The 144,179-nt window shown below is 38.1% G+C and overlaps 1 protein-coding gene across 6 annotated transcripts; it reads left to right on the forward strand.

The window, feature by feature from the left end:
- The first annotated feature begins 5,442 nt into the window (after positions 1–5,442).
- LOC111155226 (origin recognition complex subunit 5) lies at positions 5,443–95,296 on the forward strand. 6 transcript variants are annotated; one of them, XR_002641125.1, is made up of 14 exons: positions 5,443–5,612; positions 9,091–9,183; positions 10,411–10,611; positions 19,972–20,046; positions 24,694–24,805; positions 29,100–29,230; positions 38,572–38,620; positions 38,709–38,799; positions 46,567–46,619; positions 47,972–48,084; positions 49,057–49,104; positions 52,409–52,514; positions 52,886–53,005; positions 55,665–55,724. XR_002641125.1 is itself a non-coding variant. In XM_022515346.1 (14 exons), exons 1-14 carry the CDS (start codon positions 5,541–5,543, stop codon positions 94,539–94,541), a joined length of 1,308 nt encoding a protein of 435 aa, XP_022371054.1. In that variant the 5' UTR covers positions 5,443–5,540; the 3' UTR covers positions 94,542–95,296. The 6 variants fall into 6 exon arrangements, 3 of the variants coding, with proteins under 3 accessions (XP_022371054.1, XP_022371055.1, XP_022371056.1); XM_022515346.1 differs by lacking the exons at positions 52,409–52,514; positions 52,886–53,005 and adding exons at positions 84,340–84,452; positions 94,496–95,296 and having other exon boundaries at positions 55,665–55,775; XR_002641124.1 differs by having other exon boundaries at positions 52,409–53,005.
- The last annotated feature ends 48,883 nt before the right edge of the window (positions 95,297–144,179 follow it).

Here is a 144,179-nt window from a genome sequence, read left to right on the forward strand (position 1 = left end):
TATTCACTAAAGTGAATATAATGTCATTTAAGGAGTGTTAAATTAGCTGTCCAATAAACTGTTCTTAGAAAAGCAATATTGAAAAATTAAAAAGAAGTAATGTAAAAGTAATGGATCTGGCTATTGCAGTGGAAAAGTTAACTGACTTACTTTTTCTATTTAATATTGATTTAATTTCACTCTGATATAGGATTTTCTTATATTTTACTACATAAATTACTTTGAATATAGTTTCATGACATATTTTTATTACTTTTTTCTTTTGTGATATAATTTTAAAAACTATCTCATTCAAATAAATTTGAGTTGAGCTGAATTTCAAAATATTTGTCCTATTCAGTGGAATATTTAAAAAGACTTCTCATACATATCAGTAGTTCTCAGAGAGTAAGAAGCACTGGAAACTGGGGTCCTGTAATGAGAATCCAACACTTAGGAAGAGCTACTTTTTGATCACTTATCAAAGAAGAAGTTTTGTCAGCATGGAGATTCCTCAAAAAATTGAAAATAGAGCTACCCTATGACCCAGCAATCGCACTACTGGGTATTTACCCTAAAGATATAAATGTAGTGATCTGAAGGGGCACGTGCACCCAAATGTTTATAGCAGCAATGTCCACAATAGCCAAACTATGGAAAGAAGCTAGATGTCCAACAACAGATGAATGGATAAAGAAGAGGTGGTGTATATATATACAATGGAATCCTATGCAGCCATCAAAAGAAATGAAACCTTGCCATTTGCAATGACGAGGATGGAACCAGAGGGTATTACGCTGAGTGAAGTAAGTCAATCAGAAAAAGACAATTATCATATGATCTCCCTGATATGAGGAATTTGAGAAGCAAAATGGGGGGTTTGGAGGGTGGGGAAGGAAAAAATGAAACAAGATGGGATCGGGAGGGAGACAAACCATAAGAGACTCTTAATCTCACAAAACAAACTGTAGATTGCTGGGGGGGTGTGGGTAGGGAGAGGGTGGTTGGGTTATGGACATTGTGGAAGGTTGTGCTATGGTGAGTGCTATGAAGTGTGTAAGCCTGACGATTCACAGAACTGTACCCCTGGGGCTAATAATACATTATATGTTAATAAAAAATAAAAATAAATAATTTTTAAAAAAGAAGATGTTTTGTGGAAAATATTTCCTGGGGTTATAGTCAGTGAAATTCTCAAATAACGTAATAGGGACCATAAGAAACATTATATTTGAGGCTAAATGTAACATAAAGAAGAGAGGGGAAAATTGTGAAGGGTTGTTCAATCACTCATTTGTTCATTCTGTAAGTATATTATTTATTGTTTTTTACTGAGAATGGGCATCTGTAGGACATAAGATTCTAATTATGTCTTCATCGTCTTCCCCACTAGATTGTAAGTTTCACAAGGATGGGGTACAACGTCTCTCTTGGTCACACTGCATCTCTGGCACTCCGCTCAAATGCTAGATAAATGAAGGAAGGAATAAATAAATGAATCTGAGTATTTTAATCCAGTTGTTGCCCCAAAAACCATGAGCACAAATATCTGTAATACAAGGTTGAGAATGTCAGGTGCTCTATAAGTGTAAAGTATTTATCTTATTAGACTTGAGAGATTGGAAATGTTTTGTTGACAAAATGGGGGAAGTTTTGTAGGACTGGAGCTTGGACTTGAAATAGGTATCTTAGGTTTGGTTTCCTAGAAAATACAGCTGAAGTCAATGATGTAAATGCTTTCAGATGGAAGGTTCAAACCAAAGGCAGAAAAATTAAAAAGGGAAATGAGAATGGATGTGAGCTTGCATTTAAAAAATAACTAGTTGAGTTCCACTATAATCTAGATTGTAAAAATCTGGAAAGAGCTTTACTCCCACTCTAACAAGAAAAGCTGGATAAACTAGTAATTTTTCTTTAATCCACAGGGGTCAAAGAAGAGCTAAGGTCACAGGGAAACCAAGTAACATGAAATTTAAGGAAAGATGGGCTCCTCCGAAGAGGGATGGATGTAAGCATTGACTCACCTGTAGCAAAATGCGGGGTAGGGGAGAAGGTAGGTGCCATAGAAGCAGGTAAAAATGTTGAGCTAAAATTTTTAATGATTTAGTGAAGGTCAATTATAACTAAGATAAAGCCACAAACCAAGAGAGCTCACACTCACAGGGTCATCTCCCTAGACCTCCACTGGATGCTCACAAGAAAGTTCGAGGGCAGTGCAGAAGAAAGCTTCCCTAGGGTACAAGGTAGAGGAGATGAGAAATGAGAGAATGAGAAATGAGAAATATTGGAAATTGCGAAATGAACAAAACCCCACCCTGACTCTTGTTCTGTATAAAACAAAAGTCTTAAGCCTTCAGAAGAAAGGCAACGAACCCTCTTACCTACAGAGTACATGTGAAAAGCTAAAAGCACAGCTGGGAGAAGGGTAAATGGAAAACACCTTCTGCTCTTAGGAGCAGAGCAGGAAATCCCAAATAAGATCTCCCAAAGACACACTGCAGAGTTTAGCCGCTATGGAGAGAAGGACAGATTTATGGAGAAAAAAACCCACTGCTAAGTTTCAGGGCCAGCAGAAGACTGCAGCAGGACAGGACAGCCGAGAATACTTCCTACCCTCTGATCAGACAGGCAAATAGCAAGGGGTGGGGGGGGAACAAACAGCATTCTGTGTCTCTTGACGAGAGGCTAGAATGTGGAGAGAGACCACCTCTGGATTGCAAGTCCACAGGGAAAGCCAAGAATCGAGGATGGAATAATATTGGAAAAAGCAATAATTTTATGTATGTCTGGCAAATCAAGGTTGTTAATTATGTTTTTCAAACCTACTGTGTCCTTACTGTTTTTGTCTGCTTCATCTAACAGTAGTTGAAGGAGATGCTGTTGAAATCTTCTGCAATAGGAGTATATTTGACAAGTTTTCCTTGAATTTGCACCATTTTTGGCATTTTAAGTTTTGATAGAATTCTAATAGGGTTGTTTCGTAATTTTGGTGCGATAAAAAAAGTTGTACTACTTCAGGGTCCGAGTTATGATCCTCACTCTTGAAATCGGTGAGTAGAGACAAATGTTCTTTTTAACCACTTTAATATCCCTAATTTATTCCAAACATGATTACTACAAAGCCGAACCAATAGGAGTATTAATGAGTGGAGTCTCTATATATTTTAATCCAGCAGAAAAATCAGGATGAACTCGAACGGAACAGGTGGTGCATTAGTTTTCTATCATTGCTGTAACAAATTACCACACACTTAGGGGTTTAAAACAACACAATTTTTTTTATAGTTCTGGAGGTGAGAAGTCTGAAGAGTCTCACTGGACTAACATCAAGGCTTCAGCGTGGCTGCGTTCTTTTCTGGAGGCTCTTGGGGAGAATCCATTTTCTTCCCCTTTGCAGCTTCTAGAGGCTGTCTGCATTCTTTGGCTTATGTCCCCTTTCCCATTTCCAAGCCAGCAACATTGGTCTAAGTCTTTCTTACACTGCCACCCATCTGGTTCTACTTCTTCTGCTTACCTCTTCCACTAATAATGATTCTTGTAATTAGACTGGGCCCATGTGTCTAAACACCTTCTGCCAAAGTTATAACCTTATAACCTTCCTTCCACCTGCAACCTGAATTCCCCTTTGCCATGTAATCTAACATATTCGCAGGCCCTGGAATTAGGTCACAGCTATCTTTGGAAGGCCATTATTCTGCCTATCACAGGTGGTAAATGGAAGGAGCAGAAAAAGTGGACATAGTGCCTAGATTGAACTAGAGAGATGTATAGTAAGTTCAGAGAGGGTACATAAAATATAGCAATCTGCCTAAGTATGACATTGCTTTCAAATCTATTTCATTTTATGTTTTCTCCTAATATAAATTCATGCATACAGGTAATTATTGTTTAATTAGTATTTACATGTTCTTTAAATACATAATATGTTTGTTTTGGAAAGAAGTCAATATTTGGTTTATTTTAAAATAATACTCGAAGCAATGTCCTCATCTACCTGGAGGGACTTTCACTAAAGTGTAATGTGGTACTGAGGGTATATTACCCAATCTCTTTCTTTTCAGTAATCTGTATAACCAACCTGGGGTTCCAACTCAAGACCCTGAGATCAAAGTTGCATATTCTTCCAACTGAGCCAGCCAGGCACCTCTTTATTACCCAGTTTCTAAAGACCATGTTGGTCCTTTATGTTCAAATTTCCTTAACAGCAAATGGCCAAAGGACCTAATGGTAGCTTCATTTCAGAGTAAAATTGGATTTTATATGCTTATTTTTTCAACAACCATTTATACTTTCTTTTGAGCTCAGCGTAGTCTTCAAAGTGACTAAAACTATGATAATCAGACTACTGAGTAAAAATGGAATGCCTCATTTCAAGGCACAGAAAGCATTTTTGCAACTGAAACTAGGGATATTGGGGCCCTTTTTGGTGTTTTACTTTAGCAGGAAGTTTTCCTTAATTGTTCATTTCATACAGCAAATGTGGTTAAATATCTACTCTGTAATAAAACTCATGCTAGTCATTTGGAAAAAGTCATTAATTCAATATATATTTTATTTTTTTGAGCGAGTGCCTATGAGGGGAGGGGGGCAGGAGCAGAGGGAGAGGGAGAGAGGGAGAGGGAATTTCTTACAGATTTTTATTTATGTATTTGAAAGACAGAGCATGAGCATGGGGAGGGGCAGAGAGGAACAAGCAGACTCCCTGCAGATCACAGAGCGCACTACAGGGCTCTGTCCCAGGACTCTGTAGTCATGACCTGAGCCAAAGTCAGTCGCTTAACTGAATGAGCCACTGAATCGCCTCCAAAGAGCATCTTTTTTTTTTTTTAGATTATTTATTTATTTATGTGACAGAGATAGATAGATAGAGAGAGAGAGAGAGAGAGAGAGAGAGAGAGGGAACACAAGCAGAGGAAGGGTGGGAGAGGGAGAAGCAGGCCTCTCGCCATGCAGAGAGCCCAATGTCCGGCTCCACCCAGGGACCGTGAGATCATGACCTGAGCCAAACGCAGTCGCTTAACCACTGGGCCACCCTGGCACCCCTCCAAAGAGAATCTTAAGCAGGCTCCATGCCCAGCGTGGGAGCATTACTTTTCCTTGATGACGATGGCGCTTCAGGACGAAAGCTCCTGGGACTCAGTTTCTGCAGGCAAGAAAATCAAAGCTACGGGTTGGGGGGTGATCAGAAACCCGCAGAGTCCCCTTAGCTCCTGCCAGGCGATTGATGGGTCTCGCATCGCGGTGTGGTTTCCCGACCTTTGGATGGCAAAAAGCGGCAGCCGAGAAGTCCAATCACCAACAGCACCGTCAGCCAAATCCCTCCTCGAAGGGAGAAACAGAGCCCGCTTCCTCCGGACCTCGGGAGATGGGGCGGGGCGACGCTCCCGTGCGCGCTGCCGTTACGCCGACGCACGGGTACGCCGACGCACGGGTACGCCGGCCCCGCCGCACCTTCGCAAGTCTGGTTTCCGGCGGGAGCGCGGACTCAAGGGGAGAGCGGAGTTTGCGGCTCGGGTCTTGGAGCTGACTGAGGGCTGCGCTGCCCTCTGGTACCAGCCGGAATGCCTCACTTGGAAAACACCGTGCTTTGTCGCGAGTCCCAAGTGTCCATCTTGCAGTCCCTGTTTGGAGAGGTATTGTGGTCAGACTCCCTTTTCTCTTCCAAATTCTGGAGGCAAACATTTCCGTGGTCTTGCGACGTGTTCTCAATTTTCTGTCTTCGTGTTTGGATTGAGGGGCAGGCAAGAATCCATTTTTTTTGCATTGAGGAAAGGGTTGTTGTAGGTCTACCCTACACCTCCACCCGAAGTAACTTCTGATTAGTCCACTTTAAAAGAACGGCCCGGGCAGGACCGGCCGGCACCACAGGACGTTGGCCCAGGATGCGTTCTTTTACTAAAACACGCCACGCTTTTGAGATGGCGTTACCCTAAAGCAGCGAATGGAAGTTGCTTAGTATCTTACCCCAGCTGAAAAAGATTTTACGTAACCGGTGTGTTGGCAGTGTTATTTTTTTTTCCGGTGTAAGTTCGCACGTTTCACTGAGGTGTTCGGTGTAAGTCAAGCGTGGGTGTAGGTGGTGGTTATCGAGCCCAGAGAGAGCCAGGGCGGGCTTCAGGTTTAAAACTTGAGCGGCTTTTCCAGAATTGCAGAAGCCTTGAAGAGATCTTGTCTAGAACTCTTGACGAGCAGTTCAGGTGACGCCTGAAAGAAGAGGTTAAGTAAGTGTCTTTGAATGGACACAGCTAGGGACTCCTTTTCACAGGCAGGAGGTAGCATTCACCAGTTCAAAACTTCCAGCTATTTTTGTTTATGTTCTGGTGGCCTGTGGTGAGCCTTTTGCTTCAGCCTTAGACATGGAGTTAAGTCAGTCAGACTTGGGTCTTCTTTCCTGTGAGGAGAGTAAATGAGAGTTTAGGCGCAATACTTGTTATCTTTCCTTCCCACCCATCTTCTGGTTTGCTTCCTTAAGTACTTTAAGTACTTGCATCCGACTAAAAATGTTGGTTGGCATTCTGAGTCTGAAGTATTAATGGAGAACTCCGTCCTTCCTGTAAAAGTGCATAGTAGTTAGGGAAGTAAGAGGTCAATGACTGCATCCTCAGTATTCTAGTTATAATGCTTTCAGTTAGAGTTATCCGTATCATCACTGAAATATTTTCTCGGTTATACTCTTTGCATTCCTTCCTTGGAGAAGATCTAAAACCGGATCACTCCCAACTAGAGCCGTCCTCCAGAAAAAAGAATATTGACAAATAGAGATGACTAGTATTGGTTTAGTGTTGATCACAGAAAGGGTTTCGATCTTTACTCTTACTGCACATCACGTTTAACAATATTAATACCACTTTTCTTCAAGGTGTGGTGTGCATGTGGGAGATGCAAAAACTGAAAAAAAAACCTTTTTTTCTAAGCAGATTCATTTATTTGCTCAACAGATATTTACTGAGCACCTTCTTTGTGTTAGGCACTGTGCTGGATCCTGGCTAATTAGAGTTTATTAAGGAGATTTATGAGGGTGAAAGGGTAAGTAACAGTGCAAGAGTTCAATACAATTCTAGGTAGCAATAGGGTGGAATATTACTAAGCAACAAATAGTGGATGTAGACCAGTATGGCAGGATTTCAGAAAAGGAGTGTTTTAGTGTAGCTTGGAAATATTTCCTGAAGGATGTCTTGACCTTCTTTTTTTTTTTTTTTTTTTTTTAAGATTTTATTTATTTATTTGACAGAGAGAGATCACAAGTAGGCAGAGAGAGGGGGAAGCCGGCTTCCTGCCGAGCAGAGAGCCTGACGCGGGACTTGATCTCAGGACCCTGAGATCATGACCTGAGCCGAAGGCAGAGGCTTAATCCACTGAGCCACCCAGGTGCCCCTCTTGACCTTCTTTTTAAAGATGAACTATAATATTTGGATAGCAGAGATGCTCAGCAAGCATGGGTTAATTCTTGGGATAGCATTTTTGAGCCATTTACAGGATAGTCAGGTATAAACATAAAAAAAGGATTAATATACAAAAACATCCATCGTAAGTCTCCTTTGGGGCTGCTTTTGCATATGCTATTAGAAAGTTTTCTCATGTATAAATCTGAGTCCCTGATTTATCTTGCAAAAGGAAATGTGTAACTTAGTGGCCAGAATGTAATAGATGTTTAATAAATAATAATAATAATGCTAATAATTATTTAATTAATTAAAATAAAACTTACATATAGTGAATATATAAATAATAATAAACACATGACTATTATTGTGGTGGTAGATTATGATCATAGAGATGCTGCTTTCTTGTGGAAATTGCATCATCCTATATTCTTGTAATTTTTTTGTTTTTAAGATTTTATTTATTTGACAGACAGAGATCACAAGTAGGCAGAGAGGCAGGCAGAGAGAGTGGGGGAAGCAGCCTCCCTGCTGAGCAGAGAGCCTGATGCGGGGCTCGATCCCAGGACCCTGAGATCATGACCTGAGCCGAAGGCAGAGGCTTAACCCACTGAGCCACCCAGGTGCCCCATCTTGTAATTATTTTTTAAAACAAGTGCATCCCACTAGACTGTCCCACTTCCACAGCAGATTTTTTTTTTTTTTAAAGATTTTATTTATTTATTTGACAGAGAGAGATCACAAGTAGACAGAGAGGCAGGCAGAGAGAGAGAGGGAAGCAGGCTCCCTGCTGAGCAGAGAGCCTGATGCGGGACTCGATCCCAGGACCCTGAGATCATGACCTGAGCTGAAGGCAGCAGCTTAACCCACTGAGCCACCCAGGCGCCCTCCACAGCAGATTTTGTCTTTAACAGGTATTTGTACTTTTCAGTGCATTATGGTTTTCAGCATTTGATAGGTGTTTAATAAATGAATGAAACATATTTGTAGTATTAAGGAGTCCAAGAGAGGGGCTATTTGACAATCTTTACTTTTTACTGGACAGCTGACTCTTAACATTTATCCTGAGGTTCTTGGGAATATGTGTGTTGAAATACACGATATATAGATTTTTTGTTTTATTTGATGAAATGTGTACATTTAGGCTAGGGTAAATATAGTATGCATAATTTAAAAGTTTTCTGTTAAGTTTTCCGAAAAAGAGAGGACTCTTGAAATTTCTTCCAACTTTGTGATTATGTATGCTTTGTTTAATATGTGTAATGAAATTGCAGCATGTGAGATTAGATTCTCCAAAAAATTAAGATAAAAATGGATTATGGTTAAAGTTATTCTTGAAAAATCTTTGCAGTCTATGTATTTGAAAATACAAGAGTTCAGACATATAAAACTGCACAGTAATAAAAAGTATAAATACATACATAATATATAGTGTGTGTGTGTGTGTGTGTATATATATATATATATATATATATATATATATATAGTGTTATATGTGTAATATATACTAAGTATGCCAAGTACAGTTTTTCAGACATTTTAATTTAACAGAGAAAGTGCTTAGAATTGAATTCAGGTAAGTTCAAAGTGTAATCATGGATCCATTGTGTGGTCACTATTGAAATAATTTGGATTGAATATTTTACTTTGCCTTGTAAAACTTTCTCATGAGTTGATAATTATTTACTGTTTTGTATGTGCTGACTAATACTTGTCTTTTCTCTCTTAGAGGCATCATTTCAGCTTTCCATCAATTTTTATTTATGGACATACTGCCAGTGGAAAGACCTATGTAACACAAACTTTGTTGAGAACTTTAGAGGTAAGAATAACTGTTAATTGATTTTTTTTTTTTTAAACCTCATAGATTCCTAGAAATGGGAGGAATCTGGGAGATTTAGTATAGTTTACCTTTCTCCGAAGGGATATCTTCTACTATATGAAATATTTCTGACCAGTTTTTGTTTGAGATATCGTAGACTCTAGTTCATCAGGGAATAGGGGTGAAAAAGGACAGCAAATGTTAGTGAAACTGTGACTAAGAGATAGATATAAGGTAGCCTTAGTTACATTATTACTCTGAAAGAGAAAGAAAAGCTTTGCTCTTAGGTGAGATTTGTAGACTATCACTAAAAATAGTTATAAATATCACTAAAAATAGTTTTAAGTTCCATTATTTGTGCTAGATGCCAAATTTATCTTCCTCAGAATGAGTAGAACTACTTTTGTGATTTCATTTTGAGAACAGACTATATTTGTAAGCAAGTCTTTGTTTCCTGTTACTTCTGGAATTAACCTCCATTTTGACCTCTAAATAAAGAGCTAGCTTAATCCTCATAGGAGGATTACTGTGGTTTCAAACTTTAAAATTCTTTTTGATCTAGGTTTGTTTATCATTAGAATATTATCTTAAAGTTATTAATATGAAATTCCTACTAAGAATTTTAAAATGTACTTGGGTTTCTTAATAATTCTCAGAGTAAAGTACACATTAGCTCTGAATCTCTGTAGGAAACAAATGGCAAATTCAAATAATTGAAGTGAGTTTAATGAAGGTACTGTTGTACAAAGGTTGAAAAAATGTTAAGGGAACCATCGAGACGATAAAGCACTAAGAGCTTTTACTCCCCCTACACCTGAATGGACCGAGGGAAGTAGCTGATACCAGATCACTGTAAGAGCTATAGTCTTAGATGGGGAGGGCTGCCCAGCTGGAGCTGTGGCCTTTGGTAGAAGAATGTAGCTGTGGTGGAACTACAGGGCCACTGAGGGATAAGGGGTGAGTTAAGGGAATATTCATTTTGTTTCTTCTTATTGCTTTCTTTCAAGCTCCTGGTTCTTCTTGTTGACTGAATCCAACCAGAGCCAGAATATAAGAGAGTCTAGGTGATGCAGTCTGTAGTGGTCAGCCTCCTGGGGTACAGAGCAGGTTGGGGAATGGAAGGATGTAGAGTAGTAGAAGGACACCTAGGGAATATCCAGCAGAGCCGTGACCATATATGAGGGTTTTCTTTTCTATTTACACGTTTTTAAAATTTTTGTTTTTCAGCTCCCACATGTCTTCGTGAATTGTGTTGAATGCTTTTCTTTGAGGCTGCTTTTGGAACAAATTTTAAACAAATTGAATCATCTCAGTTCTTCAGAGGGTAACTGTTCTACTCAAATAACCTGTGAAACATTTAATGATTTTGTTCGCTTGTTTAAACAAGTAACCAAAGCTGAAAGTCTCAAGGATCAGACTGTATATATTGTGAGTAATTTAATTTCATTATACCGTCTATTTGGAAACTGCTTATTAGGTCAATTTCTATATATTTGTTTCAAGTCTCATTATGTGTATTGCACTATACAAAGGTACTTTTGGGATACAAAATATGTTTTAGATGTATTTCTTAACCAAAAGGAACTTCAGTTTAATGGAAGAGTTTCGACATGTACTACATGTGACTGTGTGCGGTGTATGATGAGTGATAACCATGAAATGCAAAACACAAACTTAGGCATGTGTGGTACAGCTTCATGAGGTGATAACATTTGAGATAGACTTAAAAGGATGATTAAAGGATTATAGGAGGAAACTGAAGAAGGGGATTTCAGATGGTAGGAATTATGTAAGGAAGTCATGCAGATGCATTGGAGGCCAGGGAATGCAAATAGTCCAGTATTAGTGAGTAACAGTGGATGAGAGGAGAAAAAATCTAGGAAGGTAAGTGAGGCAAATCATGGAGTATTTGAAAACTCTACTAACGTGAAACTTTACTAACGTCATTTTCTAGGCAGTGAGGAGGTAGGGAAGATTTTAGAGCAACAAATCTGTTTTAGGAAGATTATTCTGTAAATCATATTAAATAGATGGATTGGGGGCTGATGGTGACAGACCAAAGTCTTAAAGTTGGCTTTCAGGGTCTTATTGCTGTTTAAATTAGAGGAAATTTGGGCCTGGGCTAGACTTGGAGCGGGCGATGCAGAGAGGAATGGAAAAGACCATGAAGGTCAAATTTTTCAATTGTGCATGGAGTAGAGGTTTGTGGGGGAAGATGAATCATTTGATTTTGGGGTGGCTAAGTCTGAATTGTAGTTGTTACATCAATGTGAAAATGATTATCAGACAACTGAAAATGTGTAATGTTTTTTTTTTAGTGGATTTGTTTATAATACTTTAGCCGTTTTTTAAAAAAAAATTATTATCTCTGGAATTGGAATTAAATTTTAATAGAATGCCTTATTATAACAGCTAAGTTGTAAACTTACTGAAGGGACGAGATCTTATGCATTCTTGCATCTCCTGATATGTGTAAAACAGTTCCTTCCACATTTTAGTTTCATTCATTTATTTATTCAGCAAATAACTCTTGGGCACTTCTATATGCCAGACACTATTTTAGATACTGGAGATAGAACATGGAACAATATAGAGTCTCTGCCCTCCTGTAGTTTATAGTGTAGTTGAGGAAGATTGATAAAAACAAGTTAGTATGTAGGATGTCATTTATGTTAATAGAGTAAGGAAGAATCACTTGGGTGGGGGAGAGTAGTTACTTTTCTAAAATAGAGAAGAGAGAGAATATCTCACTGAGATAATGATGACTGAGCTGAGATCTGAGGAGCAAGGAAGGAATTGAGCAAGCTACGAAGATAGGTGAAAAAAGAGTATTCCAGGTAAAGAGATTTACATAAGACTACATACACTGGAACATACTTTGTATATTCAAAGAATACAAAGGAGGCCATTGTGGCTGGAATAGTTCAAGTACGGGGGAGAGTAGTAATGTTGAGAATCAAATGATGAGTGCGAGGATAGAAGCATGCAGGCTAATATTACAGGTTGAATTATTTTGTCCAAGAATTCATATGTTGAAGTTCTAACCCCTTGTACCTTGGAATGACCCTATTTGGAAATGGGGTCATTGCAGTTCTAATTAATTAAGTTGAAGTTGTACTAGAGTAGTTTGGACCCCTAACTTAATATGACTGGTGTCTTATAAAAAGAGGAAATTTGGGTATAGATATGCACAAAGGGAAGATACCACATAAAGATTGGAGTATGCTGCCACAAGCACCTTTGGAGGAAGCATGGCCCTGCCAACACCTTGATATTGGACTTCTAGTTTCTGGAACTGTGAGATGATAATTCATTTCTGTAGTTTAAGTCACCCTGCTTGTGTGACTTTTTTATGGCAGCTGTAGGAAACGAATAAAACTAGTTATGAGGCATTTATTATAATTTAGGCAAAACATCATGTTGGCTTAGGCCAGGGTGGTAGCAGTAGATGTGGTAAGAAGTGGTCTCAGTATATTTTGACAGAATTTCTGATAGATTGACTATAGAGGAGGAGAGAAAGAGCAAAGTTAAGGGCAACTCAGAAGCTTTTTGTGCACTTGAAAGGATGGAGTTGTCATTATCTTAGTGGAGAAAACTACAGTGGGAGGTCTTCTTGGGTAGGGAAGGAGGGATCAGGAGTTTGGTTCAGGGCACGTTAAACCCAAGTACAGAAGTTCAGTTGGCACTTGGAGACTACAGTCTTAGGTCAGGAGGGGCCCATTGTGGAGATAGGATTTCAGAGTATAGAGGTAGTAGTTCTTAAAGCTATGAGACCATTAGGTCACCAGGAGAGCGAGTGAGTTAGAAGAGAGGTGAGTCCAAGTGCCTAAGCCTTGTGGCAGTTTCTTGGTTATGGGATGAGGAGATGAAGAAGAATGAATGAGGACAGAGAAGAAATCAATGATGTATAAAGAAAATTTGAATAAGTGCTGTGTTTTGGAAATCTTGCTACCCTGCCCCTTTCTTGGTCCTTTGATTAGGGAGAGCAGGGTTTTGTTGGGACTTTTTTGATTTATGCTCATTAGCCTTTCTATGTTGCTGATTTCCTCAGCCCCACGTATGCTGTGTGAGGCAAAAAGACAGCTGAGGCAATACGCCCTCTGAAGTGAGTTGTCATTCCTCTGCTCTTAAGGTCCCTAGCTGTTCTGTCTTCTACCTTTCAGAGCCCTGTTTGTTTTATATATAATATTCAAGGTTCTTAGTTTTACTTAGCAGAAGGAATAGGAAAAAATACGTCTATTCCCATCTTCGGAGGTAGAAGTCTTATTTCTTTTAAAACACATGTGCATGAGTGTATTCTTATACAGCTACTATTTTTTTTAAAAGATTTTATTTATTTATTTATTTATTTATTTATTTATTTATTTATTTGAGAGAGAGCATGAGAGGGGAGAAGTTCAGAGGGAGAAGCAGACTCCCCAAGGAGCTGGGAGCCTGATGCAGGACTTGCTCCCAGGACTTCGGGATCACGACTTGAGGCAAAGGCAGTTGCTTAACCAACTGAGCCACCCTGGCGCCCCTACAGCTACTCTTAGTATAGTTCCGCACCATTACCTTGATTTATGCCAAGGCAACTCTAACCCACTATTACTTGCACCATCATTGCAAATATCAACATGGTGAAAAGGGCAAAAAGTGTTTCAGTATTATTATGAAAATAGTTTTGACTTTGCCAACCTTTTGAAAGGATATCAGGGATACCCTTCCCACCCCCCAGGGGGCCACAGACTATACCTCAAAAACTAGTGTTCTAAGTAATAAATTTACGCTTTTAGTGAGATAAGGTAGGAAACAGGATCACTGGTGGAGAGGAATTTAAGGAATTTATCAGAAGGGGGACATTAATGTGGGTTTTGAAATATCCAAAAATATTGGAGTTATATTAGGGAAGTGTTAGTAAGAAACTGTAATATTTAAAGAATGAGGAGGAATGACCTCAGTATATGTGGGTGACAACAGGGAGAGTTTCAAAGCTGAATGTCTTTAGGTAGGAGGGAAAATGAATAGTCTATAAATAGCCTTGATGAGTAAGTAGGGCCCTACTCATTTTTCAGATCTGTTGGATAGAAGTTAGGTATTCAGTAAGTACTTGTTAGTTGGCTAAGCATTAAACATTAAGTGTGAGAAAGGTGTTTAGTGTGGGATGTTTTTTAGAGTACATCTATAGGCAGGTCAGCTACGTAATATATATGAATTGGTAAGATTCAATACTTAATTACAGAAAGGTAGCTGAGAATGTTTTCTAGTCAGTAAACCAGCTTGTAAATTAAGTCTATTAGAGTGCCTTTGTGTAAATTATTGAGATAAATGTTTGAATCTGAATTAAAATTTTTACTTCTCTGAATGTTATCTGATAATTTCTTTTGAAGAAGGATCATTTATTAGAATATCATAAAATCATTAATTATGGTGGGTTAACTAAATTAGAAGAATGAACTATTAATTTATTGCTTCAGCTTTGTTTTTTGCATTAGAATGGGCATAAAAATGGGCCAATTATTTTAATTAATCTGTGTCCTGGATTAAAGGGTTACTTAAATGGAGATTGATGGGGAGATTGCATAATTGCATAGTGGAGAAAGTAATTTATATCTTTTTAGCAGTAAATGATTTTAGCTTTATTTTGTCTAATTAGGAGTGAAATATCTTAAGCTGATTACTCATAGATTGTTTAAGTCTGTCTGTTAATCAATAAAACATAAAGCAATTTGGACTACTTAGGGAAACAATATCATATTCTTTGCATTTTAATTTTATTCCTAATTTAAATGATTATAGTTTCCAATAAGATTTATTAACAAAGTATAAGTTAAAAAAAAAAGAGCTTTTTTTAATTTCAGTTCTGAGAAGAAAATGTACAAGATGAACCTAGAACATTTTGCCATAATAGAAAGCTAGGGAGCTATCGACTACAACTTGGGTCATTTCAAAAACATACAGAAGCTCATGTTTTGGAAGAATTAATATTGTTAAAATGTCCATAGTACCCAAAGCCATCTATATCCCTATCAAAATTCCAATGAAATTTTTCACAGAAATAGAGAAAACAATCCAAAAATATGTATGGAATCACAAAAGACGGAACAGCCGAAGCAATGTTGAGAAAGAAGAAAAACAGCTTGAGGCATTATACTTCCTGATTTCAAACTATAGTGCAAAGCTATAGTAAAACAGTATGGTACTGGCATAAAAGTAGATGCATAAACCAATGGAACAAAATTGAGAGCACAGAAATAAATCTTTCCATATACATGTGGTCAACTAATATTTGGTAAGGAAACCAAGAATGCTCAGTGGGGAAAGGATAGTGTCTTCAAATAAATGGTGATGGGAAAACTGGATAGCCATATGCAAAAGAGTGAAGTTAGACCCTTATTTTACACGACTCATAAAAGTTAACTTGAAATAGATTAAAGAATTAACTGAAACCATAAAAACTCCTAGAAGAAAACATAGGGAAAATGTTATTTGACATTGGTCTTGGCAACAGGTTTTTATTATTTATTTATTTATTTATTTTAAAGATTTATTTGATAGAGTGTGTGTGCACACATGGAGGGGGAGAGGGGGGAGAAAGAGAATCTCAAGCACACTCCCAACTTGCTTGGAGTCCAGTGTGGGGCTCAATCTCTTGACCCTGAGATCATGACCTGAGCCTATATCAAGAGTCAGATGCTTAACTGTCTCAGACACCCAGGCGCCCCAGCAATGGTTTTTTAAATATGATACCAAAAAGCATAACAACAAAAGCAGAAATTAAAATAAGTGGGACTACATTGAACTAAAAACTTCTGCACAGCAAAAGAAACAATCACCCAAATGAAAAGGCAGTCTACACGATGGAAGAAGATAGTTGTAGTCATCTACTGAACAAGGGGTTAATATCCAAAATATATAAAGAACTCATGCAACTCAATAGCAAAAAAAAAAAAAAAAATCTGGTTAGAAAATGGTCAGAGGACCTGAATAGACATTTCTCCAAAGAAGACATGCAAATGGCCACGTAAATGAAAAGGTGCTCAACATCACTAATCATCAAGATAATGCAAACCAAAACCATGAGATACACTTCACGCTTGTTAGAATGACTATCATCCAAAAGACAAGTATTGCCAAGCATATGGAGAAAAGGGAACCCTTGTGCATAGTGGTATAGCCACTATGAAAAAAACAGTGTGGAGGTTCCTTAAAACATTAAAAATAGAAATACCATGTGATTCAGCAGTCTCACTTCTGGATACAAAAAAAAGGAGATGAAATTAGGATGTCAAAGAACTATCTGCGCATATTCATTGCAGTTTTATTCGCAATAGTTAAGACTGTGTGTGTGTGTGTGTGTGTGTGTGTGTATGTATACATACACACACAGTGGAATATTATTCAGCCATGAGAGGGAAATCCTGCCATTTGTGACAACATGGATGGACCTTGAGGGCATTATGCTAAGTGAAAGAAATCAGGCAGAGACACTTAATCATATGTGGAATATAAAAAGCCAAACTTAAGGAAACAAAGGAAAATGGTTGGTTACTAGAGGCTGTGGGATAAGGGAAGTGGAGAGATGTTGGTCAAAGAGTACAAGCTATTCTAATTATAAGATGAACAAGTTTTAGGGAATCTGTTGTACAACATAGTGGTTATAGTTATGCTATACTGTGTTATATATACTTGAATGTTGCTAAGAGAGTAGAATAGATCTTAAATGTTCTTACCACAAAAAAGAAGTGATAATTATGTGAGGTGCTGGAGGTGTTAGCCAAAGCTATCATGGAAATCATTTTACAGTATATAAGTGTATCAAATCAACAGTTGTGTGCCTTATACTTATGCAGTGTTATAAGTTAGTTACATCTCAAAGCTGGGTGGTTATTAAAAGGACCCAGCAACTAGTCTGAGGAGGCTTCCACTGGCCAAACATGGTATAGTTTGGTTATCAAAAAAAACCCAATTCAGTAGATGGAGGTACATTACATGTGTTAAAACCCGTGAATTTATAATGATACTAAACAAGTATATAAAAAACACAAAACCTCAGTTTATTGGTTACCATGGGAGTTTCATTTACTAGGGCACAACAGTAGGATGAATAATGGCCCCTGAGGATATTAGGTCCAAGTTCCTGGAACCTGTAAATGACCCTTCATTTGTAAAGAGGGCCTTTGCAAATGTGATTAAGGGTCTAGAGAAGGGTAGATTACCAGGTTTATCTGGGTGATCCCAAAACACAACCACAAATGTTTGTGTAGGAGAGAAGCAAAGAGAGGATTTGACTAAACCACACACACAGGAGGAGGCTAGGTGATGGAAGCAGAGGCAAGCAGAGAAGAGAAACTTAAAATTTTGATACTTGCCTTGAATTATCTAGTGGTGCAGCCACAAGCCAAAGAGTACTGGCAGCCACCAGCAGCCAAAAGAGGCAGAAAGGGGTGCCTGGGTGGCTCAGTTGGTTAAGAGACTGCCTTTGGCTTAGATTATGATCCTTGAGTCCCAGGATTGAGTCCTGTATTGGGCTCCCTGCTCAGCAGGGAGTCTGCTTCTTCCTCTGACCCTCCCCCCCACTGTGTTCTCTCATTCTCTCTCAAATAAATAAATTAATTAAAATTCAAAAAAAATTAAAAAGCAGAGAATGGATCCTACCTTAGAGCTGCTGGAGGGAGTGTGGCCCTGCGGACACCTTGATTTTGGCTCCATGAAACTGATTTCAGACTTAGGACATCCAGAACTGTGATGAGACACATTTTTAGTCTCTTCTAAGCTACCAAGTTTGTGTGGTAATGTTTTATAGCAACCACGGAAAATGAAAAGAGGCACAAACTTACCCTGAAAATTAGTAGATAAAAGGAAAGAATCAAGCATTTATCCCTTCTGTCCTGTGTGAACTTTATTTCTGAGTAACAATGTTCTTTCTAGAAAAATGTCTTCTAACAAATGCAGAAGGGATCATAGAAAATTAAGTTTTGCAATACCTAAGAAAGTTCTGGATGTAGGCAATGATCATCAATTGATGCAGAAATTATTTGTTGAAAGGCTGCTGGGGAGCTTTTTGATGGATGGATCAGTCTGACAATACCTGAACCTATCAATCAGTCTTAACATCACAGAGAGATAGCCAGGTGTTGTGTACCTGCTGATGTGATTCAATAAGAAATACAGAGCACAATTTGTGAAGTATTCTTGACCAAAACTTGAACCTGAATCTGATCATACCTCTAATTTATTGACTATTTTATAGGAAATATACTGTATATAAGAACAGTCAGCCAATTCAGGATTTGGGAAATTCTATGCAATGGATGACTGGTTTTCAACAAATACATAACAAAAAAGGAAGGGTCAGGGGAAATACTGTAATTTAAAATTGACTAGAAGATAGACCAAATACAATAAGATTCAACATATGAACCTTTTTGGATCCTGAATCAAATAAATGAACTCTTAAGGAGACATTTTTGGGACAAGTGGGGAAATTTGAATTTAGTGTAATAACCATGTAATAATGATGTTAAGAAATATTGTTAAATTTTTTAGGCATGATAATGATACTGTGATTATGTTTTTTTTTTTTTTAATGGGTCTTCATCTCAGAGCTGCGTACTGACATATTTATAGATAGAGTGGTATGTCCGGGATTTGCTTTAATATAATCCAGTGAGATAGTGGAGGGGAAAAGTGGAGGAGTTTAGAAGAAATAAGTTTGACCATATGTTAATGTTTGTTGGGGTTGGATGAAATATATGTGTGGGAGTTACTGATCTCCCTGTTTTTCTGTATATTTTAAAATTTCCATAACAAAAAGTAAAAATAAGGGTTAGGTTATGAAGACCTTGATTTTATTGTTATGGACTAATGGATGACCTCTTGAAGCCCCCCCCTTTTTTTTAACCTTTTTTTTTTTTTTTATCAAGACTTCAAACACAGAAAGAGGTAATGTACTCCAATGAACTCATCACCCTGCTTCAGTTATTCTTAACATGGTCAAACTTGTGTCATCTTTACCTTGTACACTGTTCCCTGCATCATATTATATTATCCATAATAACATACATACATTCTCTCTATATATCTATATACCTCATATATATGTTACCCATGAGTATATATGCTGTATCTGTATAGATGTATATATACTGTATATCTGTGAAAGAGAATTATCTTTTAAAATAACGTATAGAGAAGTATCTTTTAAAATAACATAATACCAGTGGTTTTATAACTGTACAAAAATTTAACTTTTCTTTCATCAAATGGTATAAAAAAATGCATCCAATTATTTTTCTTGTATACCTAGTAAGATATCCTTAGAGCATTGATAGAATACCTAGAAAAGAAACCTTTTTAATGTACTTGTGATTTTCTATTTAGAAATTTAGGTTAAAATACATTGTAAGTAATCTTTTTTTTTTAATTTTTAATTTTTTTAAAAGATTTTATTTATTTATTTGACCGATGGATATCACAAGTAGGCAGAGAAGCAGGCAGAGAGAGAGGAGGAAGCAGGCTTCCTGCTGAGCAGAGAGCCTGATGTGGGGCTTGATCCCAGGACTCTGGGATCATGACCTGAGCCGAAGACAGAGGCTTTAACCTACTGAACCACCCAGGCGCCCAAGTAATTTACTAATTTGACCTGTTTGAAATGTCTTCTACAAAATAAATACCAGTTAAAAATTAATTCACAGGTTACAATTTTTCTTTTGAACATGGAAAATGCAAGCCTTGAATTGTGCATTATATAATGCTAACATTTTGTAGAAAGCTTTGTAAATTGATTTTGACACTTTTTTTTTTAAGGTTCTAGATAAAGCAGAATATCTAAGAGATATGGAAGCAAATCTTTTGCCTGGGTTTCTTAGATTACAAGAACTGGTAAGTTATGTATGAGAGAGTCTTTTCACCCTATGAGATTATCTTTGTCAAATTTTATCATTTTGTCAATCAGACAGAAGAGAAATGAATCTTAACATAATTTTAATTTTTATTTCTCTATTACGAATGTTGTTGAGCAATTTTTCCTAAGTAAAAGCAGTTTGTGACTTGGTAACATTTATTCTTTAGTTTTGCTTTTTATTTCTAATTGTGAAGTGAGTAATCCTGCTTTCTTTAAAGGTTTTAGGTGTTTGCTGGAGTAAATGGTGGGGGCCTAAACTTCAGACTTTCTGAAGAATTTTTAAATTTTCTTTTCAGTAATCTAGAAAAAGAATGGTATGTCCGTTCTGGGTCTCTGGAGTTCTACTTCATGGCCAGTCAGTGTCAAAACTGGCTTTGTATTTCAATTTATAATTGTGTTGGCACTGAATAGTATTAATACTACTCTAATTGCCATGGACTAATGAGAAAAGAGTAGGGATGGATTTAATATGCATATGTATCAGGTCAAAGCCAAATAATAGTAATATGGCAAATCAGGGTTTTGCAGAAGTTTGAATAAAGATAACTGGAGAGAGAATTCATTGTTCACCAATACCAATTGGTATAGGAATGCTAAACTCAAAAGAACTGTGGCTATTTCCTATTTGTACCGTAATCACAAGTGAGCAAATATTTAGTTTGATCAAAACAGTATTGTTAATCATATTCAGTTACTGTTAATTTAAATTTTATAGTTTTGTATTTAACTTACAGGCTTACTTTTGTTTTTGTTTTATAATCCTATAAGTATTTTGAGCATAATTTATACCTACCTAGTTATAAAACTAGGTTTATGTCTGTGTTAAGTATTAAGTAATATTATAAAGAAAATTAATATTTGGAGAGACAGTGCTTATAGCATTTCTACCATTGAAAAAGTTAACATTTACTGAACATATTATTGAAATTTGAGAAACTTTTAGAAGTTCACAGAGGCTTTCCAAGTGCTGTTGAAATCATTGTGTGCCTAAGATCAATTCCTAAAATTCACTTTTAGTAATAGTATTGGGCGGGGGTGAGCTGTGAGAGAACAGGAGGAAAGACGGTTATAGCTTTTGGTAGCCGTCTTGGAAATTTCCTCACATAGTCTAGTCTTTGCTACTCTTGGCATTTTACCACTGAGGCCAGGAACCCATCTTTTTAGGGTAGGTGCCTCCTTCTTCATTTCTTTTTTCGTTTTCTCTCTCTCTTTTTTTAGATTTATTCATTTTAGAGAGAGAGAGAGCATGCTCTGCACGTGTGTGTGCTCATGAGTGGGGGGGAGAGGCAAAGGGAGAGAATCTTGAAGCAGACTCCCTGCTGAGCATGGAGCTTTAGTCTCAGTCCTGTCTCAGGACTCCTGAGATCTTGACCTGAGCCAGAACCAAGAGTCAGATGCTTAACCGACTGAGCCACCCAGACATCCCTCTTGTTTTGTGTTCTTGTGTTGCATTTGTGTTTTTTTTGTGCATACCTTCATCCACATACTTTCATACCCTTTGCTCTAGGATTCCCTGTCTGGTGTCAGAGTGCATTCTTGCTGTCCTCTTGCTCTTCCACTAAAGCTTACCTCACTTTTTCCCCCTCATGCCTAGTAATGGTGATCATGTGTCCCTTCATAGTAGTTAGGCTTTTCACTTTTTTTTTAGTTGTAATTATGGAAACTGAAGAAAATGAAAAGATTCATAGTAATCTCAACTCTACCAGAAAAGAGAATTGTTTTGATTTTAAATTGCTTGATTTTTAAAAATGTATTTCATTTAGGAGAAATCCAATAAAGGCATTTCATGGTTTTTTTCTGTTTGTTTGTTTTTTTGTTTTTGTTTTTGTTTTTTTTTTAAGATTTTGCTTATTTGAGGGGCGTCTGGTGGCTCAGTCATTAAGTGTCAGCCTTTGGCTCGGGTCAAGATCCCAGGGTCTTGGGATTGAGCCCCACATTGGGCTCCCTGCTCAGCGGGAACCCTGCTTCTCCCTTTCCCACTCCCCTTGCTTGTGTTCCTTCTCTCGCCGTGTCTCTCTTTATGTCAAATAAATAAATAAAATCTTAAAAAAAAAAGATTTAGTTATTTGAAGGAGAGAGAGTGCATGCTTCTGTGTGCACGAGTTAGGGGAGGGATAGAGGGACAGAGAGAAGCAGGATCTCCACTGAGTGGGGAGCCCAACACGGGGCGGGGCTCAGGGCTTGATCCCAGGACCTGAGATTATGACCTGAGCTGAAGTCAGATGCTTAACTGGCTGAGCCACCCAGGCACCCCAGCATTTCTTGTTTTTTATAGTAAATATTTATTTGATTAAAAAATATTTATTTGATTAAAATGAATTAAATATTTGATTAATATTTATTTGCTAAGTATCATTGTATATTGAAGGTAAGATCAGATAAGAACAGTACCAACTTAAAATTCTTTCAGATAAATATCTTCTCTTTTTTATACCTATTTTTGAACTGATTTTATCAAATGCTTATAAATGATCAATGCTGTCTGATCAAGATTTTTTTTTTAAATTAATTTTTTTTATTAACATATAATGTATTATTTGCTTCAGGGGTACAGGTCTGTGAATCATCAGTCTTACGCAATTCACAGCACTGACCATAGCACGTACCCTCCCCAGGGTCCATAACCCAGCCACCCTATCCCTTTCCCTCACTCCCCAGCAACCCTCAGTTTGTTTCTTGAGTTTAAGAGTCTCTTATGGTTTGTCTCCCTCCTGATCCCATCCTGTTTCATTTTTCTCTCCCTATCTCCATGACCCCCTGCCCTGCCTCTCAAATTCCTCATATCAGACAGATTGTATGGTAATTGTCTTTCTCTGATTGACTTATTTCCCTTAGCATAATACCCTCTAGTTCCATCCACATCGTTGCAAATGGCAAGATTTCTTTTTTTGATGACTGCATAGTATTTCATTTTATACACACACACACACACACACACACACATACACACCCCTCATCTTCTTTATCTCTTCATCTGTTGATGGACATCTAGGCTCTTTCCATAGTTTGGCTATTGTGGACATTGTTGCTGTAAACACTGGGGTACGCGTGCCCCTTCAGATCACTACATTTGTATCTTTAGGGTAAATACCCAATAGTGTGATTGCTGGGTCATAAGGTAGCTCTATTTTCAACTTTTTGAGGAACCTCCATGCTGTTTTCCAGAGTGGCTGCTCGAGCTTGGGTTCCCTCCAGAGTGTAGGAGGGTTCCCCTGTCTCCGCATCCTCGCCAACATCTGTTTTTTCCTGACTGGCTAATTTTAGCCATTCTGACTGGTGTAAGGTGGTATCTCACTGTGATTTGAATTTGTATTTTCCTAATGCTGAGTGATGTGGAGCACTTTTTCATGTATCTGTTGGCCTTTTGGATGTCTTCTTTGCAGAACTGTCTGTTCATGTCTTCTGCCCATTTCTTGATTGGATTATTTGTTCTTTGGTTGTTGAGTTTAATAAGTTCAAGATTGTATTTAGAACATACTTCTTTATCCCTATAGAAATAAATTCAAGGAGACAAAAAGCATTTGAAAGTAAAAATCTCTTCCTCTTTTTCATAAAGAAGCTAGATTTTTGTGGAATTATTAATATATTGAACTCAGCTGTCTTTGTTACCCAAAGAATGTTTTTTTAAGTAATGAAAATTGAAACATAAGATTACATATAAGTTAGGAATTAATAAATAGTAAATCACCATCAAAGTGTAGTGTAATTTACATGTTTGGATCCTAAGAATAGCTACGAACAAAACAGCTATCATGTCTGTTCTGTCACCTTGGGAGATATCAAAAAAAATGTGGGTATGTGTTGTGGTGAGTGCTGTGTATTGTGTAAGACTGATGAATCACAGACCTGTACCCCTGAAGCAAATAATACATTATATGTTAATAATAAAAAAGTGGGGAAAAATTAAAATCTGTGTTGAAAATGCAGAGGTGTGTCTACAGACAAATTTGAATTGGCATCATAAGGCATTTGCGGCCACTCTGTAGGACAGTATACATGTTGAGCTTGTTTTCTGAAGTGTTCATTTTGGTATACTGATAATACCTTCCAAATATAGCTCAGAAGATGACTGTTAACTTTATAGTGGTGTATTGTGTGTGTATTTAACATTTTTAATGTATACTCAACATGTTGACTAGTTAGTGTGAAAATAGTCTTTAAAAAAGTTTCCTAATATTGGTTATAAGTACAGCATATCTATTTTTCTTATTTCCTCTCTGGGTTCCTGTAGCTATTTTAGTGATGAGAGATGTACATTTTTTTGTTTGATTGAAAGTTAATGATTTCTTTGAAAAGTCCCATAAAAGGATCTTGTCTTAATTATTAAGCAAATGTGTTTCTTAATTTCTGTAAAATAAACTGTCTGACTGTCTTAGCATTCATGGATAACTGAAATGTCAGTGAACCTGAAAGTTTTATGGAAATTCTAAGTAATTATGTATGAAAATTTGCAAGTGGATGAGCTCCTTGATTAGGTTTTATAAATAAGGCTTATTAATATGCAAATAACTCGTTATATGTTTGTAACTTTCCTGGGTTTATTTGAAAGAAAAATTCAAATGAAATTGTTGCTCTGATTAAGATTTTTAAATGCAGAGTTACTTCTATTTCTCTTTCTTTTACAGACTGACAGAAATGTGACTGTTCTGTTTCTCAGTGAAATTGTTTGGGAAAAGTTTCGTCCAAATACTGGGTGCTTTGAGCCATTTGTCTTGTATTTCCCTGATTATAGCATAGGTAAATTTTAAAACTTCATTTTGACAAATGATATTCACTAAAATAATTTTTGTTGTTTGAAAGATTAAGCTAGTATATTCAAATGAAATACTTTGATGTCTTAATTTCTTCAGATTTGCTGCCAATCTCAAAATGTTATGTATCTGCAGTTACAGAGGTTTTATTTTGGAACTGTGAGGGGTTATTCTCATATAGTTACTAAAATTTTTTGAATGAATATTCTTCACATATTTGTGCTAATGGTGTATTTTCATATTTTTTAGTGAGTATAGTAAGATGTATATATTGTGATGTTGACATCCATACAAGTAAGAGCCAGACTGGGTTGGCAAAGCACATTTAAATTGTATGGAAGTTTTTATTTACCATTTATTTGTGTTATGTATGTATCTTTTAACTTTGTAAATCTCATTTATTTTTTTTTTTTTTAAGATTTTTTTATTTATTTGACAGAGATCACAAGTAGGCAGAGAGGCAGGCAGAGAGAGAGAAAGGGAAGCAGGCTCCCTGCTGAGCAGAGAGCCGGATGTGGGGCTCCATTCCAGGACCCTGGAATCATGACCTGAGCCAAAGGCAGAGGCTTTAACCCACCGAGCCACCCAGGCGCCCCTCATTTTATCTTTCATTAGTGTTCATCTTATAGTACCAATTGTTAGGCCTTGTGTTTCTTATTTTTTTTTGGTTTGATTTTAAATTGATTGATTTTACAGTGGTGTTTTGTGTGTGTATTTAACATTTATGTTTAACATTTTAATGTTAAATGTATTTAATATTTAAATTTCATAGATCTTGATTATTTTTGTCTTTGGAAGAACACTGGAGCCTTTTGTGTTGCTGAATATTGTGTTGTCACTATACAAATACGATGCTTCTGATTCAGAGTTTAAGTGTGAAGCCTAAAGTGGTTAGCAGGCTATGAAAAAATGCATTCCTTGACCTTGGCCTCATTAACACTAGCCCTCTGAACTAATCAGCTGTAAACATTCATTGTTAGGATAAACACATTTTTGCGTATTTACACGGGAAGAGCAATCAAATGACACCTTGCCTTAGCCAATTAACTGAAATAGAAGAAAGGTACCTAAAATAGATGAAGGGAGCCCTTATTTTCAATAGCTTCTCATCCATGAAAATTGCAAAATAGGAAGAAGAGAAAAGGGTAGGAAGAAAAGGAATAAATCAAAGGATCTCATTAAAAAAATTCCTTTGTACCTTTGTCATCACTGTTTAGAGTTTTTTCATGACCCATTTAGGGTTTAAGTACTGAAAAACTATTTAGAATTTAAGGAAATTATTTTTTTTTAAAGTGATTTTCTATATATTAGTGGCATTACAGTATGATATAATTGTAGAATTTGATTTAAAATTTTAGAAAGTAAAGATACAAAGCATCGTAGATGGAGAAAATTTGGGGACATATTTAAATAATAAAAGTGATCTTGCCAGTTTCAGAGAGTATAGACTACTAGGTTTTTGAAAAGTATATAATAATGGAGCCACGTTTAATCTGATGATTTAATTCAGGGCCTTCTACATACCAAGATTTTTTAAAAAAACAAAACACCATAATCCCATAGAAAGGCATTCAAAAAGGAAACATTAATTGATAACCAAATTGTAGTTAGGTAAGCACGGAACCAGAGTAAAGGGATAATCTTAGTGGCTAATGTCATCCAATCATAACATGATATATACACCATCTATAAGAATATGGTATTTCATGTTCAGGATCCCTGCTCTCTTAGCAGTGACCACTGGGGGCCCAGTTTGGAATTCTTGTTTCTGATCTCTATCACATGCAGACTACTCCTCTTTTGGTAAAGCATTTTTTTCTTTAACCCTGGTGGATTTACAATGTACTTCATCAGCTTTTTGGTTTGGTTTAGTTATTGTATCATTCAGGAAAAGTTATGCTCCAATAAATAATCTAAATACCTCAGTGACTTATAGTTTCCCGTCTCACAACTTTTGTGCTGTATTTGTCCCGTGTTTTATTTTTACATTTATTATAAACCACACATTTTTTAAAAAGATTTTATTTGAGAGAGAAAGGGGGTGGCAAAAGGAGAGGGAGAGAGAGAATCTCAAGCAGACTATGTGCCGAGCACAGAGCCCAATTTAGGGCTTGAACTCATGACCCTGAGATCATGACCTGAGCTGAAATGAAGAGTTGGACACTTAACTGACTGAGCCACCCAGGTGCCTCTGTTATAAACCCATATTAAATTATTATTTGGGCTTTTTAATTTTTTAATAAAAAAATCTTTTATTGTTTATCTGGCTTGAGCTTCTTGGATGTATGGATTGTATAGTTTTAGCAACTTTGGAAAATTTTCAGCCCTTATTTTTTCAAATATTTTATCTTTGTTTCCTGTGCCCCTTTTCCTTGCCTTTTCCTGGGACTTCATTACATGTTATGTTAGACCATATGATATTGTCTCATTGAATCTGTTTACTTATTTAAATTTTATATCTTTCTTCTCTGTGTGTTATCAGGGATAGTTCTTTCTCTCTGTCTTTAAGTTCACTGACTTTTTTTTTTCTGTGTTTAACCTGCTGTTAATCCCATCCAGTGGAATTTATCATTACAGATCCTACTATGCTTTTGTTTTCCCTAGTAGTTTTGACCTTATGAGTATGTTTATAATAGTTGTTTTAATGTCCTTGTCTATTGATTTCCATGACCTCTTTCATTTTGGATTTGTTTCTATTGACTAATTTTATCTATTATGGTATTCATTATGCTACTTTATGTATTTAGTAATTTTTGATTGAATAATAGATACTCTGTTTTTTGTTGTATATTGGACATTTTTCTAGGAAGCACCTAAATTTTTTGAAGATTTATCTGACTCTTTCAGGGCTATTTACATGGACTCCAAAGCTAAGTTGGACTTTGTGTTTTTTATTTAGTGGTTGTGATATAAAAGATGCAGAACTAGTAACAGCCTCCCATACAGAATCTGTTCAGGATAATATTCCAGGCATGTGCCTGGGCTTTGAAATGCACTAGGTTTTTTTTTTTTTTTTTTTTTTCAGTCATCAGCCCTCTCAAAAAGAGGCCTTGGTATATAACTATATATAAGTTTCTCTCTTTTTTTTTTTTTTTTTTTAAGATTTTATTTATGTATTTGACAGAGATCACAGGTAGGCAGAGAGGCAGGCAGAGAGAGAGGAAGGGAAGCAGGCTCCCCACTGAGTAGAGAGCCCGATGCGGGGCTCGATCCCAGGACCCTGGGACCATGACCTGAGCCGAAGGCAGAGGCCTTAAACCCACTGAGCCACCCAGGCGCCCCTATAAGTTTCTCTTAATATATATCCAGTGATAGGCCATATGTATTGTTCAGTCTTGGTATATCTATATCTGTGAGGAATGAGAGAGTGGTAGATTCAGGAGCTGATGGTAAATGGCGTAGTATCCATGGTGAAAATAACTCACCTCTTAAAGGGAATCTTAGACAAAAGGAAATTGACTTGATCGGAACATCCTCTAAGAGTTTTTGCTTGGAAGTATTGCAAAAATCCTGAACCTGTGAAACTGGTAAAGAACTCCTAACGAAGGAGTCTAAAGAGACCATTGCACCAGGGAGCCAGAGGGAATTGCAGTAAGGAATGAATGACTCATTGATTTCGAGTCATTGATTTTTGAATACTGGGTGATTGTTTCTCTTTTAATTTTAACTGTGCTTTTACAGTATGATATTTCCAGCAGGATAAAATAAAGTTTAGGATTCTAAACCTGTGATACTATATGAAGAGTTTAAGGTAGAAGAGAAATACAGTAAAGATAACCAAAGCTTTGGGAAGAAAACATGATTTATAAAAGGGAAAATGATGAAGTAAAGATGATGATTTTCGTAAAAACTTAGGAATTCTTTTTATTTTTCAGAAAATGAAGAGCATTTTCCAGTTTGGTGGTCATTTATGTAGTACCCCTCCTTGCTTTTTCTAGTTAGTTTACTTATTAGGCAGAAAAATTAATAAGATATATATGCTTTTTTCATCCTTGATACTGATTTTGCCTGTAGAGGTTCTTGAGTTTTTATTTAGATGTCATTGTTTAATATTTGTCTTAAGCAATTTTTAGTAATGTTTTTAGAACATTAGATTTGTAATTTTTTTACTTCAGTTTCAAAAGTTGTGTTACTTTTCTAATTTTGTAACAGGTTTCTTATTCCTTAATAATTGCCGGGCCTGTATATTTATTGTTTTATACCCTTGTTATAAAATCCTGGAAGATATAACTTCTGGGGTGTTGGGTTAATCCTTAAGTTCATGTGTGTCCTTTGAACAGGGAACCTTCAAAAGATCCTGTCACATGATCATCCTCCAGAGTATTCAGCTGATTTCTATGCTGCTTACATTAATATTCTTCTTGGAGTTTTCTACACTGTCTGCCGAGATTTGAAAGAGCTCAGACATCTGGTGAGTGGGCTTTTTACTTTAAAAAAAAAAAAAGAAAAGAAAAAGGGGCACCTGGGTGGCTCAGTGGGTTAAGCCTCTACCTTCGGCTTAAGTCATAATCTCAGGGTCCTGGGATCAAGCCCTGAATCAGGCAGTCTGCTCAGCAGGGAGCCTGCTTCTCCTTCTCTCTCTGCCTGCTGCTCTGCCTACTTATGATCTCTCTCTCTCTCTCTCTCTCTCTCTGTCAAACAAATAAAATCTTAAAAAAATATAAATTAAAAAAAGAAAAGGTACATCTTTTAATATTTTTCCACATAGAAATGGTGTGAGGTAGGCTAGCAGCTGAAAATTTATTCTAGAAATTTGGATATGGCCTTTTGAGGCTAACATAGTATGTGGTAGTCTCTTCCTTAGTACAAACTTCAGTCTGACCAGAAAACCTTCATTCATTTTTAGTTATGTCTTCTCACTCTTCCTTAGGAGTGTTTTTGTTTCCTTCTTTCTCTTTTTCTAATTGCAGAAAATGTAAAACTTCATTAAAATCAAAGTGAAGAGAAATAGAAGGTATGAAAGCTTAATAAATAATTTTATGTTTTTTAATTTTTTGTAACATTTCTCTCAGGTTTTGTGTATGTAGCAATAGGAGTCTGGCATCCATATGAACTTAAGAATAGTCAGGATAGTCAGAAGCCTTAACTACAGGTCTTTCATGAGCCATTCACCTTTAGTTATCTTTATATAAAGGATTGCTTTTAATATTTATGTAAATGATTACTTAAAAGGTTATTTAAAAGAGTAGTAAAGCTATTTATATTTCATTAAAGAAATCATATTTACTTTAATTTTTCTTTGATCTATTTTTTAATTGAATGTGAAGGGAAGGAGGCAAGAGTGTCTGGTTTCCCTTTTAGAAACCTTCCATTTATACTAAGATTTTGTCTACATGTAAGAAAGTGATAATATATCTAAGGCTGGGAAGCAGTTACTTTTTTTTTTTTTTTTAAGATTCTATTCAATTATTTGAGAGAGAGAGAACATGAGCAGGGGGAGGGGCAAGCAGCCTACCCAGGACCCTGGGATCATGACCTGAGCTGAAGGCAGATGCTTAACTGACTGAGCCACCCAGGTGCCCCTGGAAAACAGTTTGTTTAAAAGGAACAGATTCTGTAGATTTTTAGCACATTTTCTTTGTTTTACTCTTTTCTTCAAGGGATTCAGTATGTGTTTGAGACAGAATGTAGAAGAAGGTGACCATTTAAAATTGTGTTAACATTTAGTATGTTTTTCTAAGTTTTAGATTTTAGGCTTCTTCTGATTTAGATGTAGATAGCAAATATCTTCTGAGTAGGGAAAAAACAAGAGACAAGCTGTTTTAGTTCAGGCTTGTCACTGACATCTCTCCAGCAGTTGAATGTCTTGAATCCCTGGTGCCCAAAGGAAGTGACAACAGAGGGGCTTACAGAGGGGAGAGGGGTCAGTACACGGTCCCTGCATGAGGTAAAGTCAGGGGGAACACATCTCGCCTAGTAAGTAACCTGCAGTTGCCACAACTTAACCACTGATGTCCTTGAATCCTGTGGGAATCTGTGCCTGCAGCCATTTCAAAGTAGATCATAAAGTGTAAGAATAAAGAAGTGTTTGGGGAACTATTTCTAAAGAAAGTGTAGAAGAAAATATATATTTAAATATGGTACCTTTTATAGTCCTCTATTTTATATAGTCCTTTTTTAGTCCTTTAGGTTTTTCTGAGAAAATATTTAGGGATGAGATTACAGTTTTGTTATTGTTGTTACATCATGTTCATAAATTTGAAGCTTAAAGTGTGGTTTAAGCTTTTACTACTACTAGTAATGCTAATATATCTAAGAAATTATCTGTAAGCACAGGAAGGAAAATAACAGTATTCTTGTTTTCCTCCATATGTGGAACATAGGGTAACAAAGATGCTTTCTTTCAAGTGGATGCTATTGTTTATTTCAAAGTTTGTAAGTAGCATAGTTATTGAAAGTTTAATAAATTACTTGGAAAGGATTCTTTTTAGGCATCTTTTCTACATATGCACTTTTAAGTTTGCTTTACAACTTATTTCTTTAAGTACTATTTTTTGGAGGCTAGATCTGTAGGTAGCCCAAGATAGGAGAAAGTAAAGTACTACCTAGAATATTCATTTAGATTTGTCTTCTCTATCTTTATGATATTCTTAAAAATAGTAATTATAACTTTTAAAAGGGTCAATTGAAGAAGTTATTTTTATATTCATTTATGAGTGCCAAACACAGAATGATTTATTTTCTAAAAGTTTTTGCATGGTCCTTTTAAAACAAATCTGTTACACATTAAGTTTATTGTATTTTAAACTTTTTTCTTCTTAAATATCATAATTTTCTTAGAAATTACTCAGAAAAATTAACTGGTTAGGCAGAGCTTAGTAATCTTTTAGAGTGCAATTCCAAATTTCTGGTGCCAGGTTTTGTTATTGTTTGGCCATGTGCCTGTGGTGAACTGTGACATAGTGACTAAGAAGTGGATGCCGGATAATTGAATATCTGTATATTCAATATACATGGTATATATGATGTATATATACCATGTACCATATGTATATATGGTAGAATATATATATATACACCCCATATATGTATATACATATATACACATACACATATATGAATATATACATATATATCCTATGTATATATGGTAGAATGAGCAGAGGACTTAATATTAAAATACCTTAGCTCTGCCACTTACAAGCTCTGTATGTAGTTTTATGTACTTCAATTTCCTCATTTCTAAAGTGTGGGGGGGGCAGCCAAGAGTACTTACCTCAGATGATTTTTATGAGGATAAAATGAAATACTCTCTATTAAAGTACTTATATAAAAATATGTTAGGTGATATTAGTGATAACAGTAAGTTATTTGAATAAATATTCTTTTAAAGTACAAATAATTTCTGGGGGGATCATTTACTTTTTGTAAATTATTCGAATGAACTAATACAGTTGGTCTTTATGTAGCCAGGACCCAGCACTGCCTAGGAAATAGCAGCTTATCTTTGAGCAGGGGACTAGATAACTCATCCAGTGGATGTTTAGAGCATGGGAAGAGGTAGGTTCTGGGTCATAAGATAGCGAAGGGAGCTGGCACAGAGAAGCTTCTCAGAGTACAGTCTTCTGCCTTGCCCGTAACTTACTTGTCTCACGTGCAGCTGACCAACCCAATGTAATTTCTACTTCAAACAGTCATGAAACTCTCAAATCTCAAATTCTTTCATGTATTTTTCAATCTTTTTTTTTTTTTTTTTTTGATGAGGAAGAGATTGTCACAGTTCTGAAAATGGTTACAGATCTGTCCACTAGCTCTCAGTTGACTCAAAAGACAGTACACACCAATGTGTTTCTATATATACTGGTTATTTTTTCTTTATTTTTACAGTACGATTGTACTAGGGAAAAATGGTCCCTGAGAGCTAAAATGAATGAGATCATAAAATTTTGCAAATAAAGAATCATGAGGTCTGGCTCCAGAGCATATGTTCATAAGCACTATGTTACAACTACCTCTTAAATAATAGCCAGTTTTATTGAGTACTTTCTGTCTACTGGCCACTGTTCTAATCCTTTTACCAATATCGACTCAATTCTTACAAAAACCCTGTGAAGGAAGGCATTATCATGAATTTTCATTTTATAGATGAAGAAACATAAGATGTATCATTTACCAGCTATGTTCTTGGCAAGTTACTTAACCTTTTTGAACTTGAGTTTTCTCTTCTGTTAAGCAGGTATATTATCTGCCCCAGAGGAATTTTGTGAGTTAAAAAAAGGGGGGGTGGGGAGCACATGTTAAATGCCTGATAGCTGAAAGGGATCAGTTAATTTTAGTTCTCTTCTTCCCGCTGCTGAGCAAATGTTCATGGACTTAAAAATACATTGTAATCTTACTAATTCCAAGATCATAAACTATGGCTTGTGTATGGAGACTGCTAACCAAAACTGCTTTAGGTTTGCATCATATGTTAAAGTCATATATTAAAGAATATGAAGTTTGAAGGTTGATCTGGCAGAACAGCTATTATTCTGTTGATGGCCAGGTTTGGTTTGACAGATGGCTGGGTGAGTGGGTGTCCTTCACCATTGTTTTATGTCTTTATACTGATTGATTTATCAACGAGGATGTCTTTTCCACATAGAAAAGAGCTACTTTTTGGTGAAACGTTCTTAATGGGGAGGCAGAGTCTTTAATTAGGAGAAATAACCTAGTTAGGTTTGTTTTTCTTTTACTTTCTTCTTGATTTTTTTGATCAAAGTGTAGCATACATATAGAAAAACACAAGAGGTGCCTGGGTGGCGCTCAGTTGGTTAAGCATTGGACTCTTGATTTCAGCTTAGGTCTTGATCTCAGAGTCATGAGTTCAAGCTCCACATTGGGCTCCACACTGGGTGTGGAGCCTACTTTAAAAAAAGAGAAAAGCACATAAACCATACATATGCACCACAGTGAATTATCACAAAATGAAAACAGCTGTGTAAATATAATCCAAGTCAAAAAGTAGAAAATTACTAACATCCAAGGAGCCCACTTCATGCTTCCTCCCAGTTCCTACCTCTTCTTCCCTCCTCAGAGATAATCACTATCTTTGCTTCTAACATTAAAGGTTAGTTTTGCCTGTTCTTGAACTTTTATCTAAAGGGAAACATACAGTATGCATTCTTTTTTTATCTGTCTACTTTTGCTCAACATTTTGAGATACTCATCCATGTTAAATGAAGCTATGGCATATCTTGAGTGGTCCCATAGTCATCTTTAGACAAAAGAGTAAGCAAGAAACAGTATTTAGCTAGCTTTCCCAGTTGGGCCTTCATAGGGTACCTTTACTTTTGGCCTTGAATAATTAAGAATTCTTTTTGTATCACAACCACATTGATTGGTACTGACATGTTAATAGTTTGTTCTCATTATTTTATTAGATATAGTATTTACAAGATAAAGTATTGGATAGTTTTAAAAGTTATTTAAAAATTTTTGGAAGCATTTATGGGGCACCTGAGTAGCTTTGTCAGTTAAAGTGTCTGCCTTTGACTCAGGTTATGATCTCAGGGTTCTGGGATTGAGACCCACATCCAGCTCCCTGCTCAGCGGGGAGCCTGCTTCTCCCTTTTCCTCTGCCTTTCCCTCTGCTGTGCTTTCTCTTGCTCTCTCTCTCTCTGCCAAATAAATAAATAAAATCTTTAAAAAATTTTTTGGAAGCAGTTTCTAATTTACCAAAAGTTGCAGGTACAATAAAAAGAATTTTTCCTCTTTTTTTCCCCTAATCATCTGAGATTATTTGTAACCTGATGCCCCGTGACCCCAAATACTTTAGCGCATGTATCTTAGAATGGCATTCTCCCACATAACTACAGTACAGCCATCAAAACGAGAAAATGGGCTCATTGGTCCAATCTGATCCTCAGACCCTATTCAGGATTTGCCACTTGTCACAATGATGTACTTGAGAGCAAAAGAATCCAATTGAGAACAACAGACTGCATTTAGTTGCTATGTTTCTTGAACTTTCATTTGGAGTAGTTGTTCAGTTTTCAACTTTCATGATCTTGAGACCTTTAAAGATTACAGGTCAGTTGTTTTGTGGAATCACCTTTCATTTGTTTGCTTATGGTCAAATTCAGGTTATGCATCTGACAGAAATATCACAGAAATGATGCTTTCTTCTCATTGCATCTTGTCAGGTGTTACAGGATTTCATTTTATTTTATAACTGGTAATGTTCACTTTGATCATTTGATTAAGATGGTATTTCTTTTCTCCTTGTTGTGGGGAAGTATCTCAAAACCTTGTAAATACCCTGCTCCTCATCAGAATTTCAACTTAATCATTTTTCATATCTGTCTGGCTTTAGGATATCCTGTTTTATGGTTTTTTTTTTTAATTTTTATTTATTTGACAGATCATAAGTAGGCAGAGAGTCAGGCAGAGAGAGAGGGGGAAGCAGGCTCCCCACTGAGCAGAGAGCCTGATTCGGGGCTCGATCCCAGGATCTTGACCTGAGCGGAAGGCAGAGGCTTAACCCACTGAGCCACCCGGGTGCCCCAGTATATCCTGTTTTAAGATAGGACAATTACCAAGGTGGGTATCACATAATCCCATGAGCACTTTAAAAGGAGAGTTTTCTGTGGCTGCTGAAAGAAGGGGAAGTCAGAGATTGGGAGCATACTTTAACTTCTGGGTAAGATGGGGATGATAATAATAATGTCTACCCCATAGGCTCATTTAGAGGATTAAATGAGTTAATGCATATAATAAGGGCTCCATTGCTTGATTAAATCAGTGTTAACACAGATGTTCTCAGTTCTGATTTTTATATCTCTAATATTTCAGAGATGAAATGTAGGCATTCTTAAAAAGGCAAAAGAGTTCAGAAATTATTTCTGTGTGGCCTTGGAATATTAAAATATGTTTCTATATTTGTACTTGAACATGTGTGTTAGCTTTCTATTGTTGTGTAACAAATTACCACAAATTTAGTGGCTTAAAACAATACACATTTATTAGCTCACAGTTCTGTAGGTCAGAAATCCAGGTACTGTTGCTGGCTTCTGCTCAGGATATCAGATAAAATTAAAATTTTGCCTAAACTCTATTCTCATCTTGAGTTCTAGGGAAAATAGCTTCCAAGCTCGTTCAGACTCGACAGAATGCAGGTTTTCTTGGCTGTAAGAATGAGGTCTGAAGCTGTCTTGCCAGCTGTCAGCCAAGTCCCAGGCCTCCTGGAGAGCACCTATGTTCTTTGCCACTTACCTATCCATCCACCAGCCAGCAAGGGTTTGTTTAGTCCTTATACTCCTAATCTCTGACTTCTGTGACTAGCCAGAGAACACTTTCTGTTTTTGAAGGGCTTCTGTGATTAGGTCAGACTCATCTGATTATCTCTATTTTGGGGACTATCTTTGGGACTTTAATTACATCTACAAAATTCTTTTATAGCAGTACCTAAATTAATGTTTGATTGAATAATGAGAGAAGGTATGCATATATATCAGGGGCTGGCAGTCTTGGGGGGCTATCCTAGAGTTTTGCTTACTATAGTATACATGTATCTTTTTTTTTTTTTTAAGTTTTGTTTTTAGTAATCTCTACACCCAACATGGGGCTCAAACTCATGACTCTGAGATTGTGGGGCACACTTTTCTGACTGAGCCAGCCAGGTGCCCTTTTTAGATGGTTTTCTAACAAATAATTTCAAGTAGAATAATGAATTTTCTTTGAAAATCTCACTGAGAAAGAGTTGAAAGTTTCCTAAATTGCCTATCTAATGGATTGTTTGGCCTCTTAAAGCAATGCAAGTTTTTCTTTGCTGTATAAGGGAAATAGTCTCTCTGTTTCACCTTGGTCAGGCTTTGATAACTTAATGCCCTTATTGGTTTAGAAATAAATTCCCAGGACATCTCACAGATCATGATCATGAATTCAGGCACTGGAATCTCTGTGCCTATAGGCAAATTATATTTTGCTTTCTTGGCCAACAAATGGGCATAATAAAAGTGCAGTTGTCAGGAATAAGTGAGATAACAGGTGGCCATAACTAACTCTTGATAATTAAGCTTCTCCTGTTGTGAGCATGAATATTTACTGAGCACATGGTCATTTCTTAATAAAGTTATGCCTCTGTCTTGCCCCCATCCCCTTTTTGAGGTAAGAGTAAAATATATACTTACAAGTTTAGGAATAATGGGGAGATACATGGGGGGAATGTTCAGTGGGAATAGAAATTTATTATATCAAAAAATTTTCTAAAAATTATTTTTGCTTGGGCTTTGGAATTATTTTTGTGATTTTATTAGCAGGCTTTTCATTTCCAGTCTCTGGGTAATTTGGAGGACAGTTTAAATTATCAATGGTCCTAAAGTTAGATTTTGGTGTAAATAATCCTATATATAGGGAATTAAGATTTGCTTATATTTGAGGATTAATATAGGAGAAATGGGTATAATATTAGAGAGCACATTTGAGTGTTAATAGCCAAAGTTGTGAAAAGTATTTTGTATTTGGACAGATTATTTTGTCAAATTTCCCTTGTTTGTAAGGGCTAGGATTTATGATTTACTTAAATACCGAGATTGTATTTGGACAGTTATGGGTACTCATAATCTTATAGCTTTATATACTCAACAAGTTCTTGTGGAATGACATGGGGAAGATATGAATTTACTGAATTAAAATGAGAAAATAGTCTCCTAAAGTTATCTTCATTACTTTTTACTGCTATTTGTAAATGATTAAACATGTATTTTAATGGTTTGGCCAAGAAAAAAAAGCAGTTCGCCAAGTTGTTTACCAGTTACTTCTGATATCGTGACGTCACTGTTATTAAGCAGTGTTTAGATCTGAAAACCTGAAACTAAGCTCAGAGAGTTGGCCTCTCTACACTTAATATGAACAGAGTTTGGAAGATTTTTCTGCCCTAAACTGTTGCTTTTTATGAAGTAAAATAGGAAAAACTGTTTCAAGGATTAGTTCTCAGCTCTCTCTCACCTTCTAGATTTGAGGTTGGATAGTTAATATGTGAATATTTACCTCTGTCTATCCCCAGGCTTCATTATGGAATCATTTCAGTATGAAATACTTGTGATCAAGTTAATATTAATAAATGGCAGCAGCTTGTTTTTATAAGTTTGCTTGAACTACTTCTTGGTAGAATTCCTGTTGATTCATGGAAAACTAATAAATAATCTTGATTAGTTAGTGCTTCTCAGACTTTGGAATACATAGAATTCTTGGAGAGATTGTTAAAGTGGATTCCTGGATCTCATTCTTAGAGGTTCTGATCGTGTGTGCCTGGCATGGTGCCAAGAACTTGCATTTACAATAGTCTCAGGTGGTGGTGCCAATTTCATAATTTTGAATTGTACTGAATGAGATAATGTTTGATTTGTGAAAATGTTCAGACCTTGGAAAGTAACAGGTTAAATTTAGTGGTATTGTGTGTTTTATGGTCCTTTATTGTCATAAACTATTATAAATTATAATATAATTTTATTTTATTATAAATAATAAAATTATAAACTATATATAATTATAAACTAAAATTACAAATTATGCTTCGCTCCATTACTTTATATCTAGAGGCTAATATATTAGGCGGGATTTAGGCAATTCAGGAGTATTTTGTATGTTGTTTTACTATCATTTTTTATATTTGTTGTTTTATTATTGTAATAAGCTATAATAATATTTTACCTGAGTAATTATATTGAAGTAAAATTACCTACATTCTAATTAACATTGTACTTGGAAAATAATTCCTATTTGTGGCGAATAAGTGCTTTCTCTCTCTCTTTTTTTTCCCTTCATTTACAGGCAGTACTTAATTTTCCTAAATATTGTGAACCTGTGGTTAAAGGAGAAGGTAATTGTGTAATTTTACTTATTAATATTTGTTTTGAAACAATTTCTGTAAGATCTGAATTTTTGAAATTTTCTCCCCTTTGGGGTAGCAAATGAACGTGATACTCGCAAACTCTGGAGAAATATTGAACCTCATTTGAAGAGAGCCATGCAGACTGTTTATCTCAGGGAAATATCAAGGTAATTTTCTGTTAGTGTGTATATTTCTATTTTTAATGTAGATATTTTGTCTACTAAAGTTTACATGTTTTCCTTTACCTTCTTCACACTAGGAAAAAACTCATGAGTTTTTAATCATTTCTTCTTATTTTGGGAAGGACAGACAATTTTTAACCAGTATGTTACACAGTTTGAAGCAAGGCATTTATTTCACAATTGCTAACTTTTTTTAGGTCTGGAAAGCTACAGGAAAATCAGCTTTAGCTTTGTTTTTTATATTTGGTTTAAGTATTTGAATAGGTTTAATGAAAACTTGATTATTAAAGCAATGTGTAAATCAAATACTAAGTCTGCACTTGTCTGCTTTTAGAACTTCATAGTAGTGAAACTGCTCAGGAGATGTGGTGGCATATAGTGAGAAGAATAGGGTTTTGATTTCTCTTTCAGCCATTTTCTACCTCTAGGCCTCAGCTCCCTCCTCTCATAGTCTTTCCAAGACTTAAAGTGTGTGAGAACGATTTATGAATAATACAGTGCCTTACAGGTGATAGGTTAAGCCTCAGTTACAAATATCAACAACACGATCTGCTTTTCTCACTTTCTGGTTGGTTGTGTTATCATTTTTCTCTCATAAATACCTTAATCTGTAACTACTTTTTTTTTTTATTAACATATAATGTATCATTTGCCGCAGGGGTACAGGTCTGTGAATAATCAGGCTTACACATTTCACAGCACTCACCATAGCACATACCCTCCCCAATATCCATATGTAACTACTATTCTTTACTAACTTTGCTTTTCATTTAATTAATTGATTAGATTATAATTCAGGGAGCAATTCAATAGTTTTCTGTTTTTTTTTTTTAAAGATTTTATTTATTTTTTTGAGAGAGAGACAGTGAGAGACAACATGAGCGAGGAGAAGGTCAGAGGGAGACGCAGACTCCCCATGGAGCTGGGAGCCTGATGCGGGACTCGATCCCGGGACTCCAGGATCATGACCTGAGCTGAAGGCAGTCACTTAACCAACTGAGCTGCCCAGGACCCCAATTCAGTAGTTTTTAAATAAATAGAAACATTACAAAGATACTGTTATTCCACTTTTCAATAATAAAAGTCATTTGATAAGGATTTTTGGAAGTCACAGAATAGAAAAGCTTGTGATCTGCTCTTTTAAAGATAGAAAAATTTGGATGCTTGTTAAAATGATTTTTACATAATAAAGTACTTAGAGTTTCTCATAGGATAGTCATGGCCATGCATGTAAATCCAGTTTTCTCCACAAGCTCAATAAGGAGAGGAGATAAAATCACTCATAACTCCTGTCTGCAGTATAACTGGGTGGCTATGGAGTTGACTACAAACTTCAGTTTATGTGTAATTAGTGAAACAGCCTAAGCCAGTGGAGCCAGCTCCTGAGCTCATGCTGAAGTAAAATGTTAAGCAGTGACTGCAAGAAGAGGATGGGCTCACTAGTTGTGAAGAAAGACAGATGAAATCACCTCTGGATGAGAGTCTGGCCCTGAGTGGGAAAACATTGAGAACAAGTGGGACCCAGGGTTAAAGCACTGGCTACTAAAGAATCAAAAGGAAGTGTTTTAAGAGTATGTATGGCAAGAATTATCATGGTAGTCTTGGAAAAGGATTGTTGTTGTTGTTGTTGTTTTAAAGGATTGTTTTTGAGGGAAGACAGAAAGATGATTTGGAAGCTGAGGGTATCCCCTGAAGGGTAGGTAGGTAGTCAATAAAAAAGCAAGGGGTAGAAATTAGGATAGCCATGGCACCACCCCCCTATCAAACAAAAAAAAGAATGACGAAATTGGAAGATAAGCCAATCCCTCCCCCTCAAAAAGGCACTATGTTTTAAAGAAGATGCATTTCATTTTTACAGAAGAAGGCATTTTAGAACCAAGAACTCTACTAAGCCATCCCAAACCCTCTCACCCCTGCATTCATAGTATCATCTGTTTGCTGATCCAAGCAAACGCTGGGCATTTCAAAATGAAGAGAATATAAATAGAAAATCCACAAAAAGGTATTATAAGAAGAAATAGAAAATGTGAATAAAAAAATTTTCGCTGATAAGAATTTTTCCCTTCCCATCAAAATAAAGCACAGGAAGATATTTTAAATTTTAAACAAGCATCTTCTAATATGAAAAAATACTTAAAATCAGAAATTCAGCAACTCAGAATAGAAAAATAGGAAGATGTGAAACAAAATTGACCAAACTCAGGAATGGAATTCAAGCAAAAGTAATTTCCTCATTTGAACATGAAATTTTAAGATATCCAAAGGAGAGTAGATTCAATTGAGAATATAATAAAGAATATTGAAGAGAAGGGGCACCTGGGTGGCTCAGTGGGTTAAAGCCTCTGCCTTCGGCTCAGGTCATGATCTCAAGATCCTGGGATCGAGCCCCGAATCGGGCTCTCTGCTCGGCGGGGAGACTGCTTCTTCCCTTCTCTCTCTCTCTGCCTGCCTCTCTGCCTACTTGTGATCTGTCAAATAAATAAATAAAATCTTAAAAAAAAAAAGAATATTGAAGAGAAGAATGAAAACAACCAGGAGGACAAAACTAAATAAAGAGGTAAAAATAATCAAGTAGAATCTAATAAATGTGATAGGCAAAGAAGATTCAATGTATGTGTAATTGGAGTTCCTAAAGAATGAAAACAATGGATTTGAATTAAGATCTAAAACTGTTATCCAAGATTTTCTAGAAGTGAAAAAAAGACCTTGTTCCACATTTTTAAAAGAAGATTTTATTTATTTATTTGAGATACAGGAGGAGAGAGGGAGAGAGAGAGAGAGAGAGAGAGCCCAAGCAGGGGGATGGGCAGAGGGAAAAGTAGAAGCCGACTCCCCACTGAGCAGGGAACCTGATGTGCTGCTCAGTCCCGGGACCATGACCTGAGCTGAAGGAAGATGCTCAACCAGGACTGAGCCACCCAGGTGCTGGTGGATAGACTTTTTAGTTAGATCTCAGTTGAAACTGGTTCTACCATGTAGAAGCTTTGTGTTGGTTAACTTCTCTTTCAGTTTTGTCATTTGTAAAAAAAGGGGGAAAAAAAGGATATGTTTCTGTCTTATAAGTTCATGAATATTAAATGGAATATCTTAAGAACTGGGTTCATAAGAGACATAAATGTTAGTCTCCTCTCTTCTCATTAAAGATGTCATTTTATCTCCTTGTTTTGCAAGTGTAAATAATGTTAAATGGGTAATTGCTATATAAGAAATTCTTACCAATTTAAACTGCCTCAAAGTCTGGGTTATAACAATGTAAATGAAAAATTTATTTTTATTTGCATTTATAAGAAGTAATGAATGTGAAAATGCCTTATAATCTGTGAAGCAATATTGAATTATAAGGTGGAGGAAGTGATCTGTTTTGAAAGTCAGCTTGTTGTGCTAGCTCTGCTCTCCACAAGGTTACTAGTAGTATGTCAGAATTTCCCATATTGCTATACAGGCATACCTTGGAGATATTGCAGATTTTCTTCCAGACTACTGCAATTAAAAAAAATAATAATGCAATAAAGTGAGTCAAATGAGTTTTTTGGTTTCCCAGTGCATATATGTTAGTTTACACTGTACTCTCATCTGTTAAGAGTACAGTAGTTTATCTTAAAAAACTGCACAGTGTACATATACCTTAATAAAAAATATGTTACTGCTAAAAAATGCTAACCATCATCTGAGCTTTCAGTGAGTTGCAATGTTGTTGTTTTGTTTGTTTGTTTGTTTGTTTTTGGCTAGTGTTGGGTCCGTTATCAAAGGAACGAGACTGAGACAAAGTGAAAGTTATGCAAAGCCTTGTACTATGCTAAGCATTAGAAGTTAGACTGACCAGCCAGGGGAATGAGACTGAGACAAAGTGAAAGTTATGTAAAGCTTTATTCTATGCCAAGCATTAGAAGTCGTCTCTGACTGGCCAGGGCTGCCTCCAAAGAGAGCGACGACCCCTCGGTCTTACAGGCTAGTTTTATAGGGCACAACCGCAGACCTCTACGTATGTGGCTTTGGCTGATTAGATGTCTTTTACCTGCCTGGCCTTATTTTAGGTGTGTGTTTTAGCAATGGTTACCTGGAACCGATATCACTAACTGCTGAGGCGTTTATTAAACAACAAAATGGCTACCTAAGCAACATGGTAACAACAAAATGGCTACCTAGGCAACAAAATGGCTATCTAGGCAACATGGAGTCACTCTGGCTAAGCAGGCCCAGGCAGGCCCTAGGGGTTTAACAGGTTTTAACATGAAATTGGCCCCAACACTAGCAGAGGGTCTTGCCTTGATGTCGATGCCTGTTCACTGCTCAGGTTGGTGGTTGTTGAGCATTGAGGTGGCTGTGGCAATTTCTTAAGGCAACAGTGAAATTTACTGCATCTGTAGACTCTTCTTTCATGAACGATTTCTCTGTAGCTTATAATGCTGTTTGATAGCATTTTACCCACAGTAGAACTTTCAAAATTGGAGTCAGTACTTTTAAATCTTCTTGTCACCTTAACAACTAAATTTTTTTTTTTAAGATTTTACTTATTTGACAGACAGAGATCACAAGTAGGCAGAGAGGCAGACAGAGAGAGGAGGAAGCAGGCTCCCCGCTGAGCAGAGAGCCCGATGTGGGGCTTGATCCCAGGACCCTGAGATCATGACCTGAGCCAAAGGCAGAGGCTTTAGCTCACTGAGCCACCCAGGTGCCCCTTAACAACTAAATTTATATAGTATTCTGAATCCTTTGTTGTCATTTCAAAAATCTTCATTAGCATCTTAACCAAATTCCCTTTCAGGAAACCCCTTCCATTGTTCATCTGAAGCAGTTCCTCATCTATAAAAAAGTTCTGTCATGAGATTGCCGCAGTTCAGTTACATCTTCAGGCTCCGCTTCTAATTCTAGTTCTCTTGCTCTTCCACCCCTTCTGCAGTTATTTCTTCCACTGAAGTCTCGAATCCCTCAAAGTCATTCTTGAGGGTTGGAATCAGCTTTTTTTAAACTCCTATTACTGTTGATATTTTGACTTCTTCCCGTGAATCATGAATGTCCTTAATGGCATCTGGACTGGTGAATCCTTCCCAGAAGGTTTTCAATTGACTTTGCTCAGATCCGTCAGAGGAATTACCATCTCTGGCAGCTCTAGCCTTGAGAAATGTATTTCTTCAATAGTAAGACTATAAGGTTGAAGTGACTCCTTGATCAAGAGGCTGCAGAATGGATACTGTGTTAGCAGGCCTGAGAACAACATGAATCTCTTTGTCCATCTCCCTCAGAGGTCTTGGGTGACCAGGTCCATTGTCAGTGAGCAGTCATATGTTGAAAGGAATCTTTTCTGAGCAGTAGGTCTCAACAGTGGGCTTAAAATATTCCGTACACCATGTTGTACACATGCGCTGTCAGCAGGCTTTGTTGCTCCATTGATAGAACACAGGCAAAGTACATTTAGCATCATTCTTAAGGGCCTTGAGATTTTTGGAATGGTCAGTGAGCATTAGCTTCAACTGAAAGTCACCAGCTACATTAGCCCCTTATAAGAGAGTCAGCTCCATAGCTATGAAAGTCCCAGATGGCATCTTTTTCCAGTAGGAGGCTGTTTCACCTACACTGAAAACCTCTTGTTCAGTGCAGCCGCCTTCATTCATGATCTTAGCTAGATCTTCTGGAAGAACTTGCTGCAGCTTCTACATCAGCACTTTCTGCTTCACCTTGCACTTTTATGTTATAGAGATTGTTTCTTTCTTTAAACCTCATGAACCAACCTCTGCTAGTTTCAAACCTTTTTTCTACAGCTTCCTCACCTCTCTCAGCCTTCATAGAATTGAAGAGTTAGGGCCTTGCTCTGGATTAGGCTTTGGCTTAAGGGAGTGTTTTGGCTGTTTTGATCTTCTGTCCATATCACTGTCCATATCCCATATCCAAGACCCCTAAAATATTCTCCAGATCAGCAACAAGGCTGTTTTGCTTTCTTACTGTTTTGTGTGTGTGCTGGAGTAGCACGTTCAGTTTCCTTGAAGAACTTTTTCTTTCCTTTTGCAACTTGGCTAACTGGTGCAAGAGGCCTAGCTATTGGTCTATCTCAGCTTTTGACAGGACTTCCTCACTAGCTCTAATATTCTCTAGCTGGTGATTTAAAGTGAGAGACATGCAACTCTTCCTTTCACTTGAACACTCAGATGCCATTGTAGGGTTACTGATTGGCCCAGTTTCGATATAATTGTGTCTCAGGGAATAGGAAGGCCCAAGGAGAGGAAGAGATGGAGGAATGGCCAGTCAGTAGAGCAGGTAAGTTTGCTGTCCTCTGTGGGTGCAGTTCATGACCCCCAAAACAATTAGAATAGTAATATCAAAGGTCACTTGGTCACAGATCACCATAAGAAATAATAAAAATGAAAAAATTTGAAATAGTATGAGAATTACCCAGATGTGACAAAGAGACATGAAGTGAGCAGTTGCTGTAAGAAAAATGGCACTGATAGATGTGCTTGAAGCAGGGTTGCCACAGAGCTTCAATTTGTAAAAAAAAAAAAAAAGCACTATCTGCAAAGCACAGTGAAGTAAAGCATGATAAAATGAGGTATGCCTTTATTTCCATAATTTTCAGCACTGCTTGCAGTTTTGAAAAAAATACATAGTTTGATTTGGGATATTTAGTTCTGGTCTGGCATTTATTTTTAAATTGGTATATTAAGAGCTGAGTTAAAGAGTTTGAGAGGGTTCTTAGAGATCATTGCATCTAACTGCCTTATTTTTTGGTGAGAAGGTTATTGATTTATTCAAGGTCATACAGCTAAAATGTCTCTTGGGGCAGTCTTTTTCCTTACACTATAGTGTGTTTCCTAATGAATTTTGTCATATCATGGCTTCATATTCTTAATAATATTTGAGGGTGTTTAGTAGTTTTAATTGCAGGTAAGATCAAAGAGGGGCAGTGGAAATGAAATGCCATTCTGTAAGGATTCAGGTCTTAGCTCTGGCCTGGTGTCCTTGGGCAGCTTAACCTGTGGGCCTCAATTTTCTGATGTAATGGTACTTATTTTAAGAGATTGTTATGTAGGGGCACCTGGGTGGCTCAGTCGGTTAAGCATTAGCCTTCGGCCCAGATCATGATCCCAGGGTGCTGGGATTGAGCCCCACGTTGGGTTCCCTGCTCAGTGGGGAGCTCGCCTCTCCCTCTTCCTCTGCTCTTCTCCTCCATTTGAGCTCTCTCTCTCTCTCAGATAGATAAAAATTTTTTTTTTTTTTTTTTAATTTATTTGACACAGAGAGAACACAAGTAGGCAGAGAGGCAGGCAGAGAGAGGGGGGGAAGCAGGCTCCCTGCTGAGCAGAGAGCCCGATGCGGGGCTTGATCCCAGGACCCTGGGATCATGACCTTAGCCACCCAGGAGCCCCTCTTTTTTTTTTTTTAAAGAGTGATTGTTATGGAGTTAGAAATAGTGTATAACGATTGCATTTAATATGCTAACTGGAGCATTGGGAGTTTTAACTGAAGGATAGGTGATGTTATTTATTGGTACTTTTTGATAACTTTAAAATAATGATCAGGAAAAGAGATTAAAAAATTAACATCTGGATATTGATATGTAAGTTTGTGTTGTTTTAATATTCCCTCAATGATTTCGTTAAGGCACAGACATGTACATTGCATGTCTGTGTTGTCTTATTTATAAGGAAATTGATTATTTTCTTAAGCCAAAAAATTACTTTTTCTAGGACTCTTTTAAGTACAGTATACTGATTTCATACATTTTCAAACCATTATTGCTCTTCTATTTTCTTTCAGTTCACAGTGGGAAAAGTTACAGAAAGATGACATAGATCCAGCACAACTTAAAGGTATCAGAGGAAGTATTGAGACAGTTACCAGAGACATTTCTTTAATTGATTACTAATAATCAAGATACTGAAATTAATACTAAAGATAGCATCAGTCAGTAAACGGTGTTATGGAAAAGAATTTAGAAACTATGATGATATTTTAATTAATGATTTTCTCTTAAGTGAAACTCCCAATTTATGAGAGGAAATAATTCTCTAATACCAGTTTTCTATTTTCTAAATGTTGAATTATGTCATGTAAAAATCAAGCAGTTTAATTTCTTTAAATGCTTTTGTTCAGTTCTGTGACACAATTTTATCTCAGTATATATGTATTTCTTGAGTTTTATGTTAATTCAGTTTGGGGGATGCATTTTTGTTGGTTATGTTTAAAAAGCTTTGTGCTTTTGTTTTATTTAAAGAAACTATTATTTTGGATTTATCCCAGTAGAACAACTTGACTTAAAAAAAAATTGAGCAAGTGTCTAAAATATTCTTATTGGAAAAAGTAGATCACTGGCTAGTGGTTGGAGAAAATGGTATAAAATTAAGTGGTGTTGCAATTCTCTTTTTTCTCTTTTGGTTTCTAAATGCCCTAGGTGCTGTACAAGTGATTTTCAGTTGTGTGTTCCAGTGGAAAAAAATAGATGCTAGCCTTAGAAAATCTGCAATAACTGGTCTTCACTATTCCCTAATTGTATGACCTTGAGTCCAATTCAATGTCCTCATCTAAAATAAAAAGAATGTCTAACTTTAACTTATGGCAAGGATTTGAAGATGCCTCAGTAATAAGGTGGCACCTAGCACATTGTCTGTGCTAGATACTCAGTAAATATCAGATTCCTTGCTATCCTGTAAAAATCGATAGTATTTGACCAGCTCCTTTGTTTTATTTATCCATTTATTTAATTATTTCCATAGGGATACAAAAACAAAACCCAGATGTGTTTGCATCAGCAAATATTATAACTTGGTAAGAAATATATGTACAGCTCACTGTTAATACAAGGTATAAAGTTACATGGGTCATAAGTGAAATTCACAAGGTAGGGATAGATTTTTTATTTTGGTATGATAGGAGAGCAGCAGGGGAGTTTAATGGAAAGTATGGCTTTGAAGGGCAGGATGGGTAGGATTTAGACCTCAGAATAGGAGGAGCTAAGCAAAAATAATAGAGTGAGCAAGCATATGATTAATAGTAATGTTCACCACCACTGCCCATTATAATGGTGCTTTAAACTCAGGGAGTAGGTCATTTTTACCAGAGGACACCATATGGAAGTTAAAAGATCAGTGAGAAAAGATAAGAGATACTTAAAATCTTAGTGGTAGCCTACCAAATGCCTTCATGAAAGATTTTTGTTATGTAGGTCTCTCGGCATATACTCACGTGGAGCTTCCCTATTACTCTAAGTTTATTCTAATTGCTGCATACCTCGCTTCATACAATCCAGCAAGAACTGACAAGAGATTCTTCCTTAAGGTAATAATTATTTCTTTTTACTTTGTTTTTGAAGATTCCAGGGATGTTTTGAAATTTCTCAACACCTGTAAGTTCTCAGGGGCAGAGATTAGAATAAGAGATTGCTAAATGTATATTTAGGACTTACTCTTCAAAGACTTTAAATTAGGGTCACAACCTGAAAGTATGTTGCTTCACAGAAGAGTTCAGGTATACTTTAGGTAATAGTTCTAGATTTAAAAAATATATAAATAAGGTTTTGTGTAAAGTATGAAAGATGGGAATAATTTTAAGGGTGGTAACTCCTTTATTCTTCTAAAGCTCCTTCAGTAGTGCCATGCACTCCATACAGCGTTATCCAGAACATTCAGGAGACTCATCTGTGTGTACATTAGTTGGAGAAATCCCATTTTGGAATTGTTTTCTTTTTGGGAAAAAAAATGCAATTTGATTCATTATTAAATATATTTCTAATAAATTTTTATTTGTTGTTCTGCATCTCTCTCCCAGTAGTCTTCGTTTCGTGAAGTCAAGGACCACATCTATTTTTTTCTCCACTATTAAATCCCAAATGCTTAACCAAATGTTCTTAGTGTTTCTTAGGTGAATTGACAGCCTGCCTTAAGGATGAATAAAAACCCATTTATCTGTGGAAGTTTTGTTTTTATACAAACAAATATGCTGTAATAAGCTAGTAAGTTAATAAGTTAATAATAAATTATTAATAGTAATATTAAAATAATAAGTTAATCTCTTAGGAAGTATCACTATTTTAGTTTAACACCTTTTTCTTTAAATACAGAAGTAATCTTGAATATGATTGAAATCTAAGTCAAAGCAGCCTAAAATATGTTGATATTTTAGGTGATAGTAAATAAAATAAGAAATATGTAAATTAGTATTATATATGCCAGGTTTTAAATTATGTTTTCTGTTTTTGTGGAGTATTGCCTTTTTTTTTTCCATCCTAACAATTATTTTCCTTAATTGCAGCATCATGGGAAAATCAAGAAAACCAACTTTCTAAAGAAACACGAAAAGGTATTTACCTTCTAATTTCTCTTGGGAAAAACTCATGAATTCAGGTCACTGTGGAAAGTGGATAAATGCATGCTTTTATTAGTCATTTGGATATAAGAATTGATAAGATACCATTATAATGTTGTTGTATTTTGTTACATTGAACGTGGTGATGAAGACACATTCGGGTGAGCTGGTATTGGAGATAAAAGTGAGTTGACAAGTTCTTTCAGTGAATTCATAGATGAAAAAGATTACCCTGGAATTTTTAACTAAACACAGCTGGTTTTCCTGTTTCTTCCTTTGAAACCCTCACAAAAATGACCCTGAAGAAATAATAAAGGTGAACATATGGGGACTAAGTGGACGAGAGACCCACACGACTTGGAACTGCATTGTAGGTAGATGCACAGATGACTGAAAAGGCCGAGAGGGCAGGCACCCAAGCCCCAAAGCAAGCAGGTTTGTGGAATGTGGAATAGCTTAGAAATCAGAGGCCCTGAGCACATTTGAAGGCAGGGTGTAGGGCCACGTTGAAACTGGCGGATGGAGTGTGTGGACTGCTCAGATACTTGTTCTGCTCTGTATATCAAAACCACTGCTGCCTCTCTTGGGAAAAGGTGGAGAAGTTCTGTCTGTAAACTTTATGCCATAGAAGCTGTGAGTCTTGTTTCTCAGTTCCATTCTTAAAAGCAGTTTTTCTCAGTATGCTCTTCTAAGATGGTAGTGTTTTCTCATGACTTTGAAGACATTGTTATGCTGTCTCTGGCTGTATTGTTGCCACTAAAAAATTTGCTGTTAGTCTGTTATTCCTTTGTTGATACCTGTGTTTTTCTCTACAAGTTCCTACAAGTTCTTCTTGTTTTTCTCTTACACGTTTTCCCTCTTGTTTTCCTTTAGTGTTTTTACTGTTTGACTGTGGTGGATCTGGGATTGAATTTTCTAATTGGGGTTCGTTTTGTTTCCTGAATTTGAATAACGATGCCTTTATTCAGTTCTGATGAATTAACTTTTCAAATATTAGCTTCTCCCTCATTCTCTCTAACAATGTCTTCCTGAAATGCTGATTAGATATAGGTCAGATCTTCCTACTCTGTCCTCGTCTCTTAAGTCTTTTTCATTCTTTATTACCTTTAGGCTCTGTATGCTGAATTCTGGGTGATCTCTTCACTTCTATGTTCTGACTTTCTCTCCAGCTTTGTTTCTTTTGTTTAAATCACCTTTATAATTCCAATAATGTCATTTGTAATTTTTAGATGTTTCATTGGTTCACGTCTGATCACTTTTATATTTTTCCTAGTCCCATTTTTCTTTAACAGAGAAATATTTTATATTCTGATATTAGATGTCCTTGTCAATCTACGAAATCTCCATTTTCTGTTTTTACTCACTCATGTATGTAATTCCTTGCTCCTGAACATTTTATTACTTTTAATTGTTGACTGAACTTCATCTTGGAAGTTTTGAGGCCTGAAGTGTGTTCCTTTAGAAAGGTTTTTTGTTTACTTCTGTGCAGGCACTTAAGAACGCCAGTAACCTATGATCATTTGAAATTCAGATCTTAGCCTTGGGGGTTTTCAGACCACAGAGGTACTGTGAATTCTGCCCCCATCTCAACATTAAGCTACAGTTTCTAGTTGAAATTCTCAGGGAAGACTTTTGTCTTCCCTTCATACTGAGTTAGAGTTTGGCAGGGAAATTTTCTTAGCAGATCCATTTGCTTGGAATGGAAAATTTTTTCTGGTATTGCCTCTTCATTGACACATCTCTGATTAGGCTTTCCACCATAGGCAGATCATTGATTTTGTACCTTCTTTCTTATGTGTATAGTTGGTTTGGGTAATAAAGGATTGTTAGGAGAGAGTGCTTACAGCTGGGGTGGTCAGGAAAGGATCTGTGGTAGGCTTGCATATGAGTGGCACTCAAAAATCATGGGGATTGGGGCACCTGGTGGCTCATTTGGTTAAGCATCTGTCTTTGGTTCAGGTCATGATCTCAGGGTGCTAGGATCAAGCCCCGTGTTGGGCTCCCTGCTCTCTGGGGAGTCTGCTTCTCCCTCTCTCTCTCTCTCTTCCCCCTACCTTTGTTCTCGCTTGCTCTCTCTCTTCTCTCTCTCAAATAAATAAATCTAAAAAAAAAAAAAAAAAAAAAAATTAAAGAATGGTGGGAACTGATGGTGTCCGTGATCAAAGGAGCCAGGCTGATACAAAGTGAAGGTCAAGCAAAGCTTTATTTCGTGCCAGCATCAAGAATCAAACTGACCTGTCGGGGTCGTCTCTTACAGAGAGAGCAACCACCCCCAGCTTCACAGACTGGCTTTTATAGAGTAAAGGCCATGTGGTTGAGCCTGGCCAATGAGATCATCTCCACCTGGCCTGACTTGTCCTTGCATTCTGGGCTCTGTTACCTCCACCTGACCTGACCCGTCCTTGTGTTTGGGCTCTGTTATTAGGGACTGGTCGACCATATTTTACTGGTTTCCCGGACTTGCTTCTAAGTAAGTTCCTCCAGGGGTGGGGTGGGGGGGCAGGGCCAGTTTAAGTTTTACTGCACAAACAACAAAATGGCTGTTCAATCGAGATGGAGTCGCTCTGGCTAAGTAGGCCCTTACAGGAACTGGATGTGCAAAGATGGGAGAGGGGGTATTCCACTTGAGGTAATAATTAGGGCCAAGGTGAGAAAGTGTAGGGCATATAAAAGAAATAGCAAAATGTAATTGGCTGAAGTGTGAAGTGAGTTTCAGAGAAAAGTCATGTGAGGCTAGATTATAGAAGAATTTTGTTACTCACCAGTTCCTTAAGGGAAGGAAGCCCATCTGTTCACATCTGTATCTCAGCACTTGGTGGTATTTGTGGGTGTTTACAAGTGAATAGGTAGAATAAAGAAAATTGAAGAATGAACATAAGGCTAAGAATTTTAGGCCTGTTCTTTAGACAGAGAAAACCATTTAAGGATTTTGATGGGGAGGGGAGATACATGAGGGCTTTATGAAGGTCAGTGAGGACTGTGACATCCTGGCAATTGAGACCACCCCTATGGAACGAGTGGATTTGCACTTGTTTGTCCTTCCCTGAGAAGGGCAGTCTTGACAGAGGGAACCGTATGAGCAAAGACCTCATGAGAATGTCTAGTTGTAAAGGAAGTGTAGTTCTTCTGATGAGATTCTTACTGATTTGACCTTCATAGTAAGTAGCCTCTTTTGTCTTTGGTTCATGTCCTTTTAAAAATCTGAGTTTAACTGAAAGCTCCCTGCGTATACCTACTAGTTTATATTTTTGTTTCCTCTCTTCCTTGAAATCTTGATTGAATGTTTATCTTATGCCAGGCACTCTGCTGGATGCTATGGATAGCGTGGAGAACAGAATAGCCGTTGTCTCTGCCTTCATGAAGCTTTCAATCTAATCAAGACAATACACATTAAAAAGCAGACCGTATGGATAATTATTGTAACAGTTGTTTTGAAAATACTATATATCTTCGATTGTATAATTCTTTTTCTCTATCCTTAGCTGACACTGATTTTTTCAAGATTTTACTTTTTAATTCAACTAATGCCTGTGTGTGATGCCAGATTATTTGCCCACCAGTTTATGTAGAAAAGCAATAGTTTTCCCCCTCTCCTTGCCCATAGTCTCATTCCCCTCTTCTCTGAGTTGTTTCTAGTTTTAGTTTTTTCTAGTATAAATATTCATAACTCTAAGTTTCTCTCTCTGTTTTTCTTGGTGTAACTTGACACCAAATTTGATGCCATTTAACTCCCAAAAATTTGATTTGATTTCCTTTTTTTGATCTATTTTTACAGGTCTTCATTCTTTTTAATGAGCTCTATAATGAATTTAGTAGGCATTTCTCAGACTTTGCCTTCCCCTCTAGGAGGGAAGCCAGTTTGCGTGTATAGCACAAAACGAGTTCACTGAGGAAGGTAAATATCATATGCCTCATGTGCCACTAGGACACTTTAATTTTAAATTGGATGTGTGTTTTCTAACCAGAAAATGTAAAAAGTGAAAATCTTTCCATTCCAAGCAAATGGATTTGGTAAGAAAATTTCCCTGCCAGACTCTGACTCTGTGTGAAACGAGGACAAAAGTCTTCCCTGAGAATTTCAACTAGAAACTAGGTTTTAACAATGATGTGGGGACAGAATTCGCAGTACTTCTATGGCAGAGGGAGAGGGAGACAGACAGTCTCAAGCAGACTCTGTGCTGAGCATGGAGCCCAACATGGGACTGGATCTCATGACTCTGAGATCATGACCTGAGCCAAAACCAGGAGTCAGATGCTGTGCCATGCAGGCGCCTGGATGTTAACCACAGTTCTTAAACTCATTCAACGGACAAATGATTAGTAACAAATGATTAGTATCTAGAATTTTTTTTTTAAGAGTTATATAAACCCTTAAGAAAAAGGCAAAAATCCAGTCGATAAGTGGGTAAATGATATAAGAAGGATAGCTGATCATGGTGAGTATACCTGAAACTGACAGAGTCTAGTTAATTATTCTGTAGGTGTATTATTGTGATTCATTTTTGGGTAACATCTGCCTTTTTCAGTTGCCTAACAAACCTGACATGATTATCAGCCTCATTCACTAATGAGAGAAATGAATCTCTATTTTTATTTATTTGCTTTTTTTTTTTTTTTTTTGAGAAATGAAACTTGAAACAACAGCCATTATTTCATGTTCTTGGATTGGCAAAACTAAAAAAACAAAACAAAACAAAACAAAAAAAACAAAAACACCCTGATGATTTTATTGGTAATAATGTAGAAGAATAAGAGCCTGCGTATTCTGTTTGTTGGCCATAATAAAGTTAATATGGGAGTGTACTTTGTATTGGTCACGATAGGCTGAGTTGTGCTGTAGCAAAAACCCCAAACCCTCAGTGGATTAACATAACAAAGATTTATATGTTGTTCATGACACAATGGTGTATGGGCTGGGTGGCCCTCTTTTGTAGTGATGCCAAGTAAAACATGGTGATTTCTAAAGTGGCTACCAAAGGGTAAGAAGATTAAAGGATTAAAAGAAGATTAAAGGTCTGAGAGGCCAGGCTTGGAAATAGGTGATATCACATTCACCCCTAGTCATCTAACGGGCAGGAGATACTGAGAAATGTAGTTTTCTCTGTGCCCCAGATGGAATTGTTGATGATCACACAGCATTGTCTCTGCCCTCTGCTTTCTGCTTTAGTTTCTCAGTCCCACTTAGAGAAACTCACACATGTGCACAAGGGGAAATGTGGTCCATCACAGGATTACTTGTGATGAATTACAGTGATGAATTTTTAGATGTAGACAGTGATTTGTCTTAAAATGGAATTCTGTAGGGTTGCTTCAGAACAGAACTCAGAAGTGCATGTATCGATATGGATAAACCTCAAAAACATATTGAAGGAAAAAAAGCAACTAGTGGTATGGCCAAAATAATATCATTTATATGAAGTTAGATCTTGCAGATAATGCTGTATATTGTTTATGAATGCATCTGTAGTAGCTGTATAAAAATTGTCACGAAAGTGGCAAAAACACCAAATTCTGGATAGTGGTTCCTTTTAGGGAGAAAATGGGATGTGAGAGGAGTGTAAAGGACCTTTAGTTTATCTGTAATGTGATCCAATGTTTTTTCTTTGCACATATCCCATATTGTTAGGGGTTGATAAAATTGGGTGCTGGGCACATCATTATTCATTATATCAGCCCCTGTACTTTTCTAAATGGTTGAAGTATTTAATGAGAAAGGATAAAAAGTTTAAGACCTGGAAAATGATTTCTAAACTATTTTTTAGATATAAATAGCTGAGGTAAACATACACTTCATTTTGTAATTCTGTGTAGGTATTTTTCTTTACAGTCATTCTTTGAAGAAATAGTTTTTCTCATGCATGTAAATGCAGATTTCCATTTATTTGCCATTGTGCTAATATAGAGTACTTATATTCTAACAGTGCTACTAAAACTATCTTGGAGTGGACCTTGAGCACTTCAGTTTTCTGGTGACAAGACATTGTACCATATGGCTTTGTACACAAATATGCACATTTTATAATCTTTCAGTTTTTAAATTTTACATTATTACAGGGTGACAGCTTATTCACAAGTTATCAAATCTTTTTGGGTTTCCAAGCTAGTATTTACTATAACTGATTTTTTTAGAACTATTAATGTTGAACAAATGTATTTTCCTGGTGATGGCACAAAAAGAAGTGAATAGTGAAAAGTAAGGATTAAGTTCTAGTCAAGGAATTAGGACCCGGACCCTGGTTTTGGTTATGGACTATTTTGACAGATGACCTAGCTTAACTCACTTACCATCTGGTTATAACAACAGAATATGTATGATGTTCAGGACTAGGGATGGACAACTTGTGAGTTGTTTATTTAATACCTGTTTATACTAAGAAAATCTTAAAGAAAATGTTGACTGATAAGCCATTATATCAGCTAAGGTTTTAGCGTTGAGACTAAAAGTTAGAATTGTTAGGCTCTTTGGGGTATATTGTATGTATATTGTTACTGGGAATTTGTGGTACAGAAAGTGAGTTCGCTATAAGAAGAAAATCCATGTTCTTTTGTTACAGACAAGCAATCATCTTCTCGGACCAAAACCATTTCCACTAGACAGATTATTAGCAATATTATATAGTATCGTGGACAGTAGAGTTGCTCCAACAGCAAACATCTTTTCCCAGGTAAGCTTAATAATAAGTTTTTATCTGTCCTCTATGTCTTTATGGAATTCTTCAGGTAATATAGTTGGTATAGTTCCAGGCATTTAGATTTTTAATTAGCATATGTTACTGTTTTAACTAAGAACAGTATGTTCTTGGTAAGTACTTGAAAATTCCAAATACAGAATCTTTGAGGGTATCCCTGAATTTGCTTCTATTTACAGGTGTAACTTGATGACCAAACCAACTTGATGTTTCCAGATGTTTTCTTTTTTCAGTAAAAGAATTTTTAAATTAAATTATAATTATCTTGCTGATTTAAGTAAGTGGCTTCATGATGAAATTGATGAATTATTATGTAGAAGTATAATCTAATGAACACAAAATTTTTAAAAAGTATTTGTAAGAAAGTAATCTATAATATCTTTATTTCTCATATATATGTCAACAGTATGATTTAAAAAAAAATTTTTTTCCAGAATGATTAAGTTCTCAAAATTTTCACTAGATGGCAGCAGTAACAAAAATATGAAATATAATCGCTTCTCAGCCTTTTGACTAAGATCCAGTGAAAAATATGAAAAATATATATTTTTAAAATAAAGTCATTAAGCTTTCTTTTGGTTGACTTTCTCAGAAAAATCTGTTTATTAAAAATATAGTCACAATAGATTTCTTAAATGGTCCAGAAAAACGGTTCCTAGCATACGGTATGAATGGCTGGAAGATAAAACAATTGATGTGACTAGTATTACTAAAAAGCACTTCGGACTTTGCAATGAGCATTTTGTTCTCTATATATGTTTTTAGGTTGAGAAATACATAAATAATAACATTTATGTTTAAATTTGCTGCAAATAAATTTAGTCCCTGAACAAATGTTTGACTTGTAATCTAATCTATGCTGGTAACTTTTTTTTTTTTCCCCTGAGATTTTATATTTGAGAGAGATAGAGAGCATGAGTACGGGAGCAGGGTGGGCAGAGAGAGGGTGCTAAGCAGGAGGCCCTACCTAGGCTCTATCCAGGACCCTGGGATCATGACCTGAGCTGAAGGCAGATGCTTAAGCCACCCAGGCACCCCCCGAAATTAATTTTTAATCAGACTTTACATTTGTTAATAGCTTTCTACATATAATAGATGACTTTTTGTTTTGTTTTTTGCTGTTGCAATAACTATGAAACAGCAGGTATTATTATCTTTATTAAAAGGTACTGAGCTTTAGGGAGGTTAAGTGGTATTCCCAGAATGACACAATGAGTAAATCACTGACAACCAAAGCCTAGAGAGGTGAGGTACATGATTAAGGAAGGCCTTTACATCACATGTGATTATACTTCGCAAGTGCCCCAAAATTACCTTTGTGCAAAGGAGGGAATGATAATAAATGTTTTCTTTTTTCCTTTTGGAAAGCTTGTAATTTGTCCTGGGGGAATAAAACATGTACATAAGAATAATGGTGTAAGGGTGTATGGATGCTGGATAGTGCGGTTGAGAATTTTAGAGCAGAGAGAGCACTTTTGGATTGGGCAGGGTGAGAGAAAGCTTCACAGAAAAGGTGAAATATGGAGCTGGGCTGTGGAGAATGAGTAGGAGTCATTTCTTTAAGTATTTCTGGTTTATGTAAGTGATAGGTGTTTGTTATACAAAAAAAAAAAAAATGAGAAATTGGATAAATAAAAAGGAAAAGAAATAGATAAAGCTGACATCTTACTTCCAATGGGTAGAGTTAGAGATTTAAGAAGGGGAAATGATAGGAGTAAAGGGATGGGAGTGGGGAAAAAACAAGACACATCTGTGAACTGTCGCCCCGATTTTGTTGAAGAGTGGATGGGGTTGTATCGTTGTGGTGATGGCCGTCACTGTCCCTGTGGTCCAGGACGGGTAGTACTGCCATCGCCACACATAACGCCTCGCCCTCGATGCCTTCCATGTTGGACCTTATGTTGCGAGAGTGTTTTGCATCTTAGGAAGTTTGCCGTGTACTCGGTTAGTCTTGGAGAAGGAACTGAAGCTCAGTGTCTCAAAGATCTGCCCAAGGCCACACAGCAAATCACTGGCAGCATCCAGACTTGGATGCAGATGTTCCCAGCAGCAGGTCTAGTTTATAGGGATAGACAGTCAAAACCAGCACGAGGTTGCTGATTGGGAGATTTACTAGCTACTCTGAGGCTTTGATTAGAGAAGAACAGTATCACCAGTGTTTATGCTTTCAACAGTGTCCGTAATGTAATTAAGAAACAGCTTGGCCTAAATGTATCTTTGTTTTTAAAATGAAGTTAATCTCTCTTCAACCTTAACAATCTAAATGAAGTTTTTGTTCTTTATTTCTTCTCAGCAGTAATCAAAATGATAATTTTGTATATTTAAAATATGGCTTTAAATGAATTCGTGTTCCTTTGATGACAAATCATTTAGGACTTGATCTCAGTGATTCCCATTTGGGATACAGAGGGATAGATGCAACTAACCCTATGAAGTTGACCTCTACTTTTGCTTGGTCAGTAAAGTATCCAAGAAAATTAAGTAGCATGTATACTGTGTTTAAGAACAAAATGTGGCAGAAACCACATTTAGAAAAAGGGTTATTTCTTCCACAGGTTTACTTTTGTCCCCTTCCCATTGATTCCCAGTGACCTTTTCTATTTTTTTTTTTAAGGATTTTATTTATTTAATTGACAGAGAGATTACAGGTAGGCAGAGAGGCAGGTAGAGAGAGGGAGAAGCAGGTTCCCTGCTGAGCAGAGAGCCCAATGTGAGGCTCGATCCCAGGACCCTGAGATCGTGACCTGAGCTGAAGGCAGAGGCTTAACCCACTGAGCAACCCAGGATCCCTGACTTTTTCTATTTTTATTGTTTCATTCAGCCATCAGACTTTACTCTTGCCCATAGGAATGATAATTTCCTTAAGTTCACTTAATTTTTTAAGTGAGAGGAGGATGCCCACATTTGTGTTGGCCTTGCTTATTTGATAGGAACACTAGATGGCGATATTGATGCATTCTAGCTTTAAGATGAACTAAGGAAACAGCTTTACATCTTCAATAGTGTTTCATGTTTAGAGAAAGCTGTTTGTTAAATGAACACATTGGTCTATTTGGACAGAAATACAATTGCCTGAAGATGTTTAATGATATATACATGTATGTATGCATACATGTGTACACGTTCATGAAAATGTAAATAAGATTGGAAAATAATTGTGTTGCATGAATATTTTCTACCTGGAAGTAAAATGTTTTCTGTTGGCTGTTGTGTGTCTTTAATGAGAAGATAATGTGTTATTTTTCTAATTATTTATTCCATATGGAACTGTCTTAAGGGTTTATTTCATAATAATATGCTGTTCTTTTAGTTTGACTTACCAGTTATATAATTATTTATTATTTTTTATATATAACAAATTGATCAGATGTGGTAGATATGTTCACAGTTTACTTGAAGTGGAATTTTATTTACACTGCATTTTATTCAAATCCATTTAAATCTATTCTGTAAAAAAAATTATAAAAATAGTAGCTTAAGGAATCTTTGAAGTTAAAATTCCAAGTGAGAATAATAATCAAATTCATAATAGTATTAGTAACAGTATTGTATTATAGTTGGTATTCTTCTGAATTTATTCTTTATTAAATTTTAGATACGGGGCACCTGGGTGGCTCAGTGGGTTAAAGCCTCTGCCTTCGGCTCAGGTCATAATCCCAGGGTCTTGGGATTGAGCCCCGCATTGGGCTCTCTGGTCAGTGGGGAGCCTGCTTCCTCCTCTCTCTGTCTGCCTCTCTGCCTACTTGTGATCTCTTTCTGTCAAATAAATAAATAAAACCTTAAAAAAATTTTTAAATACAATTCTATTCATTAATTTTTTTAGTCTCTTAAATAGGTAAAAGAATATTAGCACATTTAACTTTTTATTAGATTAATGCTCAGATTTTTCAGATTGAAATATGGTTTTTAAATTTTTCTGAGACTTTAAGATAAGTCTAGCCTTATCCAATTTAACGTCATTGTGTTGTCAAGATCATGGATTATTTTAAAAATTGTCACTCACATAAAACAAATGTAGCTCTTATATATGTGTATGAACTTTGTGAATGGCAAAGCATTAATTCTGGTGTTTTCATTCTTTTTTTCCTGTCAGCATGGCTAGAATGGGTAAACTATACCATTTACATGCAGGAAGTAGTAAAGTTTAGAGGTATTACTTTCAAATTTTAATTTGATCAGAAATGTTATTGAAGACCATTTATCATCTTTAAAAGAAATACTGCTGAGGGGCGCCTGGGTGGCTCAGTGGGTTAAAGCCTCTGCCTTCGGCTTGGGTCATGATCCTGGGGGTCCTGGGATTGAGCCCTGCATCCGGCTTGGCGGGGAGCCTGCTTCCCCCCCACCCCCATCTCTCTGCTTGCTTCTCTATCTACTTGTGGTCTCTGTCTGTCAAATAAATAAATAAAATCTTAAAAAAAAAAAAAAAAGAAATACTGCTGAATTGTCCTTTTTTTTTTTTTTCCAGAAGTATATTAAAACCAGGTTATGCTTTTTTATTTTCTTTTTTTTCCTTGAAGAAAAATGATAATTTGTTTGGAAATTTTTTCATGATCTATTTCATCCTTTTGATATTTCAGTATCTTCTCTTACTCATCCTTGTTGACTTCCTCCATAGTCTTATATTTAGGTGAACATAGTAGGAACAGTTCTTTAAGATTGTAATCATGTATATTACTTATTTTAAAATATTAAGCCATAGTGTCTTCTCTTTTCTTAGAGGATAAACTTGCTGAAGAATTTATTTCTAAAATTACTGATAGTGGGTTGTTTTTTTTTTTTAAGATTTAATTTATTTATTTGAGAGAGAGACAGCGAGAGAGGGAACACAAGCAGGGGGAGTGGGAGAGGGAGAAGCAGGCTTACTGCTGAGCAGGGAACCCTACGTGGGGCTCGATGACCTGAGCTGAGGGCAGCTGCTTAACAGCCTGAGCCACCCAGATGTCCCAATAGTGGTTTCTAAAGTGACTTTTAAAGGGAAAATTACTTTAAAATTTTAAGGAGATTTAAGTACACATATATTACATATTAACATTGATCCTATTTGATCAGTTTAGCATTTTGAAGAATTATTTTTGAAGTTAGTTCACTGTAATTGTACACTTCAGAAGTTTGAAAATAGCGTGTGTTGTATCCTGTATTATAAGAATGCACTCTAAATTAATATCAAGAAGTAGCTGAAAAATAAGAAAAGGAGCATACATTGTTCCTTTAAAAAATAGTTCTATGGGGGCACCTGGGTGGCTCAGTGGTTTAGGCCTCTGCCTTTGTCTCGGGTCGTGATATCAGGGTTCTGGGATCGAGCCCTGCATCGGGCTCTCTGCTCAGCAGGGAGCCTGCTTCCCTCCCTCTCTCTGCCTGCCTCTCTGCCTACTTATGATCTCTCTCTGTCAAATAAATAAATTCTTAAAAAAAAAAAAGTTCTATGTACCACATAGACAAGTTGAATTTTTTTAGTAATTAATAACTCATTTCTGAGTGGATTTTTATTTAGGTGTGCATAATTTAATAAGGAAAAATTAAAGTGTTCTTATAAATTTTCATTTTTAAGAGTAAAATTTTTTTGAGCAAAGTATAATGTACAGATTACAGATAAAGTATTATCTGTACATTATCCATATCCATTTCTACTTTCTCTGCTTGTGAACTCACATCATGATACCATATACATAATGAAATATATTTGAACTATATTTGTTACATCAGTTTAATTTTTTTGTCATGAATCAACTTGATCTTTCCCCATGAAAGTTGCATTAATTATAGTAGCATTTAGATAACCTTAAGCTTTCTGCTCATTTAGTTGTTGGTTTTATAAGCTATATAGGATATACTTAAACTAATAATTGTGATATTTTCCAAATCATCATCAGTCAGAATACAGAATTATAATTTAATTATTTCATCTGTGAGAGGCTTTTTTTTTTTTTTTAAGATTTTATTTGTTTATTTGACAGACAGAGATCACAAGTAGGCAGAGAAGCAGGCAGAGAGAGAGTGGGGCGTGGGACGCAGGCTCCCTGCCGGGCAGAGAGCCCAACGCAGGGCTTGATCCCAGGACCCTGGGATCATGACCTGAGCCAAAGGCAGAGGCTTTAACCCACTAAGCCACCCAGGCGCCCCCATCTGTGAGAGCTTTTTGAAGTAGATGCCTTGTCTCTAATTTACCATAGCTGGAAGGTGTTTTTGCTACACTTGTTAGGGCTGCTAACCTTTTATCCAACCAAAAACAGATTTTTGGCATTTTTCTTCTATATAGGTAGCTGTTCACTAAATTTATATAATTTTCTGGTCTTTTTACAGTATAGAAGGGATTTTGTTAATATTATTTAACTTGAAACATTTAAAAAGAAAAATTTTAATATAATCTACTTTAATTCATACTTCAAATTCAGAGCTAGTATTTATCTTCTTTCCCAGGTTGGAATTAATTTTTTTTTTCTTTGCTTAAGATTTCACGTAACAGGGCGCCTGGGTGGCTCAGTTGGTTGAGCAACTCCCTTCGGCTCAGGTCATGATCCCGGACTTGCAGGATCGAGTCCCGCATCAGGCTCCCAGCTCCTTGGGGAGTCTGCTTCTCCCTCTGACCTTCTCCTCTCTCATGCTCTCTCTCACTCATTCTCTCTCAAATACATAAATTAAAAAAAAAAAAAAAAAGATTTCATGTAACAGATTCTTATTGAGGCCTGCTATGTTGCAGGCACACTATTGGATAAAGAGTATGAATGTGAAGAGGGTGCTGCTCCTCCCCTCAGGACTTCCGAGTCAGTCTGTGGCTTCCACTGCCCTTCTTTTGGTCTTGGTGCAGCTGCCAGCTTCTAGCTTGTACTAAGGTTAATGGCCTATGTGTGTATTTAGTGAGAGGACAGACATGCTGAATGAGGGAATTGATACTTAAATACTTAAAGGGAAAATTAATATTAAAATATCTAAGGTGAATAGATAAAAATAGAATTTTTCACTTCATTAGTCCCTGTTCTTTGATAATATAGGTATTTGAATGTCTTCTTCCAAGTAAAACGAACAAACCTATTTGTTGAATCTTTCCTTCTGACATGCCTTGAACTTAGTGTTTATGGAGCATGATTGTTTAATACCTGTGTCATAACTAAGTTTTGCTAATACCCACTTAGATTTAGTTATAACTAAATTAGATTCTGTTAGTTCAGTCTGTTGATATCAAATAGTCTCAGTTAAGCCTTGAAACTTATCAAGTTATGGACAAATAATTGGTGTATTATATTTGGCTAAACTAAGTGGGTCTTAAAAAGTTACATGGGTGTATTTCAAATACTTTCTGATTAAAAGTTGCCCTAGGGCTCCTGGGTGGCTCAGTTGTTAATGTTAAGCGTCTATCTTTGGCTCAGATTAGGCGCAGGTCCTGGGATCAAGCCCCTGTATCTGGTTCTCTGCTCAGTGGGAAGTCTGCTTCTCCCTCTGTCTCTGCCTGCTGTTCCCCTGCTTGTGCTCTCTCTTTCTCTTCAAATAAATAAATAAAATATTTTTTTTAAGGTAAAAAAAAAAAGTTACCCTATTGTGTCACTCTTTTATATATAGTATTTCAATCTACTTTTGTAAATTTTTAACCAAAGCTACTTTAACCAAAAAGCTGATTTTATAGACTTTACTTAAAAACCTTTTTACCTTAAAAAATTAGTTTATTGCATAATATTACAGTGGTTTGATTTATGTTTTTACAGAAAAAGTAATAACAGTTATCAAATGCTAGTCACATAACATCAGAAATCACAGTTGATGAAATATTATCCCATGCATGTACTGATTAGGTGAGAATTTGAATCTTGTAAACGTAAAGGGTAACTTCCTAAAATCTAGCTATAATATATTCATATGAAGTGACTTGAAATATGGTAATTTTCTTTATATTAAGGTTGGCAAACAGCAGTTTTCCTGAAAACAAATTCCCTGCATACTAGAGTATTAGAAAATGTGAAAAGCTATTTTTGTGATTTCTTTATGCTTCATTTGGCTTATGCCAGCATTCCAATATTCTCTGTATTATCCAACTTAAATACTTGATGCTATTAAGGTAAATTATATAAATCACCGAAGATATGTTGAATGCTGACATTTTCTAATAATCTTACTGTTTTTAACCACAACTGAGACTGTGGGCCATTTCATTGCAAACATGGTAAAGGAGGCTTACTTAATGCCTACTTCACTGATGAATAGGTCGGCAGGGGTGTTGTTTGACAGAGGCAGACCCTTCTCTAGCAGTGAAGGGCCTGACCGCCATGGTGCTCAGTCTCCACTGGTGCAGTAAATTAGATTCTCAAATCCACTCCTACCCCTGATGTGGGTGTATTACTGTTCTGCCATCAGACACTCTGTAGTTTGTGCCTATTCCCAGAGATTTAAAAAAAACAAAAAACAAACAAACAAAAAACCTATTTGGGGATATTTCATATTTGAAAAGAGTAAAGTTACTTTAGTGGTGAGGAATCTAGTATTAATTATTACCAATGATGAAAAAAAGGCATAGTATATTTTACTCTGTGCCAGGGGTAAAGGTTGAATTTTTTGTCATCATTGGTAAAAGAACAGTGGTTACCCCTACTCAGCTCTTCCCTAAATCTGGTATTAAATTTCATCAGTATAGCCACTTTGCCTTTCTGGATATATTAGCCCAGGATAGGCGTTTTTACTGAAATCTAGAAAAATGGAACCATTGCTTCAGGGTGACATATAAAATACTGCCTAAGGGATAAAAAATATTGCATAAATTATGCTTTCAACTTCTGCGTAAAATAATACATTGGTACTTATTTTTGTAGGCAATATTTCATAGCCACCTTTCTCAGAGCTTAGTAGTGCTTCTAATAAATATTCCAAATATATATACCCTTTGTGCACATTTTTGGGGGAAATGTATTCAACACCAATACATTTTTTTTGACTTGGTAGATTTTTTTTTTTTTTTTTTTTTTGCTGAAAGCATTAAAGAATATATCGGGGTGTGTGCTTGCATGAGCGTATTTAAGAAAACCTTTACTATTTTTATAATTTTTAAAAAGATTTTATTTGTTTGACAGAGAGAGAGATCACAAGTAGGCAGAGAGGCAGGCAGAGAGAGAAGGGGAAGCAGGCTCCCCGCTGAGCAGAGAGCCTGATGCGGGGCTCAATCCCAGGACCCTGAGATCATGACCTGAGCTGAAGGCAGAGGCCTAACACACTGAGCCACCCGGGTGCCCCCAAAACCTGTACTATTAATATAGTGACTATATAGGCAAATGCATACCTTAGTTAGAGCTGTATGACTAGTTCATTTTCATGAGGAAAGGAGTTTTAATAAGAATAGTTTAGGAGATAAATGACCTGGAAAAATCTACGTTAAGGAAATGTGTGCTATACTTTAAAATACTTTTATAAAAAGATGGTTAGAAGAAATGTTGATGCTTAAGGGGATTTCCAATGAGAAATTGTCTTGATTTCTTGTCAGCTTGCAACTAATTAGAGTCCTTTGGAGGACATTGGCCTCACCTGCCCATACAAAGACGAATTTCATTTCTCATAGTGGAAAATTGGGCTTCTCAGTGCCAAGTCGTCTGTAACATCTAATTGCTCGCTCACCTTGGACACCTTAAATGTGATAGAGTTGAATTCTTAGAATCAAAAATAATCATGCTCTTTTAGGAATCAGAAAGGGAAATAAGTGTACACACAACTGTCTTATCTCCTCCCTTGGCTTCAGATGCTGTGTGCCTGCTGATGTCTTTTTTTTCAAAGATTTTATTTATTTATTTATTTGACAGAGATCACAAGCAGGCAGAGAGAGAGGGGGGGAAGCAGGCTCCCCACTGAGCAGGGAGCCCGATGTGGGGCTCGATCCCAGGACCCTGGGATCATGACCTGAGCCGAAGGCAGACGCTTAACGACTGAGCCACCCAGGCGCCCCTGATGTCTTTTGAATCCTGTATTTCTAGCCATTATCCTCTCTAGTTCCGGACTGAAATTGCCAACTGAGCAATCATACCTGAACGTGCCACATCCATCCTATACTGATCTATCCAAACCAAAAATTAGTCCCTAAACGTTTTTTCTGTTTTTCAGCCTTACCTGGATTTCAGAACTAATCATTTATTTATTCATCCTTTAACAAAGCACATGCTTTGTGGCATGCATGATGTTAGGTGCTGGGAAAACAAATAATACAGGTTTTTTTTAGTTCAATGGAGAAATCATCTCTGAACACTTTTGTTTCCCTGTTGTCAGTCGGTCACCAAGTCCAGTCTGTTTTTCCTCCTAAGTACAAATATCTCTTGGACTTATTCCTTTCTTCCCACCCACCCTGCATCACCTTAAATATGTAGCTTCATTATTTCTTAGAAGCATGCACCAGCATTATGACTGGTCTCCCTGTCATCATGTACTTCTGAATTTGTCTTCCAGTCGTCAGCATAAATCTTAAAAAATAAATTTGATCTTGTTTTTCTGCCTTCACTTTTTAAAATGAGCTGTATTATCTGTAATATCATTTCTCCATTCCACAGCATTATATTTTCCTGTAATGTTCTTCTGCCACTTTCTTTATTCACCCTCTATGCACTCAAATCAACTGTCTCGTCTCTGAAAACACACCAGTTTTTCTTTTGTATTGTTATATGTGCTGTCTCCCTACCACTGTTGAGCTCTCTTTAATGCTTCATGCTCTGCACCCCCAAATGCCATTTCTCAATGACTCCACATTTTGCCTTCCTCCCTGTTACTCATTCTCTTTTCTATAATCAGATAGTTGAGTCTGTACATATCACTAGCATCCATCCCTCTCATATTGTGTCATGACCATTTTATTATGTGTTTGTCTTCTCTGATATGTTGAATTCTTTGACGCCACAAAGACCCTTGTCTTTTCATTTTTGTGTCTCTCACACAGTGCCTTCAACATGAGATTCACTCATTGAATGAATGGTTTCCCATTCTCCTCAGCTTGCAGTTATGGTCTTCTAGATATGAATGATTTGCAGTCATTTGTGTGCTAAGTTCCAGAGATTAGAGGCGCTCTCTTTAGTTCTCTATTGTAAAAAACATATATGCCAGTTTTTGTTTATCTGACCATAAGTGAAGACTAATAGTCTACTCCCCACTTTTTTTTGGAAATAAAAATTCCAAAGGTGAATTCCCAGAGGTGATGATTTTAAGTTGAGCGTCTTTGACAGCATTTGCCTATCCCTTCTACTGCCACACTCATCAGTTCTACTTTGTGTGTGTGTAACTGTCAGTTGAACTCTCTTGATGTCTGCCACGTGCCCATGAACGATCACGTCATCTGAAATCAAATCAAATGTGGTGCTTGTTGGGTTGTATGAACCTCATGCATTAACATATCATGTGTTAAGTTCTTTTATTTAAATAATTTAATAGCTTTCAGGTTGTAAATCTCCTCCAGGACAAACAGGACAGGGTATTTCACAAATCAATTGACATAGATACCAACCTATGAAAGTATAAAAATAATGAGCATGTTAAAAATTAATTACAGTTGTAAATTGATTTCCTTTTGTTGGCAGAAAGAACATAGTTTATTAGCCCAGGAGCAGGTTCACACTGTTTTAACATCAAGCACTTCCAGCTGAAGCTTGTTAGTGACTGCCTCTCAGATTAAGAAAAAAAATCCTCACTGTGGTACATGAACTCCTCTTGTTAAGACATAAATAATCAGCTCATCCCCTACATAGATGAGAACAAAGAACATAATAGTACACAGAGCAAAGATTAACTAAGTAAATACTGCACAAGCCCATTTAACATGTAAATTTAAAAATACCCAAGTATGAGGAAGTTTTCACTTGTAATTTTTCTTTGTGAATGCCTCCCTCATGACCAAGAAGCTAGTCAGAGGGAAAAAATAGATACTTCGGCATATGACTTTAGGCAGATTGATTCTTTTAAGATAAAGTAAAATAAAATTATTTAATTATGGTCAATATTGCTGGCAGCACATGAAAGCTAGGGAAATACTGTTTTCTTTGATAGCAGGATGCTTCAGATTTTTAGGCGTTTTATTTTTAAACCAAGGACTAAAAACCAGAAATTTTATTTTGAGGAAAAACATCAATGGCAGCATATGACTCAAGCTTAACACTAATATTAAATGGTTCCCATAACTCTTTTCCCCATTTCTCAAGCTTTGTCCGTATCTTCAGCTAGATCCTGACTTCTTTTAGTACAGCTTTTTTTTTTTTTTTTTTTTTTTTCTTTTAAACTTGATTCTGTATTTCCTGGCACCAAATCTAAATCCTGACTTGGAAAAAGAAAATCCACTCCCTAGGCTACTTTCATATTCATTTGAATTTGAGCTCGACACAACAGACAAGAAAAGCAGCTGTGGAAAATGGTTAAAATCTGAAAATTATTGACAAAAGAATATGCCTTAATAGGTAATAGAAACCAAAGAGGGGGGTAATAATTTCCCTACAAAAATTTAAACTAACTTAAATAATTAAAATGACACCTCTTGAGAATGATTTCAGTGCTTCAGGAAAGACGTTTTCATTGCTTTTGCCTTTAAAAATTTTAATGTTTATCCTAACTTAATGTTTTCAACTGTAAATGGTCTTAAATCCACAAATGTGTGAGAAATTTTGCTTTGTAATACCATTTTTAGTGTTATGTAATTTTAGATTTTAAGAAATCATGCTTTTCCCCACCTTAAATTGTCTTTTACAAATCTAACCTTAAAAACAGTAATTTTGGGGCGCCTGGTGGCTCAGTGGGTTAAAGCCTCTGACTTCGGCTCCGGTCGTGATCCCAGGGTCCTGCAACGGGCTCTCTGCTCAGCAGAGAGCCTGCTTCCCCGCTCTCTCTGCCTGCCTCTCTGCCTACTTGTGATCTCTGTCTGTCAAATAAATAAAATCTTTAAAAAGAAAAAGTAATTTTATGTCTAATATGCAGTCTGATTTATGAAAAGTTAACATTTCATTAGATTAGTAAATTCCACTTTAATATTTTACTTTGGTGACATCACACCCCTCACATCTGATAATTTTGTTGACCGGATTGTTGATTATTCTTAATGCTATTACCTGTGTCCTGGGTCAGGACATTTGGCTGTGTGGAGATATTTTATCCTTTTTGTTACAATTTCATTAAGGTCTTTGTTTTGTCTGCAGTGTCTCTGCTGCTGGGTTTCTAACCTCCAGCACACTCTCAGAACCCCCTTTCAGTGTGTAATGCTTCCAGAGTTGTCATTTTACTCCTTCTATAAAGCTTTCCCTAGTCTGTCCCAACAATGTTATCACTTCCTGTATTCTGCAGCTCCCTTTTGGGGTAGTGTAAGGAATATCAGCTTTGGATTTAGATGGTATTCAGATTCAGTGCTGCTCTTACAACTGTTAGCTCAGTGACCTTAGACATTTACTAACCTCTTTGAAGTTGTTGCTTCATCTGGAAAAAGAGGTTTATGTATAGTACCTAATTCATGGTGGGGTTCTTATGAGGACTGAAGAAATTAAAATGCCTATCACAGTGTCTATATCTATAAGTTAGAGGTCTAGTTCTGTTAATATCTGTATCTGATTTGTAGCTTGGACTCAAGAATAAGTTCCAGTCCCCATATCACTGTTACCCGTGATCTCTAATATTAACCAGTCCTATAATTCTCCCCACCCCACCTCCCCCGCCTCTGCTAGATCCTGAAGGAGGGAAGGAATGCCAGGTTACATATATAGCATTCTCAGGAATTTTGAGGAACACTGGAAGACAAGATAAAAACACTGGGGTCTTCAGTACAGTAGTTAATAGCTTTGGCAGACTACCTTCTAATATTCATCAGTAGTCAAAGGGAGGCATTATTTTGGCTAAACATTTTAATATGTTAAACATTCTAAGATTAAGTGCTTAATTTAAAATTATTACAACTCTGAAATTTTTTTGGTAAACCTCTAACATGGTCTGCATGTCGTATGTATTCTTTTTCACGAGGACTTTTGGATTAAATAATTTTGCAACATCTGCTGAAGTGCCTCAACATATTTGTTTGGGGTGAATGACCAGGGACTGATAATGCCATTCATCCTTTTATGATGTCTGTTTTCTCATCCGTAAAATGAGGCATTGATCTCCAAGGTTTTCAGTCCTGCTGGACTAGCTCAGAATTTTATTTTGTAGTCATTTTTATATTGAAGCATTTGGTTTTTATAGCCCCCGTACAAACAAAAAACTTTCACAGTTTTAAGAAATAGAAATAAAAAGTAAATTTTGGGAAAATGTGGAACACTCAGGCTGGGATTTACATAATAATAGTTTTGCTATAATCATATGTTCTAGAGGAAATAAGTTGTACAAGTCACAGGTTTTAACAACTTTGTGAGACCTTTATGGGCTCAGAGCATGAAACCAGCACTACAAATCCTTTGCTGCTGAGCCACAAGTCATAACTAACCATCTGGCTTTCAGTAAGGAAATCTGTAATCTGTATGCTTTTTAAAATCTATATAGCCTCACCACAGTAACGCATCAATATTGAAATAATTAACATCTCTGATTTGTCCATTTTAAGCAAGATTTTATCGAGTAATTTCTTAAATCCCTATAAATATGAGTCAAAAAGTGTTTATATTTCTACAAATAGGTATTTGTAACTTCATAGATACTTAAACATTTTGAGAGAGTATTTATTCTGGCAGTTTATAAGGTCTTTCTCAAAGCTCTCTGTATTTTGTGTATTTTATCAGTGTATGTATGTACATACATACATTGTATGTACATTTTTATTAGGGTATAATTGACATACGACATTATCTTAGTCTCAGGTGTATAACACAAGGAATCAAGATTTGCATATACTATGAAATGATCACCATAGTAAGTCTAGATAACATTTTTCACCATATGTCATTAAAATTTTTTGTGTGTATTTATTTTATTGGATTTTGTGTGTCTATTTTTTAAATAAACATTTTTGGGGGAGGTAATTATAGATTCACGTTCATTTTTAAGAAATAATATGGGCTCTTCCTATATGCTCTTTATTCTGTTTCCCCCAAAGGTTACATCTTATAAAATTGTAGTGTCAAAAACAGGAGTTTGACCTTCATTCAATCCACTGATCTTATTCAGATTTCCCACTTTTTCATATATTTATTTATATGTATGTCTATGCCTAATTGGTTAGTGAAATTTTGTCCCATGTGTAGGTTTGTATGGTCAAGATACAGACCAGTGACATCACTACAATTTTTTTTATAACCATACCTACCTCCTTCCTGCTCCCTCTGTCAATCCTTGGCAATCACCAATCTCCATCTCTAGAGTTTTGTCAGTTCAAGAATTTTTATAGGGCCACCTGGGTGGCTCAGTCAGTTAAGCGTCTACCTTTGGCTCAGGTCATGATTCCAGGGTCCCGGGTCAAGCCCTGCATCAGGCTCCCAGCTCAGTGGAGAGTCTGCCTCTCCCTCTTCCTCTATTGCTTCCCCTGCTTGTACTTTCTCTGTCAAATAAATATATAAAATCTTAAAAAAAAAAGAATTTTTATAAACAGAATTATTTAGTATGTAATACTTTGAGATTGGCTTTTTCCACTTAGCATAATTAACTCCTTTGAGATTCATCCAAATTGTTGCATATGTTATAGTTCATTCTTTTTCTTATTGCTGGGTTGTATTCTGTGATATGGATGTACCACAGTTTATTTAAACATTTACTCCTTGAAGTACTTCTAGGCTCTCCCATTCTTTGTTTTGTTTTATATAGTTTTGTTTTTGACTGTTAGAAATAAAGCTGTGTGAGCATTCGTGTATAGGTTTTTGTGTGAACATGCAGTTTGCTGGGATAAATGCCTGATGGTGTACTTGCTAGGTGGTAATTGTATACTTGTTTTATAAGTGAGGTCAGTGTTCCTTTGCTTTCCAACTTTTCTTTTTGTTTTTTAGATTCATCCATTTATTTATTTATTTATTTGGCCTTTTTTTTTTTTTTAAATCCACTTTTTTTTTTTTTTTTTTTTTTTTTTTTTTTTTTTTTTTAGTTTTAGAAGTAGAATTTAGTGATTCATCAGTTGCATATAATGTCCAGTGCTCGTTACATCAAATGTCCTCCCTAACGCCTATCACCCAGTTATCTCATACCCCTTTCTCCTCCCCTCCAGCAACCCTCAGTTTGTTTCCTGGTATTCTGATTTTTTATGGTTTGCCTGCCTCTCAATTTTCTTTTCTTTCTTTTTTTTTTTTTAAGATTTTATTTATTTATTTGTCAGAGAGAGAGAGAGAGACAGCACAAGCAGGCAGAGTGGCAGGCAGAGGCGGAGGGAGAAGCAGGCTCCTTGCCAAGCAAGGAGTCCGATGTGGGACTTGATCCCAAGACCCTGGGATCCTAACCTGAGCTGAAGACAGATGCTTACCCAACTGAGCCACCCAGATATCCCTCAATTTTCATCTTATTTTTCCTTCCATTTCCCTATGTTCATCTGTTTTGTTTCTTAAATTTCACTATGAGTGAAATCATATGGTATTTGTCTTCTCTGACTGATTTATTTCACTTGGTGTAATACCTTCTGGTTCCATCCATATTGTTGCTAATGGTAAGATTTCATTCTTTTTGGTGGCTGAGTAATATTCCATGACATATATGTATATATGTATTACACACACACACGCACACAAACACACACATATACATACATCCCCCACATCTTCTTTACCAATTCATCTGTCATTGGATATATGGGCTCTTTCCATAGTTGGGCTATTGTGGACATTGCTGCTGTAAACATTGGGGTACATGTGCCCCTTCAGATTACTATGTTAGTATCCTTTGGATAAATACCTAGTAGTACAATTGCTGGGTCATAGGGTGGCTCTATTTTTTAACTTTTTAAGGAACCTCCATAATATTTTCCAGAGTGGCTGCACCAGTTTGCATTCCCACCAACAGTGTAAGAGGGTTCCCCTTTCTCCACATCCTTGCCAACATCTGTTGTATCCTGAGCTGTTAATTTTAGCCATTCTGACCGGTGTGAGCTGGTATCTTGTGTTTTTGATATTGTCTTTTTTTGAGTATCAGGTGGTGGTATAGTTTTTAATCAGATGTGATTTAGAAAATTCATGGGGGAGATAGCCTATTTGATTTATCCGTATTTCTGCTCTTTCCACTCTTCTGTTTTATTTCTTGGCATTCAGGGTTCCTTCTAACATTTTCCTTTTGTTCGAAGAAAAATTCATTTGATTGTGCTTTGAGGGTAGGTCTGCTAATTACAGATTCTTTAGTTTTCCTTTGAGAATGTCTTTATTTCCACTTTATTCAGGAAGGACAGTGTTTTGAGATATTGAACTCACAATTGCCAGTTTTGTGGGGGGCAGGATTTGTGTTCAGTCCAGGGAGGAATAAGCCTACGTGGGTAGCTTTCTGCTCTGTATTGGGAATTAGGGAATGCATGGCTTGGATCACTTTGTGCTGTTGGGTGGAGAATCACAGGACCCCCTGCTTTTTATATTGTTCCTCTAGTCCTTGGTCCCTAAGTAGTCTGCCTTCCTGAGTCCTCCTTTGGTTGCTTCTTAGGTTATTTCCAGGGTATGTAGTTGTCTAAGAAGGAACAGTAAATACGACTCTGTGCCATCTTGTCTGGACCAGAAGTTCTCCTATTTTTTATATTTTCTTTCTAACATTACTTTCTATGCTCTTTGTTAGTATTTGTTTATACAGTATATTCAAGGGTAATTCAAAGTTCAGTTGCATGAGAAACCTTCTGTAAATTAGTGCTAACATTTTTTTCAGAATATTCAAATATATTTTACCATTATTATTTAGGGAGTTTACTCCCAATCAAGATTAAATCCCTTTAAGACATTAATTTTAGGGCGCCTGGGTGGCTCAGTGTGTTAAAGCCTCTGCCTCCGCTCAGGTCGTGATCTCAGGGTCCTGGGATCGAGCTCCGCATCGAACTCTCTGCTCAGCAGGAAGCCTGTTTCCTCCTCTCTCTCTGCCTGCCTCTCTGCCTACTTGTGATCTCTGTCTGTCAAATAAATAAATAAAATCTTTAAAAAATAAAAAGACATTAATTTTATTGACTGCGGTATATTCCAGTTTATTCTTCTTTGCTAGAAACAGAGTCGTACTCAGAATCACTTCTTGCATTTGGGGCCTTACCCATGGGAATGACTCTAACAATAGTATTGGTTGCTGCGGCAGATGGGAAAGACTGTCATCCATCTCTACCTTATGCATGCACATGTACACACACACAACTGGGACACTATATATAATGAATCTGGTCCCAAGTACCTTCACCATCTAGAGACTTCTGCCATATTTCCACTGATCATATCAAACTATTTAGGTATTAATACCAGCCTAGAGATACAATTTCATTATGTTATCATGAATATTTTAAGTTGGGCAGAGAAGTAAATTAGTAGATCCACAGTACTTAGAGCAACTCAGGAGGTGCTATGAAAAGTTTCATGAATATGCAATTAGAAATAAAAATCAAATGATTTTTATGAATTGGCTAATGGAGAGGAGTGTAGATACTCTTTTTTAGGTTTTAAAAATTTTATTTTTTAAAAGTTAACATGAAGGGTGCCTAGGTGGCTCAGTTTGTTAGGCCTCTGTGTTCGGCTTGGGTCATGATCTCAGGGTCCTGGGATCGAGCCCCGCATGGGGCTCTCTGCTCAGCGGGGAGCCTGCTTCCTCCTCTCTCTCTCTGCCTGCCTTTCTGCCTGCTTGTCATCTCTGTCTGTCAAATAAATAAATAAAATCTTTTTTAAAAAAATTTAAAAAATGAAAGTTAACATGTAAAAGGAAACTGAAAAACACAAACGAAGAACAAAGTTACGCATGATCACAAACAGTTTACAATTTGACTTCTAGGTCCGATGTGTGTATCTACAAGTAAGCATTTTAATGTAGTTAAGATCATGCTTTTTTACACACCATGAATATTTACCGTTTCAGAGTCCTCAGACTATGAGTATTTTGATAACCAAGAATACATTACACCATTTCCATCTGAAAGAAAAAAAATGTAATCCTGCTTTTCCTGGCAACAAAAATTTCCTAAAAGACAAAAATGGCAACCCTCTAGATAAAGATACTGGCAGAGTTACAATTAAAATACTGTATTCCCTTAATGTTCAATTGAAACTGAGACATAAAGTAACAAGAGTACACAATGTAAGATGCTTCTGAAAGAATTCATTATCCAATCTCTACTCTTCAGATTATTAGCAAGGAGGTATGTTTGCATTGACTCACTTAATGTATTCCTACAGTACAGCCAGAGAGACACACACATTAACAGTTATCATTACAATGTAAATATGAACACATCCGCACACATCTCTCCTTCTGTGCTTCCTTCTGCCTCTCTGCTGCCATCTGAATAAGTCCTGACATTTCTCAGAGACAGCTTAACAATTCCATGTCCCGGATGCTTCTTTCCTATTAGTAACAAAAAGAAACTTATAAATTGATTAATTCACTAGCTGTACATTTTATCATACATTGTCACCTCAGGACATCCAAAAAGCTTAGATGTTGCAAAAAAATGAACCTTGTGCACAACAAACACAGGTACTTCATAAGAACGCATACACAGACCTATGGTTATAACCCAAAATCATCTCGATGTGGAGATGCTAACAAAAAGCTCTTCCCTTCACCCCTCTTCTGCCCCCTCTGCCATTTTAATGACTAAGTATAGAACTACATCTAGCTCTAAGAGGACAGTCCTCTGAGATAGATAGATATTCGTGAACTTATACATGTATAGAAATAATTTTCCAAAAGTTTCATGTATTTTCTTCTGCAAGTTTTCTTTTAGGTATAAGTTAATATGTTTGAGATTCAAAATGTTCATGCCATAAGTTAATCTTTGTACATGATTTTTTTTTCAGTTTTATTCTAGCAATATTTTAATAAACTGGCAGAGTATTTTTAAATTGGTACATTTGTACATTGCTTTGTGTAGTATTCTCTTAAACTCTATTTGTATATTGTTTTTGTTCATATGGTAAAGTCAAGGAATAAAAAAGTCTCTGAAATTAGTCACTTTTAATTTGAAATATCACATCCTAATTTAATTGTTTCATTTGGTTTTAGATTTTTTTGTGTGTATTAGCTCTTTGTAAATCATACTCTCCCCCTCATTGAGCAGTCGTCTTAATGTTTAATAATTTATAATTTAAATAATTAATAGTTTTTGACTGCTGTATCTTAAAGTGATACTCTATTCTTCACACAGTTTACACGATTATCCATGGAATTCTGGTAGTGACTTTCAGGGATTATCTAGTTCAACTTACTGCCTTTGGAATTTTGTTGCAACTAATGTGATAAAGTAGTAAAAGTAAGCTATCCAAAAATATTCTTTAAATTCTAACTTAACTAAAGACAGATTTTTGTGTTTCTTTATGAAAAAAAATATAAGAATAATTTAGCATGCAATTCAAGTTAAAGGATTAAATATATGAGAATATTGGAATTGCAAGAAAGTAGAAGTTATAAGAAATATTACAAGGAAGTGCCACTGGCAGAGTAAAAAGGTAATTAATGTTTTCTTCTATTGTAAAAGGAAACTGCTAAAGAAACCTGCATTTAATAATAAGGAAGATTACTGTGTGAGTTTCAAATGACTATTACTAACCTACTTTAGCAAATGAATCCCTTACAGAAAAATAGAGAAGATTGAAGTTAATGTATGCATTTTGCCGTAGGAAACTGTGTTAATTCTTTTCTATATAACCTTCTTAAAATTTCAGGCCTACTTTCTGTCATGATTCCTACCTGCTTCCAAAATAGGAAGGATAACGAGTTTGTCTTGATGTTCAGTGATATGTACTCTTCCCCCAAAGACCCGTGTTATTCCTTGGCTGCCAGTCTTGCTCTTTGTCTCGTTCCTTCATAGTAAAGATCTCAAGCAACTCATCTTGTAAGAGAGATGAGCACTGGGCATGCATGTTGTCATTATTAAATGAACCTCTCTTTAAATCTCTTTTAAGATTGTTTTATCTGTGTTGATATACCTTCATTTTTCCTTTTAGTTAGTATTTGATGTATCTCGTTCTGTCCTTTGACTTTTAACTTTCCCATATTCTTCTGCTTTAGAGGTATCTCTTCTGAACAGTAGAAAGTTGGATTTATTTTTTTCAGGCAATCTTTTTTGTTTGTTTGTTTGTTTGTTTGTTTTTTATTTTTTTTTTAATTTTATTTTTTATAAACATATAATATATTTTTATCCCCAGGGGTACAGGTCTGTGAATCGCCAGGTTTACACACTTCACAGCACTCACCATAGCACATACCCTCCCCAATGTCCATAACCCCCCCCCCCCCCACTCCCCCCATCAACCCTTAGTTTGTTTTGTGAGATTAAGAGTCACTGTGGTTTGTCTCCCTCCCAATCCAAAATCTATAAAGAACTTAGCAAACTCAACACCCAAAGAACAAATAATCCAATCAAGAAATGGGCAGAAGACATGAACAGACATTTCTGCAAAGAAGACATCCAGATGGCCAACAGACACATGAAAAAGTGCTCCACATCACTCGGCATCAGGGAAATACAAATCAAAACCACAATGAGATATCACCTCACACCAGTCAGAATGGCTAAAATTAATAAGTCAGGAAATGACGGATGTAGGCAATCTTTGTTTTTAATTTTCAGCAATTAGTTTACTTTTAATATAATTACTAATATAATTTTGTTTATGTCTGTTATTTTATACTTTCTATTTTTGTTTCTTTTGGGTTGATTATTTTTATAATTCAGTTTTTTCTCTCTACTAATTTAGAAGTACATACTCTTGTTTTTCTCCTCTTAGTTGTTACTCTAAAAATTATAACAGTCGTGCTTATCAAAGTCAAAATTTAGTAAGTACTATTATTTTCTCAGATACCATAGAACTTTAGAACATTTTAACTTGATTTTCTGTACTCCCAATCTATATATTACTGGTATTGTGCACTTTAATCTTATTTTTGAACCCATAATACATTATTGTTATCATTTCTGCAAGCACATTCGTTTCGATTACTATTGTATTTTCCACCCTCTTCACTCTTCATTCCTTCTTGCATTTCGCCTTTTAACGGGATGACTTCCCTTCACCTAGAGGTGCATTTTAGGAATTTCCTTGAGTAGGTATCTCTTGGTAGCAAACCTTTGATTGGTCTTAGTTTGGACATGCATTTAATCATCCTCAGTGTTAAAATATTGTTTTTTTCTGGGCATACAGTTCTGAGTTAACAGTGACTTTTTTTTTTTTTTTTCCCAGTAAACTGAAGCTATCTTTTCATGATTTTATGGCTTTCATTGTTCTTCAGGTATCTATAGGTCCAGCTGCCACTTGTTGGAAAGTACTGTGTTTTCTTCTCTAGCTACTTTTAAGAACTCCTCTTACCTTGTAGGCTGCACTTTTTCACTATGATGTGTTTAGGTGTGGATTTCTTTTGATTCCTCCTTCTCTGGATTTATTTAGCTCTTTAATTCTGTGCTTTGGTGTTTTTCATCTCCTCAAATGAATTTCCCATCTGTTATCTCTTCAGATATTGCTTGTGCTCCCTTTTGTCCATCTCTGTTTTCCTTCTATATCTTTGATTAGAAATATGTTCAATTATCTCAATTATCTCTTTTATATTTTCCCTCTTTGTATCTGTGTACCTTTTGGTTAATTTCTTCAGAACTGTTTTCATGTTCCTTAATTTTCTCTACAGCTGGGTCCAAACTGCCATATAATTCTTAATTTGTTATATTTTTAATACAGATATTTTTAGCCTGTAGATAGCTTTGGGTTTTACTTTGTTTCGAAATAAGTCAAGCATGGTATCTTAGAAAGCTATAGGAAATTCAGTGTTTTCAAATAAAATAACATAGTTTTAAATTATTGAGCTATTAGAAAAACTCATTAAATTTGAAATTGAGGGGTGCCTGGGTGGCTCAGTCATTAAGCCTCTGCCTTCGGCTCAGGTCATGATCTCAGGGTCCTGGGATCGTTCCCCTGCGTCAGGCTCTCTGCTTGGTGGGAAACCTGCTTCTTCCTCTCCCACTGTCCCTGCTTGTGTTCCATCTCTTGCTGTGTGTATCTCTCTGTCAAATAAATAAAATCTTTTTTAAAAAATTAAAAATAAAAATAAAATTTGAAATTGAAAAATAATGCTAATAGGTAGTAATAATATAAATAATACCTCAAATTACTAAATACTGTATTCTAGCCACTGTGCTGAGTGCTTTATAGAGGACATCATTTGATGGGCATATCACTATTTCACACGTTTTTAACAACCAGCTTGATTTTAACCATTTTTGTTTCATTGAACGTTAACTCCTACACTAGATAAATGGAAGCTCTTATTTTTTATAAAAATGTAGAATAACTTGAAAAAAAATTTTTTTACCATCCATTAACTTCATTTATATGTACATATAAAATGTTACTAAGGAAAGCATTTACTAGCTTATGAAATCATTTTTGCCTTGAATCATTTTTACTTTCCTTATATCTTCATAGGATGAGGTAAGAGTACTAACCGTAGAAATAACTTCACTTAGAAAATAGCAATAATGTGTGCCAGCTGTAGGCGACTTTGGATTCTCTTTGATTTTGTATCACCTGAATTCTCATTTCTATCCTTTCATTTTCCTCTTTGAGTTTCTAATGAAAATGTGAAGGAATTTATGGGATTAAAATGATTTAATTACCTCTTTGACTCTTCATTTTACTGCCTACCTAATTCAAAATCAATCAAGAAAAGAAGGTCTTTCACTTTTCACCTATTAATACCTGTTCTTGAACTTCAAAAATTAAAGTTAAAGGTAATGATTAGAAAATATTCTTTTTACATCCCTGTTGTAATACATATCGATTTTGATATTTGTGAACACCATTATATTATTTGGGGGCAAACCCTAGGGAAGAAGGGGTATACTGTTCGTAATTTTATGGACTGGAAGATACCTAGCATATATGCCAAAATGGTTGATCCATACTAAGAAACCAATGAATATTTATCTAGTGAATTTTAAAATGTTATATATAGTAGGTCATTATAAAACAGATACTACTCATTTTTAGCTTAATTTCAGAAAAGATCTGTGATTAGTTTCTAGTAAAAGTCTAGATGTTACTTTCTTAATGTGAATAATAGCACAGGCCCTGTGATACCTGAGGTAAATCTCTTCTGAAAGTGTGGCCTAAGAAGCCAGGCAGATACTAAACAGATGTGCTTCTAGGGGTGAGGTCAGTGAGTCCAGTTAAAGTTTAAAAATGATGGTGGTATAAAGAGCACTTAATTCTGTGCTGCATATTGAGAGGAGTTTCAGTTACTCATTTCACTTCATTATCTGATGCTCCATTCTTGTAGTGGATATGATATTCTATCATAGAAGATGGAATAAAGTTTGAGTCTTGTCTTATGACCACTCTTTAACAAAGGCTCTCTAAGATGTAAATAGAAATTTGTTGAGAAACAATAAAATCGCCTTCTAACGATTTTTATCCCCTTAGAAAATCTATGTCTGATGACTAAGTTTCTAGATAGGTAGCAGTGTTACTAGTTCGTTAATTTTGGTCATTTTTTAAACTTTTCCTATCACTTAAAATAACTTATATAATTATTTGAATAAAGGAGTTGATTTCCCTTTAGATGCAGTTTATGTTTATGGACTTCAATCAAACACACTAATATCACATCTAGAACTTAATGTTATCTCCAAGTCCTAAAAACAAGTTTAAAATTTTCCTGTTAAAGTTTGGAAGATTAAAAGTGAGAGACAGCTCAGTGAGCCTAGGGGACAGCAGTGGTAAGGTCTGGTGGTGTAGCCTGCAGAGTCAGGACTCTCTAGGGCTGTTGTTTAGGCGGGCCCTTTAGGAACTGGCCCTTAGCTTTTAGATTTTTCATAGGTTTTTGGTTTTGTAGCTTTTCCTAGAGGTGGTCAGTATCTCAGGAATATCATGGGAATTAATTATACTGGTCAAATCTCAGGAGACAAATGTGTAAGCCAGAATGACAGTTCTTTGATAAATATTGTTAAGGAAACTAGATATTGAAAAAATTATTAAACAGGATATTTAAATTTACTGATCAGCTCAATAAACTCAGAATTAAAATACTGATTTCTTAATAGGTATGATTTAATGAGCAATTCCTCTGTGCCAGGCATTGCAATAGTACCTTGACTTTCTGCTCAATTTTTGTTATCTCATAAATACTTAGAACATACTGCATGGTTGGATTATTATTATTCTTCTGATTTTTAGTTTTGAAAATTGAGGCTCAGTTTGTTGAAGTGATTAATCAGAACTGTAGTAAGTGGAAGAAGATAGGTCTTCCTAACTTTGAATGTTCCTTATTTCTTGTCTGAAATGAGAAGATTAAGCATGGAATCAGAGTGGGTTCAGTAGTGGGAGTGAGAAGGAGATTATTGGATGATCTTAATACTTTGAATGACAGCTAAACAACTCCACCTCCACAGTGAGCACCTACTCAGATTTCTGAGCTAATGTGCAAGGAGCCCTTCAGTCCTGTTTGCTGGAGGCACACTGCCAAGTCTGTGCTCTTGAACGTTACCTTTTTTACAGATCATCCCCATTCGTTCAACACATACTGTTTTTCAGGCAAGTGTCTAATATGCCTCTTTAGATGTTAGCTCTCATAGCTGTGATCACAGTTTCATTAGGATTTTCAAAAGTTTTGAGTTGTAGTTAGGAAAGTTAAATCCTAGCCAATTGAGTTTCTGGCACTGTCCCATCATTATCACTTCAGGCAAGTCAGTGAGCATCTTGATTTCCACATTGGTTAAATTAATTATCTGTATCTAGCAATTTTCTAATAGAGGGGCTGGCACTTTTTCAGTAAAGAGCCCCATTGTAATATTTTAGGTTTTACAGGCAAGAGGCAAAATGGGAGGTATATTATATAGGTACTTACGTAAGTAAGAGAGAAGACTCTTATCTCCAACCTTTTTGCCTGGTGTGAGGTCATCACATTCTGTGGGCATGTTTTGTGCTCTGTTGCCATCAGCTGGAGACATTTTGGGGACAAAGAAGGAAGGGGCCTGGCCGGGTGACTACCGTGGTCAGTTTCACTCTTTGTCACAGTGACATTCAAGTTTCTGTGCATTCTTCTTTCCTCCTGGACAACTCAGCTGTCCCAACAAATTTCAAAGGATTGCCAGTATACAGACCACACCCTGTGACTTCTAGCAACTCCCTCCGCACCGCCCCTCCCCCCCCCGAAATCTCCAAATTTAAATCTCCAAATTTAAAAATTCCATGAGTTGGAAATTAAAGAATTCTAAAATAGCTTAGGGGCCAAAGAAGAAATCAAAACAGAAATTAGAACTGGACTAAGTAACTACTTCCGAGATAGAAGAGCAAATGATAGAATGGAAAGGTACTATAATTCAGTTCAGTAAAAGGCAAAAATGAAGGGTGCCTGGGTGGCTCAGTTGGTTGAGCATCTAGTTTTGGATCGTGGCTCAGGTGATGATCTTGGGGTCCTGGGATTGAGCCCAGCTTCAGGCTCTGAGCTCAGCACGGAGTCCACTTGGAGATTCTCTCTCTCTGCCCCTCCCTCCATTCATGTGCACACACATGCACTGTCTCTCTTTCTCTTTCTGTCTCAAATAAATCTTTTTCAAAAAGGTAAGAAAGACACATAAAGAAAAACAAACAGGTTGACATAATGATAGAAATAAAATTTTAGAATATCATTGTAATAAAAGCAAGTAGAGCATATAGTCTAACTTAAAAGGTAAAGATTGTCAGACTGGCATGTATACATGTTGTTTACATGAGAACTGTCTAAAGCTAAGAAAATAAGATGTTGAAAAAGGAAAAAGATTATCACTTAAGAGATTGTTGATACAGGTATATTAATATTAGAAAAAATACACTGTAAGGCAAAGGCGTTACTGAAGAAAGCAATCATTGGATAGTAATGACAAGGTTTAATTTATCAGCAAAACAGTGGTTTTTAAGTGCAAGCGCTTAATAACAGGTTCAAAAATATAAAGCAAAACCTAACAACTACAAAAAGAAAAGGACAGACTCTTCATAATGGGAGAATTTTAATGCCTTTTGTCAATTTTGATAGATGAAAGATAAAAACTGGAGATTGTAAGATTTCAACCCTACAAATAAGCTTGTTCTAATAGACCTGTAAAACAGTGTACAACAGCTACAGAATGATTAACTCTTTTCAACACACACATCTATAAAAAACGTTTCAAGGCATAACCTAATTTGTGATACTGAGTTAGAAATTAAAGTCTTAGCTTTTTGAATGCAGAGCTTCATATTTTGATGTATTAACACAAAATGTTTTTCTAATTAGCAAAAATGCTTCGTATTTGCTAAATATAGAATTTTCTGTATATAAAATACTGTGAAATCTACCATCTGTTCATTTTTTAATTTGTTAATAAAGTAATGACAGCTGACTGAACACTGCATAACACTTTTAATGGGAGACAGAATGGAGTCTGTGTAGTGTATTAGGATGAGCAGGGACTCTAGATTTGAAATCTTGCTAAGCCACCTACCAGCTCTAGGATCTGGAGAAAGTTATTTAACACCTTTAAGGGTCATCTATAAAGTGAGTGTAATAATGTCCACCTCCTAAGGTTTTGAGGAATAAATGAGATACTCTATCGAGTACTTGGTACCAAGCAAATCATTACTGCTATTATTGTTTTTAATCACTTACCTAATGTTTATTGAGCATCTGCAAAGTATTTGTCTCAAATTAAGTGAGTATTTTTAATTCTTAAGACTTGTGATTAGGTATTACAGATTTAAAAACTCTTATCTCAAATACTGCCACAAAGCAAGTTTCCTTATCTTTTCTTGTTGCCATTGCTGACCTCTTCTGTTACCTAGCAGATGAGACTAAGAAATTGGGGGAGGCGGGGAGCAGTGGGGCAAGATATTGGGAAAAGAGAATGGGCTGCTCAAAGAATTCCAGGTCTTGAATCAACTTTCTTTCTTGGATATTAGCATCCATAATATTTTTGTTGGGCTTATGAATGTGAAGTTATCTTGTATTTTGATTGGACCTACTAAAATACACTTTTAGTTTTGCCAGTATTAATCCTTTTGGTGTTTTCCTGACTACCCAATTGGTGATCAAGACTAAGCCCAGATCTGAAAGGTGTATTTATCTCTTATCTAACCAATTACCCAACTCTGAAAAAGGCCCACATCCACATTTTAACTGCTCAATTCTCAAGAGAGTACAGATTTGATATTCTGAGGTGTCAAGATAGGGACTCCATAAAATTCTGAGTACAGAAGGAATGTGCTTTATTTGTAGTTTTTAAAAATTAGCAATCGTGTGAGTCATTAATGAAGCAGCAAAGCTGTCTCTAGTGGAATCCTTAAAGACTGATTGATAGGTTAACCAGAACTTTAAGCATATGGTACAAATTTATGTATGCCAATTTCAAAGTTATATTCTTTGTAGTTATTCTTGTGAATTCAGTTAAGTATCTCTATCAAAGGAACTACATATAAAAATGTTTTAGAAATGAGGGTATCATGTAATCTCATCAAAACAGCTCATAAAAATGTTTTCTTATTGTTAGATTACCTCTCTAGTGACCCTTCAGCTATTAACCCTGGTTGGCCATGATGATCAGCTTGATGGACCAAAGTACAAATGCACAGTATCTCTAGATTTCATCAGAGCCATTGCTAGGTAAGCAGAGAATAATCATTAATGTAAAATGTCTTGAATTATGTAAATGATATACTAAATATAAAAATTAATGTTCTTCCTAATGTAATGTCATTAGTCAGTTAAGCAAGAGAAGATCATTTAAATGCCAAGAATGAATAAGTTTCACTGTAGTATGAACCCTCTCATCAATTTACAAATGACATAAAACAGGGAGAAGTAGCTAATATGTTAGATGGCAAAAACGAAGATTCTGAAAGACCTTAAAAGACTGGGATAATGATCCCATGAAGCAAGGTAGGATTTAATGGACAGTTGACTACAAAAAACTCAAATGTCCTAAACAAGGTGGGAGAGACCTGGCTTAAGTCCTAAGATTTTAATGCTCCTGGTGTCTCATTCAGGGGATATAATAGGTCTGCTCTGTGTTCCCATAGGCAGAACAAATCTGGTGTGCTGTTCTGTGCTTGGCATTTTAAAGGGGGCATTGACAGATGGGCACATGCCAAGAAGGGGCAAGAGGAGAATGGTAGAATGAAGAATCATGTCACCTCCCTGACTGAGGGACAGGGTATGAGAGTTAAGTCCTAGGGAGGATACAGTAACCATCTCAAGTATTTCAGGGGCTTTCATGTACAAAGTGGATGAGATTACTTCTGAGTAATTCTAGAACATTAGAAGTTCTAGGGAAAAAATTATGTCTGTCAAAATGAGAGCTATCTAAAATGTAATGAGTTTCCTCACAGAGAGGTCTACTTACTGTTATGAAAAATGTTCCAGCCATTTATATGAATAAATGACCTCATCTCATGGTTGCAGCTGGATAGCAGTCTGTTAGACCATGTAGTAGAAGAGGCAATGTGCATGTAGAATAGTGGGTGGAACAAGACAGTCCGTAAGACAGTGCTTTCCCAACCCTTTTAAATAACGAAGACTCAATTTTAATATTCTTCAAAATTAATACTGAAAATATTTACATGTATTTCAAAATTATAAGCATGAAACATTATTTATTCAGGCTAAAAATAGTGGTTGACATGTTATGGATTTGCAGATCTCTTCAAATGAAGTTGATAGCTTCCTAACATTCTAAAGTCCACAGGTTGGTGTCCTCTGCCCTGATGTCTCCTTTGCAGAGGAAAAGGTTCTGTGATACTATGATGGAGGTATTTGAGATATTTTGATGCCATGTAGACTCTAAAACTTGAAATGAGGGTTTTAAAATGTGTTGTCATGGCAAAACTGGGCAAACTTTTGCCCAGAAGAAGTTGAACAGAATCTTGGGGTGTATTCAGTGTGACCGTAAGGCAGTACCTTTGTTTTTCTAAACAATGATTTTAAAAACTCTGTATGCACAAGCCTCTGTCGAAGACATAACTTTTGAATGAAGCGTATTTATTTCAGGGATTTTGTCTGAATGTTGGGTTGTGTCCCAACATAAACATGTACAAGACAGAGGCTTATGAATCCCCAGTATGATGAATATACAGTGAACCAAACAGGAACTTGATTCGTAGCCATCAGTTATACTAAACACACCCAGAGAAGTGTGCTTCCATTGACCACCTAAGAAGGGAGCAGGACTTACAGACCTGGGATCCTGTCATAGAACCTGGGATCTCTGTAACTTGCTTTGTTATTTTATTTTCTCTTCTTTGCCTTCCTTGGGCAGTGTCCAAAGAATAACCACCTCCCTCCTCCCACATATTCCCTCTTCCACTTCCTCATCCCCATGATATTTTGTGTTCTTTTTCTGCTCATAAAACCTTCCGTTCTTTCTTTCTCTCCCTCCCATATCCTGCTGTCTTCTAATATTCCTCGTTGCCTTAATGAAAGCCTGATTCTTATGTGGGGATACTCCTTCCCCTGGAGTTACCTCTAATGGTAGCTACTTATTTTCTCATGCACTAAGCTCTCATGGTTGGGTGCTCCTTAAGTGCCACCCTTCTTTCTTGTCGCCACTTCCAGATTGCCACTGCCCCCAAGTTATTGTACAAACGTGGACTTCTTTGGGCCTTGTGCAGTCTGGCTCTGTTTCTACATTTTCCTTATACTTGATTATCTTCTACCAGCCTCCCACCCATCCCACCTCATGTATTGAAGAATAGAGCACATGGTTCACAGCGTTCTTTTTAACCTAGATTCTTGACTCTTTTCCAGTTTACTCTGTTCAGCATTCACCTGTTTTACAGAACGAAATTGTAACCATCAGTTGAGAACTCCTTCAGTTACCTACATTGGTGTTCATCTTCTCTCTTTACTTTTTCAGTAGGTGGGGGGGGGGTTCTCTTCCACCTGTTGATCTGAATTTTATCTCCTCCATCTTTCCCAAAAGGTTTTTGAAATGTTCTCAGGCTGTTTGTCTTCTCAGTGGCATCTAACACTGATGATCACTCTCCTTAAAATGCTTTTCTTAAAGCCATGATTCCAGTCTTCTGAATTTCCCCTTTATTCTTTAGCTATTTTTTCTAAGATTGTTTGGCCAGTTTTTCCTTTCCACCTGACCTTTAAATGTAGCTGGTCCTTGAGACCTGGCTCTTTTTCTCTGTTCCTATTGTACTTCTCCCCTAGGCAGTTTTAGCTATACCCATGACTTAAACAACCATCTCCATATTAATAACTCCTCAGTTTTTAAAGGCCAGACCTTTAATTCTAATATTCTTGACCTTTATTAGATGTTTTTCAGCTAAATCAATACATTTCCAAAACTGAACTCTGGAATTCTAACCTCGACTTCTGCCTGCTAACAAAAAAATAATGATTCAGCTTTCCTCTCCTGTTGCCTATTTCAGTGGTTAACACTGCAGTCTGCCATGTCGTACAGGCCTCAGACCTGGGAGTCATTCTTCACATTTCTCTCTCCCACACTTGCAGTGTCCAAGCATTAGTCCTGTTGACTACAAAGTCCCTCCTGTAGATCTCAAATTCATTCACTTTTTACTTTTACTTTGTACTGTTACCTCTCTAGACCAGGCCACCACCATCTCTTCTCTAGTAGCCTCCTGACTTGTCTTCTGTCCGCTCTTACCCTTTGTAACTTGTCCACACTACAGCCAGAATGATCTTATACAAATTTAATGGCACCCTCCTACTTAAAAGTCTGCAATATATCTTTCTGAGTTAGTGTTTCCGTTTTTTGGGGTACATACAGAATAGTGAAATTACTGGATCATACGGTATTTCTATTTTTAATTTTTTGAGGCACCTCTGTACTGTTTTCCACAGGGGCTATACCAACTTATATTCCCACCAGCAGTACACGATGGTTCTCTTTTCTCCCCATCTTCACCAACACTTGTTATTTCTTGTATTTTTGATACTAGCCATTCTGACTGGTGTGAGGAGATAATCTCATTGTGGTTTTGATGTGCATTTCTCTGATGATTCAATGATGATGACTGAGTATCTTTTCTTTGCAGAAGTGTCTCTTCATGTCCTCTGTTAATTTTTAAATTTCTTTTAATCCTCTTTTTTAATTGGATTGGATTTTTTGTGTGTGTGTAATGTTGAGTGGTGTAGGTTCTTTATATATTTGGATATTAACTCCTTATGAAAAAAAGCCTCCACTAATTTGAAAAGATATATGCACCTCTATGTTTATTGCAGCATTATTTTCAATAGCCAAGATATGGAAGGAACCCACATGTCTTTTGGTAGATGAATGGATAAAGATGCGGTACATATATGCAATGGACTATTAGTCATATAAAAGGGATGAGATCTTGCTATTTGCAACAAGGTGGGAGGATCTAGAAGATACCATGCTAAGGGAAGTAAGTCAGGCTGAGAAAGACAAATCCCATATGATTTCACTTATATGTAGAATCTAAAAAACAAATTCTTTAAATGCAGACAACAAATTCGTGGTTGCCAGAGGAGAAATAGGTGGGGAGATAGGTGAAATAGATAAAGGGGATTAAAAAGTACAAACTTCCAGTTACAAAATAAATAATTCATGGAGATGAAAAATACAGAATAAGAAATGTAGTCAGTAAGATTGGGGTAATGTTGTTTGGTGACAGATGGTGACTACACTTACTGTGTGAGCCCTGACTAATGTATGGAACTGTGGAATCGATATGTTGATGTTTTGCTCCTGAAAATAATATAACATTATACGTCCATTATACACCCCCCCAAAAAAAAAGTCTTTAGTAGTTTCCTATGACTCTTGGGATTAAAAAAAAAACAACAAAAATCTTTAATGTAGCTTACAAGGCCCCAGTGATCTGGCCTCTGCCATATCATTATGTTGCCCAGCCACATCTGGTACACACACTGCTTCCCTAGGTATTTGCATTTTAACTTGCTGGCTGTTTTTATTTCTTCATATTCACCATTCTGCTTCCCATCTTTGTAAATGCAGCACTTTCCATCACCTCCTCTCCTTTATCTAGCTAACCACCGCATAACCTATACATTTCAATTTAAATGAAAAAGAAGCATTCCTAAACATACCATGACCACCATCATCCCCCCACTCTAATCACAGTATACAGGTATACAAGTATACAGGTCTCATTGTTATCCTCTGATACTTATCATAGTTTTAATTACTTAATAATTAGAGTTCATCTTTCTGCAGTGAAGTCTGTGAAGCTCAAAACAGAGACTGTATTTGTGCCAATTACTGCCTTAACTAAACTTAAACAATGCTTTAAACTTAGTATATGCTAAATATATAAATAGTTCATGTTTTCCTATAGCGATTAGCAGTAAAACTTCAGATGACGGGGAACCATTGTGAGCTTGTCTTTTGGGGCAGCAACAAGAAGGGAGCTAAGGAGACAGAGTTTCATTCCAAATAAAGGTGTGGTGGAGATAAGAGATTGCAAGGATACTTAGCAAAGAAGAGGTAGGTATGTCTAGTTCCAGACTCCTGTGGTAGAGAATGAATGATCAGATCACAGGACACAGCCTAAATGTCCAAAACAGGAGAATGGATCAATAATTTATTGTACATTCTAATTTAAAAAAACGCTACACAGTTATTAAAAATCATACTTTGGAAGGATAAAAAGAGAAAAGTACTTGTGATACAGGCTTAAGTGGGTTAAGCAGTTATATATGGAGGTACATACACAAGAAAAGTAGGAAAACCTCAGGGAGGGGAGTGATGGTCAAAACTGGCAAACTGATGCCCAGAAATCCGAGTCCACCTGATTTAATGATGAAACGGTCATTTGTAGGGGCGCCTGGGTGGCTCAGTCAGTTAAGCATCTGCCCTGGGCTCAGGTCATGATCTCAGGATTCTGGGATCGAGCCCCACATCGGGATCTGTGCTCAGCAGGGAGCCTGCTTCCCGCCCCTCCTCTGCCTGCCTCTCTGCCTACTTGTGATCTCTGTCTGTCAAATAAATAAAATCTTAAAAAAACAAAACAAAACAAAATGGAAAACAATCATTTGTAACTTTATCAGGAATAGTTACAGGAATATAGTGGTTTAGAAGTCAGATTATAGCATATTTAAATAGTATTTATAAGAAAATTGATGCAGCAGATAGAATGTTTCTAATTCATTTGTTCACTTAATATTTGTTGTGTTGCCCATTATGATCACTGTGCTAGGCTTTGGGAATATAGCAACAAGTAGAACAGATTTATATCCTATCCTCATGAGCCTGTATTCTAGGATTCTTTTTGCTGTGAAAAGGAAGAGAGGATTGTTACCTACTAAAGGGGTCGTGGAGCTATAGCAGGGTTATTATTATTTAAAAGTTTGAACATATTTAAATGCTGATGGGAAAGGGGTGATAGAGGAGAATTAATGATACAGAGGACAGAGATATTAAAGTCTGAAATGATATATCAACATGGGATTTTAGAAACATGAGTTGAAAGAAATAGCCCTGGATGAAAGAGGAGGCTCTTTTTGCATTATAACATGAGGAAAAAGTGGATTCAGATGGAGCTGAGTTTGGAAGTTTGGTGGCAATAAGTCAAGGGAATTCTGATGTCTTCTATTTTGCCTCTAACTGGCGAGACAAAGGGGCACCTGGGTGGCTCAGTCAGTTAAGCATTTGCCTTCGGCTCAGGTCATGATCCCCGGGTTCTGGGATCAAGCCCCATATTGGGGTCCTCGTTTGGTGGGAAGCCTGCTTCTCCCTCTCCCTCTGCCTGCCATTCCCTCTTCTTGTGATCTCTCTCTTTCTGTGTCAAATAAATAAATAACATATTTAAAAAGAAATAAACGGAGAGGCAAAACTGAGAATAAGGACAGAAGCAATAGCAGTTCGAGAGGAATATGGGTATTTGAAATAACTGCTGTGGGGAATAGAAGAAGGTGCCATCAGGAGAAGGAACTTGCTGGGAGTACTGAGGGCCCATTTAAAATTCCTGACCTTGAATTTACAGTGACACCAATCTGTGGAACTTAAGATCTTCTATAATAGCATTCCATGTGGTAAGTACTGGGACAGCAAAGGGATATTGTTGAAATCACTTAGGACTGAGGTTTTGCCAGGTAAATTTGGTGGATGCTAGCAAGTGAGTGCTTGAAGTGATGGACCATGGAGTCTAAGTTAGGAAGGGAAGGAAGGAAATAAAGCCAGCAGAGGGCCAGTAGTTCAGTGCCTAGCACATAATACTCAATAAGTATTTGTAGGTCACAAGTAAGTGAAGTGAGGGAGCTTGTGAACTGGTTATGTCAAGGTGTTTCAGGTAGCTTTGAGAAAGAGCTTGGGGATCAGAGGACAGCATGCCTGAATTTATGTTTTTAGAGGTAGATTATTTCTGAATATGATCATGAGATAAAAAAGGCCATTGGAGTTAGGAAAGACACACATGGAATGAGGTCACTATGCAGAGTTTAGGATGGAGAGGAAGACCAAACTGGGTTGCGGCATGAGTCAGTGACTAAGACATAGTGACAGGGGGACACAAGGTGGTGAGCGGAATGAACCAGGTATCAGAGGAGCAGAGCTTTTTGCACGAGGACACCAACCCTACCCAAAGGACTGCCTGGAATTTAATCATTAGAAAGAGCTGGAGAGGAGACAAGGTCCTTCAGGGGTAGCCAGATTACAGTTAAGCCCAGAAGAGAAAAAAACATTCATGGAAGAGGTAAAGGATGTAGAGAAATTTACTGACCAAGGAACAGGGGAAAGGTTTGGACAGAGAAGCAGTGGGAGGCTTTAAAGGAAGCACAAAATATGGAGGTAGAATATGGGAGAAGAAAAATGATGAGAAACATTAAATAATTGTCCTTGGGTTGTTCTTAATGTGAATGGTAGTTTAAAGTTTCTTTCTTACACAGTCATTGCTAACATAAGAAGATTGCTTAAAGTTGTCTGGTTGCAAGTTGTCAGTGGAACCAAACTAAAAAATAACTCAAACTGCCCACAAAAGTAAAAGGAAATAAAGTAGTACCCTGTGAGAAAAAAAGTATTTCAGTGTAGTGAAAGAATTGATAAAATGTAATCAAAGGATAAAAGCAAAATTAAATCTTAAATCTTTAGGCATTTCATTTAACTAACTTGTATTAAAGTATTCTGAATTCTGATTTAAGAATTAATTACTCCTAGGCAAATTGTCACTGATATTATTTGTGTTTATCCTATTTTTTCTATATGCTTAGTTTAGAAAATGATTCATTTTAGTTCTAAGAATCTCCATATTATATAAAAACTATCCAAAACCTTAACATCATATTTATATAAATTTAATATGCATCTGAAGCCATGAAAAGCCAGAGAAAAGTACATACAAAGCACATAATTCTCTCTGTAGAAATTTAAAGTTTCTACAGTTGTTTATTAAAGTTGTTTACAGTAAATTGTTTTTCTCTGCGTCCTATAAAGCAAAAAGTTATCTTTGGAATGTGTGACATAATTTTTGATGTTTTCCTTGTGGTTATTCTTTCAAATTCTTCCTTGTTTTAGAATAATATATGTGGGGACCAGTTGGCAAGTCACCTGTTTACATTAGGGGATGGAGGGATGATAAAGACATTCATACATCTTGGGCAGTAAATGTTTCTTAAAGGAATGATCTTATATATTCAATTCCTGAATAATTGTCTGTCTTGAAAAAAATCCAAAAATCTTAATGGTATCATTTAGTTTGTTTGAGTACTTTCTAGTGGCAAAGCAGAGAAAGGGAACATAGTGAAACTTTTATAGATTCTTTAAGTGTCTTATAAAAGACACTTAAAGAGCGTAGTGTTTTTCCATCAGTCCATTTGTTCTACCAAAGAAAACTTTATTGCAGAAACTACTAAAGTTACCCAACTAGACTGAGTAGAATAGAGGAGCCCCACCACTAACAAATCTCAGTATTTCATTTGTTCGTGTTTTCTTCTGGTCCTAGTCCGTGATCCCGACGCTTTTCCTGTGCTGTCACTACTGAGTTGTAATTCTGTTCTTTTCCCTCCTTAGTATTGTAGGTGTGTCTTTGTATTGGTTATTTTGTATGACTGTCTCCCATTCTATCAAATAATAGCTTCTAATCTTGTAGTTTTGGAATGTAAATGTTTTCATCTTAGCTGCTTCTAAATTTTTTTCCCCACACAATGTCAAAAAACCCCAAAGCCCAAAATAATAAAATTTAACATGAAGTCCACCTTATCTTGTTACTTTAGGTTTATAACCTTAAGACCCAAAGTTATGGTGGATATATATCCCTGGAGAAACACACACATTCCCCTTACCTTTCTGCCTGTGGTTAGAAATAGCTTCTTACATCCATTTCCTTCTAAGATCCTCTAAAAAAAGATCTTTTGGACCGTTATGATTTATGTTTTTTGGTAATTTTGTCCAACTGGAAGTTTGTACTTCTTATGATTTTGTTTTTTAAAAAAATGCCTTGTGGTACCTTGTTGCCAGTATTTTTGGGAGGTCCTAGAATTGAATGGAAGAAAAACATTAAAAGAGATGATGAGGTAATAACCACATATTTTATGTCTTTATGCTTGAGAATTTTATTTTAATACTTGTTTTCAGTTATTTTATTACTCTTAATGACAACAGGATTGTCTTGGAAATGTTTTTATACCACTTGGAAAGGTTTAGTATTCTTCAGAGGCAGTAAGGTATAAAACAGTAAGGTATTCTTTGGTCCTACGTTAGGCACCACAATAGCTGGAGCATCTCACTGGAGCTATTTTTAAATGTGTTTTCATAAGCAGTATCCATAGTTCCCTCTTCCACATTTTAAACAATATTTGATATGTCAGTCATTTGCTTAGAAACTTTTTTAGAACGTGTATTACAAAATGATAGACAAAAACATTAATTGATGATGGTTTAATAAATAAGAGTGTGCAATTAGTGAATCTTTAAAAGACCGTTCTCCCATGGATGATTATTTTTGCAGAATTGAATACTTTAAGGCTTTAATTTTATACTTATCGCTAGATCATTATAACTAATTATTTTGACCATTTATTCAAATAATAAACCTCCAAGTCTGAATATTTATAGTGAAGAATGAGTTTGGAGAAAGAAGAATAATTATATGTCTCTGTCTCTCTATTTTATTCTGCCTGCCATCAGAGTACAAAAATATACATCTACATCGTCTGTTTGTTGTATCGTATTCTTGGATCATACAGATTTAGTTACAATACACATACAGGTCACCCAGTGTTAGAAGACTGAAAAGAATGAAAGCTACGAACAAGGACGGATGAGCTATGCATTATGTAATGATAAAACAGGTGTTTGGGAAGATAAACAGTGTTCAGAAGCAGAGAAGATTTAAATACTTCTGCATCTCTAATTACTTTACTCTGGTTATTAGACAAAAAAACAAATAGCTTTCAAATGAAATCTAAACTTTCTTTAGTATAATTGAAATACAGAATGTTGAATAGTTCTAACTTCGTTTCCTTTTTTTCAGAAAAGCAAACTTTATGCATGGGAGGAAAAAAAACCTTTTTAAAGAAACTTTGTTCCAAGTGACATTTTATAAAATTAATTCCATTCCTATTATGGTGCTTTTGATAGCACTATAGAATTGGTTAGCATTGGTTGTGAATTGTTTTGCATGTGCTTCCCAGAACCACACATACAAAGCTGAGCAGTCTAGGGGTGAGGATGCTAACATATTATCTATTTTTGTTTATAGGACGGTGAACTTTGACATAATAAAATACTTGTATGATTTCTTGTGAAAATAAGCTTCAAAGCCATATGGACACTGTGACAATGACTAAGCCAAGCTGTGTTCATCCATCTACTTAGCTGGCCAGGGAGAGGAGTTCTTTGGCTCTATTGGATTTGTCCAGACAGGTGCTGGCCCAGCATGGAATCTGATGAAAATACTCTGATTGGTCTGGGTGGATGTGAGCAGAAGACTATTTACCAGGGACCCTGGAGTATTTGGAAGCAACGTGTTAATTATAAACAGCAGGGTTTGAGCACAATCTGTTCTACTCTTAATGATGTTATCTTAACACTGAAATTGCCTGAAACCCATTTACTTAGGACTACATTCTGCTCTGTGAACTATCCCCTGCGCTTTGAACGTGCCAGCAGCCCTTGTATATAAGCCCAGTCTTTTCACTTCCTCTCCACAGGAGCCTCTGCAGTTGCTTGCCAAAGCAGATTTTCCTAAGGCCACCGTTTTAAAAGATCATAGTTGCAAAATATAATAAATAGAAGTTGATTTTTTTTAAAAAAAATCCAAGCTTGTGTATGCTTATTCCTCACCCTGATTTTCTCACAACCACAAGGTAGTTTGATCAGATACAGGCCAGCTTTCCATCTCTAAGCCTGCTTCGTATCTGCGGTATGCTCGCGTGTGCGGTTTTTCTGGTCACTCTGGCGATTAACCACCCAGCCTAGCTTTTTAATCTGCCGGATAGTTTTCTTTTCCTTTTTTAATCATTGGCCTTTAAGAGTTCCACAATAAAATGTTTTCCTGTTATATCGGTTATGAACCTTGGGTCTGGTTTTCTTTTCATATTTTTGAAGAAGAGTTCCATTAGCAGTTGAATACTAAAAAATTGTCCTAAGCAGATTTAGAGTGCTTAATTACAGAGCCTAGTTTACATGTCAGGGGCATTTTATTCTTTCATTCCTTTTTTGAAGAAAAATTCTCCCAACATACAGTGCCAGGTAGGAAGCCTTTTCGTGTAGTTATTGCCACATTCTGGATCAAGGAAGACAAGCAGCTGTGAGCTTGCATTTGTTTAGAGGTAATGAGTCGGGGAGCAGGAATGGACTTCCTGTTTGCCTCCCAAAGGATGGCATCCACCCTCGCCCTACATCTCTTGCCCCACAGAAAGCGGTGAAATTTTGTGTTCCAGAAGATGTTTGGAGAAACCAGAACCAGGGGAAAGCCATATGCGTTGTGATTTCAGGCTTAGGTTTCCTGCCTGTAGAAATCCAGGTATCATTAAAGTAGAAAGCTGTGTGGGTCGCTGATTCAATCAGGAGCAGTGCCACTTGGGAGAGTTTTCAGCCCCTCATAGTTGGCTATGAAGTGGCAGATCTGCTGTGCAGCCTTCTTGGATAAGTTGGGACCAATCTGCATTTTGAGGGAAGAACTCTGGAATGTCGAAGGAGAAGAGATCGTCAAATGGGGCACAGGGGTGAAGGATGTAAAGGAGACAAAGTACAGTGTACTTTGTAATGGAAGTAATTCTCCATGTCTGCTGACCACCTGTCCCCTGCCCAGTACCTTGCCTGTCCCGTCCTGCCACACCAGGTGCCACCAGGCCCATGTGTGGCTTCCCTGCAGGAGACCTTGTAACCAGATTTTCCCTGCTCCTGACTGGACCAAAAGAACTTCTTTGTTTGTAATTCCCTTTCTAATGGCTTGCTAAATGACTCACTAACTAATTTGATTAATTTATTTAAATGAAGGCTAACAGAGCTTAATATGGGTATTAGCATTTTAACAAGGGTCATCTGCAAATGAATTCTGTAATGGGAAGATACGAATCTGCAATTACAAGAAGGAATCTAATGGTGAGAATTACGCTGGCTGATGGGCCAGATATTTCCATTAAGAGAGGAGATGCCTTGGGAATGGAAATTGGTGCAGCCACTATGGAAAGCCGTATGGAGTTTCCTCAAAAAATTAAAAATAGAGCCACCATATGATCCAGCAATTCTACTTCTGGCGATTTATCTGAAGAAAGTGAAAAACTAAATTGAAAAGGTAGATGTACCAGTGTGTTCACTGCATTATTTCCAGTAGCCAGGATATGGAAGCAACCCAAGTGTCCATCGATGGATGAATGGATAAAGATGTGGTACATATATGCAGTGGAGTACTACTTAGTCATAAAAAAGGGTGAAATCTTGCTATTTGCAGCTGTGTGGATGGCCCTTGAGGATGTTACATGAAGTGAAATTAGAGCAAAACAAAATACTCTGATTTCAGTTATATGTGAAATAGAAATGACAAAATGAAACCAAACTCCTAGATACAGAGAGCAGACTGATGGCTGCCACCAGGGAAGGTCATTCATGGTGGTGGGTAGGGGGTGAAATGGGTAAAGAGAGTCAAGAGGTACAAACTTCCAGTTATAAAACAAGTCATGGAAGTAGTAGTATGCAGTATGGTAACCACAGTCAATAATACTGTGTTGCATATTGAAAAGTTTCTAAGAGAGTAAATCTTTAAAGTTCTCATCATAGGAAAAGAATGTAACTTTTCAACCCTAATTGTAATATAGAGTTTGTAAATATATAGTTTATAAACATCTTAAGGGTACCTGGGTGCCTTAGGTCATGATTTTAGCTCACGTCATGATCTCAGGGTCCTTGGGATTTAGCCTTTCCTTGGCCTTCCCACTCAGTGGGGAGTCTGCTTGAAATTCTTTTCCTCCCCCTCTGCCACTCCTCCATCCTTCCCCCAGCTCGTGTGTTTGTTCTCTCTCTCTCTCTCTCTCTCTCTCTCGCTCGCTCGCTCTCAAAATACATAAAATCTTTAAACATCTTAATTTCTAACACCAGACATGATAAAATATATGAAATATGTTGAAATTAATCAGGAAATAATTTTTGTTTGTTATGTAATTAACATTCTGGTGCATCATTTGTAAAAAGAGAGGAGGCACTCAAATTTTGCTCCACAAGTATTCTACCTAGATCTAAAAAATGATTTAGGTGGTAGAAGAAGAAAGATTGCATGCTGTGGGGTTTTAGATTTTTTCATATATGGTTGACCATTTGAAAAATATTTTCTTTCAATTACTGTGACTCAGGTGTATACCTAGTTAGGTGGAGATCATATGCCCTCTTGTCTCTTACTTTCAAGTTTCAATTCTGCAGTCAGTCTTCATTGCTGAAGCAATTCCTTTTCAATAATTCTGGAAGGGATTCTGATCCAACAAGCCTATGCTCATTAAGCCCTAAAGTCAGAAAGGGGTCAGGGTTCTAGCTAAGAGTTAAGAGTTGGGGCTCTGGGGAGCCTGCTTCCCTCTCTCTCTCTCTCTCTCTCTCTCTCTGCCTGCCTCTCTGCCTACTTGTGATCTGTCCCTGTCAAATAAATAAATAAAATCTCTTAAAAAAAATTTAAAAAAAAAAAAAGAGTTGGGGCTCTGGAGTCAGACTATCTTGGATCAAATATCAGCTATATCTCTACAAGCTGTGTGACCTTAGGCAAGTTGAATCTGTCTGTGCATCTCTTTTCACACCTGTACAGTGGAGAGTAGAACTTAACTCCTGGAGTAGTTTAGAAGATTAAATAAGTTGATACATGGGAAGCAGTATAATTCTCAGCCAGGGGGCAGTTTTTCCCACCAGGGGATATTTAGCAATTTCTGGAAATATTTTGGTCCCAGCTGTGGGATGTGTGGAGGGATGGGGTACTGCTAAACATCTTATGTGCCTGCCCCACAACAGAATTATCTTGTTCAAAATGTCGGTAGTGCTGAGGCTGAGAAACCTGATCCAAGGTTCTCAGGTTCTTACCTGGCATAGTAAGTGCTCAGTAAATGTTGGCTGTTATTAACATGAAATATTTGTGGCCTAGAAAGCAGGTAAGTGAGGGAATGTAGCAACGTTCCAACTAGAAAGGAAAGAGGTACTCTTACCTAACCACACCTAAGGAAGGTATCTCTTGTTTCAGATTTTGGAATTATGCAAATGGACACAAGACCTTGGATTTTTATTTTGAAATTGAAGGATTATCTACTGGGTTCTTTTTCATGCACGGCTTTCAGTATTGTTTTTCAAGATTTTGTCCAATAGTGAAAAGCATGTGCTGAGAGTGACCAAATCAGAGAACAAGTGACACACGCTGTTTTCCCTCAAGGTGGGATGGTTGAGCAATGGGTGGTTTACCTCCAACGGATTTAGTTAACCCACGACTGTTTAATGTAATTAAGGTGTCTGGAGCATGGAAAATGGGCATCAGAAGCAGCCTCTTTAGTCCCTTTAAGGTGTGCACCGCTGCTCATACTATGCAGAGAAAAGTAATGCACCAAGTCCAGGGATAGTGCATCCCTTGTCACACAAAGTCCTAAGTCTCTAAATAGTATCTGGAAGGCAGCCACTGCCCCTGTGTGTGCAATTAGGGCTGTAATAGTGTCCTCCAGTGCTACCTCAAGACTCACACTATTTGTGTATCATAATTGTTCGCATTTTATGCCTTTTGCCATGAGCAAAGACTTGGAAGTAATTAGACCAGAGGTTGATATTATTCAGCTTCATCCCCTACATTTTGAAAGCTTCATCTGCTACAAAGTGGGACTGTCTATCATATGTAAATAGTTTAGATAATTTTGCATGTAATTTCAGTCTGCTGACACATTTTGCTTTCAAAAATGCTTAGTAGAGCTCAAAAAAATTCTTTACTATCAAGATACCAACATTTCACTCAAATTTGCTATTAAGTGCCCTGAATACACAGTTAGTGTTCATTTTCCAGCAGTGGCACATTCATGAAGCACAGTATGAGAAGCAGAAATTTGGTAGAGCAGAGAAAATTATAATCAATTCATTCATTTAACTGCATGTTGATGCACAGTAATGATGGGAATTTTAGAAGGCATTCAACTGTTTGAGTAAATAGTGGTAGCTTTGGCATGAGGAAAGAGTCTGGATTTTAGAGACAGTGAAGATCTGCTGGGGTTTGGGATGAACCACAAACCTTTTCATTGGTCTTTGAAGGAGTTGAGAGTCTAATTTAATGGCATTTTCCATACAAATATTGAATATTCATCCAAAAAATACTAAGTACCAGCTGTGTGCCCGGCATTGTGTTGGTGGGGAAGGAGAGACAGCAGTGGTCACAGGAGTCCATGTCTGGCCTGGACAACCAGTGCTCTGAGCATCGGTAGAGTTATTCCATGAGACAGGAAATCTTGGCGGAAGGACTAGATCTGTGGGATAAGGAAGATAATGAGTTCAATTTGAACATGTTGCCATTGAGGTGCTTAATCAGGTGGAAGTGTAAAGTAGGTAGTTGCATCTACGTTTGAGATCTGAGTTACAGTCAAGTATAAATGTAAAGGTCATCAAAATAGAAGGGGCTCTTTAGTGAGTTAGAGGTCTTAGTTCTTAAAGTCATGTCCTTGACATGGTGAGGAAGAAACTCTCTGGAAGTGAGTTGAAGAAAATATATAGAAAGTGGCTATAGCTATTGCCATTCAGCCCACCACAGAACTGCAGGTTAAATTTATTGTTTTTTTCAAGTAACAATTCCTCACTGTTCATATAAACCCCATTCTCTCCAGTATGTGAAGTGGCAGCGAAAGAGACATGGGCTAAGTCCCATTTAGTATCTGGTCTCAATGAAAAATCAGACCCACTTAGAGTCTGTCTTCTGTGGAGAACTTAGTTCCAAACATTTAGTCACTTTGGGCTGACTCTCACAGTAAGAGAGGTGTTGCTGTGGCTCAGGTGTGCCCTGGAATTTCTGAGCCCTCTTTAGGTTCACTTCTTCTGAGACTGAAGTTTTCGCCATCCTTCATGGGACTCATCCAGCTAGAAATGAAGAAAGCCTCAGAGGAACTGAGATGTACCAACCCCATACACACCCAGGAGGAAGGAAGCTGAAATAGAAACCTCTGCTACTACATCAGTCTTTTTTTAATCGAACAACATTGACTAACTGAATCCTCGTCGTCGAGTGGGTGGAAAGACATGAGAAAGAGCCACGTGTCTTGGACAAAATAGGCAGCTGCTATGAATGCCTTTCAATGTAAAAGCATTAAGCTGAAGTGACCTACAGAGAAAGGAATTAAGTAGATCTAAGAAATTACATATTTTATTTTTTATTTTTTTTATTTTTATTTTTTAAGATTTTTTATTTATTTATTTGTCAGAGAGAGAGAGGGAGAGAGAGTGAGCGCAGGCAAAGGCAGAGGGAGAAGCAGGCTCCCTGACGAGCAAGGAGCCCGATGTGGGACTCGATTCCAGGATGCTGGGATCATGACCTGAGCCGAAGGCAGCTGCTTACCCAACTGAGCCACCCAGGCGTCCCAGAAATTACATTTTTAAATTGTGATATTATAACTAAAAGTTATATGGGAGAAATGAAACATGTACCAGTAAAAAAGAAATTTTCTTAGACTACTAGAATAGGAAGGCCATGAGAGAAACCCCCAGCTGAGGTAGGAATGAAACTTTGGAACTGTTGAACGGAAGAAGATACTGTCCACAGCTCCCTGCAGCATGGGCTGGTTGCCTGAATTTCTTTTATGATCTAGGTTAGACCAGAAAGAAATTAAGAAGGAGAGAATGTGAAAAGACCTCCACCCTCAAAGAGAAAACGCTTTCGAACGGGTCTTTCATAATGCTGCTATATAGAGAGAATCTGTCTCTATTATAAAAGGAACACAAGTTTACTGCAAAAATTGGAGGCAGTCATGAAGAAGTAAAAATCAGCAGTTAGCAGCATTCAGAGATTGTCTCCGTAAGTCACTGTTGTGTATATTTACTCTGGTTGCTATATTCTCGTAATTTAAAGAAAACCCATAATCATGTCCTTTATACTGGGAAAGAAAGGTCAGGTCACGAGGAGACTAGTGGTGCTCACGGAGACCTGTAAAGTATGCTTGGTAGGACTCGAGATCGGAGCTTCACCAAAACTGTTTAGAGTGACAACAGTTTTTTTTTTTTTTTTAAGATTTTATTTATTTATTTGTCAGAGAGAGAGAGTGAGCACAGGCAGACAGCGGCAGAGGGAGAAGCAGGCTCCCTGCTGAGCAAGGACTCCGATATGGGACTCGATCCCAGGACGCTGGGGTCATGACCTGAGCCGAAGGCAGAGGCATCACTGACTGAGCCACCCAGGCATCCGGAGAGTGACAACAGTTTTTCAAAAAAATAATTTATAGGGGCACCTGGGTGGCTCAGTGGGTTAAAGCTTTTGCCTTCAGCTTGGCTCATGATCTCAGGGCCCTTGGATCCAGGCCCGTATCGGGCTCTCTGCTCAGCCGGGAGCCTGCTTCCCCCTCCCCCTCTGCCTGACTCTCTGACTACTTGTGATCTTTCTCTCTCTGTCAAATAAATATATAAATCTTAAAAAAAAAAAATTTATATACAAGTAGTTGAAATGTGAAACCACATCAATATCATGAAAGGTTAGTATCTCAAAAGATACAGCATCAAAAACCAATTCTCAAACATGTTTGGCCAATATGTCTCTTTTAACAGAATTGCTTCTTTAAAAATGCTTATCCTGATACTAAAAGGAGAGAGAGAACAAAAGAAACACTAAAGTAGAGGAAGAGAGAGAAGAGAAATTGAAGTGAAGGGTGGAAGGAGGAGGGCAGTGAAACAGATGCTCACTTGTACAAACGTGAATCACAAATGACACGAAATGGGACGTTCCTGCTAATCTACTGCCGGAAAACAAACCACTCCAAACTTCACAGCCTCAAAACGACAATCATTCCTTTTCCTGCAGTTTGGGCAGGGCGTGGCTCCTGGGGCAGTTTGAGAGGAGTTGAGGTGGCACGGAGGCCGGCTCCTGTTGTCTGGAGACAGACGCTGGCTGACAGCTCTCGTCCCTCTGTGTATTATCTCATTTCCTAGCATCGTCACTTTGGCCGCCTTGTGATCAAGGCGTGCTTATATTTAAAGGGAAGGGAATTCGCCCCACCTCTCCTAAGAGGAAGGGTAGCAAAGAATTTGCAAACATGCTTTAAATCACTACACAAAACATAACAGACTGAAAATAACATTATGGAACAAGATGGAGTATACTTTTTGTCCTCTCAAAATCTGAATCTGTGCGGCAGGGACTGCTGGTTGCCCTCCCACTCCTGCCAGGTGTCTCCCCTCCCTTCCACAGCACAGGAGCCCTGGCTGCAAGGAGGCCAGTGTAGTTGGAGCACAGGGAGCAAAGGCACCTATGGGAGGAGGTGGGAGCAGAGAGGTGATGGCCTCGTCCCGTGTGGCCTGGCAGGGCACTGAAGGACCTGGTTATTGTTCTGTCTGACATGGGAGAGCCTTGAGCAGGGAGTCACATGATCTGGCTTAGGTTTCTGAAAAGGATCACTGAATGCTACACTGTTAATAGGCCATAGAAGCAGGAGAAGCAGGATAGCAGGCTATCGAAATAATCCAAGTGAGAGATAATCGTGGCTTAGGTAAGAGTGTTAACAGCAGAGGTGGTGAGAAGTTGTCAGATGCGGGATAGAATACGAAAGAAATATATGCAAGACTTGCTAAGTAATTGGAGATCAGTAGTGAAAGAGTTAAGGATGACTCCAGGGTTTTTGACATGAACGTGTGGAAGTGTGGATGGGAGAAAAGATGAGGGGTTCAAGTGTGGATGTGATCAGTTGGAAATTTCTATTAGGAATCTAAGAGATGTCATGGAGGCAGTTAGGTAGATATGTCTGGAGTTCAGGATAGAAACCCAGGCTGGAAATGTGACCATGGGGGTTGTCAGTGTCCAAGTGAAAGCACATAGGGGAAATGTGTCTATAAAGGAAATACGGTCACCTCTTCTGGGTTAGAAGACTTCTGGTTCACTGGCTGAGCTCCTTTGCGGCAGCATTCAAATCCCCTGGGAAGGTAACCCGACTCCCTAGCGGAGTTGCTGCTAAACTGTAAGGAACCTTTGGTCAGTCTTCCCTATGTCTTCCCGTAGGATGCATGATACAATTACAGCTTCCTGTGTTTAAATACTGAAATTTCACATGCGAACTTTTAATCTAAAATTTCAAATGGTCATTGCAATATTAAAAAGAAAATGACAGGAAAGTCCCAAGTGGGTCGTAGGTTTAAGTATAACAATATATACCGTGCCCAGCCCGGACAAAATGGCCTCTAAATACTGAGTTCGTAGATTAAATATGCTAATTAAATCTCAAATGCCCATTGTTCTAAAGTTGTTCCCATAACTACACATTTACTTTCTCTCCATATCAGAAATAAGATCGTATGAAGAATTTCTGCATTATATCTAAAGTTCCTTGTAAATGAATCTAAGTATGGAATATTTGGTTATTAGTACCTATTTTTTTTTTCCTGGAAATATCCATCCATCTTTTGTTATATATATTTTTTTATTCTAATCATGATAAATCCACCACTGACTCCCACTTGAAAGGGGACATGCTTGGAGTTGTGGCTCAAGATGTTGGGTTGGTTTACGGTGCCTGGGTGGCTCAGTTAAGTGTCTGCATTTGGCTCAGGTCATGATCCCAGGGTCCTGGCATTGAGCCCCGCATCGAGCTCCTTGCTCAGCAGGGAGCCTGCTTCTCCCTCTCCCTCTGTAGCTTCCCCCTGCTTATGCTCTCTCATGCTCTCTGTGTTTCTCTCTCTCAAATAAATAAATCTTTAAAAAAAAAAAAAAAGATTCTGTGTTGGTTTATCTTGGTTTTCCCTAATTGCAGTTGTGACCAGTGGTGCTCATTAGCAAGACAGTTATAGGAGGCAGAATAGAGTGAAACTGTCAGGCCCATATAATATTTGAAACTATAAATATGGTTCCATCATCTCACACAATAATTCAGAGCCACCTACCTGAGTAAGGAGAATGAAGATGAAAGTACCAGGGTTATTAGACACATACTGACCTTTGAGATAGAGATTGATTTTTCTTTTCCTCTTTTGCTTTTCCCTGTTAAAACCGTGTGATTATAAGAATACCAACTGGACATTTGTATGGCTGGACCTATAATAGACAATTCACAATCATCATCTCTAATGCCGATATGGTTTGGATGAAAAAGATGAATTCACTGAGGAGCTGACCCTAAAATGCCTCTTGGAGAAGAAAATACATTATGAGCAGCTAGGAGCCCAGTACGGGAAAGAAGCAGCAGAAAGGGCAGAGGATGAGACCCTGGGAAGAAGTTCATGGAAAGAAGTAAGGCAACAGAAACATGGCTAAACCCTTCTGCATTAAAAAAAAAAAAAAAAATTATTTTTGCTCTCAAGGATCAGGGCAAGATGATACACAAAAGGAGTCTTTAAGCTGGGCCACTGTACAGGTGATACAGCCAAAGAGAAATTTTTAAGTTATTGCTTTACAATTCAAGCTGTGACCATTTTGTGCAACCCTTAAACTTCTGTAACAGTCTGTTGCATGCAACAGCCATGTTTTGGAGATCATCAAAAAGAGGCTGTTTCCTACTAATGGGTTGACACTAGAGTAAACTTCTTTTAAAGGACACCAGATGGAAATCACAAAGATAGCTGACATTAAAAATTGGTTAGAGGGACACCTGGGTGGCTCAGTGGGTTAATAAAGCCTCTGCCTTCGGCTTGGGTCATGATGCTAGGGTCCTGGGATCAAGCCCTACATCGGGCTCTTTGCTCATCTGGGAGCCTGCTTCCCTCTCTCTCTCTGCCTGCCTCTCTGCCTACTTGTGATCTCTGTCTGTCAAATAAATAAATAAAATCTTTTTAAAAAAATTGGTTAGAAGTGGGCATGAGAATTTAAGTTTCAAACCTCTTCCCTCCATCCAAGGAATTCAAACACATCTTGGGCGTGACATTCCCAAGCAAAAAGCATCACATGCTGGTTTCCTCGCCCTATCTCTCTGTTTCTCTATTTATTTTTTTAAAGATTTTATTTATTTGAGAGAGAGAGCAAGCACGAGGAGGGAAGAGGGGCAGAGGAAGAGGGAGAAGACTCCCTGCTGAGCAGGGAGCCCAATGCAGGGCTCTATCCGGGGACCCTGGGATCATGACCTGAGCCAAAGGCAGAAGCTTAACTGATTGAGCCAATGTATATATTTTGAAATTCACTTAGCTTTTTTTTTTTTATCATTTTTAAAATTTATTTTCAGCATAACAGTATTCATTGTTTTTGTACCACACCCAGTGCTCCGTGCAATCCGTGCCCTCTCTAATACCCACCACCTGGTTCCCTCAACCTCCCACCCGCCCCCCCTTCAAACCCTTCAGATTGTTTTTCAGAGTCCATAGTCTCTCATGGTTCACCTCCCCTTCCAATTTCCCCCAACTTAGCTTTTGAGCCCTCACTTCTGTGACGGTAGAGACTAACTAGCCAATTCAAGATTAACTCAGCCTCTTCCAGTTTAAACTCAGCTCCTTGGATTGTTTTCCACTCCCTCCATTGATATTTGTTAGGCCCATGCATAGCCTTACTCTCTGCTATTCTTGAACGTGATTCAGCGTATCCTCTACCTGTGGATGCAGAAGATCCTCAGTCCGTGCACTCTCCTATGTCCCTCTACCTGCCTTTTCCATTGATTTTTTTAGTCTAGTTACTTGTGGGCTTCTGACGAACCATCCAGGCCATTATTCACTAGGGCCTCTGAGTCTGACTGGAACCTTCCATGTCGCTACTTCTCACTCCTCATGAAGTGCGCTACCACTCAAACTGTCCACTGGGAGGATTTCAGCTCGCTAGCGGCTTTCACTTCCACTGAGTAGAGCTCTAGTGCAACCACAGTTTTCAACTTAGCACTCACATACAGAGTTTACCCATCCATGAAACAAAACCAGCCTTGGTCTTTCTTCACCAGTTTATCATGGGGGAAACCACCCATGAAGCTATAGGTGTGAGCTGAGGGAGAGGCATTGGTGCCATAGTGGACCCGGGCCACTTGTTCCTGCAGCTTTCCTATGTTCTCTGGACCTGTTTGAGATCAATCACCATTTTATCACTTCCATTGTAAAATGCATAGCTGCAGGTGAATTGGTGGGTCTGAGAGTACACAGTTCATCGGACACCTGATGTCCCATGGTGAGCTCCTCTCCTTCTACCAAGGCACTAGATCATCCCAAGAGTTGTTGGCTTGATCCCTGAAAGGGACTCAGCTATTGGAGCTTGCCAGAGGCTCCACACAACATCCGCACCGATCTCCATTATGGAATGCTGGGTTGTATGGCCCAGGAGACAGGGTTGCTTCTACTGAAGTCTAGATCCTCTATAATTCTCTTTCTTGCTCTGCTCCCCATTCAAAAATAGCAGCCCTTCCTGTCACTGGTAAATGGGTAGAAATGGTCTACGTTGCCCCCAGAACCTGAAGAAGCATTGTGTTAGAAGCATTGTGTTTCTTTGGTAGCAACAGAAGATACAAGTATGATAGCTTTAAATTTACTCTTTTTTTTTTTTTTTTTTTTTTTGAGAGGGAGAATGGGGGAAGAAGGGCAGAGGAAGAGGGAGAGAGAGAATCTTAAGCAGATTCCACACCCAGCACAGAGCCTGACATGGGGCTCGATCTCACGACCGTGAAATTATGACCTGAGCTGAGATCAAGAGTCAGATGCTTAACCAACTGAGCCATTTACTTTGGCTTCCATTTACTTTGGAAGGGATGTCACATGGTATCCCAGAACACCATCAGTTCCCTGAAACTTCGCAGATGTGGAAGGCTTCTGAATCATCATGAGGATTTCCCATCCAGCACATGAAGGACATGTATTGTCATACCAAGGCATCTAGCTTCCTTGCAAGTTCTTGCTGGGTTGGCCCAATTAATACCATATTATCCAACACAATAAACAAATATTATGTTCTATGTGATACCCAGATGCTTCAGGGCCCTTTGGCTATGTTGCAAGAGCAGGAGAATTAGCACAATTCTGGAGTGAGATCATGAATGTTTTTAGTTGTCCCTCATAGGTGAATGATAAATGCATGTGATACTTCTTCCTGATAGGTATTGAAAAAAATCTGTGTGCTAGACCAAAAACTGTATATAGGGACTTTAAGCTTCTGTTTAGAATGTAGAAAATGAGAACATTCCTAACCTTATATCATGAAAAAAGTCTGCAAAATCATGACTTCTCATGAGCCTGTCAAATAACTGAGGTACAGAGCCACCAACTAGCTTAAAATCTAAAGAAAGAGAGGTGACTTGAAATCAAAGAAAAATGGGACCTGAATCTGAGTGTCATATAAGCTGGTAAGATTCTGGGCCAGATGCTGAGTGTCATATAAACTGGTAAGAAGAATTCAGCTAAAATTTTTAACAAATTACTAAAGACTGAGTGTGGGCTGGTATGAGAGTATAGAATTCCTGGGAGTTGCAGACACAAGGAGAATTTGCATGCGTTCACAAGCTCTTGGCCAAGTGTTCACAGAATTGGTGGACGAGAGACTGAAGAAATCCTCCTTCATCGCACAAACCTGGGGCAGGGAGTAGCAGCTGCTGTGGAAAGGTGTGAAGCCTCCCTCATATATTGCTCTCCTATCTCTCCATGAAAAAAAAGGCATAAATCACTGGCCACTGGCGGAAAGGCAGCAAGCTCAATAATCTTTAAGGGCACACTGCAGCTAGGGGAAATAAATGGAAAAAAATCTGTCTACCACTGGGGGAGATTAGCAAAATTGATAAGCCTGTAGTCAAGCAAACCAAGAAAGAGAGAGAAGACACAGATTACTGTAAGAAAAGACATAACCACTGATTCCACAACCTTTAAAAGGATAAAGGAGAATATTATAAACAATTCTTTGCCCACAAATTTGATTATTTAAATGAAAAGGGCCAGTTCCTTATAAAACATAGACTATCAAAACAAGAAGTAGATAACCTGAATAGCCATATCCTTCACTAATAATTCTAATGATTATTTAAGGAGAAACAATAGTCTAGTCTGTACAAACTCAGAAAATAGAAGACATGATAATACTTTCCAACTCATTTTAGAAGGTCAGCATAACTCTGATACTAAAACCAAAGACATAACAAGGAATTTGCAGACCACTATCCCTTGTAAGAGAGACAAAAAATTCTTAGCAAAATATTAATGAGTCAAAGCCAGTAAATATATAAAAATGACTATACATCATGATGAAGTAGAGTTTTCTGAGAAATACAAGACTGACTTAACACTCAAAATTGGTCAATATAATTCATCATGTCAATAGATTAAAGAAAAACACATGATTATTTTAATAGTTGCAGGAAATCCTTTGACAAAATCCAACATCCATTGATGACTTAAAAAAACAACTCCATGTGAATGAGAAATTAAAGAGAACTTTTTCTACTTGATAAAGGGCACTTGTGAAAAACCTATAGCTAACATCATACTTAATGTTGAAAGATCTAATGTTTTCCTCCTAACACTACAAATAAGGCAAAGATGTCTACCTTCACCCCTCCTATAATACCCTCATCATTCCTATTAAATATAATGCTAATAAACAAATTAAATATACTGGGGATTCCAGCCCACGTAATAACAGAGGAAAAGGAAATAAAAATCATGCAGATTGAAAAAGAAGAAATTAAGTTGTCAGTATTTGCAGAGACCTTTTATGTAGGAAATCCCAAAGCATCTACAAAAAATCTTTGAGGACTCGTAACTGAATTAGTAGTCAAAAATTCAGTATAACTTTGACTCCCTAAAAACTTTATTACTAAATAACCTACTGTTGACTAGAGGACTTAACAATAACATAAACAGTTGAGTAACACATAATTTGTATGTCATATATATTATGTGCTATAATCTTTTTTTTTTCAATTCATCCTTTTTCTTAAAATTTAATTTTTTTTCAGTGTTCCAAAATTCATTGTTTATGCACCACACCCAGTGCCCCATGCAATACATGCCCTCCATAATACCCACCACCAGGCTCACCCAACCCCTCACACCCCCTCCCAAAACCCTTAGTTTGTTCCTCAGAGTCCATCGTCTCTCATGGCTTGTCTCCCCCTCCAATAAATAAGCTAGGCAAAAAGAAAATGTTATTAAGAAAATCATAAGGAAGAGAAAATACATTTACAGAACTATGCTATGTTTATTGAAAAAAATCCACATATAAGTAGACCCATGGAGTTCAAACTTGTGCTATTCAAGGGCCAACTGTATACTGTGTTAATAAATGGAAAGACTCAATATTGTTAAGATGACGCTCCTCCCCAAATTTATATATAAATTCAATGCAATAACATTCAAAATCCCAGTGGGATTTTTTTGTTGTAAAAATTGACAAAGCTGATTATAAAATTTATATGGAAATGCAAAGGAAATAGAATATTCAAATTTTTAAAAAGGAGAAAAAATTGGAGAATTTACATGAATAGATTTCAAGTATTTATACTTAGGTCAATGAAACATAATAGAGACTCCAGAAATACACATTGTATATATTATAAATACATTATAAATAGATTAGAGATAGATGATAGATAGATATCAATTGATGTTTGACAGAGGTGCCAAGATAATTCAGAGGAGAAAGGATAGTCTTTTCTATTAATGATGCTGGAACAATTGGACATCCATACAGACACAAAAAGAACCTTGATACACAGCTTGAATCATATATAAAAATTAATTCAAAATGTATTGTAAATCTAAACTTAAAGCCTAAACTGTAAGACTCTCAAAGGAAACATGAGAAGATCTTTGTGATCAAGGATTATTAGGATACAAAAATCACAGAACACATAAGGGAAAAATGATGTCATTCCTCATCAAAATTAAAAATTTTCTTCAAGGGACACTGTTGAGACACTGTTGACAAAATGAAAAGACAAGCAACAGATTGGGAGATTGTATTGGCAAAACGCACAAGGTTGGTATCCAGAATATATAAAGAACTCATGCAACTCAATAAAATAAACAATCCATTAAAAATTTGACAAAAGATTTCAACAGACACCTTTATCAAAAAAATATATAAAGAGGGTAGGAGACACATGAAAGATACTCAACATCATTAATCAGCAGAAAAATGCATGTTAAAACCACTACATACAAATTAGATTAGCAAGAGATAGCAAACAGAAAACAACAAACCAAAAATAACAAGTGCCAGCAAGGGTTCAGAGCGACCAGAAAAAATTCTCTTGTGTTGTTGATGTTGGTGGGAATGCCAAATGGTAGCTGCTTAGGAAAACTCTGCTTGTTTTGTAAAAACTTAAACACACACTTACCACACAATCTAGCAATCCTCCCAAAATTTTGTTTAAGAGAGATGAAAACCTTTTTCCAACAAAAACAAAATAAACACAACTCTATTTGAATGTTTCTAGTGGTTTTATTCATAATAGCAAAACAAAGAAAAAGCAAAAATGAAGAGGGGAAAAGAAAACACTAGGTTTATGTTCCCCATTTAAAGGAATTCTGCTACATTTTCAACAACCCTGCAAGGGAGATACTCTTCTTTCTTCTAATCAATAAAGAAACCAAAGCTTTGGAGGGCTTAATAGTTATTTCCTCTAAAAAGGAGATTAAGAGGTATAAACCTCAGTTATGAAATAATTAAGTCATGGAGACGAAAAGTGAGCAGAGGAGGACTATAGTCCGTAGTGTTGTAATAACGCGGAATGGTGACAAGATGGTGACTAAGTCTATCATGGTGAGCACTGAGTAATGTACAGAATTGTTGAATCAGTATGTTGCACATCTGAAACTAGTATAAAATTGTATTTTAATCATACTTCAATTAAAGATATGGTGGGGACAAACCTGCAACAGGCACACCCCCCACACCTCTCAAAAAGAAGAAAAAAGGTGTTCCAAGGCATAGCTAATAAGATGCAGAACCCGGTTTCAAACCCAAGCCATTCTGTACACCATTAGAGTCTGGCTATAGTTTTGACGAGGCTGGGTTGATCGATATAATTTCAATACCATGTGCTCTAGAAACTGCATATGTCCCGGGTTGAGTCTTTGAGATAAGCCTTGGAACTCTAGTTCATGGGAATGTAGACACCACAGATGTCAATTTCAGGGTCTCATAGTTTACCTTTGCCAAATACAGAGTCAGCATATCTGCATGATGTTGTATTCTAGGGGGCCTCAACGTGTTCGTGTTCCTCATTTGAAGGCTTACCCCTGAGTAGCTCAGAGAAGGTGTACAGACAGGAAGTTCCTGTGTGGGGAAGGTGTGTCTTGTCTCCCTCCTGCTGGAAATGCTCTTGGGTCATGGTGAGGGGCTGCCACTGGAGCCACTGGTTTCAGTCTTCTTGTAAATCAGGAGCAGCCAGTGGGGTTCAGTTGTCAAGGGAATCTGACTATTTTAAAGGCTGGCGGTGAGAGGGATGAAATGCACTGCGTGTAACACGTTACTTTAAAAATCTACAACTTGTGACACTGAGTCAATGTGACGGACTTATTAAGAACACAGCAAGGGTTGGAAAATTATGTCCTGAACATCCCGGCATTGTATCTGTAAATTCACAAACTTATTGAATGAGAAGAATCGTTGCAGGTCTATTTCAAATAAAGTCACCTGGGAAAAAAGCCTTTCCCAAACTGGTTTTTATAAACGAATACATCTCAAAGTGTATGGATTAAAATATTAAGTCCATAAAAGGACAATTCAGTAGTAGCGCCCTGAAGAATGAGGAGTGTTCAGTGGAGGCTGGGGCTTAGGTCAGGACTCGTGTGGGAACTAGGTCTGTAAATGGGCTCTTTCGGATGAATGGAAGATTCATAGCATTTGATAATTATTCTGGCTGTAAATTAGTGTCAGGAGCAATGAAATTATCAGTGGACAGGAGAGGAGACTATGTATAGGTGGAAAATAACTGATATAGACAAATGACAGCCAACATGAGCATTTTTTAAAAAGATTTTATCCATTTATTTGACAAAGAGACACAGCGAGAGAGGGAACACAAGGAGGGGGAGCAGCAGAGGGAGAAGCAGGCTTCCCACCGAGCAGGGAGCCCAAAGCGGGGCTCGATCCCAGGACCCTGGGATCATGACCTGAGCCAAAGGCAGATGCTTAACAATTGAGTCACCCAGGCGCGCAACATGAGCATTTAAAAAAAACAAAGATGGGTGCCCCCATCACAGAGGGTTTCCCCATCTGACACAGTCTCTTACTTGAAGGATCATCCAGCCATGTCCTTGATAAATTCAGGGTGTTGCTTATAGACAGTATCTTTATAAACAAGTCTACTGAATATTTCCTGCTGAGTGCAAGAAGCCCCAGAAAACTGTAATGCCAAAGTACATGCTGGGTGATGGGGAACGAGTGGTTGACCTTCCCACCTTATGGTGCACAGTAGCTGTCCCAAAAGGCTATGTTTGGGGCAGAGGTGGGACTTTGTAGGGAGGACATGCCATTAGTCCAGTTGATTCCATTCCTTCAGAATCTTCCCGTACCTGTTCCCCTATCAGGTGAAGAGGAAACTACATTTCTGGCTGGTTGTTTGATGAAGGATTTTCGAAATGAGGGTGCCGACTTTCAGTTGGTGTTCACGTCCACAGAAGCCTAAATGAGATATAGAATTAAAGCAATCCATTTCAAGTGAGGACTAGTTTGACAAATCAAGGTGATATGTCCAACTTTGTTAGGTGTCAAGGTCAGGAAACTATTTGATTTTGACAAATGATTTAGGGCCTTGTCATCTGTTACTTTGTGTTGTTTGAGATTATTCTACCTATGTTAGGCTTGTCCCTCCAATAGCTAGGCACCTTTAAGATGCTGAGTATCTCTGAAGAAATTCAGCTAGAGCAGATTTGGGGTAGTTTTTTTTTTTTTTTTTAAGATTTTGCTTATTTATTTGAGAGACAGAGATCACAAGTAGGCAGAGAGGCAGGCAGAGAAAGGAGGGGAATCAGGCTCCCTACTGAGCAGAGAGCCCGATATGGGGCTCGATCCCAGGACCATGAGATCATGACCTGAGCCAAAGGCAGAGGCTTTAACCTACTGAGCCATCCAGGCGCCCCAGATTTTTTCATCAGTTTATGGATGGCAGCTAAAGTTCTAAGCATGGATGAAATCCTGCCGAGAGAAAGAGTGAAGAGAAAGGAAGGGCGAGGTAGACACCAGAGAAGCTAGGGTTACGGATGCCGGTGAGAATGTTATCTAGAAGAAGTATAAACTCTGTCAAATCACAAAGGTTGCAAAGCAGTCAAGGACAGATTGTAATGACTTTGAACTTTGCATTAGTTAAGGGACCCACTGGTGTGCCTTCCTCAGACCCAGGAATGCTGCTCTAGTAGCTCTTTCCTTCTAGGCCATACACTTGGCCATGGCTTCCCTCCCTCCCCACAGGTATCCAGAGACTGTGGGTCAGGGACCTTGGAGTTGCCCACCTGCCCGGGAGGAAGAGGCCCATCACAGCTGAGGAGCCTCTGGGATGTTTTAGTTTCCCACTGCTGCTGTAACAAATAACCCCCAAGTTAGCAGCTAAAATAGCACAGATCTAGCATCTTTGGTTTGGGAGGTAAGAGGTCTGGAACGGGTTTCACTGGGCCACAATCCAGCTATTGGCCAGCCTGAGTTCCTTCTGGAGGCTCTTGGAGAGAATCTGCTTCTTCGCCTTTTCCAGGCTCTAGAAGCCACCTGCATTTCCTACTTTGCCCCCTCCCTTCCTCTTCAGAGCCAGCAGCATGGCATCTTGTAATCCCTCTCTGACTCTGACCTCCTCTTCTGTCACCACCTGCCTAACCCCGGCCCTCAGGAGAACCTTTGTGATGATGTTGGGCCATCCAGATCATCCAGGATAGTCCCCCCATCCTGAGATCATTAATCATATCTGCAAAGACACTTTTGCTCTACAAGGCACCAAATGCACAAAAGGTTTTGGTAAAAAGGATATGGACATCTTTGGAGGGCTCTTAATGCCTGTCACACGAGGACTCTCATTTTCCTTGAGAAAAGGAGCTAGAGTCCCATGTTCATCATGTGCCCACCTGGGCCTGGCACTGTGCAGGGGAGTCCACCAATGAGTGAGCCTGCATTCTTGCCTGCACAGAGCTTCCTGTAGGGAGGGGGATGACACACCATGTCATGTCATGACCAGCAACAGCACTTAGGGGTTCAGGAGAAGGGAAGGGCTAGCATTCCTCCAGAAGCTCAGGGAGGGCCTCCTTACACCTGGTTGGGGTAAGTGCTGTGATTGAGGCACACAGGGCAGTGCAGTGGGGAAACAATCCACCCAACCAGACCAAACAGACGTTGTGTGGGGACAGCATGTAGGGAGGCAGTGGCGGGAGGCCAGGGCACTGAACAACTGGGAAGATTTTTAAGCAGAAGACGTGGGCAAGCAAAGTCTGGAGGCAAGGAATGCTTTCTTTTTCAAAAAAAGAGGGAAGGGGGGGCACCTGGGTGGCTCAGTGAGTTAAAGCCTCTGTCTTCGGCTCAGGTCATGGTCCTAGTGTCCTGGGATCGAGCCCCACATCGGGCTCTGTGCTCTGCAGGGAGCCTGCTTCCACCTCTCTCTATCTGTCTGCTTCTCTGCCTACTTGTGATCTCTGTCAAATAAATAAATAAAATCTTTTAAAAAAAAAAAAGAGGGAAGGGGGTGCCTGGGTGGCACAGCTGGTTAAGTGTTTGACTCTTGGTTTTGGCTCAGGTCCTGATCTCAGTGTCATGATCTCAGGGTCTTGAGATCAAGCCCTGCGGCGGGCTCCATGCTGAGCTCGGAGTCTGCTAAAGACTCTGTCTCCTTCTGCCCATCTCTACCCACCCTGCTCCCTCTATTGCATGTGCACACTCTCTCTCTTAAATAAATAAATTAAAAAAAAAATGGAGGGAGGGGTCTGGTTGGCAGGGGAGTCTCACCTAAGAGGGATCACACTGCTCAGGTCACCACGATGGTGGGGACGTGACTCTGTCCCCCGGGTTGACGATACTGTACCATTTCTCAAAGGCCTGCCCCACTGTGCCCCAAGCAAGCTGCCCTCTCCTGCTATTATGCTTCCTCTCTTAGCCCCTTGAACTTTATCTCCTTTTCCCTGTTAACTGAACTGCACATTCCTGGGACACAGTGATCCTTCAGGTGACTACTTGCCGGTGACTTGCATTTCTGTGGTCAGACATCCTGTGTCCCGGCGGTGGGGGGGTGCGGCTCACTGCCTGTCCATGTCTGGCTAGAGGCGGGTGGTGGGAGTGAGGAGGCTCACTTGCCACTGTGGCCAGACAGGGGTTCAGGGACACCCCCTTACCTGTAACTTGCCTCACCCTTAGGAAGCCATGGTGCAAGTAGTCCAAGTCCAGCTCCTCTAGGAAGCTCGTCTTTCCAGTGTAGGTAAATCAGTAGACTCAAAAAGAATTGATCATGGGGCTCCTGGGTGGCTCCATCATTACGCATCTGCCTTCGGCTCAGGTTGTGATCCCAGGGTCCTGGGATTGAGCCCCACATCAGGCTCCCTGCTCGGAGAGCCTGCTTCTCCCTCTCCCTCTGCCTGCTGCTCCCACTGCTGTGTTCTCTCTCTCTTTCTGTCAGACAAATAAAATCTTAAAAAAAAAATGATCGTGAAAATAAGGCAAGGAAGGGATAACTACAAAAGAAAAAAGCTGGTCATTAGGCATCAGTGTTTATAGTCTCTAGCCATTCTCTCCAACATGGCAACCACTAGTCACCTGTGCCTATTTAAATTTGAATCAATTAAAATTAAATAAAATCACAAATTTATCTCCTCAGCCGCACTAGTTACATTTCAGTGGCTGTGTTCCTGGACAAAGCCAATCTGGAAATTTTCATCACTATAGAAAGTTCTGTGGACAACATTGGGCTATAGTCATGCTCCAAACCCCAATGCCTTTTCAGAAAACCCAGAGTCCCTGTCGTGGCCGATCCCCGAGGTCTCCCAGGCAAGGGTACTTCCACCGGGAGGCTTCTGGGAAGGATGTGGAGGTGCTGCTGGCATTTAGTGCGTGGGGACAAGGAATGGCAGATGTGTTGCCGTGCTCAGAATACTTTCACACAACCCCATTTGCAAACCCTGTTTGCAGCAAGCCTTTTGAAAGTCCTGAAATCTATTAATTATGACCTAAGCTTGGATCTTAACTCTATTTCACATGTAAATACAAACTGATTTTTACTGCGTGCCTCACTATCCAAGAACACAAAAAGCTAGTCTTCAAAATCGAGTCACTGTTTCAGAAAATCTCTATCCTGACAGCAACACTGTGCTGCTGAGTTGCCAGCCTACTGGTCTCGGTTCACTGTCAGATTCACAGTGATTTTATGTGTAGGTGCAAGGGTCTTACTAACTCATAATTTCTAGTGCTGCTGGGAATCACTTATTTTATGGAGGGTTTCCTACTTCTTCCTGGAGGTAGGCTATTATGTTAATTTTTTTAAAAAAATTATGAGTAAAGGTTGTATTATCTATGGATTTCATGACAAGAGAGCGAAAGGTCCCATTTCTGGGCTCTCTACTCTGTTCCATTGGTCTGTGTCTGTTTTTGTGCCAGTACCATGACATACATAGCAGCAATGTCCACAATAGCCAAACTGTGGAAAGAGCCGAGATGCCCTTCAGCAGACGAATGAACAAAGAAGATGTGGGCCATATATACAATGGAATATTATGCAGCCATCAGAAAGGATGAATACCCAATATCCAATGAATATCGCATCAACATGGATGGGACTGGAGGAGATTATGCTGAGTGAAATAAGTCAAGCAGAGAAAGTAAATTATCATATGGTTTCACTTACTTGTGGAACATAAGGAATAGCATGGAAGACATTAGGAGAAGGAAGGGAAAAATGAATGGGGGGACACTGGAGGGGGAGCTGAACCATGAGAGACTATAGATTCTGAGAAACAAACTGAGAGTTTTAGAGGGAAGGGGGCTAGGGGAATGGGTGAGCCTGGTGATGGGTATTACAGAGGACACGGATTGCCTGGAGCACTGGATGTTATATGCAAACAATGAATCATGGAACACTGCATCAAAAACTAATGATGTTCGGTGACTAACATAACATAATTAAAAAAATAATAATAACTAAAAAAGAGTGAAAGGGTCATTTGAAAACATTTGCTATGTAAAAGGGGCTTTGGTTTGATAGACGGGAGATGCATCAGGGATGGGCCCTCTGCTAATTCACTCACCTCCACCCACTTTGCACCTGTCCCGTCTGCTCCCACTGCACTGGCTTCAGGCTCTGTCTCCAGCCTAGCAAACAGGGTCCTGCTTCAGGTCTTGGCCCCTTCTCTTCACCTGGCCTAGACCCCTCTTTCCATGGGTCTCCCTTCACTTAGGGGTCAGTTCACATGTCCCCATCACCCCCTCTGACGCTCGTGTCTGCAGTGGCACACTGCGTCGTCCCACCGGTCTGCCCCGTGCTCTGCTGACCCTATATGGCAGTAGGAACTGTCTCCTTTGTAGGTAAGCCCGACACCATGTTGCAGCTCAGAAAATCATCCCAGAAGGACAGTCCTCAAAGAACTCAGGCCACCGAGCACTCACCTTAGCTTGGATAGGTCCAAGGTTTCTTTCTTCAAAGGTGGGCAACCATTTTCTAGAAATTTGAAATGCATAAAACATTATGACTTCAGCCGTCATTAGCTTGCTTCTTTGGTAGACCGAACAACCCAATTTTCCAAATTGCTTGCTTTTCTTGGGATTTATCTCCTGCGATGCTGCAAAGGGAGCCTCAGGTTTTTGCTCTGTTGGGACCCCAAGGAGCAGCCTGACAGTTTCCTTACTGCTTATAACCTGCAGTTCCCTCCAGAGGCCTCTGCTCCTCTGCGGGCTATGCCTACTGGTTGTCACGGCATTAATTAAAACGCAAGAATAAAGGCATTGCGTGTCATTTTCGATATTGGATGACTTCATGTTATGGACAGATCTCCATGGAGAAATCCCGTACATAAAGTGAAAACAAATGCCTGGTAACTTCACAAAAGCTCAATTGGGGTATTGTTAAGAGGAGAAATCGCAGCCCACTGAACACGAACTCTGCAGCATAGGTCGTATTTGATAAATGTCCAGAGAAATATGCGTGGGCCGCCTTCTTTCATTTCTAAATTGCGTTTCCACTTCCTTCCCCCAAAACATATATGGCAGTTTAAAAATGGTCACACCATTTTGTGGATACGAGCCTTCAGATTCCTGTATCCAGGCGATAGACTAGTAACTACTGTGAAATCAGAGAAATACATTGTCTACTATTTCCATGCTTATGGATAAAACGTTAGATGTATTTCGGATGCTTTCAGATATACAGACAAGCTGTATCGGTCATGCTGCATTTTAAGAAATACGGTTTTTAGTATCAGCGGGCATAATGAAATATAAAATAAAGTACAAAAACAGTGGCCTTGCTGTTCCGTAGCAGAAGAATAAAAGACTTTGGAAAGATAAGGCTTTGTCCCACATTCCAAAGGTCAACTCACTGGGCTTCTGTCCAACTGGAATTGGCAAGGGCTCCTCAGAAGCCCTCTGGAAGCTTTCCCCAGAAGGAAATTGTGGACAGGGTTAGCAAAACACATAGGCCACCCCTCGTTAAGGTGAGGGCACGGGACATGCTGAGAGCCTGGAAGGCAGGAGAGCGGTGGACACTGACTAGACTAGTGCTCCCCGAAGCCTGTTTCTCCAGCTGTCGTCCTGTGGCCACCAGGACCTAACTGTAGGAATGAAGTGTTCAGAACTTTTACAGCAGGTGCGCAAACTCCCTGTATTTCAATTGGGCCCAATAATAATATATTTTATTTTTTTTAAAGATTTTATTTATTTATTTGACAGAGAGAGACACAGTAAGAGAGGGAACACAAGCAGGGGGAGTGGGAGAGGGAGAAGCAGACTCCCCGCTGAGCAGGGACCCTGGGATCATGACCTGAGCTGAAGGCAGAAGCTCAACGACTGAGCCACCCAGGCGCCCCCTTTTTATTATTAACTCAACTATTATTCTTACACATCTATATTTAAATTTTATTTTTCTAGTAATTAATTTTTATTGTAATGTTTAAAGGTCTTGGTCCGCTGCAGGTTGTAATTAAAAATCCTTCACTGCAGGGGCGCCTGAGTGGCGCAGTGGGTTAAGCATCTGACTTTTGGTTTCAGCTCAGGTTGTGATCTCAGGACCATGAGATAAAGCCCCACTTCAGGCTCTGCGCTCAGCGGGGAGTCTGCTTGACATTCTCTCTGTCTCTCTCCCTCTGCCCCTCCTGCTCACACTCTATCTCTCTCTCTAAAATAAATAGATAAATCTTAAAAAAAAAAAAAACAACTTTCACTGCAGATGATTTTGGAAGCACTGGTCAAAATTAGATGGAATATAAATAAATCCATTGCCAAGGAGTGTGCTCTTAGCAGAACTGAATTGAGAGCACAGAAGTACAGGTTGTCCTCAGGTTGTACTGTATTAAAGGCATCCTGGAGAGTTTGGGTTATCAGGTGGGAGGTTGGATTATTTCTACGGTATCTGCCTACCTTGGTTACGTGATTAATTCGTTCATCTAACAAATACGTATTATTAAATGTTCCAGATGCTCAGAATACACTAGTGAATAAAATAGCAAAAAATGGAGTTTACGTTCTAGTGGAAGGAGATGAAGAGTGAACAATAAACATAACGAGTGAGTAAAGAACACAAATCTAGAGCCGCAAATCAGTGATAGAAAAGGCACAACTTAGACGTACCAGAGTGCCCGGGGACGGGGGTGAGGGGAGGGGTGTGTGTGTGTGTGTGTGTGTGTGTGTGTGTGTGTGATAAGGATAATTTAAAATACTGTGATAAGGGTAAGCCTCAGTGTGAAGTGACATTTGAATAGAAATTTGAATATCGTGAGGTGTCAGTCATGTGCCTTTAGGGGGAAGAAGGGTCCAGGCTGGGGAGAGCTAGTGCAGAGAGCTGGGTTAGGGGAGATGAGGGAATAGGTCAGGGAGAAGCAAGGAATCTTGTGTGGTTGAGCAGAGTGGTCCAGGGGCGGGGATTGGAGATGATGGCAGAGAGGGAGTGGGGAGCCAAACCTCTTAGGGCCACTATAAGAACTTTGGGTTTTACTCTGAAAATGGCGTGGCACACTTTCAGGGATCACTCAGGCTGTCATATTTAGAATAGAGTAGGATGGGAGACCAGTTTGGAGGCTATTCCAAGTGAGAGAGGATGGCGGTTTGGTCTATAGTGGTAGCGGGAGAGATGAGGAGAAGTACATCGATGGTAGTTATATTTTTATGGTACAGCTAGTGGGATTTCCTGACCTGTGAGGATGTACTATGTAAGAAAAAAAGAGACATCACTTGTTTTGGTCTCAAGTCTTTCTTTTTTTTCTTCCATTATGACTTCAGAGCCATATTAGTTAAGTTATCATTTCTGATTTTTAGTGGAATTCTCAGCTTGAAGAAGCAAAAGGAGATTCTTTTTTAAGAGCACCCCACTGCCATTCAGGGTCTGGATCTTGGTGATGGCTCAGTGAGCCCAGCAGATCACACACATACTGTAGAAGTGTGGGGTCTTTGGCGTTCCAAAAGATCCATTCCTCACACATGCAGTCAGGGAGAAATTTAAACTTCAACTGGACCTGAAATCGGTCCCCTTTAGAAACCTGCCCTTTATCATAGGGCCCTGACATCAGTAAGCTTTTGCATTTAGCGCCAGAGCCTCCTGTGGTTTTTAAAAATATCTCAGACAATGAGAAAAGGACAGTGTCTTCAATAAATGGTTCTGGGACAACTGGACAGCCACATGCAAAAGAATGAAACTGGGCCACTATCTTACACCAGGGGTGTAACTCAAATTGGATTAAATCTTGAATATAAACCTGAAACCATAAAAATCCTAGAAGAAAACATAGGTGGCAAGCTCCCTGACATTGGTCTTGGTGATGATTTTTTGGATTTGACACCAAAGACAAAAATAAACAAGTGAGACTACATAAACCTAAAAAGCTTCTGCACAGCGAAGGAAACAGTCAACAAGACGAGATAGCAACCTACTGAGGGAAAATACATTCAAGTTATGTATCTGCTAAGGGATTAATATCCAAAATATATGGAGAAACCTATACAACTCAATAGCAAAAAACCCAACAGTCTGATTAAAATAGGAGAGGACCTGAATAGATGTTTTTCCAAAGAAGACATTCAGATGGCCAACAGGTACATGAAAAGATGCTCAATATCACCCATTATCAGGGAAATGCAAATTAAAACCACAGTGAGATATCACCTCACACCTTTTAGAATGACTGTTGTCAAAAAGACAAGAGAGAAAATGTTGGTGAAGATACAGAGAAAGGAGAACCCTTGTGTACTATTGGTGGGAATGTAAATTGGTGCAACCATTCTGAAAAACAGTATGTATAAAATATAAAGCTACCATATGATCTGGCAATTCCACTTCTGGGTATTTATCTGAAAAAAATCAAAACACGAACTCAAAAAAGGTATATTCACCGCAATGTTCATTGCAGCTCTATTTACAATAGCCAAGCTATGGAAACAACCTAAGTATCGTTTAGTGGATGAATGGATAAAGAAAATGTGATATCACACACACACACACACACACACACACACACACACACACACACTGGAGTGTTATTTGGCTATGAAAAAAATGAGATCTTGTTATTTCCAACAACACTATTGGACCTTGAGGACATTATGCTAAGTGAAATAAGTCAGAGAAAGACAGACACCATATGATCTCACTTATATGTGGAATCTAAAAAAAGAAATCTCATAGATACAGAGAACAGACTGGCAGTATGTACAGCATGGCAACTATAGTTAATAATACTGTATTGCATAAAGTTGGGTAACTATGTATGTTGACTGATGTTAACTAGACTTACTGTGGTGATCATTTCGCCGCATTTACAAATATCAAGTCATTAGTTGTACGCCTGGGACTAATATAATGTAAGTAAATTATACATCACTTCAAAAAAATAAACAGAGATGTAACAAATTAAAAACAGAATCCCATCCAGAAGAGATGAAGACACACCTCACCAGAGGAGTCATGCCAGACACTACACCAAGCCCTTCCCCCACATGATCTCTCTGACTCCAGCCTAAGAAGCCTGCATTACCATCCCAAGTGACAGAGCAGTGAACAGACTTGGGTTTCAGCAACTTGCCTGTCGTCACCCAGCTAGCTGATGCAGCCAGGATTTCAACTCAGATGGTTTCATCCAAAGCCCTTTGATGTTCACCATCTCACTCCTCTGCCTTTTAACATAACCTAACACTTGCCAAGTGGCAGTCACATTCTGTCCTCTGGAACACCAACATCCCCCTGCGGAAAATCCCATGTAAGAGGGACCAGGACTATCTCTTCCAATTTCTATAGTTTACCAACCCTGGGCATTCATCTTGTCTGGATTGAACTTCAGCCAGTTCATTCTCAGCCAAGTTTCCAATTTAAGCAGCCAGTGGGTAAAATACAAAAACCACCCTGTTGGAATCAGATGAAAAAGAAACACAGGCTGGGAATTGTTGGCATAATGGTGAAGCAGGAGGTCCAGGTCCCTTGCTGGTGTTTTAAATGGTCTCCTATAGACACTGGACAGGGCGCATCCCTCTGGCCAGAGACACAAGAGTGGCATCCCCTCAGTGGACGAGCAATCATCACAAACCACCTTGTGGGTTTCCAGAGAGAAGGATGTATTTGCTGGAGCCAAAATAAGACAAAGAACTCTCTCCGCTCCACCTCAACACCCGAAATTGAATAGCGGTTGGCGGTGGTACTAGGAGCAGCACAATAAATATTAAATCAGCCAGACTCAATTCAATTGACCACAGGACTTGAGCGGGAAACTATAAAGAATTGATTGAAATGGTTCTGCTCATCCCTTGTGTTTATCCTGCGCTCCCGTCTGTCCTCTTTTTCTATCCTTTCCACCTGCTCAGCCCTCAGCCACCAGGAGAGCTACAAGCCCATGAACCCTAAGGAGCCCACCCAGGAAGGTGTGTGGACAGAACATGTGGACAGAGAGCATGGAGGCTTCAGTCCTTTGTCTCCTTTTTCCCTGGAAGCAGCCAGGGTCAGTCAGGAGGGCAGGATCCAGAACACATGTTGGGGGAGAACCCACAGATCCCGATGGGAGGAGACCAAGGAAGAGGGGGAAGTTTAGAGAGAGGGAAAGTAGAGGAGGAAGGTGGTGGAAAAACTAGAAGGAAGACGAGGATGGAATGAGCTGAAAGGAAAAGGAAGGGAAGGGAAGGGAAGGGAAGGGAAGGGAAGGGAAGGGAAGGGAAGGAAGCCCCTCCAGCATTTGTCCAAACAACACCGTTATGCCTCCTACTCTTTTCTTTAAGACCTTAGAGAATTTTATAAGACATAAGAAGACAGGTGTCTGGGGAGTCTTTTTAACCTCCCAGCTGAACCCCAGTCGGACTGAACCCTGTTTACTTGAAGACCTACTGCCTTCCTTCACAAAACTGCTAACAGGTACCTGCCACCATCAGTGTGCAGGTGTGTGCTAATCCCTCCTCCCCCTAATGAACTGAAAGACTGTCAAGGGCAGGGCTTGTCTCTAATACGTCTCTATAGTCCCTGCCTTAATATGATTCCTGCCTCATGGCAAGTACTTAATAAATAAAAAATGAAAAACCCAAGTCCAATAAAAGCCAAATCACTGGGCAGACACAGTGTTATTTTATATAGAGAAAATTCCGGGGGCTCCTGCGTGGTGCAGTTGGTTGAGTGCCTGACTCTTTTGGCTCAGGTGATCTCAGACCCCCCACCTGAGGCTCTGCATGCTCAATGGGGAGTCTGCTGGAGTTTCTGTCTCCTCCCTCTGCCCCTACCCAACCCCCTCAAATAAATAAATAAATCTTAAAAAAAAAAAAAAAGAAAAAGAAAGAAAGAAAGAAAGGAAGGAAGGAAGGAAGGAAGGAAGAAAAGAAAGTTCCAAAACAGGCAAAACTAATCTGAGGAGCAGGATATTAAATGAGACATGGTGTGAGGGGCCTCTGAAGAATGGTGATGGTCTATGGCCTGGTCTGGGTGGTACTTGTTTTGTGTTTCCTTTGTGAAAATGACTGAGCTGTCCACTGGTGATTGCACGCTTTTGCATATATCTGTTCCACATGCTTTGATAAAAAGTTTACTAAAAGAAAAAAAGGAAAATCAAATAATTAGCTGTTCCAAAGAGACCCAACGAAAAGCAATTGATGTGGATGAGAGACTCAAATTATACAATGAGCTGCCTCTCCTTTCTTTTGCTGAGTGTGAATTAAAATAGCTTGCAAATTATATGACAAGCTTCCCCAGCACTTCCCAAACATAATTACTCAGTAGCCTTATTGCACTGCTGATCAATCATTGATCCTTAACAGGTCAACAAAAAGAAATGCATCCATATGTACATGCAGATTACAATCTAATTAAGGACCTCTATAGTGCCATGTTTTATATTATTGATTCCCAAAATGTTGTTCCATGGAAGGTGAACAAAAAGACTTCTTGCATCAATAAGCTTTCAGGATGTCAGACACTGAAAAGTGAATTGTGCCTCTGATTAATTGATTTTAATAATAATAATTTTATTTATATAGAGACCTTGCCAAAGTATTCAGGGAGCTGTAAAGCAACCCATAATCCATGATTAAAGCATTATACAGGCAATATATAACAGGCCTCCCTCCGAAAGTAAAACAAAGGGAAGAGATCGATGGGACTGAGATATGAAGTTGCAGGAGAGGGAACAGGCTGTAGATTCAGTGTGGAAGGGGTGATAAATGCTTCATTAGGGAAGGAGGGGAGTTTCCTGGGTTTGGCGCAGGAGTGTAATTTAACAGGGTTGGATTGAAACAGTGGCCTATGGGGAGTCAGTCCTCGCCCTGTGGAGATGTGTGTACTTCCTCCTCCCTGAGCCTGGGGGAGGGGATGCAGATAATACTCACATCTTTCCTGGCAACCACATCTGACCTATGGGTGGGATTTTTCATAAGGACCCAAATAGCAGAAGTTAAGGAAACATATGTCCATTTATTCCTCACTTCTTGACATTGGCAAAAGATCTAGGTAATTTTCTTCCTATCAGAAAGTCCTAAGCTAAGTATAAACGTATACTTAGTTTATAAGTATATAAACGTATGAGAAAGTCACTGTGAAGGTGGCCAAGAGTCGAAGTTCTGAGAGAGCATCAGGAGGAGCTTGAGAATTGGGAATGATTATTGGGACTTCCTGCCTCTACAGCCTCTTCCCCATCCCTACGCACACTCCCTTCCCTGCATGGGGCGCTCCCTTCCCTGCCCGCAGCCCACGGGTGCCAGCTGCCCCCGCTAACCCCACCACCTGACCTCTGCCAACATCGCTGTGGCTCCTCGGTTGGTCAGGCATTTTAGTTTCTGGCTTTCTTTTACTGTGACTTGTAACCATGTAGGGGCATTTAAAAAGTTGTGGAAAGCAGAGAAAGATGTAAAAAGAAATAGAAAAAAATGATCCCTAGTCCAAGCAGCCAAAGGCTGATTTTTGAGATTTTCTGAAATATTGTATTCAAGAATGTGTGTATGTGAGACATATGAGAAAATGTCTCCATGGATATGTAAATTGTTGTCAGTGGTTATTTCTAGGTGGTGGAACGATCATTGATTTTTACTTTGATCTCTGCACTTTCATATAACATTAGGAAAAATCACATGTGACTATCTTTTAATTAAAATCAGGGAAAAAATAATAAAGTAAAACAGGGAAACCGGTTATTTCTTTCTTGAGGTTTGTCACCTGATATGAAATGGCATGTAGTCCATCTTTTTTAGATGTAATGATGTAATCAAATATGACTTCCAGAAAGATGACATGGCAGATGCTGAAACAACCTTTTTTTTTTTTTAAGATTTTATTTATTTATCTGACACAGAGCGAGCGAGCAAGCGAGCGAGAGATAGAGAGCAAGCACAAGCAGGGGGAATGGCAGGCAGGGGAGAAGCAGGCTCCCCGCTGAGCAGGGAGCCTGATGCCGGGCTCCATCCCAGGATCCCAGGATCTTGACCTGAGCCGAAGGCAGATGCTTAACCAACGGAGCCCCCCAGGTGCCCCCGAAACAACCTTTTTGAGGAAAAAGCTGAGAGTCTAGTTGTTCTAGGGTACAAATCTACTTTGTATTTAGTTTGGCCATGTGAGTAACGAGAAAGGAAGAAGTCATTGTAGGAAAGGGAAAAGTAATTAACAAAAACCGCCAAGTGATGAGATGGAAGATTAGCAGGGACATATCCTCACTAGCCAGGTGATATGTGCAGTTAAACAGAAAGACAGATGACCAAAGGGAATTTTCCTCCAGCCAGAACCGGGGCAGGGAATTCCCTGGGGCTCAATTAATTTCCCCTAATCCCTGGGCAAATAAAATAAAACCTTTATCCTATACTGAGTAGATACAGTGACTAATATGTACCCAATAGACGATGATGTTGTCTGTAATGAAATTTAAAATTAAAAAAAAATTTTAAATCCGTCTTTTGTTTTGCGCTATTCTTATCTAGGTTGGCTATGCAATCATGTGCCTTTGTGTGAGGAAAGCTGGAGAGATGTGGCAGGGGAGGAAGGGGAGCCAGAGTTTACTGGGAATCCTTGGGCAATGAGTGATTGATTAGTGGGTGAGGAGTCAAGTGAGAGCTAGTGCCCCGGATTGAACAAAAGAGCTTCCATTATTCAGTGAGTGCTGGGGATGGATGGGGAAGAGACTGCATGGAAGGCTGCCATGAGTCTAAGAGAAAAGCAACTTTCTGGGAAAAAAAAAAAAAACGTACATTAGGGCAAAGAAGGTAATCGTATTCTACCCACGGAGCAAAAAGTTTGACATTACAGAGGGCAGAGGATAAGAAATGGGTCTAGAGAGAGGCAGAGTGTAGAATGTTGACACTAGGCATGGTTTGCTCTTGTGGTTCTACTTCAACTTCAATATTTGCCCTTCTCTGGATTGCTGATTACATAATCAACTGATTTTAGATTGTTATGTTGAAGACGAAGGATGTTTCTTCCTTTCTTTTTTCTTTTTTTTTTTTTCCCCTAAAGCCTGTGACTAATGCTATGGGATTGCTCAATTTTCTCTCCTTGAATGTCTGCATTTACCTGCAGTATGTGGCATGGCGACTCTTACAGAAGAAAAAAAACAGGGAAGAATATAAGCCTTCTCTGTCACTCCAAGAGGGGCAGCTGCTGAGTCCAGGCTGGGGTTATCAGCCAACAAACTGAAGTCTGTTTCTTCAATGACTCTGGGATGATAAGACTGCCTTCCTCTGAACAGTGTTTATTAACCTGCAGGTTGGGCGCCATTAATGAGTTGTGAAATCAGTTGGGTGGATTACTCAGCATTTTCACGAAATTAAAGAAATAGACTAAAAAATACCAGAATGCATTGCATGTAGTGAGGGTAAGTACTGTTTCATTAAAAAAATTGTCATTTCACACACACATGCAATGTAAAATGTAGATTTTACATGGGTCAGAGGAAAAAAAAAAAAAAAGAAAAAAAAACCTCCAAAGCTTTTTTAATGATACCCAATCACAAGTTTAAAAGTTTGGAAGCATTAAAATCCCAGTTCTTTGGAAAAATGTACTTTATTATCATTTTCCACAAGGATTTTGTAGCAAGGAGAGCCCAGGCTTGAGTTGTTTCAAACTAGACTAAACAAGAATGTTCTCAGAAATGATACGTAACTGGCCAGTTCACCCTTTCAGTACAACAGATGAGGATGAACGTATCTCTGTGTGAGTGGTTATTTGACTTAATACATTTTCCCTTTTGAAGTCCAAACACATGAAATCTACATACGTTCAACTTGCAGTGACATAGAATAATACATGGGGGCTGGTGGACCAGAGAATACAAGATACTAGATAAGAAAAATATCGCTTGTATTTGTTTTGGAATATGCTACTTGAGTTTTCTTACTAGATTCACTTCACTGTGTACCTTTCCCGTGGAGCTGTAAGAAAATGAGTTTCCTCTCCTGAACATAGACTCTGACAGTGGAGGGATGTAGATGACTGAGACACAAACCGAGGGATTGAAAGCTGCCACTTTGAGGTTAAACTTTGCCTCATATAGTCCACGAAGTAGCTATGGCATAAGAGATTTTGCAGCTGATGCCATTCACGTTTATGACATAGACGTTTGAGTGGTATTTCTTCTTTTACATAGTGTTTGCCAAAGAGAAAAACTGAATTTATCTAAGCAAGCATGAGTCCTGTTGAAAGATGAATTTGTCTTAGAAGTACCAAAAAATTTTTATTATTGGGAAATTTTACATCTAAGTCTGTCTTGCTGTAGAGGGAGTAGGGGGCAGACAGCATCGTACCTCAGTATTCATGAGTTGATCAGAACACCACTCACTCCCCCACCCCTGCCCAGGACCACCCTCACCTCCCACCCCTGCCCCCTGCCCCCAGCCCCTGCCACTTTCTCAAGGACATGACCCAAGAGTTTGGTGTAGAATGAGTTAACACTGACCTAGATGTAAGAAAATCAATTATTTCAGTAACAATGTATTTTAACTTTGTTTCATGACACTTTAAAAAAAATTCTATACTTGAAATTCCCTGGGTGCGGGGGGAAGGAAGCAGTCAGTGAAGATGAGATGGGAGTGATGAGGAGGAGAAAGAGCAGCAAAAACAAAATCAGTTGCAAGGGTTTGGCACCAAACTCATAAGGAAGCATTTTTAAATCTTTTTCTTTGACAGTATTGCTAACTGAAATCCCAGGCAATCAGACTTCTGTAAAGTCGCATTTTAAGAGCTTACACCAACAGATTGAAGTGAGGTTGTTGCATTTTGAATTTTCATTCGCTGAAAACTCATCTTTCAGCCTGTTTCTCACTTAGTTGCTAGAGCTATGTAGTACTCGCTTTAATATTTAGCAATCAGATTTCTTCAAAAGGAAAAAAAATCCCTCGCAAAATTATCTTTTTTTTTTTTTAAATAAAAAAGTTGCTGATTAAAGAGCACTAGTTCTTGGTAAGAGTGCTGTAGATTACTTGGCAACACACATCTTTATTCATGAACACCCTTTGAAATTCAGTTTTGCATGTATTTAATGTATTTTTTCTTCAAAATGAATGAAGTTATTTAAAAATGAGAATAAATACCCCACATTTAGTCCTTTGAAACAATTAAAATAGTTAAAAGTGATTGTCCTGAAAAACCTCTTTGCTTAGGAAAAGCTTATTGGCTATCATCTAAAAGTCAGTCTTTGCAAGTTTTAAAAATATTAGACACAGTCTCTATCAGAACCCTAGCGCTCCTTTTTGCAGAAATTGACAAGCTGATATTAAAATTCATTTGGGAATACAAGGGATCCAGAATAGCCAAAACAATCTTGAAAAAGAAGAGCAAAGTTGGAGGGCACAAGACACACACTTAACAATTTCAAAACTTACTGCAGAGCTACAATAATCAAGACTAGCATAAAATTAGCATCTGTTTAGACATAGAGATCAGTGAATAGAACTGAGAGTCCAGAAACAAACCCACACATTTATGGTCAACTGCTTTTGACAAGGGTGCCAAGAGAATTCAATGGGGGAAGAATAGTCTTTTCAACAAATAATGCTGGCACAACTGGATAACCACGTGCAGAAAAATGAAGTCTGACCCCTACTTCACACTGTATACAAAAATCGATCCAAAATTCATCCTAGACCTAAAAAGAAGAGCCAAAACTATGAAACCCTGAAAAGAAAGCATAGAGGCAAATCTTCGTGACCTTGAATTAGGCAGTAGTTTCTTATGTGTGACAGCAAAAGGACAAATAACAAAAGAAAAAAAAAACAGGTTTATTGAGTATCATCAAAATTGAAAATTTTGTGCTTCCAAGGATAGAATCAAGAAAGTGAAACTACAACTCACAGAATGGGAGAAAATATTTGCAGATCATGCACCTGATAAGGGTTTGACATCCTGAATATGTAAAGAACACTCACAACTCAACAATAAGAGAAAATAACCTAATTTTAAAATGAGCAAAGGATTTGAACAGACTGTTCTCCAAAGAAGATATATAAATGGTCACTAAGTACAGGAAAAGATTTTCAGCAGCATCACCATTAGGTAAATGAAAATCACCATTAGGTAAATCAAAACCACAGTGAGATACCACTTTACGTACATTAGGATGACTATGATCCAAAGGTGGACAATCACAAGTGTTGATGAAGATGTGGAGAAACTGGAATGCTCACCTTATGCTGGCAGGAATGTAAAATAGTTCAGCTGCTTTGGAAGAGTGTTTGGAAGTTCCCCACAATACGCACACAGAGTTACCACATGTTCTAGTAATGACATGGTCTAGACTCGAGGGAGTTGGAAACATACAGCCACAGAAAAATATGTACATTAATGTTCAATAGTGACATTACTCATTAAAGCCAGAAAGTAGAATCAACATGAATGTCCATGGATAAATACAATGTAGATCCATACGGTGGAGTTGTATTCAGCTATGAAAAGAAATGGAGTGCTCATACATTCTACCACACGGATTAACCTCGAAACCTTTGTACTAAGTGAGAGAAGCCAGATATAAAGGGCACCTACCTGTATGATTCTATTTAAATGGAATGTCCAGAGACAGGAAGTAGATTAGTAGTTGGCAGAGGCTGGGGGGAGAAGGGAATGAGGAGTAAGGGATTGCTAATGAGTAAGGGATTCCCTTGAAGGGGTGAAAATATTCTGGAATTAGATCATCATGATGGTATATACAAATACCACTAAATTGTACACTATGAAAAGATGAATTTTATGGAATGTGAATTGTATCTCAATAAACAAAATCAAAAACAAAAGACCTTTAAGGGAACAATTGGGGAAATTTAGACATAGTCTAAATATTAGACAATATTAGGTAATAATTTCTAATTTTCAGACGGTGAGAATGATATGGCTATAAAAGAAAAAGATCATTATTTTTAATTGAGGAATTCTGAAATATTTAGGGATAAAGTTTATGATGTTTGCAACTGATTTTCAAATGGCTCAGCAAAAGAGAAATATTTTTTTACACGTATAAATAAAGCAAAATATTAACAATGGTACAATCAGGAGGTGGGCATCTGAGTGACCTCTGTACTCTTCTTTTGACTTTATTTGAAAATTTTCCAAAATAAAGTTGAGGAAAAAGAAAAGTAAGCCCTCGAAGTTTCATCGTTTGTCACATCATAAATAGTCCTGTCTCCTGTTGATTGCGAGAATCAAGAGGTAATTTGTGAAATGCTATAAAGATTTTAATGGTTTTATTTTAAAACTCTGCATTTTGAGAGATCGGAGCAGCCATCATGAATGAGTTGTGACATTATTTTATGCTAAGTCAATTTTCTACCGTCATTCTTTTATTTTTTTAAGCTTAAGGCATGGTTTTCTTTTTTATTCAAATTCTAGAAAAATTCCAGGGCTGCTTAGGGTAAGATGATGAATAGTTAGCACTAATTATTTTGATGGCTAACTTTATTTTCCAAGCAGCTGGGGAAAAAAAAATTCATCAGGGCAGTCCTCAGTAAAAACAGAAACATTAGACTCAGCTCGAAACTCACATCATGGGATTCCTGAGAAGAGCTGCACCTAAATGAGTGTTAGGCATCTGGTGAATAGGATTGATGAGCGGACTGGATCAAGAACTTATGAGAACAGAGAGGACTTACCCTGCCTTTGTTTTAGCGACTGGTAGGCACAGACGCATTGTTTTGAACTGTTGTTACTTGTTTGGTGTGTTGATACGATTGTTCTCACTGACATTTCAAAGGACAGGGCCAACGAATGCTTCCATTTCTATTTCATTTCATTCTTCTTCCTTCACCACCTCCAAGAAGGACTTGGCTGAAAGCCGTGACTTCACTACTACTGATAAAGTGTGAAGGCTTATGACCTACCTGATTGTTCCCAACCACAACGCAATTCGGACTCCCTACCCTTCTTTCGATTAGAGACCTGCTTGATTTCCCTTTCTGGGAGAATTCTGTCAAATTCCTCCCATGGGGTGGCCAGGCCTCGCAGATTTCCTTTTGGTTCAGTGGCTGAGCAACTGAGTGAGACACTGACCGGACACAGCACTGCAAGGCAGGACTCAGGCCACAGTGGGTTCCTTGTAAGCTCCTGTCCCTCATGTCTCCATCCTGGAGTGTGTTCTTATTTTCTCTTTGCATTCCTAAAACACAGGATAGGACCTGAAACTCATCCAAATCAGATAAAAAGAATTGATAAGATTTAAAATGTCTCCTTTCATTAGATTAGTTGCAACTCAACCTGGCAAAGTCTTAAACTAAGGAGTGAAACTCAAACCATGGAATTTGGGATACTATCCTGCAAGAGGAGAAAGTATTTTCTGGCCAGCTTAGTTTCCTCACCTGAGTCAGCACACTTCTTACTTCGTCTAAAGCCAGTGTGTTCCCTGGGGACCACCAGTTCCTATCTGCCTTTGGCATTCGTGGTTGCCTTCTTGGTTGCAACTGGATATTTCTCTGAAATGAAGTGGTAATTTCATTTCCTGTTCTTTGTAAAAAGATGCCCAGTGCACACACTTCATCTAACAGGTTTCCACTAATAATTAACACTCTGCAGGAAATCGGACACAGGGGACCAATCAGCCTGGAGGAAAACAGCCTCCCTCCCTTGAGCTCATCCTTCAACAAAAAGTTGACACCTTCTTAGGCGGGGAAGGTGGAGAGGAAGGGGAGGAAAAGCTTAATGTGCAACGTTCCAACCTGTGCTGGGGATAGATGGGGTTGCATTGGGATTCACCAGAATCTAATTTTCTAATCGTCTCAAGAAAGCGGCTTCTAAGTTTGACATGAATTTGGAGATGTTCTCTCAAGGAGAACCAGGGAGCATGAGGGTTAGTTGTTTTGATTTACAGCCACAGTAACAGACCCTACATGTATTGTAGACAATGTGATCAAATTGTAGCAAACTCTATGGCTCTAGCGAGAACTCTGTGCCGATCATTTATGGAGTCTCCTGATAAGAAAAACATCAGAGTATGAACATTTTCTTTTTTCGGGAACGTAACTGAGACAGACCCTGTATGCTGCCGTGAAAGCCAAAATATGATTATCAATCACTCAGAATAACTGAGACCACCCTGAAAGTTCACTTGGATTCCAGTAAGAGAAGTATTTGAAGTCAGAAAATTGAAATCATCGGTCAGAAGTACCAAATATCACGAATAGTTCCTGAAAGTTTCTGTGTCTGAAAGATATTGCTTTTTAAAAGAAACCCATGTCTCAGAATAATTGTTGAATCACAACAACAGGGATTTCCTTTCTGATTTCTTCCCAGTAATAATAATGCCTTACACACATACTCTATGTTATTTCACGTGAGGCAACATTGTGCAACGATTAAGAACACAGACATTGCTAATTACCACCTGTGTGACCTTGGATAAATGTATTAGCTTTTCTGTGCCTCTCTCACTTTAATCTTTAAAATGAGAATAATAGTAGCACCTACCTTTGAAGATCGTTGTGTGCGGCTGAGCATGTTTGACAGTTAGAGGAAGGTCTTCATAGCTGTTAGCTCTTACTACTGTTTTCTTTTTCATATCCTACATTCATTTGTCATTCAAAGTAAGCTTTGCAGTGCTCAAGTGTATTGGTGTGGTAGCCAGTGATAGAACCAGTGTAGGAGGAGAGACAATTTCTTGATTTATGGAACCCAAGGAAATTGGACACCCTGAGCGGTATGGGAAGATCCTGGGTGTCTCTCATGTTCAGGACCTCTGGAGTCAGGACCTGAAGGGCCCCAGAAGGCCCCTTTGTCTTTCACTGCCCCCTGTCTGAAATAATCTTAACTCGCCTCTCCTTACAGACTGGCTTTCTTCCCATGGAATGTAACAGCTTCCAATTTCAAGTGAGGCTTACCTCTGACAGCCTCTAACATTGATGAAGAATTGACGGCTTCCTTAGCTGTTCCCAGGTTCAAAATCGTGGGGAAAGATCCTGGTTCCTGGAGATTTATGGGGACCAATAGATGGAGGCCAGGAAGTAGGGTTTCATAAAAATATGACTGTCCTATTAGATATTGCCATGGTGATGAGGTGGGGGATGGGAGTTGGTGAGTGAGGCAAGTTCAAGAACACCGGAGTTGGGGAGAGTGAGAAGTTGGTATGCACTATTCCCAGAAAGACTTTGTTTTAGATTTATTTATTTTAGAGAGAGAGAGAGAGAGAGAGAACAGGGATTAGGGGCAGAGGGAGAGAGAGAGAAATCCTCAAGCAGACTCCCTGCTGAGCACAGAGCCCAATGTGGGGCTTGATCCCAGGACCCTGAGATCATGACCTGAGTGGAAATCAAGAGTTCGACGCTTAACCAACTGAGCCACCCAGGCACCCCTCAACGTATGTTTTCAAGATCATCCATGTTGTAGGACCTTATTCTTTTTAGTAGCATAATACTAGTCCATTGAATGGATATACCATATTTTCTTTATCCATTTGACAGTTGACAGACATTTGGGTTGACTCCACTTTTGGACTATTATGAAGAATGTAGCTATGAACATTCATGTGCAAATTTTTGTGTGGATATATGTTTTCAACCCTCTTTATTCTATACCTAGGAGTTGAATTACTGGGACTTATGGGAATTCTGTTTAATAGTTTGAAGAACTGCCAAACTGTTTTCCAAAGCAACTGAACCATTTTTTTACATTCTCACCAGTAGTATATGGGGTTCCAGTTTCTCCACCTCTTCAATACTAGTGATTGTCCATCTTTTTCATTACAGCCGTTCTAACATATATAAAATAGTATCTCATTGCAGTAATGATGTTGACCATCTTTTCACGTGCTTATTGGTCATTTGTATATATTCTCTGGAGGGCTATCTATTTTAATCCTTTGCTTATTTTGGGGGCACCCAGGTGGCTTGTTTGGTTAAGCATCTGTCTTTGGCTCAGGTCATGATCTCAGGGTCCTGGAATGGAGCCCTGCATTGGGCTCCCTGTTCAGTGGGGAGCCTGCTTCTTCCTTTCCATCTACCACTGCCCCTGCTTGTGCTCTCTCACTCTGTCAAAGAAATAAATAAAATCTTAAAAAAAAAATCTTTTGCTCATTTTTAAATTGGGTTGTCTTTTTATTATTGAGTTGTAAGAATTTTTTAATATACTCTGGATACTAGGCCTTTATTAGATAGATGATTTGCAAATTTTTCCTCCCATTCCATGGGCTGTTTTTCACTTTCATGATAGGGCTCTTTGAACTATAAGTTTTTAATTTTGAGGACATTCCATCATTTTTTTCTTTTGGTGTCATATCTAAGAAACAGTGGCCTAGTCCAGGGTCACAAAGATTTGTTGTTTTTTGTTTTGTTTTTTGTTTGTTTGTTTGCTTTTTATTTTTTACAAGTTTTTTTTTTTTTTATTTGTCAGAGAGAGAGAGAGAGAGCGAGGGAACACAGGCAGACAGAGAGGCAGGCAGAGTCAGAGGAAGAAGCAAGCTCCCTGCCCGGCAAGGAGCCTGATGTGGGACTTGATCCCAGGATGCTGGGATCATGACCTGAGCCGAAGGCAGCTGCTTAACCAACTGAGCCACCCAGGTGTCCCAGATTTGTTGTTTTTAAGAGTTAGTTTCAACTTTTACATTTAGGTAAAAGTTTGAGTTAATTTTTGTATATGGTATGAGGTAGGAGTCGAGCTTCATTCTTTATATGTGAATACCAAGTTGTCTCAGCACTGCTTGTTGAAAAAACTGTTCTTTCTTATGTTGAACTATCTTGGCGTCCTTGTCAGAATCAATTGACTATAAATGTATGGGTTTATTTCTGGACTCTCAATTCTATTCCATTGATCTATATGCCTATACTTATGCCAGTACCACAGTCTTGATTACTATAGTTTTGTAACAATGTTTAAAATGGAAAGTGTACATCTTCTAATTTTGCTCTTCTTTTTCAAAATTATTTTGGAAGCCAGCTGAGATTTGAATAAGGATTATGTTGATTCTGTAGGAGAATTGCCATCTTGACAATATTAAATGTTACAATCCACGAACATGGGATGAGTTTCTCTTAGATCTTTAATTTCTGTCAAGTATATTTTGTAGTTTACAGTGTATAAGTCTTGGCCCTTCTTGGTTAAATTTATCCCTCCACTATTTTATTCTGTCCAATTCTATCATAAGTGGAATTATTTTCTTAATTTTTTTTCAAATTGTTGATTTCTGGTGTATAATAATACAATGGAATTTTGTATATTGATCTTGTGTCCTTCAATGTTTCTGAGCTCCACCAGGTTTTTTTTTTTAATGTGTATGGATTCCTTAGGATTTTCTATATACAAGAATATGTCATGTATGTAATCCAAGACAGAGATATAGTTTTACTTCTTCCTTTCTAATCTGGATGCCCTTTGTATCTTTTTCTTGCCTGATTTCCATGGTAAGATAGATTATCAACCATATTTTATAGATGGAAGAACTGAGATTTAGGGAAGTTAAATAGCTTCTTAAAGTTTCTGTGTACTTAGGTAGCTTGGGTTTTAATCCTAATTCTGATAATAGCTTGCTGTATATCCTGGATCTCAGTTTACTGTCTATGAACTTTAGATATTGAGCAAAACAAGTCAATGAACGTATAATTACAAATACAAGTAATAAGTGTACTGTGAAGGATATGAATATGGTGCATGATAGGAGAATACCATTGTGTGTATTGGGAGCTGGGTCCACTTTAGAAAGAGGTGTTAGGACAGGCTTCTAACATTTCAGCTACAACTTAAAGTTTCAGAAGGATAATTCATTTGAAGTTTCTTGTAGTCAGAAGAAGCAATATTTGTGAAGGCTCAAAGATAGGAAGGAGTTTTACTCTCTTTGCCTTGAAACTAAAACTTGGTGAAGGCAAGACATCAATCTGTTTTGATTCATCAGTGAGTCACCAGAACCTAACACTGTACCTGGAACATTGTATGTGTTCAGAAAATGGTTGTTGAGTGAATGAATGGATAACTGAATGGATTTATAAATCAGGTAATTCGTAAGGTTCCTTTGAGCTCTGACAGTCTACTTTTTTGGTAATTAGAGCTAAGTTTCTGATTTCAAATTTACTGTGGCTGGTGAGTTCATTCCAGTTTGTTTTGTTTCGCCAACAAGGTTTTAAGGATTTAGTTTCTAAATCTCTGAGTTCTGGTTACTGGTAGGCTCTCTTGTCATTCAAGGACCTCCCTTTGTAGGTTTTGGGGAACAAATCTGGCCTTCCATACTTGGGATAGAGTTGGTGAGGCCTGAGAGAGAGGGTGGTGTAGTGTTTTGGGGGTAAGGAAGCAAAAAGAAGCACGGGGGACATGGCCATGACCCTGGTCCTGGGTGTCAAGGTAGGATTGCTGGTGTCCACCTGCTTGCTCTTTTTTTTTTTTTTTTAACCTTCTCTTATCTCCCATTGGCCAGAGTCCTAAACTAACAAACAGTCTAATACCAGTCTTGGGGACTGACCCCTGGCTCACTGACTTTTACCAGTATCCCAACATGTCTGTGAATGAAGAAATCAGTGCTCACAAAAGTGTCTTTCTGGTGAATACCTTGTCTCTGACCCAGGAGCATCTCCTCACTCCCACCTATAGAGGGCTCTTGGCTGAGGCTGTGGCTCTGGTTACCTGTGTCACCAATGGAGTTGATCGACAACCTAACATGCCACCTCCTTTGTGCTTCATTATAACTCACTCAGACTGAGTCGATTATACACTCTGCACTCCAGCACCATCAGTCTGTGCAAGGCCATCCTTTCTTTTATTTGATCATTTTTCTGCCTCTCTCCTTTCTCCTACCTTTAAACACCCTGTGTGTGTGTGTGTGTGTGTGTGTGTGTGTGTGTGTGTGTGTGTGTAGCTTTGCTGGGTATGTTTTTAAAGGCAGTGAATGGTATGTGCTCTGTATTTCTGCTAGGGCTGCCATAATAAAATATCACAGTCTGGGTCGCTTAAAGAACAGAAATGTATTTTGTCACAGTGTGAAAGCTAGAAGTACGAGATCAAGTTATTAACAGGCTTGGTTTCTCCTGAGGCCTCTCTCCTTGACTTGCAGATGGCTGCCTTCTTGCTCTAGTCCCCACATGGCCTTTCCTCTGTGTGTGTGTGTGTGTATCCCTGTGTCTCTTTGTGTATCGTAATCTCCTCTTATAAGGACACCAGTCGAACCGGATTGGGTCCCCATCTTAATGGCCTCGTTTTAATGTAATCACCCAGAAAAAAAAAAAAAAAGGTTTTATTTATTTATTTGACAGAGAGAGATCACAAAGTAGGCATAGAGACAGGCGGGGGGCAGGAGGAAGCAGGCCCCCTGCTGAGCAGAGAGTTTGATGCAGGGCTCGATCCCAGGACCCTGAGATCATGACCTGAGCCAAAGGCAGAGGCTTAATCCACTGAGACACCCAGGCACCCCATGTAATCACCTCTTAAATACCTTATCTCCAAATACGGTTGTATTCTGAGAAACGAGAAGTTGGGACCTCAACATATGAATTTGAGGGGAACAGAATTCAGTCCATAACATACTATATATCTTATCATTCTTCTCTCTCTGTCGACATTCTGTTTTGGAGCTCTATCGGTGTTACTACATGCAACATATAGAAAATGCCATTTTTACTTGTCCATTCTCCAAAAGATGGACCCTCTAATTTGCCCCAGACCCTTTACTACCACAAACAATGATGCAAAAAACATGCTTGTATACAGCTCCTTGTGGGACTGCAAGGAGTTCTCTGGATTATATAGCAGAAGTGGACTTGCTAGGATGCAGAGCACACATGTTAAGGATCAATAAGTAGCTTCAGATTGCTTTCCAGAATCCGGACCAGCTGTGGAGGAGGATTCCTCTTTCCCAACATCATCAGCAGCACTTAATGCCACTTTTTAATAATTTCCAGTCTAATGATCAAAACAAGTATCTTGTTGTTGTTGTGTTTAGCACAGTTCTGACCACTACTAAAGTTGAGGACCTTTCCATGTGTTTAATAGCCATTCAGGTTTCCTCAGTGGTGAATGTCTATATACTTTGCTAATTGTCCTATTTTTTCTTGATAATTTGAGAAGTTCTTTGTATATTCTAGGCATTAATCCTTGTTGGTTTCCCTTCCAGGGGAAACTTGACCCATAGGGCCCTTCTTTAAGGAGGAATCTTGACCTTTGTTGTAGTAGAATCCATCCATTCTCCTCTTATGGCTTTTTTTCTTTCATATTTAGTTTCTAAAATTTGCTTTCTTCCCACTGCCCCAATATCACAAAGATATTCTTTTGCATTGTGTCATCTTCTTCTATTATTTAGTTGACTCTATATCTCTCACATTTGTATCTTTAATCAGTTTGGATCTTATTATTTTTGTAGTCAGTATTGAATAGTTATTTCTCAATACTAATCCTCTTCTCTGGTTCTTTAGACATATCATCTCACATTTTAGATGGGCATACTGCTACCCACGATAATGTGCCACCCACATTTTATAGACTTCCTTACGGTTAAGTGAAGCCACACAAAACACGACTTAGTTCTCAACAATTTGATACAGCCAAAAGTATGTGAGAGAGTCCTGGGAAGACTCTTTAAAATTCAGGAGACAAGTTCCCTTTGAATCTCTCTGTCACCAGCCTGGACTGCTGAAATATGCCGGAGTATCAGCAGCCGTATTGAGACATGGAGGGGTCTTGAGGTTGGGTACAATATGCTGAGGATGGCAGAGCAGAAAGCTAGAAAGGCTTTGGTGATATTACAGAGTTCCAGTATCAGCCCTGCATCCTACCTCTGGATTTCTTTTACAGGAGAGAGAACTAAGCTTATGCCTTATTTAACCACTGCCACTTTTTTGGTGGGGGGAGTAATACATAGGCAGCTAAACTCAATACCCTAGTGCTAACTAGTATGGTATGGAGAGCCAATCTGATTTTTCTCCATATAGTGAGCCTATTTTTCCAGCACCGTCTACTAAATGATTCATTCTTTTCCTACTAGTTGTGATATTACCTCTATCATGTATTTAGTTCTTATATATTCATGAATCTATCTGTTGCTAGGATCTCAATTATTAAATCTCACTTTATTTCTCTGTCAGTGTCCAAAAGTTATCAGAAACTATGAGTCCCTGCAAAGAAGACAGCGTACTGTCATTTCCTCCTCCCTGTCTCCCTATCCCTTCCCCACCCTATGGATATCAGCTAAAATTTTAGTTTTGGATTATTATGGGTATACTTTTTGTTGTTTGTTTTGGCCAAGGCTTAACTAAACAAAAGTAGATCTTACTATAGTCTTTATTTATCCTTTCTTTTCATATCTTGTTGCTTCCTCCTATATTAATTCCTCTTCTTGCTGTAGTACAGATCCCAAGAGGTCTTTCAGAGAGCTGGTGTGGTAAACTTTCTGAGACATACCTGAGAATATGTTTATTCCATTATTACATTTAAATGATAGATTAATTGATTATAAAGTTCAAGATTAAAAGTTGTTTTCCTTTAATACTTTAATGAGATTATATATTCATCTTCTATGCAGTTTTGCTCTTGAGAAATCTGGTTTCCTTTTTCTTCGATGTTCTAAAATTTCACTATAAATGTTTAGAATAGGTTTTTTCTTCTTCCCTAATTCAGAATTAAAAATCCTGCCATCCTGGAGTCTTGGATTTTTTTTTTAGGGGGTAGATGAGGGGAACAGGGAGAGGAAGAGAGAGAATCTTAAGTAGGCTTCATGCCCAGCATGTGAGCTTGACACAGGGCTTGATTTCACAACCCTGAGATCATGACCTCAGTTGGACACTTAAAGACTGACCCACCCAGGCGTCCCTTAGATGTTTCTTTAATTCTGGGAGACATTCGGAGATTATTTCCTAAAAATGTTATTGTTTTCACTTAGCCCTTATTTGCATCTAGGACTCCCACCAGAAACTGACACGACTTTCATGTCTTTTAACTTCTCTTTCATTCTCTTTATCTTTTTACCCCATCCAAATATGTTCTGGATTGAGTTCCTTGACCTGATCTTCCAGCTCACTAATTTGTTCTTTGACTACAGTAATTCTGTTTTTAAAGCCATTTGTTGTATTATTCTCCATCACAGTATGTCCTATTGCCTATTTTTCATAATTGCTTTCCTCTGTATCATGTTTCCAATATTCCTCCTTATATGTCTGAATATTATCTACTTATTTATTTAAAATCTTTTAGTTACATTAATTGTGCTTTTTTTAGTGCAAATTTTTTATTATTTGCTTCCATTTTATAGTGTTTATGTTTACAGGCTATCTCATTGTCTGTTCCTTGAGGTTATCAGCTAACTTGGTATTCTGCAGGCCTTCTGTTTGCCCTTCTATATCCACTTTCCACTTTCCCCACCCTGCTTAGTGTTTCTGAGCCTAGCCTGTGCAAATGACATCTACAGGACCCCTTGTCCTCTGGCTTCCTGTTGGGTTCAGTCACTGGGGAGACCCAGCAGGAGAACGGTGGGAGGGAATAAAGTGCAGTCAAGGATACTTACTCTCTCACTTCTCTCCCTATGGTGTTGGCTATGTCCTTAACTGAATGTCAGAACTCCTATCAAGAGCTCTTCCAAAGACTTTCTCCCTGTGAGTCCGAGACCTCCTACCTCCTCTCCCTCTCCCAGGCTGTGACCAGCACTTGCGTACTGCTATGTGCTGGCCACATAACTATAAATAGTCTTATTTATTAAGGTCTTATTACTAAAGTCCTCTCAAATGATCAGTTTGGGTATGCCACCGTTTTCTGCTGGGACCCCGACTAGCATATTCAACTAGCGTTATTTACCTGGAGAAAGGGACTAAAGCTGATTAGACTCTGCCTAAGGTCTCTCCAAGTGAGTTAGACAGGGAGCATGATACCAAGTGACTTTGAGGGAGTGCCCCCTGCTGGAGAGGCCCTTGTGTTGAAATTCAAGATTAAGCCACCCCTGCCTCATTCCTTCCGTCCTGGGAGCTCAGTCACTCTTCCCAGGAACTGCTTTTATCCAGGGATGTTGCAATTGCTCAAACTATGGGGTGGTTTGAGGAGGGGCAGGTTTCTCAGGTGTTTGCCAACTCATCTGCCCTTATGCTTCTATTTTTACCTCTACAGCTTCAGAGCTTCCAGGATATTCTCTGCCTGGCCTTGAGGTTGTAGCGGAGAAGTCAACTCAGGGCAATGCTAGGGAGAGAAAAGAGTTAAACTAAAAAGTTCTCTGCTGGTCTGTCCCCATTTGGAGCTTCAGAGCTTGCGTCACCATCTACCCACCCCAGACCCAACCACCTCCTATTTCTCAAAGAGTTGTTTTTGTTATGTTTTGTTTTTTAAAGTTGGAGAACCAGCTCTGAGCTCTTCAGTTTCTCTCAGGTCCAGTTTGGGGACAGGAATCATCCATGGAATTCCTTGGATCTGTAAATTGAATGTGGTTGCTCAAACAGATACCCATGTTTTCTCAGCATTGACATTCTGATTCACCAGGGCAATAACTGTTTGCCCAAGGCAGCCTCTCCACTGCCATTGACTCCCCCGCTGATAATAGACAAGGCCAACCTTCAGAGGTCATGCAGTCTAGCCCCCTTGGAAAATCTGCACCAAACTGTACCACAAAGAGGCAGCTAGGAAATCTCTGCTCAGGTGTGGGAAGGTCTGGCTGTACCTTCTGTGTGTATTCTACCTCCCACTGTCTTGAATAGTAAAGTGGACATTCTGATGTATCATCCAGGTTCCCCTTTCAGGAATGAAGGACTTACTACCCCATTTCTTGGGAGGGCTGCTAGCAAAAGACAAACAGTCTTTAGGCATCAGCCCTTTTGGGAGATTGCCTTAGCTGAAGAGATAAGAGATACGATGATGATGACAATGAGGATGATGCTTAGTGTTAAGGGAGGAATCAAAGAACTATTCAACATAGACCCCGCCTTTAGTAGCTTACGGTCTTGTTAGGAAGATGATGCATAAATAAAAAGAAGTATAATTGAGAATACAAGACAATATGTGATAAGCCACAGGGTTGAGATGGGCAGTAGTTACAGTAATTTGGGAATTTGAAGGGATAGGCGTGATGTCCCTTTGGTCAAGGCTAGTCAAGCTAGATTCTGTATAAAGGAGGGATTTGTAAAGGGTCTTGAGGCTTGATGAAATCCACTAGGGCAAATTGCAAATGTGGTGATTTAGAGATTTCTAACTCTATCAGATACCGTCTTATTTCCAATAAGATGGATACACACGTGGGAGAGTGTATCCTTGCAATGACCATGGGAACAATCAAATAAAGCTGGATTTTATTTTAAAAAACATGCCTACTCATCTTCACAAGACCCTGTGAGATAGACACGATTATTATTCCCACCTTCCAGATAAGGAAGTGAGGCCCATGATGGCTAAGTGACTTGCCCAGATTACACAGCTCACAGGTGGTTGTCTTGGGATCCAAATCCAAGGAGTCCGAGCCATTGAGCAAATGTTTTCCTACCCTATTTCCAAGGCAAGCAACTGCTTTCCTCAGAGACACCAAAAGATGAGAATTGGATTGAATCTGTTTATGAAGTGATAGTTATGGATAAGCTACGCTGCCTCTGGGAAGAGGAGCTTGTTTATCATTTCTCATCTTTTCTCCAAAAGCAATTTTTGCAGCAGCTCAAGTTATATCCCTAGTAAATTAAACAGGTGCTCATTAGGCCTCTGGGCTGGTGTAGCTCTCACTTTGCAGTTGCTGTAAGAGGTGGAGAAGATGAACAACCCTAAATGTTCACTATGGAAACCTGGACATCGTTTCTATTCATGTGGAGCTCATTAACCTCAGTTTCTTCGAACTCAGTTTTATAAAACAGGCAAGTATTTCTGGGTGGGGAAGGACAAAGAAAAGGAAGTTGGTATATCTTTAAAAAAAGG

This window comes from Enhydra lutris, unplaced genomic scaffold (genome assembly GCF_002288905.1).
Source record: "Enhydra lutris kenyoni isolate GAN:26980312 unplaced genomic scaffold, ASM228890v2 scaffoldscaffold40, whole genome shotgun sequence".
NCBI classification, from domain to species: Eukaryota; Metazoa; Chordata; class Mammalia; order Carnivora; family Mustelidae; genus Enhydra; species Enhydra lutris.

Coding starts and splice junctions, on each gene's coding strand:
- LOC111155226 (XM_022515346.1), top strand. CDS start 5,541: ATGCCTCACTTGGAAAACACCGTGCTTTGTCGCGAGTCCCAAGTGTCC. Junction 38,621..38,708: donor ACCTGTGGTTAAAGGAGAAG/GTAATTGTGTAA, acceptor CCTTTGGGGTAG/CAAATGAACGTGATACTCGC. Junction 55,776..84,339: donor CAGCAAACATCTTTTCCCAG/GTAAGCTTAATA, acceptor TCTTATTGTTAG/ATTACCTCTCTAGTGACCCT.